Source organism: Camarhynchus parvulus, chromosome 17 (genome assembly GCF_901933205.1).
Source record: "Camarhynchus parvulus chromosome 17, STF_HiC, whole genome shotgun sequence".
Classification (NCBI taxonomy): Eukaryota; Metazoa; Chordata; class Aves; order Passeriformes; family Thraupidae; genus Camarhynchus; species Camarhynchus parvulus.
In genome coordinates, this window is record NC_044587.1 from 3,541,307 (window position 1) to 3,679,500 (window position 138,194).

The 138,194-nt window shown below is 53.2% G+C and overlaps 5 protein-coding genes across 10 annotated transcripts; 3 read left to right on the forward strand and 2 right to left on the reverse strand.

The window, feature by feature from the left end:
* The first annotated feature begins 701 nt into the window (after positions 1–701).
* On the forward strand, positions 702–25,440 carry SARDH (sarcosine dehydrogenase). Its single transcript, XM_030961582.1, is given in 22 exon segments — positions 702–797; positions 1,782–2,082; positions 3,223–3,401; positions 4,434–4,613; positions 5,146–5,269; positions 5,435–5,535; positions 6,616–6,720; positions 7,130–7,259; positions 9,144–9,230; positions 9,346–9,436; positions 11,153–11,294; positions 12,773–12,856; positions 13,497–13,610; positions 14,125–14,263; positions 14,997–15,110; positions 16,518–16,665; positions 17,178–17,271; positions 22,331–22,456; positions 22,458–22,494; positions 23,251–23,419; positions 23,740–23,875; positions 24,882–25,440. Coding segments are annotated over 21 exon segments (2,721 nt in total). The 5' UTR covers positions 702–797; positions 1,782–1,787; the 3' UTR covers positions 25,008–25,440.
* Positions 25,441–27,200: 1,760 nt separating this feature from the next.
* On the reverse strand, positions 27,201–42,074 carry DBH (dopamine beta-hydroxylase). Its single transcript, XM_030961592.1, has 12 exons — positions 41,733–42,074; positions 39,547–39,693; positions 38,072–38,329; positions 36,037–36,213; positions 35,204–35,306; positions 33,874–34,040; positions 32,412–32,555; positions 32,278–32,316; positions 31,453–31,512; positions 30,653–30,780; positions 30,086–30,245; positions 27,201–27,362 (listed from the first exon to the last, which is right to left on the reverse strand). The coding sequence occupies exons 1-12, from the start codon at positions 42,072–42,074 to the stop codon at positions 27,228–27,230; spliced, it is 1,860 nt and encodes a 619-aa protein (XP_030817452.1). The 3' UTR covers positions 27,201–27,227.
* A 9,384-nt stretch (positions 42,075–51,458) lies between these two features.
* Positions 51,459–73,407, forward strand: FAM163B (family with sequence similarity 163 member B). The gene is made up of 3 exons (XM_030961605.1): positions 51,459–51,710; positions 71,773–71,888; positions 71,969–73,407. Exons 2-3 carry the CDS (start codon positions 71,796–71,798, stop codon positions 72,518–72,520), a joined length of 645 nt encoding a protein of 214 aa, XP_030817465.1. The 5' UTR covers positions 51,459–51,710; positions 71,773–71,795; the 3' UTR covers positions 72,521–73,407.
* A 1,579-nt stretch (positions 73,408–74,986) lies between these two features.
* On the reverse strand, positions 74,987–101,906 carry ADAMTSL2 (ADAMTS like 2). 6 transcript variants are annotated; one of them, XM_030961576.1, is made up of 19 exons: positions 101,753–101,906; positions 100,151–100,262; positions 99,159–99,301; positions 98,557–98,632; positions 98,101–98,203; positions 96,341–96,486; positions 96,115–96,238; positions 95,075–95,155; positions 93,743–93,918; positions 92,493–92,835; positions 91,447–91,828; positions 87,508–87,611; positions 85,545–85,671; positions 83,039–83,252; positions 80,525–80,680; positions 78,500–78,670; positions 78,193–78,369; positions 77,174–77,318; positions 74,987–75,709 (listed from the first exon to the last, which is right to left on the reverse strand). In XM_030961576.1, the coding sequence occupies exons 2-19, from the start codon at positions 100,259–100,261 to the stop codon at positions 75,591–75,593; spliced, it is 2,898 nt and encodes a 965-aa protein (XP_030817436.1). In that variant the 5' UTR covers position 100,262; positions 101,753–101,906; the 3' UTR covers positions 74,987–75,590. The 6 variants fall into 6 exon arrangements, with proteins under 6 accessions (XP_030817436.1, XP_030817437.1, XP_030817435.1 ...); XM_030961577.1 differs by having other exon boundaries at positions 92,571–92,835; positions 99,159–99,304; XM_030961575.1 differs by having other exon boundaries at positions 99,159–99,304.
* Positions 101,907–110,389: 8,483 nt separating this feature from the next.
* On the forward strand, positions 110,390–118,155 carry MYMK (myomaker, myoblast fusion factor). The gene is made up of 5 exons (XM_030961604.1): positions 110,390–110,615; positions 112,928–113,042; positions 115,492–115,640; positions 116,420–116,536; positions 117,524–118,155. Exons 1-5 carry the CDS (start codon positions 110,481–110,483, stop codon positions 117,668–117,670), a joined length of 663 nt encoding a protein of 220 aa, XP_030817464.1. The 5' UTR covers positions 110,390–110,480; the 3' UTR covers positions 117,671–118,155.
* Positions 118,156–138,194: the final 20,039 nt, after the last annotated feature.

Genomic DNA, 138,194 nt, shown 5'->3' on the forward strand with positions numbered 1-138,194 from the left:
TGGGGGACCATGATGCTGCTGGGACCCCAATCCCTCCCAACCAGCAGCCAGACCCTGACCCCACCCCGACTTCTGCTTCTCTGAGATACCAGCACGAGGCCCTTCAGCAGAACTTCTGTGTCCTGCCCAAACAGGCCCTAATTCCAGGGCTGAGCCCTGAGCTGAAGGAACAACAAACCTTCCGGTTTACAGATCAAAATCAAACCCTTCTTTTTCTACCCAACTCCAATTTAAATTTTTTCGGTGTTGCCACCTTCACGTTGAGCTCTTGGGTCTGGCTTAGGAGGGGTGTAAATTAATTTTATCTCTGTTCTTTGACTGGAGCCACTGGGAACTGCAGCAGGGGGGTCAGATGGTGCCTTTCCTCGCCGTGTTTGCTCTCTGGCATCCAGCTGACAGCTCCAGCCAGCCCGGGAGGCTGCGAGTCCCTCTGGCCCCAGCTGGGCTGTTTGTTCTCTGCTGGGCACCCAGCCGGGGGGGAAAAAAAAGCAGAATTTTCCTGCCTGTTTTTGAATTTCTCTGCTCTGCCAGACTTTTTGTCTTGCCTGGGAAGCAGCAGAGCCACGAGGAAGGGGACAAGGAGGGGGACAAGGAGGGGGACAAGGAGGTAAGTGCCTCTTTTCTCTTGGCTCAGGCTGGCTCTGCTCGCCTCCAAGTGCTGGTTAATATTTTTTGCAGCAGGGGCCAAGGGGACGGAAGAGGAGGAGGAGGAGGAGGAGGAGGAGGAGAGCATCAGAGGAAGGCAGGGGCCCCACCACATCCTAGCAGGGAAAGGCAGCCCGGAGTGAGCCTTGCTGGTGAGTGGTGCCTGGTGCTGTCACCAAGGGGGAGCCTGAAGCTTGGGGGGACACTGGGGGGACACTGGGGGCTCTGGTGGCCACGTGGCAGCAAGCAGGGGGTGTCAGAGGGGTGATCCCCAGGGCACACCCTGCTCATGGCCTGTGGTTTGTGTAGGGGGGTCTGTGTTGGCCCCACTGCACCCCAAATCTTGTTCCAGGAGCAAATCGTCAGCCAGGACTCAAACAGGGGTAGCTGGACAAGCAGGACCTGTCCCCGTGTGTCCCCCAGCAGCCAGTGCCCCACCCTCTGATCCAGGGCAAACCTGGCACCTTCTTTGTGGCCAAACAGCTCCTGAATTCGAGTGGAGGGGAAAAAAAGGAGTTTTTGCGGCATGAGTGGGCACAGGGTGCCGTGCACTGGGAATTCCCAAGCCCCTTTTTTAAGGAAGGGTGTCTGGCAGCTGCACACAGGTACAACTGGGATTTCCCTGCTGGAAAGGGATCCCAGGATGTGCCCAGGGCTCGCTCAGCCCCTGCACAGCACCCAGAGATGGGCAGAAGGAAACCTGGCACCTTCTCTGTGCCCAAACAGCTCCTGAATTCCTGTGGGGGAAAAAGTGTTTTTTGAGGCATGAGCGAGCACAGGGTGCTGTGCCCTGGGAATTCCCAAGCCCCTTTTTTAAGAGAGGGTGTTTGGCAGCTGCACACACGTGCAACTGGGATCTCATATCCTGTTGGAAAGGGATCCCAGGATGTGCTCCCTCGGCCTGCGCACAGCACCCAGAGATGGGCGGTGAGGGGCAGCCCAGGAATTCCCAAGCCCCTTTTTAAGGGGGAGGGTGTTTGGCAGCTGCACACAGGTACAATTGGGATTTCCCTGCTGGAAAGGGATCCCAGGATGTGCCCAGGGCTCGCTCAGCCCCTGCACAGCACCCAGAGACGGGCAGGGAGCGCAGCAGAGGCGCAGCCAGGGATGCAGCGAGGCGCTTTTGGGATGTGCAGGTGGAGATGTCCTCCCTGAGCCGTGCCTGGCGCCTCCCCCGCTGGAGGAGCCCCCGGCCCTTCAGCAGCAGCTCGGGCCCCACGGCCAAGAAGAGCGTCCCGTACCAGAAGACGCTGCAGGAGGAGGGCACCGGGAGCGGCCGGCCCAGCCGGGCCCCGCCGGGCTCGGCGCAGGTGGTGGTGGTGGGAGGGGGCAGCCTGGGCTGCCAGACCGCCTATCACCTGGCCAAAATGGGGCTCCGCGGGGTGCTGCTGCTCGAGAGGGACCGCCTGACCTCGGGCACCACCTGGCACACGGCGGGTGAGTGGCGGGCACGGCGCTGCCCGGGGATGCTCAGGGTTCGGGATGGGCTCTGTGAGAGTTTGGGATGGAAATGCTGTGGATTTCTGGTTTTCTTTCTGCCATAATATTTTTAAATATAAATATAAATATAAATATAAATATAAATATAAATATAAATATAAATATAAATATAAATATAAATATAAATAATAAATACAATTATAAATAGAATTATAAATAGAAATACAATTATAAATAGAAATATAAATACTATTATAAATATCTATAAATATAAATATTATATATTGTAGAGAAATAAAAATCTAAATATATAAATATTTAATAAGTAAATATCTCATACATGTATAATAATATAAATGAAATATAAATTGTAGCTAATATAATAATATGATAATGCAGAATAATAATATATAATATTAATATAATGGTATAATATATAGAATATAATAATTTAATAATATAAAATATAATTATACACTAATAAATAGAGATATAATATAATATAATATAGCATAACATAACGTAACATAACATAACATAACATAACATAACATAACATAACATAACATAACATAACATAACATAACATAACGTAACGTAACATAACATAACATAACATAACATATTTGCTTCCCCCCACCAAGATTTATGTGGCTGCAGCAAAAAGAAACACTTTCTTTCCACACTTTCCACCCCCTTTTTAAAGCCACTTTTCTATGGCAGGGAGGCAGAGCTATATAAGCTTTTTTAATTTTTTTTCCCACACTTTTGTGGCCCAACCACTCCATAACCCCTTTTCCCCCATTCATTTAACACCGAAAATGACAAAACCCAATGGTTTGTAGCATTCCCACAAATCCCCTTTTTAAAGCCGCTTTTCTATGTCAGGGAGGCAGAGATATATAAGCTTTTTAATTTTTTTTTATATTTTCCCAAACTTTGGGGTCCATGTACTCCATAACCCTTTCCCCCCATCCATTTAGTACCCAAAGAGAACACAACCCGATGGTTTTGTAGCATTCCCACAAATCCACGAGATGGAGCACGAGCCCCGCAGGGTGGCACAGGACGCACGGGGACCCTCTCCGGGTGGCGGGGAGGTGACAGAGCCTCGGTGTCACCCTGTGTCCCCCGCAGGGCTCCTGTGGCAGCTGCGTCCCAGCGATGTGGAAGTGGAGCTGCTGGCACACACCAGGGACGTGGTCAGCCGGGACCTGCCGGCCGAGACCGGGCTGCACACGGGCTGGGTGGAGAACGGGGGGCTCTTCATCGCCTCCAACAAGCAGCGCCTGGATGAGTACAAAAGGCTCATGTCGGTAGGGAGGAGCCCCGGGATGCAGGAGGGGAGGGGATTTTGTGGTCCCTGAATGTTCCATCCTTCCCACCTGGACAGGTCCTTTCCAGGGCAGCCTCCTGACTCGAATAAGGCAGCCAAAATCTGTCAAACTCCTCCAAAGTTGGCAAAATTAAATCCACCCTCGGATTTTTGATTGTTTAAATAGTGGTAGCATCATTTTCCCCGTTGTGCAGCAGCATTTTTCCAGCTGCACAAGCAGCTTGAATTCAAAGAATGTCCCATCCCTCATTCCTACCTGGACAGCAGGTCCTTTCTAAGGCAGGCTTCTGACTTGAATAAGACAACCAAAATCTGTCAAACTCCTCCAAAGTTGGCAAAATTAAATCCACCCTCGGATTTTTGATTGTTTAAATAGTGGTAGCATCGTTTTCCCCGTTGTGCAGCAGCATTTTTCCAGCTGCACAAGCAGCTTGAATTCAAAGAATGTCCCATCCCTCACTACCTTCCCACCTGGACAGGTCCTTTCCAAGGCAGTGTTCTGATTTGAATAAGACAACCAAAATCTGTCAAACTCCTCCAAAGTTGGCAAAATTAAATCCAACCTCGGATTTTTGATTGTTTAAACAGTTTTCCCCATTCATTACCCATTGTTTTCCCCGTCGTGCAGCATCATTTTTCCAGCTGCACAGGCAGCTTGAATTCAAAAACAGGGTTATATTCCCTGAAATCTGAGCATCACCCCATGCTGGATTTAGGGTTTGGGAGATAAACTTGTCCTGGATTCTCCTCCAATGTCGGAATTCAGGACATCCCTCTGGCTGTTCTGGATTGCCCAAACCCCTGCCAGGGGGCTCAGAGACCCTGGCACAGACCCCAAAACGTTTATGGTTTTGATTATGACCCATGGAGCAAATGACCAACCTTACATGAAGATCTGCAAGCCACGAAAGTATAAATAGAATAATAATCAATCTGTCACTCCTTCAGCAGCAAGTGGTGACCAAATCTTTTGTTCCCTACCTGAGCTCCTGGTTTTCCTCTCCCCTGGCAGCTGGGGAAGGTGTATGGTGTGGAGTCCCACGTGCTGACCCCGGCACAGACCAAGGACCTGTACCCTCTGATGAACGTTGATGACCTGTATGGCACCCTGTATGTCCCCAAGGATGGCACCATGGACCCTGCTGGCACCTGCTCAACCCTGGCCAGAGCAGCGACTGCCAGGGGCGCTACGGTAGTTCTTAATTAGTAATTTATACTAATTTTAGTACAGTAAAATTTTAGTATAGTAAAAAAATTACTTCGTAATTTACACTAAGCAGAAGGTGAGGTGCCTTCCTCACCTTCTGCTTTCCCACTGGGGCAGAGCTGCTCCTGCAGATTTGGGGCTTTCCCAAATTATTACTAATTAGTATAATTAGTAATTTATACTAGTTTTAGTACAGTAAAACTTTAGTAAAAAATTACTTAGTAATTTATACTAAGGTGCCTTCCTCACCTTCTCCTTTCCCACTGGGGCAGAGCTGCTCCTGCAGATTTGGGGCTTTCCCAAGAGGGGTGTTGTCCTCTTTGTTGGGTGACAGTGACAAAACTGGCAGGAGCCACGAGATCCAGGGAAAACAGAGGGTGGAAAAAAGACCTTTAGGAGGAACACAAGGCGCTCAGGATGCTGCTTAGGTTCCCTTTTCGCAGATTTGGGGGCTGCATGTCAGGTGAGGCGGGTTGTCCTCCCTGCTGTGACTCTGCCCCTCTTCCTGTGCCACCAGATCATCGAGAACTGCCCGGTCACGGGCATCCAGGTGAGAACTGATGATTTTGGGGTGAAGAGGGTGCATGCAGTGGAGACAGCCCACGGCACCATCCAGACTCCCTGCGTGGTGAACTGTGCAGGTACAGGGGACGGGGCGCAGGGCAAGGGGTGGGACAGGGGCAGCGGCCACAACTCAGGGGTGGCTTTGCTCCCGTGAGGAGGAAAATCTGCACCAGCCCGTGGCTGTGCCCTGCGGCTGTCTGGGGGATGCAGAGGAGCTCAGCACGGCGTTGTTGTCTCTGCAGGAGTGTGGGCACGGGCCCTGGGCCGGCTGGCAGGCGTGCACGTGCCGCTGGTGGCCATGCACCACGCCTACGTGGTGACCGAGCGCATCGAGGGCATCCAGGTCAGTGCTGCCCGGCTGCTGGAGAGGCAGGAACACCCCTGCCCCTTCCAGGGACCCCCAGACCTCTGGGAGCTCCTGATTGCTGCCAGGTCAGGCTCTGCTCTCAGGGGAGTGCACACCCTCAGCAGGCCTGTCAGATCACCTTGAACAGAGTCAGATTTAATATTTAACGAGGTTACAACTGGCAGGATATATTTTTTCCCCCTCAAGATCTCTGTGTTTGGTGTCTGATAGCAGCACTTATAAAGATCCCACTCCTTTCTGAGCCAGCCCCAGACCTGGCAGGCAGAGGTGTAGCTCTCCAAGCATTTCTAGACTGCTCCTATAAATCTGTTCCTGCCATCTGGCTGCAGAGATTTGCTTGGGAGTTGAAGGAGCCTTCATCCTCTCAGGCCCCAGTGCACTGAGGGTGACACATTAATTAGTTTCCATCCTGCTGACGCAGTCTGTGCCTGCCCTTTCAGCACGAGGTGCCTGGTTGTAAAAAGTGCTGTGGTCCATGATTACATTTCAGTCCCAGTGACTCCACCGTGCCCCAGGCAGCAAGAAAGGCTCCAGAGGAGAGGCTGCAGCTCGCAGACCTCGGTGCCTCCTGCTCAATCCACTTAATTCCACTTGTCAACACGGGTTGCAGTAGGCCCTACACCGATTCCTCAGTGTTATCTAAATGTTTCCCCATCCATTATTCACAAGAACAAATCCCTCATTCTTCGTGCACCGCTGCCTGCGCCGCCAGCTGCTGCATCCTCCTGCAGAGGCGGGTGGCAGAGGAGTGATGATTGCTGAGCTAGGATCAACCCTAGGGGCTGCTCCCCGTCCCCAGGGCACCCCTGGGTGCTGCTCAGGGCTCTGTGTGAGCTGCTCTGCCCATGGTTTGCCCAGGTTAGCTGGGTGCTTCCCTCTTGGGGTGCCCAAATTTCAGTGCTGAGGGAGCGCCCACAGAGTCATCGTGTCCCATCCTTGACAGATCACTGCTGCAGGTGCCCCCTTGTTCCCTGGACCTTGCTGGGGCAGCCACAGGGGTGTCCCCATGGCTCTTGGCCTCCTCTGACCCCTGCACTCCCCCTGCCCATGTTTCAGAACATGCCAAACGTTCGTGATCACGACGCCTCGGTCTATCTGCGTCTCCAAGGCGATGCCCTCTCCGTGGGTGGATATGAGTCAAACCCCATCTTCTGGGAGGAGGTGAGTGCAGCCTGGAGGTTTGCTGGGGGAACCAGGCAGGTTTCCAGGGAAGCCACCTTGGAGGAGTGGGCGCAGGCACAGCCCCCAAATTCTGCAGGCACCAACCTCTGGTGGCTGGTGGGGAGAGCAGGGGGAGCATCTCCCCTTTGGGGCTGTCTGTGGCACAGATATGCAGTGCAGAGGCAACAGGAGAGGCAGAAGTGTGCAATCCTGCTCCCTGCTTGATGGTGCTCATCCCTCTATCCTTAATTCAGACTACAGATTTGTCTGGGTTGTTCAAGAAAACCCCAAAATCCCAGAGATTCAATGCAGCCTCGATTTATCTTCTCTGAGCCTGCCAGAGATGAGGTGGTCTCACACAGTCAGCCATCCTGTGTTCTGTGCCCTGATTCGTGTTTCTCCTCTTTAGGTATCTGAAAAATTTGCTTTTGGCCTCTTTGACCTGGACTGGGATGTTTTCATGCAACACATTGAAGGTGCTGTCAACAGAGTGCCAGTTTTGGAGAAAACAGGAATTAAATCCACTGTCTGTGGGCCAGGTAACGTGGCTGTGGTGACCACTGTGGTGACACCATGGTGGCTGTGGTGGCATTGTGGTGACACCATGGTGGCTGTGGTGACCACTGTGGTGGCATTGTGGTGGCTGTGTTTCTCTGAAGATTTTGCTGGAGGAAAAGGGAAGCTTTATAACCTTGGGAGAAGAAAAACTCTCTGAATGCAGAGAAATTGCTGCTGATCTGGCTGCAGTGGTGGCATCTTCCAAGGGGTGGCATTCCAGGCCTCGCCTGGGTGGAGAAATAGAATCACACATCCAGATAATCACAGAATGGTTTGGCTTGGAAGGGATCTTCAAAGATTATCTAATTCCAGCTTATAATCTTATTAATTTCTTATCATCTCAGTTGTCCCTCTTTCAGTTTAAAGCCATTTCCCTGGGGAACTGCCTGCCTTGGTTTAGTCTGGTAGCAAATGGATCTCCAGCTGATGTTGTGGCTGCTGGACTGGAAAATTAAGAGGCAGATGTTTTTAAGCAGTGGCCGTTATTTTACCAAGTGTTATTTTCTGTAATTATTTTTACTACTTGCTCCTGGTCTAGTGAGGTTAGATTTACCCAGATTTATGTCCCTGGTGTGGAGTTAAAGCCATCCCTGCAGTGGCAGCTGGAGGTGGTGCCAGACATTGAGCCCGAGCCTTGCACACTTGGTTTGGCCTTAAAATCCACTATACACTAAGGAATGAACTATAATAAAAGCCCTTTTTGCTGAGGAACTTAAAGGGAAACTCTTTGGGTTGTGTGAGGGGAAAGTAGGGCATGTCTCGTGCCCTGCACCAGATCAAACATGACTTGTACAAGGTGGAGACCTTGGCCCTGGGTCCAGTGGTTTGATTGCACTGGGAGCAGAGCAGAACTGGCTGCTGGCAGATGAATGTCTCCTCTTTGTCATACAATAATGTCATTTTCCAAGGCTCAGCTCTCCTGCTTTTCTCCCTCTTGATTGAAGCCAGCAGCCTGTGGCAGCTGAGTCATGCTGGGCTGATCAAATGGCAAAGGCTTTGTCCCCTCTGCTGTGGTCACTGTGCCAAGGTCCCTGCAGCCCTCACCACCCATCCCAGGGCAAAGTCAGCTGTGCTGGCAGGGGAGGTGCTTTGGCTCCATTAACTCCCTGAGTTTGTAGCCTGGAATATCTGCACAGGGATAGTGGCACGTGAGGAGCTGCTCTGGTGACAGTGGAAATATTCTGGCTCTGCTCCTGCCTTCTCTGGAGCAGTGGGATCAGGGGACACAAACTGGGCATGGCTAAGTGGGGAAAAACCACACTGAGCTCAGCTTTCCCTCTCTCCTTTTACATGGGTGGATGGATGGAGCACCATCAAACAGGGAGGAGGATTGCACACCTCTGTCAGGGGCTTGCTGTCCTCCCTGGTGAGGATTTATAGAGGGATTTCCATGGCTGATGGCCCAGTGGAATAGCACTGGCAGCAGGAGACACTATGAGCACGGGAGAGACATCCCCAGGCCTCTCTCAGCTGAACCAAGTGGCTCAAAGTTATGGAATTTCCCAGCAGGAATTGACAGAGGTGGAACACGCCATAAGGAAACAGGGCCCAGATGTTAAAATGGCAACAAACAGATCAGTGCAACCCCCTTGGCTGGGGGGTTGGGAAGGAAAAAAGAGCCCTCACGGTGCCTTGTTCACCTTCTCTTGGGGAATTCATTTTGCTTCCCAAATTCTCAGTCCAACTCCAAAGCCCTGTGCTGGGCAGTGCTGGGTGTTGGTGCCGTTCTGGCCCCACGGAGCTCTCTGGGAGCAGGACGAGTTCAGCACGGGAGGAAAGCTGTCTGTGAAGTGTGTGATGTGTCCCCAGAGTGTGTGATCCCCCCTGTCCTGGCCTCGCTGGCACATCCCCTGTCTGCTTTCCAGAGTCATTCACAGCTGACCACAAACCACTCATGGGAGAAGCTCCTGAAGTCCGAGGGTTCTTCCTCGGCTGCGGCTTCAACAGCGCCGGTAAGAGAGACCTGAAGGGGTCAAACCCTGCTGGCACGGGATGCCAGGGGGATCCTGGCATTCCCCAGCCCTGCTTGGCCTCCTGGCCCTGTCTGCACCCTGCCCTGTTCCGCAGGGATGATGCTGGGAGGTGGCTGTGGCAGGGAATTGGCTCACTGGATCATCCACGGCCGGCCGGAGAAGGACATGTACGGCTACGACATCAGGCAAGTGACCCCGCTGCCCGCACAGGCATCCCTCATCCCTGCTGCTCCTCGGGGGTGCTCCCAAGGCAGGGCTGGCATCAGGAATGGCTGTCCAGGCAGCGTGTGTGTCCCTCCAAGGAGCTGGAATTAATTACAGGCAGTGGCTTTAATGAATGCACACGTGGGGTTTATCTCGTTTGCTTCATTCCACTCCCACACAAACAGCTTCCATCAGGCACAAGGAGATGGTGGTGGTGGGGAAGGACGGGGTAATTATGTTTGGGTTTTGTTGTTCAATTAGAGCCGTGCCTAATCCTCTAAGTTAATAATCAGGGGGATGATTTCAACAGCACAAAGATTAGCTCGGCCCCCCTCTGCAGCAGCACCAGGGCTGGGAGATGTGACCGTGCAGATGTTGGCTCAGTAATTGCTTTTGACTCGCTTGATTGTCTTGGATTGGGTTTGGGCCTTTCTTGCAGGGCTGTAGCGACAGCAACCACCTTGTGAGGGACAAAGCTTTGAAAATCTCACCTTGCTTTAGTGGCCAAGCTGGTAAATGCCACATTGGCTTGGGCTGTGGGAGTGAGGGGCCCGCAGAGATGGGGGAGATGCCTCCAGCTGCTCCCTTCCACCAGGGATGGGGATGGAGAGATGGAGAAATCCCAGGCTGGGGACTGGGTTGGCACCAGCACAGCTCCCCTGACCCCAAGGGACCCCAGCCCTGCTCAGAGCAGCCAGGGGCTTTCCACCCAAACATGTCCCACGTGCCCTGTCTTCAAGCTGTCAGTCCAATTCCTTCCTTTTGGTGACAATTACCAAGCTCCTCTTTAAGTAACTCCCTTTTCCACACATTTCAATATTTATCCTCTCAGAACATTTGCTTGTAAATATTTCATCTGGCAGCTGTTGCCCGCATGCTGCTGTCAAAAATTCCGCTCGTTGGTGAAGGGGCTGGGGCTGATGGGGCAACCAGGGGTGCTGGTGACGTGCCATGTGCCGCCTTCTGCCAGCAGCTGCTCTCACAGCTCTTGGGGAGCATCACTTGTATTCCCTGCAGGGCTCAGCCCCATGCCCTGCCTCTCCTCTGCCCCCAGTCAGCAAGGAGGGAAGCTGAAAATATAATTTTAAAAGTGCCTAGAAATGGCATTTTGTCCTTCATGCCCAGCCTGGCTCCCTCTCTGCAGCCCTGGGAAAGGTGTTACTTGTGCCCAAGGCTGCTCCCTGTGAGTTACAGGTCTCTGGGATTAACAACCTGGCTGTGGGCTGAGCTGGCACATTCCTTCAAGGAGATTTTCTGTTGGAAAGATGGAAATACTTCAAACGAATTGAGGATATTTTGGGGTTTATTTATATTTCAGCCTGGGGAGAATTGGGTGAAAAATATAAGGAATGTTTAGGGTTCATTCCCTCATCAGGGCTGTGTTTAAACCCAGGTGTGCCCTGAGGCTGCTCCCATGTTCAAGTGGGGCAGAATTAACCTCAAATTTCATTTTTTTCCTATTTCCCCTCCTCAGCAGGGCTGTCTTCTGCTCCCAGTTGCTCTGGGGTGGGGCAGCTCCAATGGTCAGCACCGCAGCATGTCCAGCACCAAGCCCTGCTTGGCTCCTCTGCTCCTACCCACAAAACTGGAGCAGGAATAACAACTTTACACCAGCAGCTTCATCCACACCTGGGTCTGGTCCAGAAGGCTGTGAGCTGGTGGGCTCGTGCAGATGTTGCCATGTCCTTGCCTTGCAGGAGGTTCCACCACTCCCTGACCGACAACAACCGCTGGATGCGCGAGCGCAGCCACGAGTCCTACGCCAAGAACTATTCCGTGGTGTTCCCCCACGATGAGCCCCTGGCAGGACGCAACGTGAGGAAGGACCCCCTGCACGAGGTGAGGACAGGGCCTGGGCTGGCCCTCGCAGCAGCAAAAAGGAGCTCACAAGGAGTGGCTGCAGCTGGGTCGTTCCCCAAAGTCTCTGTGATGCCATCCGTCCATCCTGGGGAGATCCTTGCCAGACCCCAAAGCTCACTGTGCCCGTTAAATGGGCAGTTTAATGACAGATAGCCTGAGGATTCCCATATTTAACTCAGCAGATGTGGATTAAGAAGCTGGTGATGATCACTGAGCAATGGAAAAGCGGAGTGGAGAGCTCCAAGGCTGAGTCCATCCCAGGGCAGCTGAGAGGGCTGAGGGTGCTGAATGCTCACAGGAATCTCCCGCCCCTGCTCACCGTGTGCTGCTCACAATTTAGCAGCAATTTCTCCCCAAAACAACATCTCTCACTGTGGAGTGAGGCTGGGGCACAAGGGAAGAGGGATGTGCCTCCCTGGAGGTGGTTTTGCCAGCACCCCCTAAGAGGTTTTGCTCCCAGCCAGGGCTCTCTCCTGCTCCAGCCCCTTCCTCACACAAATATCCACAGGTGAACACCCTCAAGATGCAGCACTTGAGACAAAAACCCAATTCCCAGCATTTTGCTGCACCAGCAGCTCAGAACCCCCCGGATCTCTCGAGACACTCAGCTTGGCTCAGCACCAGAGCCTCATCCCACTGCCAGCCCCAGCCCCAGCCCTGGCAAAGCCACATTTCCCAAGCCCATTCCTGCTTCCCTCTGATTGACATCGCACCATTTCTCTTCCAACTGGAGGGCAGAGGCTGGAGCAGTAAAACAGACACCCCTGCCCACCAGCCCCTGGTGTTTGGTTGACAGCTCAGTTGTTTTCTGTCACTGAGGATGCAATTTATTTTTTAATAGCACGTCTAATAAGTGATGCCCACTTGACTGACAGGCTGCTATTTATCCATGCAGCTCCAGAACATGTGCTGTGTTTTATAAATAGGCACTGAATGATTTCTGAGATGTTCAACAAAATCTATTCTTTTCCGAACTGGGGCTCCAAACAAGAATGTCTTAATGGATCCCTAATTAATTGCGTGCAGAGAGGCTTTCCTGAAAGCTCAGAGGAGGAATGAGAAGGTTGCTGTATAAATATTAAATGTTGTTATATAATTACTCTGTAAACATGGTGGAGAATCTTGCTCTCTGCATGTAGCATCTCTTGGTCAGCAATTTGGGCCCCCAGGGCAGGTTTTGGCAGGGTGCACAGCTGGGCTGTGGCTCTCTCTGCCTCTTGACCACCCTTGAGGAAAATATTCTGCCTGAGGGGGACAAAAATCAGGCAATTTTTAGGTTTTACACTGTTTTAAAAGACATTTTGGCTGATTTTGGCTGTTGATAGCCAAACCAAGGGGTCACAAATCTGGTCTTGAGCCCACATCTGTACCCGAGGAGGGGAGCCTGAGTGCTGCTCAAAGAGTTGTGAAAGGAATTTTTTTAAAAAAAGCTGTTTGTTCTCATTTCCTCTGTGCAGGAGCTGCTGCGGCAGGGCTGTGTTTTCCAGGAGAGGCACGGCTGGGAGAGACCTGGCTGGTTCAGCCCTGGGGGAGCAGCTCCAGTAAGAACACCTGGGGTTTGGGGGGATCCTCACCCTGGAGAGACCAGCTGGGGTAGGACCCATCACAATGGGTGGGGATCCATCACTGTGGGCAGGGATTTTGGGGTGGAGACCTCTCACCAGGACAGGGATGCTATGGGGGGCACCCATCACTAAAGGAAGGGATGTTGGGATGGAGATCCATCACTGAGGGAAGGGATGCTGTGGACTCATCCTCATGGGCAGGGATGCTCTGGTAGGACCCATCCCCATGGGCTGGGATGTTGGGATGGGGATCCATCACTGAGGGCAGGGATGTTGGAGTCTGGATCCATCACTGAGGGCAGGGATGTTGGGATGGGGATCCATCACCAGGACAGGAATGCTCTGGTAGGACCCATCCCCATGGACAGGGATGTTGGGATGGGGATCCATCCCCATGGGCAGGAATGCTCTGGTAGGACCCATCCCCATGGGCTGGGATGTTGGGATGAGGATCCATCACCATGGGCAGGGATATTGTGGTGGGAACCCATCCCTGTGGTGATCAGGGATGCCAGGGTGGGCACCCACCACCACAGCCATGTCTCCAGAAGTGGGGTGAATATCACAAGGAGTCCTTTGGCTTCAGCCTCATCTCCTCCTCCTCCCTGTCCCCCAGGTCCTGGACTATGATTACTACGGTGCCTACGGCCACGAGCGCCACAGGGACTACACCTACAACCGCCTGCTGGGGGACGAGTACACCTTCGACTTCCCCCCTCACCATGACATCGTGAGTGGGGCTGCCAGCCCCTCCTGCCCTGCCAAACTCCCAGCCAGCTGGGGGACTTGGAGGCAGCAGAATTTGTGCCCCATCTCTGCTTTGGGGGATGCTCGGAGGGAGGGGAAGCACCAAAACAGCGAAAAATGTCCCAAAAATATGAAGAGAAATGTGTAGCCCGTGCTCAGAAACCTCAGGGGAGAGGCCATGGGAATTATGCTGTTGCTTTCCTGAAGTGTTGAGAGCAGCTTGGGGGAAAAAATCAGATTTGATAAAATTTAGGTGTTATTGATGATAACTGTCACTGAGTTAGCGAGGTGAGGAATGGGATCAGGCACTCAGGATGGCCTGTCAGGTTGGCTCCAGCAAATTCCTGATTCTTTCAGGGGCATTTTGAAGTCTTTAAAGGCATCAGGAGAGTGTCCTGGTATTGTTGCCCGTTATGTAAATGGTATAATTTGTGTTTCCCTTTGTGGGCTGAGAGCGTGGCTCAGCCCCAGCTCTGCCGTGTTTGCTTTAATTGCAGATCAAGAAGGAATGTTTAACGTGCAGGAACGCCCTGGCTCTCTTTGACATGTCTTATTTTGGGAAATTCTACCTGGTTGGACCCGAAGCTACGAAAGCAGCAGACTGGCTGTTCAGTGCTGATGTGAGCAAAGCCCCAGGTACGGCCTCAGCTCCTCCTTTTGCTGGGGAAATCTCACCCCAAAACAACCCAGAAAAACCCAGACTGGCTTTTCCTCTCAGTGCTGCCTTTGCAGAGGGTTTGGGAAGAGGCTGCTCCCCGTGTCCTCTGGGAGACCACAGGACCACAGCCTGGGCTCTGCCTTGTTCACACAGGGGCTTGAGACTCTTAATTTCAGGGTCGTGGGTTCATGCCTCACGTTGGGCGCCAATTATTGGAATCAAATACCAATATAGCCCGATGGGACGTGCCTGGGTTCATCTGGCCCTGGCTGCTTGACCAAAGGTGGCAACTGTGGTGGTTTCACCTCAGAGACCCCTTTGGCTGGCTGGATGCTGCAGCAGCTCCATGCTGTGAGCTCAGGGACGAAGGAGGGGGGTTTCCCTCTGGCTCCAGCTGTGGCTCACATCTGGAGGCATGATGGGTGCTGGAGTAAATCAAGCACAACCCTCAGACAAGCCAGCTGTGGTTTGTTGTCCCCTTTTCTGAGGCTGGGAAGCAGCTTTGGGCATTTCCAAGGATGCAACTTCAGCTCCTCATACTGAAGAGGGAAAAACCATCATTCCTTCCCCCTGCCTGTGCTGGGACACCAATGGTCGGTCAGGGCAAAGCCAGCATGGGTGATTTAATGCCAGTGACACGCTTTTCCTGCTGCCCAGCTGCCTGTGCCGGGCTGGCTGATGGGCTGAGGATGGTGCCCCTGTGCCCCGCAGGCTCCACCGTGTACACCTGCATGCTGAACCGCCAGGGCGGCGTGGAGAGCGACCTGACCGTCAGCAGGATCAGCCCCGGGACCCCGGGCTCCCCCCTGGCCCCCGCTTTTGAAGGTAAAACCCTGACCAGCTGCATGGAGCAGCTCTGGCTGTGTTCACCCTCCCTGAATTCCCAGGTTTTCCTGCTGCCTTTTCAATGCACACAGAGACTTTTCCAGTCCCGGCCAGGTTTGTCCCAGCACCTCCTCCCTCCCTGGCACGCTGGAGCGGCTGCAGGCACTGGGCTGATTGCATTTTCCTAATGGCAGCCACCTGGCTTTTTCCACCTCCATCCCCCGGTGCCTGTAACCCGATTATGTCCCCTGTCCCCGGGGCCCTGCACTGCTCATCGCTGTTATTGGGTTTGTCCAGCCCTGCCTGGCAGCTCTGACCTCTGTCCCAGCCCTTATCAGCTGCAATTAAGGGGGACTGGAAGGCAGCAGAGCAGCCCTGGGGGCAGGAATGGCATTAGGCAGCTGCGGAGGAGGAGGATGCTGAGCTCGGTCTGGCCAGGCACGGTGGCCACAGAGCTCTGTCCCCATGCTGTGTCATCTTCAGGTGTGCCCTGTGCCATGGGGCAATGTCACCATGCTGTGTCACCTTCAGATGTGCCATGGGGCAATTTCACCACCTTCAGGTGTGCCATGGGGCAATGTCGCCATGCTGTGTCACCTTCAGATGTGCCATGGGGCAATTTCACCACCTTCAGGTGTGCCATGGCAATGTCGCCATGCTGTGTCACCTTCAGGCGTGCCACAGGGCAATCTCACTGTGTCCCAGCAGTGTGGGGTGTCTGTGATTTTTCCATCCCTTGTGGGAGGATCCTTCCTCCCTCCTGTCTGGGACACTGTCAGGGGAAGCAGGGTGGGAAGTGGCTGGCAGAGCTGCAGCTTTGTCGGGCACTGGAGGTGTTTAATCACAGCAAAGTCTATTTTTCCAATTACAGTAGGTGGCTGCACTTATTATCATGATGACAGAATACCAGAGAGCAATTTCGTAGTGGCAGGAAAGACAGAGGGAAGATTGATTACATATTAATCAGCTCTCAAACACCATCCCTGGGGATTTTTCCACCCAGGATTACTGAGGAGATGAAATTCTTCCTTGCATACAGTGGGAATTGTACTGTAGTGGTTATGGGCTGGTCAGTGGGGCATTCCCTGCTCCCACCTGTACCCACAGCTCCCTCCACACCTGAGGGTCTGTTCTGTGCCTGGATAAAAGTGCAGATGCTTTTGCTGCTGTTCTCAGGGAGTTTTTTCCTGTGATGCTCATCAATCACTGCTGATGGCCATTTGGTTTTCACTGTGCTGAGCCCCACAAAAAGCAGAGCCCCCAAAAAGCCTTCCCTAATCCCCCAACTCTTTAACCCTTTTATTGGCAGTCCCCAGCTGGGGCTGTGCAAGCTGGAGGTGCTCAGGGCTGCACTTGAGGCTGTGCAGAGCAGAACCAGCCCTGACAGTGCCCGGGGCTGTGTTCCAGGGGATGGGTACTACCTGGCAATCGGCGGGGCTGTGGCTCAGCACAACTGGTCCCACATCACCACCGTGCTGCAGGACATGAAATTCCAGTGCCAGCTCCTCGACTGCTCCGAGGAGCTGGGCATGATGAGCATCCAGGGCCCGCTGAGGTGAGAGGGGTGGGCTCCTCCCTGCAACCTGACCTGGGAGGGTGGAGGGAGGGATGGAGGGGCAGAGAGATGGAGGGAGGGATGCAGGGATGGAGGGATAGAGGGAGGGATGCAGGGGTGAAGGGAAGGATGCAGGGTGGAAGGAGGGATGCAGGGATGGAGGGAGGGATGAAAGGGTGGAAGGAGGGATAGAGGGGTGCAGGGATGAAGAGAGGGATGCAGGGATGGAGGGATGGAGGGAAGGATGCAGGGTGGAAGGAGGGATGCAGGGATGGAGGGAGGTTTGCCTCAGATGCAGGTCCCCACGTTGGGCAGGGGTAGGTGTGAGCCCCATGACAGCGAGTGCTGATGTGGCTGGGCTATCCCTCCACTTCCCACGGAACTGAAATTTCTTCTGAGGCTCCCACAGCACTGCACATCAGCCACCTCAGCTCAAGTCTGTCTTCCCAGCAAGATGAGGGAGCAAGATCTGGGGATAACCCTCCCTGCTCCCCTTTGCTGTTTCCCCACAGCCGTGCTGTCCTGCAGGAAGTGCTCGACACCGACCTCAGCAACGAGGCCTTCCCCTTCTCCACCCACAAAATCACCACAGCTGCAGGATGCCAGGTAGGAAGGGGACACTCCTTGAGCTGCCCAGGGAGCTCTGGGCTCTGTGCACCCACGAACCAAGCACAGAACCCCAGACTGGTTTGGCTTGGAAGGGACCTGAAAGATTGTTGGATTGCACTAAGCGGTTTCTTTAGTTATTGTTTTGTATTTTGGAATAGTATACAATACAAAAGATCATCTTGTTCCACCCCCTGCCATGGCAGGGACACCTTCCACAGTCACAGGGTGCTCCAAGCCCCATCCAGCCTGGCTTGGAACATTTCCAAGGATCCAGGGGCAGCCACAGCTGCTCTGGGCAAATTGTTCCATCTCCCTCTGTTAGGAATGTGTCTGCCTCCACTTTATTGCAGAGAGGTTTTGTTGTGGTTTTTGTAGGAAAAGACCAAAACCCAGAGTGAGAAAAGGGTGTTTCCCTCCCTGAGTGCCTGGCAGGTGCCATCCTGCTCTCCCAGGGGTGTCACAGCGCTGAGCCTGGGGAAGGGACAGGGTGACTCATGGCTTTGCAGTGATGCCAGAGGAATGAGAGATGCCTCCATGGATTAGGGCCAGCTTTAGTGATGAGATCTACCTGACACTCCAGACACTTTCCATTTCCCCCTCCTCATAAAAAAATGGAGACAATTTAATGCAAAGCCTGTCAGGTACTGGCAGCAGGGACTGGGCAGCCTGGGAGCTGCTGTTTGATCACAGGAGAAGCCTGACAGCCCTAAGCTTCCTGTACAGCACACATCATCCTGCTTCTGCCCAGCCTTCAGGGCTCACACAGGCCCTGAAGCTGTTGATTGAGCTTGAACACCCCAAATAGAAGAGCTGGTGACCATGAAGTGTCATTTTTCTCAAAGGAGAAATGTCCTAGGAAAACCTGCTGCTGGCAACTTTGGGTATCAGGGAAGAGCTTTAGCAAGGTTTCTTGGAGAAACTCTGGTTTCTCAGTGATGTTTATCCCGTGTGGAATATTCCTATGGTTGCAAAAACATTTTGAGGAGAGGGTGGGATTTGTACCTGCTCCTTTCCATGGAAGCCTGGGCAGGCCATGGTCCCAGAGCATCCCTCTCCTGCTGGATGAGCTGGCTGGGAGCAGGGACCATGCCCAGAACTCTCTCTGCTCTCAGGCTGGAGCCTGGTGGGGCATGAAGGAGGTGAAGGTGAAGCAGTAAATCTCATAAAAGGCAGCAGGAGAGCCAGGAGCTGCAGCAGGCTGGATGTTAAGGAAATTGGGTTAAGCCACGTGCGGCCACTTTTCATTCAGAATTAAAACGGCTTTAATTCTCCTGCAGCTGCCTGCTGAAGAGATTGCTGCTAAATCAAATTAGAGCCTCTTGATTTGTGAGCAACAGCCTGGCCAGGCCTTAAGGTGGTTTAACCAAGGCACAGATCTTGCCCAAGTCAGATGAATCTCCAAAGCATTGCCATCAATGCACCCTGGGCTTTGGGTGCCCAGCAACTCCACCCACAGCGAGTTCAGTGTCCCTTGGAAGGCCTGGGGGAATTCAGAGCCAATCCACTGGTGCAGGTTGTCCAAAGTGCTGGATTTTAGTCTCCATTATTCCTCCCCACACCCTCCCCTGTCAGCCTGTAGCAGGCTGATATCATCTTGTAATAATCTGCTTTTGCCCTAAGAAAGGTGTGGAAATGTTCCTGTCTCCAGGAGTGTGATGAGTTTATTTGCATTTCACTTCAAGTTTGTTATAAATAATCCAGTCCTTCAAGGAAGATTGAGCTGGCAGAAGTTTTGTGGATTCTTTGGAGTGTAAATTCCCTGATGGACAGAGAGAAAAGCTCTCCTGTCTCAGGGGTGTGAGCTGGCAGGGGACTGCTGCCTTTCAGGAGGTCTCCTTTGTCCCACTGGACAATGAACACCAGGGACCCCATCCCACGCTGGAATTATAGTGGGAGGATTTCTCAGGGCAGCAGGCTGAAGCCTTTGCTGATATTATCACCTTCCAGGGGGATTAAACTGAACCCAGCATCTTAAAAAAGTTATCACCGAGATTTTCCTGCATTAACTCAGTAGTTGAACAAAATCAGCTGGAGTCAAAGGAGAGCTCCAGCAGAGTTAATGACTCTGGAAATTATGGATTGGTTTGTGAGTTTATATATAGAGTCTCTCATTGTATGGAACAGCAGAGAAAGGTCCCCCTTTGAATCTCACGGCTGGAGACAGAGAAAAATTCAGGTTTTCATTTTCTACGGTACCTAGAATTCTTTTGAATTGCTGCACAAAAGCCCAGGAATGGATGCTATTCCACAGCTCCAGCTGGAAGACCTGTTCCTATGGGAATCCAGCAGAGCTGCTGAGCGCAGCCCTAACCATTCCCACCCTCCGTGGTGGGATGTGAATCCTGCCTGGGGCTCACACACATCCCAGTCCCTCCCTGTGCTGAGCTGACCACAGGCTGATCACCCCCATTTTCCAGGGTTTCCTGTTTTCTGTGGGCACTGCTCTTGCTGGGATGCTCATTCCCCTGGAGCGCTGGTGCTTTGAGAGGAACTTTCTCCCAGGAGTAAGTTGCTCTTGATTGTAAAGAGCACTTGAGCTGCAGTCCCATTCGGGGTTAACGAGCCGGGAAGTTGCCTGTCAATCCCCGGAGCATCTCCTGCCGCAGTGAAGATGGAAGCTGGCTGGCAGCAGCCTCTTCTCAGGCTGTTCCCTAATTAGATGACACCTTTGTGAAGAGGAAAAAAAGCTTCTCTGAGCCCCTTGTGCCCGTGCTCCGGGGGAAGGGAGTGCCAGCCTTTGTGCCTGGCTGCAGGGCTGTGCCAGGGACCAGGGCAGGGCTGGTCCTGGCACCTCAAAATAAATTCCCCATCCTGTGTTCCTTCCTCCTCCCCACTCCTATTGCAGAGGTTAAGGCCTCTTACAATTTAAAAATTGTAAATTCAGCTTGAGGATGTGATTTTGGTGCTGGGGGAAGCAGGAGTGGGTTTGGGCTCCCAGCTGTGCCCCCTGGCCATGCTGGCAGCACAGAGCCCAGGCAGCCCTTGGGCACTTCTGCCTGCTTTGGGCAGCAGCTGCTGGTGTCTGTTTGCATTTGGGATTACAGAGCACAGCTGGCACCAGCTCTGCTTGGGGCAAGAGCTCAGCAAATGGCAAAATGCAGCTTCTGCCCCAGCCCCAGCCAGAGCCAGCGTGGCCAGGCCAGCCCAAGGCCACCAGAGCCAGCCTGGAATGTGTCCTGAGCTGGGGACAGCTTTGTTACCAGCACAGATCACAGCCCAGAGAGGAACTGTGGGGTTAATCTCTCTCCCAAAGGCACCTCTGTGTCTGCAGTGGATGTACCCAGAGGGATGAACCAGAGGGGTTTTGTGGGGGAGGAGGTGGAGAAACGCAATGGGATGAATCAGAGGGAAAGGCAGCTCAGGCTCCAGGGCTGTCTGCAGGGAAGGTGCCTGAGCTGGGCCAGTCCCAGCTGGCCTGGAAGGCTTGGGGAATGGAGAATGTTCCAGAGGGACAGCAGGAGGGTGCCTGGGTGAGAAGCTGGTGGAACACAGGCAGGCCAGGCTGTTCCCTGGGGCTGCAGCCAGGCTCCAGCCCTGCGAATGAGGCTTCTCTGGAGAAGCACCGAGTCCCCTGTGCTGATCTGCTCATCCCTCCTTGGGGCTTCTGGCATTTGGTGTGGAGCTCATGTGACAGCTCAGCTTTGGGACACAACCTTGAGCATTCCCTGGTGGCACTGGGCCATGCCAGGAGCCTTGGGATGTCTCTGCTGTGGCAGCACTGCCCAGGAAGGAACATCCCTGTGGGAGGGACAGCAGTGATGCAGTGCCCCAAAAGCAGGACAGTCCTGCTGGGGACAGCTGCCCTGTCTCAGTGGATCAGCAGAGGGAGACAAAAGCTTGGCTGGAGCTGGAGCATCACATCTCAGCCCAGTGCAGTCTGGAGGCAGAGGATGCTGCAGCAGCCACCTCTGCCTACTGGCACTGATGGTAGCTGGGTTTGAGGTGCCAGGCTTAGGATGTCCAGAGATGAGAAATTCACTCTGAATCAACAGCAATGGTGAGAGGGCCCCGACGGAGGAGGAATGATAAGGAGGAATGATTCTAAAGCTGAATCTACCAAGCACTCAACCCTGCACACAACTGCAATGAATTTTGTGACTGTCACCCAACAGTCCTGATATTCTTGGCCCTGACAGGCCAAGGAAACAAAACATTATTACTTTGGGTAAACAATCTCCATGTTGCATTCTACTTTGGCACAAACACAGGCACAGCAAGAGATAAGAATTGTGCTTTCTTTCTCTAAGGTTCAGAGAATGTGAATCCCAGAAATATTCTTGGGAAGAATTGTGCCTCGCTTTTCTCTGTGAAGAGAAATGTGGGGCTACATGAGCCTGTCTTTGTGCAAGAAAGGCGAGCCCAGAACTGCCTTCCACCACAGTTCCCAGGTGTAGGACAGTCGGGACAGATGGAGGCCAGAGATCTCTGCAGCCAGGTCATGAAACTTGGTGTTTATTGCAAAGGGCCTGGGCACAGGGCCCTGCTGGGAGCTGCCAGCCACAGCTGGAGCAGGGCTGAGAGAAGAGAGGGGCAGAGAGGATGAGAGGGTAAGAGAGCGAGGTTCCCGTTACAATACAATAAATCTTCTGTGTTGAATATTCTAATTCTCACTAACCAATCTAGTACAAGATACAAATCCTATAGCATTTCCATACAGCCTATAAGAATCATTACATTACCATCCTGTGTTACATTTTAAACCCTAAAAACTCCTCTTTGGGCCCCTTCTGCCAAGCTGTAGGGTCTGCTCTGACCCTTGGGCCTGTCTGCAAGCAGAGAGTGTTGTTCCATCAAAAGGGGATTACCTTCAGCCAGCCACACCATTGTTTTCCAGTTGTTCAGTAACTGAAGCATCTCAAAGCTTGCTTTCATTTCAATCTCACTTATAGTTTCCATATTCTCAAAACCTTTTTCCAGTCAATCACATTTATAAGGCTTTCCTGTTCCATCTTCCCCAACACCCAGGCAAGGCTGGCTTTTCCCCTGACACGGGAGCCTCTGCCAGGCTGCCCAGCCCAGCTGCACCCCGGGGATGTTTTCCCTGTTGCCTTTGCAGGTCCGTGCCATGAGGCTGTCGTTCGTGGGGGAGATGGGCTGGGAGCTGCACGTGCCCAGGGCTGACTGTGTGAAGGTTTATCGGGCAGTGATGCAGGCAGGAGCCCGGCACGGCATCGCCAACGCTCGGCTACAGAGCCATCGACAGCCTCAGCATCGAGAAAGGTCCTTGTTCTCCTCTCAGCAGCAATCTCTGCTTCTCCTCCAGTGGGGGGAGCAGGGCAGGGAGCCTTTCCTCAGCTTTGGGGTGGGTCAGTGGGGCTGGAGGTGGGGCAGGGTCTCAGAACGCTGAGAATTCCCCTGTGGGCTCCTGTCCAGGGTGTTTTATCCACATGGACAAAGGGCAGGGGGTGTTCAGGGGGCGGGGATGTGGTGGTGTTCAAAGGATGAGGGAAGAGATGAGAATCTTGACTCCATGTTTCAGAAGGCTGATTTATTATTTCATAATATAATATAACATAACATAACATAACATAACATAACATTAACATAACATAACATAACATAACATAACATAACAAACATAACATAATATAATATAATATAATACTATATTATATTAACTATTATATCATATCATATCATATTATGAAGATAATATATTAAAACTATGCTAAAAGAATAGAAGAAAGATTTCACGTGAAAGCTAGCAAAGAAAAGAATAGAATGATAACAAAAGCTCGTGACTCTCAGAGTCTGAGCCAGCTGGACTGTGATTGACCATTAATAAGAAACAATCAACACGGACCAATCAAAGATGCACCTGTTGCATTCCACAGATAATCATTGTTTTTCCTTACTTCTGAAGCTTCTCAGCTTCTCAAGAGAAAAATCCTAGCAAAGGGATTTTTCAGAAAGTATCATAGCGACACAGGGCTGCTGTGCCAGGCTCGCCGGGTGACCCGTGCTGGCTCCCTGCAGGGTACAGGCACTGGCACGCAGACCTGCGCCCCGATGACACCCCGCTGGAAGCAGGGCTGGCCTTCACCTGCAAGCTCAAGTCCAGCATCCCCTTCCTGGGCAGGGAGGCTGTGGAGGCGCAGAAAGCCAAGGGCATCTTCCGCCGCCTGGTGTGCTTCACCACGGAGCAGTGAGTACACAGCTGGAGGTTTTGCAGATTGGGCTGGAGGGACTCTGGGTTGTTCAGTGGGAGCTGCAGGAGGTGCGTGAGGGTTGATCTTGTTTCACCTGGAGATTTTGCAGATTGGGCAGAGGTTTTGCTGCAGGAGGTTGATCTTGTTTCACCCAGAGTTTTGCAGATTGGGGTGGAGGCACTCTGGGCTCAGCATGGAGAGGTGACTGAGCCCGTGGGCAGTGGGAGCCCTGGCACGTTGGCTGCCCTGGGGCAGAGCCAGAGCCCTGTGCCCCGTGGAGGGGCTGTGCTGTGGCAGCTCTGCCCTTGCCTCGCAGGAAGGTGCCCATGTTCGGCCTGGAGGCGGTCTGGAGGGACGGGCAGGTGGTCGGCCACATCCGCCGGGCAGATTTTGGGTTTGCCATCGACAAAACCATCGCCTACGGCTACATCCGAGACCCTGCAGGGGGCCCGGTGAGTGCAGAGCCCCGCGGTGGCTGTGCCTCCTCCCTGCACTGCCACACACCCAGGGCTGGGACATGGGACAGCCGCTGTGCCCTCGGCAGGCTGGAGGGCGAGGGGCTGGTGCCAAAGTTGGTGTCACTGTCACCGTGTGAGGTCCATGCATGGCTAAAGTGCTGCTTCGGGGGTTAATTGCAACCAAATATTTCATTGCAGTAGCAAATTCACTTATGTTGTAGGGAGCAATGGCCAATGGGAGCAGGGCAAGGTTTTAATTAACCCTGGGAGGCTCCTGGGTAATCAGTCAGGTGCCCTCATTCAGCAGTGTGCTGTGGGGTCAGAGGTTGGGGTGACATCTCCAGGGACCTTTTCTGTGCCAGCCAAGAGCTGTGTGTGGGCTGTGATTCCTGCTCTTGCTTGCCTTGGCTTTTCATCCTGCATCCCTGCAAGAGTCCAAGGCAAGTGGCTTTGTGGGCCAGGTGCCCCTGGGAGCGCCCTTTTCTCCCAGTGATGAATGTTCCTCCTTTTCCTTTTCCTTTTCCTTTTCCTTTTCCTTTTCCTTTTCCTTTTCCTTTTCCTTTTCCTTTTCCTTTTCCTTTTCCTTTTCCTTTTCCTTTTCCTTTTCCTTTTCTTTTCCTTTTCCTTTTCCTTCTCCTCTCCCTCTCCTTTTCTCCCTCTCCTTTTCCCTCTCCTTTTCCCTCTCCTTTTTCCTCTCTCTTCTCCCTTTTTCCCTTCCCCTCTACTTTTTTTCCCCTTTCCTTTCCCCTTTTTTCTTTCCATCATATACCTCCACAGGGAAAAAAAAGAAACCTAAAATTTTCAAACCCTGATTTTAATTTTTTTTTTTTAAATCAGGATGCTTTTAACAGTTCTCATCCCCCTTTCCACACATCCTCTCGGGGTGGCAGAGCCGGGTTTTCTGCAGAGATCAGATGTGTGGGGCGGGTGGGAGCTTGCCCAGGGGTGGAGCTGGGATGCTGCCACCCTATAAGGTTTTTTCCATGGCTCTGCCTCGCAGGTTTCCCTGGATTTTGTGAAGAGTGGCAGCTACGAGCTGGAGCGGATGGGAGTGACCTTCCCAGCCCGAGCCCACACCAAATCCCCGTTTGACCCTGACAACAAACGTGTGAAAGGCTTTTACTGAGGGCTGCTGGGCTGCCCAGAGGGCAGAGGAGCTGAACTCCCGGCCCCACCTGCCCCTGCTGGCTCCGGGGTCAGCTGCAAGAGCCGGGCAACCTCCTGGAACTCACCGAGTCACTGTGGGTCCAATTAGAGGGGAGAGGAGGAAGATATTCCAAAAAGTGCAAAGACTTTGCTGCTCTGTTTCCCAAGCGAAGCGGGGCCACTGCAGCAAGAATTCTTTTCCATGGGTTAATTGGCCTGCAAACAGTGTTTGGTCTCACTGTGTGTGAAGTGCTTTCAATTTTTGACTTTGCTGGAAACTCTTTTCCCCTCAAATGTAGCCTGGAAATGATTTTTTTTAAAACTAGCTCTGCTGTCAATACAGCTGGAGCCTCCAAAGCTGCCGTCCCTCTGGTCCCTTGCTGTGTCTGTCCCCATTCCCAAGGGTGTCACCTCATCCTGGGGGCTCTGCTGGGGTGGGGGTGTGGAGGGAAGGGGCAGAGTGCAGGGACATTGCCCAGGGTCACGCTGTGGGTTCCTCTCTGCAGTGCTGTTTGTGTGTCATGGAACCATGGAGCAGCTTGGCTTGGAAGGGACCTCAAAGCCCATCTCATGCCATGGGTTCCATGGGCAGGGACACCTTCCACTGTCCCAGCTGCTCCAGTCCCATCCAGTCTGGCCTTGGACACTTCCAGGACGATTTTTCTGTGCTGCTCCTGGCACAGGCTGTGGTGTAAGGTGGCCAGGGGTGCACTGACCCCACAACTGCCCTTGCTGGCAGCTCCCTGGTCCTTTGTGGCTTCTTCCCAAAGGTCACCTTGGAGGTGGCTCCTTTTAGCTCCCAACAGACAGGGGGATGCTGGCAGAGGCTGAGCCATGAGCTCAACCCCCTCTGGCAGCTCAGAGCCAGCCTTGGGGGCAGCAGGGAGGGTTTGCCCTCACACGCACACAGCCTGTGCTGCAGGGAAGGATCAGCACTCCCCATCACCACCCCTTGCTCTGCTCCCCTCTCTGGGCTCTCTGCTGGAGCTTTCACCCGCCTGAAGAAATAATCTCACTCCCTGCTCTTCCCTTTTCCTCCCTTGACTAGGTTTGTTTGGGTCACAGCCTCTTTAGAGCTGATTTCAATTCCTTGCCCTCGTGCCACGAGCGCCACGGGCAAGAGCGTGAACTCTGAAATGCTTTGGTTTTACTGAAAACATTAAAAACCAAGATTGAGATGAATTTTTCACTTGAATAGGAGGTGACTGCCCTGCCTCTGGCAGGGTGGAGGGCAGGGGAGGGGGTGGCTGTGGTCCTGTTCTGAGGGAAGGAGCATTCTGCCTCCCTGCCAAGCCAGGCCTCACTCTGTGCCTGGAAGATCAGGGTTTGCTTTAAAAGCCTTTTCTGGTGTGCAGTGCTCTGACCTGGGGCTTCTCTTACACCCAAAGTGGCTGGGAAGGAAATTTGGGGGCCACTTGGCCTGTATCCCACCTGTCCCAGAGCTGGGATGGACATGGAGTCTCCTCCACCTCAACACCTCCAGCCTCTCCTCTGCTCCTCCTGCATGTTCTCCATTCAGAGCTCAACAGCAAAAAGCAATTTATTTTACATTTAGATATTTAATGGAGCAATTTTTTCCTGACAAAAGATTTGTCATTCCCCCTCCTCCCCTCCCCTTTTCCAAACCCCATCCCAGAGGTGTCCTTTGTTCCCAGCCATTGGCATCTGGTGGCATCGAGAGGAACAATCCGGAGCGTGGAGGAGTGGGGAGGGGAGGGGAGGGAGGGGAGGGCTGGGTGGGTGTTGTGGCACCCCTGCCTCCCTCCCTCCTTCCATCCATCCATCCCTCCATCCCTGCCACAGCTGCCAGCATGAGGGAGCACCTGTGGAGCCATCCTGAGCTAGGCAGGACCATGGGACACCAGCAAGGCTTTTGTGCTGCTCCCACACATCCCTTTGCAGCGTGCCTCAGTTTCCCCGCAGGCAAACAAGCTCCTTCCCCCCTCCCTGGGGCTGCACAATAGCAAACCTCGCCGTTATTATCCCGGGGGTGGGAGGCAGCATTACTCAGAGCCAGCATTGCTAATGACACACTAAATATAGCTCTTCCCATCCCCGGAGGGCTTTGCTGAACTCTGCCTGATGAGCTCGAACCCCCTCCGGAGGCAGGGCCAGGGCAGCGGCTGGCATGGCTGCGTGGGCAGGGATGTTCCCCTCGACGGATGCTCCTGCCTGGAGGTGGTGGGTGGCAGGCAGGGTGTCAGTCCCTCCGGAGCTGTCCCAGGTGCAGGGGCACGGGAGCAGCGGGCTGAGCCCCCGGGGAGGGCGGGCAGCGAGGGCTGGGCTCCCGCAGCCTCTCGGTGATGCTGGGGAGTGGCTGCTTCTCCCACTGGCCCTGCAAGAGAGGTCAGCAGCACCCTGAGAGCACAGCAGTGTCACAGAGATCTTTTATGAAAAATCCTTTCCTTCGGATTTTTCTTCCTGAGAAGCTGAGAGGCCTCAGGAACAAAATGTAAGCAATGGTTATCTGCTGCTGTGGGATGCAACAGGTGGATCTGTGATTGGTCTCATGTGGTTGTTTCTAATTAATGGCCAATCACAGTCAGCTGGCTCAGACTCTCTGTCCGAAGCCACAAGCCTTTGTTATTCATTATTTCCTATTCTATTCTTAGCTAGCCTTCTGATGAAATCCTTTCTTCTATTCTTTTAGTATAGTCTTAATATAATATATATAATAAAATAATAAATCAAGCCTTCTAAAACAGAGTCAGATCCTCGTCTCTTCCCTCATCCTAAGACCCCTGTGAACACAGTCACACAGCAGGTGGAAACATTCCCCCAGAAAGTGAAGAAGATGTTGGAGGCTCAGTGTTTCTGTCTGCCTGGAGAAATGGCACGAGTTTTAACGTCTGAAGTGGGTTTTTAGCCCAAATCAGGGTGTTTTCTCATGAGACATCACTAATTATTCCTAGTGCAGAAGCACCTACACATCCCCTGAGCGGCACAGACGTCTGAGGTGTTCCACAAATCCACCCCAGCTGGGGAGTTTCCACCTCAAAAAGTGTTACCTGCCAAGTCAGGTGGAGACAGCTCAAACCAGGGAGTGCCACAGGCCCACCATGCTCTGGAAAATCAAGAATTTCCAGCAGGGATGTGCCCATGGAGCAGGTGGGATGCAGCAGCCTGGCTGAGGTGTCATGGAAGAGCTGTCACAGCCATCAGAGCTCACAGTGACCACGGCCAGGACAAATCCCCCCACTCTGTGCATCCGTGGTGACACTTTGTCTTGGGGATGCTCCCTGCAAAGAACAACCTGCCAGGTGCAGGCAGTGCCCTGGGCTGAGCCTGAGGATCCAGAGCAGGATCCAGCTCAGATTTGATGTTGGCATGGCCTGGTGGCCATGGAGAGGTGGGCAGGGGCTGGGGGGGCACGGGGGGCTCAGCTCAGGGTGGTGATGCTCTGGCTGGGCTGCCAGCTGCGTGTTCGTGCGGAAATGTCAGCGAGAGGCTGAGCCACAGCGTGAGCAGGAGGAGGGAGGTCTGGAGAGGAGAGGTAGAGCCGTGAGTCATCAGCGAGATGAAAGTGGGATTTATGTTTTCAGCTGAAATTTCTCCTGGTATGTCAAGCGAAATGGGCCAGAGCTGGCACCGGCACCGGGAAAACCCTGGGGAAAGATGGAGTGGGGTGGAAGGACCTTTCCAAAGCTTGTGGGGAGTGACCAGAGAGGGAACAGCTTTGCAGGGGAGTACCAGCTGGAGGAACAACTCCTTTCCTGTGCCCTTATGGCTTAGGGGAGCAGTTAAGCATCCTCAGGGTGCTCCTGCTCCAGGGCTCAGCTCCAGCCCTGAGCCCATCTGCTGCCGCGTCTGCCCTGCTGGTACATCCCTGAGCCTGCTCTTTGGAGAGATCAAAGGCAAGTGGAGTGTCTTGATAGTTGTTGTTTTCAGTGCTTTCGAGTTGAAACCTGAACAGAGTTTACTGCCGGCCCTTGTGGGTGCAGGGGGACTTGGGGACGGCACCGTCCCCACTGCCGCTCACAAGTGTTACCTTGAGATTTGGCTCAGTAATTAACAGCACTCAGTTCCTTCCAGAAATCATCAGATTTGGGATCACTGAACTGCAAAAACATGAGCTTAATTAGAAGCTGGTGCTTTTCTCTTGGCAGAAACAGCATGGAATAAATGAGATGTCTCCAAGTCGGGCTCGCTCTGAAACACCAGCGGAGCAGAGGCTCCTTCGCCCTCACTGTGATGCTCATGACCCACTTTGTGCCAGCACTGGCTCTGCTCTGCTCAAGGCCCTTCCTGACAGCCCCCAAGACCTCTCTGAAATCAAGGGAGTTGTCTGAGTCATAAATTAAGAGGTTTAATTCATAACTCTGCTGTTGCACAAAACTTCTGCACCACTTCTGTCCCTGCAGCAAAGCTCTGAGAGGTGCCTGGTGTTCAGTTCCAGGAAACTGGAAAGGTTTCTGCCCACTCCAGAGTGAAACTTTGCTAAAGGGCAGAAAGCTGATGGTCATCCCTGCAATCAGCTCAGCATGCTCCTGTGCTGCAGTAGATAGCACTGGGTCCAGGCACAAGGTATTATCCAAATTTATTACACTGATAAATGGCATTGGAAGCTGATGCCAGCAGTGGTTTTAAATCTTCACTACCATCATCATCATGTTCCTCATCTCTGGGCCTGGTTTTATTTTCAAGACCTCCCAGTCCTTTATCCTTCATGTTTTGCTGGATCACCACCTTTGGAAGCTGCACAGATGCTGTGTGTAATGAGCTCGCTCTGCTGGGACCTGGGGTGATTTGCCAAAATCCTAAAAACCACCTCACGTTTCTCCTTGGATCTGGCCCTACTTTAACAGTCAGCAAAAGCAGCCTCCAAATCACTTTATGCAAATGCATCTCCTAATTGGATCTGGCTGGGACCATCCATGGTGGGCTCCTGATGTATTGGCTAAGCCCAGGGCTGGGCTGGGCTCTGTGTCCTGCTGACATCAGGGATTTCCAGGCAGCTCCAGCCCCCTGCCCTGAGCCTGCTGGGTTTGGATGTGTCCTGAGCAGCACAGACCCAACCTTACATCTGGGAATTGTGCAGGGAAGTGAGGCTGCACCTACCGGGAACCGGACGGCAGAGGATTTGTTGCAGTGCACGGAGATGGGAGCGAAGCCGTAGAGGGATCTCAGCACATCCCTGTTGAAGGAGTTCCAGGGGATGGAGTAAAACTGCTGTGGGACAGAGACCTGTGGGCACATGCAGACCTCCTCATCGTTGAACCTGGGCAGGAGAAAGGCCAGGCTGAAGCACAGCAGTGCTGTGCCCTTCCAGAGCTGGATGTGACCAATTCCTCCCTGCCTGAATCTGGGATGGCTCCAAGGGCACCGCTGGGCACAGGGACAGCCTGCAGCAGCCAGCAGGGCAGCATTTGGGAGCAGCCCATGGGTAGGACACCCTGTGCAAGGTCAGCATCTCCCCTCTATGGGTGAATGGGCTGCAGCATCCTCCCCTGGCGTGGATCCTTGGAGTCTGCCTCGGGTTATAAAGAATATTTTGCATTTATGCACTCAGCCACACACTGACTCTTGCTGAAAAGCCCCTCCCTCCCTTCCTGGTGGGAAGCCATCCTCCAGACCCTGGGTTTGGCTGTTGTACCAGTGTTCCCTGTGCTGTACAGGGCTCTTTACCTGTTGACAAGGTTGAAGTACCGGTGCAGGTAGCCCGGATCCACAGCGCTTTTGCACAGCTCCAGCTGGGTCTGGGGGTAGTAGTGCACGTAGTTCACACACATCTCCTCCAGGATGCCAAAGCCTCCCTGTGGCACAGGCAGGAAGGTGATGGAAGTGGGGCCTGGCTGTGCCCTGCTGGGGCTGCACAGGGGCAGGGAGGGCAGGGGGGCACAGAGCTCACTCAACACTCACATGCGTCTATATCTAAAATCTCTCTCTAGATCTAGATCTGGATATCTGATAGATAGAGATGAGATAGAGATGGAGATAGACATAAGTATTCACACCCCTTCAGGTGCACGGCATGGCCAGCTCTCTGCTTGTCTGCCCTCTGTGCAAGGACAGACTTCCAGGCTAGACCGTGTGGTTTACATTAAAATGCAGATTTCCTATAATCCCTCTGCTATATTTAGCCTTGTCCCTGTTGATGGTACCTCTGACAGGCTCTTTTATATTTTTTTCCCACTGCCTATGTAAGGAAATAACATGCACTGTCAAAAAATGCCACTTCTCTTTAATTACAATTAATCCCTGGTGGAACAGTTTGTGATGGGAATTAGAGTGACACATGCTACTTCACAATTAGCACCTTCACATCCCCGCTGCAGGCAGCAGAGCCTTGTGAGTTCCCTTCTTGCCACCCTCCCTTTGCTCCTGGCTGGGATTCAGCCTTGGCTTCATGCAGGTGCCCGCTCTGGGGGTGCCCCCAGCCCACCCTGGGTTGCCCCCAAAGGCAGGGGAGCTGCCCCTGCACTCACCACGGTGGCTCTGCTCCGATCCTCAGTGTTGTATGTGCAGGTGGTGATGAGTTCGTCACCCTGGGGGGTTCAAACACAGGCAAATTTAGGCACTGGGGAAGTGTTCCACATGGAAATCTCTGCTGCCCATATCAGGAGCCTGCAACCCCACAGGAGTCCTTGCGAAAACTGCATCCCCTGTGGAGATTCCCCCGGCGCTGCATCCCAGGGATGGTGTTTCCTGCTTTCCTCGCTTTTTAAGGATTTCTGCGGGGTTGAAAACACCTTAAAATTGCACTTAGGCAAGAGCTTGAAGTGCCAAAACAGGAGCTGACTTGATGGCACAGCAGCCTCCCTGCCACAGTGAGTGCAGAGGACCACGGGGACACCCCAGGGCACAGCCCTGGGCATGGCTCCAGCGGGTGCTGAGTGCTTTGAGCAGCTCCAGGAGCTGCCCCCAGCTTTGCAGTCAGGTCCTTTCCCATCTGAGGAGCCCTGGGGCAGGTTCCACCCCTGTTTTCCCACCCACTCCCACTCTGATGCTGAATCTCTTCCTCTCCTCCCATCAGGCAAGGCCAGAGGGCAGCACCATGGCTCATGCTCACCCCCCAAGGAGCCTCCCTCTGCCAGACGAAGCCCAGCTAAATCAGGAGCCTCATTTAGCTCCTGGCTGCCCACACACCAATTCTGGGCTGCTTGTCCCCAAAGTATCCGCATGGAGATGGCACAGATGACCCAGGGACCCTCCCTCCAGCCCCCCTGGGAGTCCCCAGATGGGATGGGGGGTATGGAAGGAGGCAGGAGACTCAGGATGTGCTCTTTGCAACATTTTTTGGAGCAACTCACCGGAAAAACTGCAACCACCTCCTTCAGCATGCGGATCTCCTGGGAGGGGAGGGAAGGGCACACATCAGAGCAGTGCCACAGCGGCACTGTGCCCAGGAGGGACACCCAGCCGTGCCCCCCTGCAGCCCCTGTACCTGGAAGTGAGGGCTGTAGTGGCTGTCCGCGTTCACAACCTGCCTCTCCCTCCCGTGCCGGGCCAGCACCGTCACCACTTTCCTCCCTGCCAGGTGTGTGTGCAGCTGCGAGGCGAAGATGCGGATGCCAGCAGAGGGCAGAGCCTGGGAAAGGAAGGAACGAAGGACAGGTCAAGCCCCCGTGCGAGCTCTGTCCCTGTTAGAACCCAGGACATTCCTCTGACTGCCCTAGAGGACTCGAGACCCTGGCAAGGGGCTCAGAGATCTTAGCATGGAGTCAAAAACACCTGTGCTTCCATTTTAGCCCATGGAGAAAATTATCAGCTTTTTATGAAGATTTACAAGCCACAAGAGTTTGAGTAGAATGATAGTTAATGTGTCACAGGGTGAAAAAGTAGAATTTGGGGGATTTAGAATGGAGGTTCAAGAGGCAAGATGGAGGAATCTGGGCGTGTCCTGTCCTTCTTCTTCTTGTTCTTGTCCTCCATCTTCTGCTGGGATGGTGGCACTTTTGGATTGGTTTAGAGTAGAGACAGACTGTCTGACACAGGTGATAGGTATTGGAAAATTATTGTAAATAAAGTACACGTAGTTCTTGGTATAAAAAGCCAACACCACCCCAAGGGCAGGGACTGTGCCAAACCCGACCTGCTGGACAGACCTCAGCAGGTCAGAGAAAGAATGTGATAGATAAGAGAAAATAAACAGCCTTGAAAACCTGAGCCAAGGAATCTCAACTTCTTCTTTGGTCACAGGGCTTGGAAAAAAGACTCTTTAATACCTCAGGAGCCATTTCAACCTCAGAAACCTGAGATGTGCCCTCTCACATGCCCTCCCTCACATCCCCTGGCTGTGTGCTGGGAACTCACTGTCCCTGTTCTGGCTCTCACACGGGGTTTAGAGGATTGCTGTACCCCTGGAAAAGCAGCTCAGTGAGATCCTTGCAGAGGGACAAACCCTCACTACTGCCAAAGCAACGCTCCAGGGCAGCAGGAGCAGCTGAGGCAGGTCCTGCTTCCTTCCCTGCCCTCCTTGGTGGTGGCACAGGTGAATCCTTGTGGGTAAGCCCTACGAAAACCCACAGCAAAATTTCCTGAGAGAACAAGGTGGGCCCTTTGGAACCATCTTTGAGGGAGCTCTTGGCAAGCTCCCTGGGAGCAGGAGCCAATTTTCCCAGCCCTGTGAGGGAAAGCACCACTGGGACACGGCCAGCTCGGCAGTGAGCTTTATGGGAATGGTACCCAGGGGAGCTGGAGCAGATGGCTCCCCAGGAGAGCTGCTTCCAGGGGGATCCAGCACATCCCAACCAGCTGCTCTCTGTTTATTGTACACAGCAGATTTCTCTTTCCTCACGGTGAGTTTAAAGCTTCAAATTGGCAGCCTGCAGATTGGAGCCAGGGAAAAGCCAAAGGAAACCTTTCTCCTCTGAGGTGCAGCCGGGATGGAGGGGACAGGCACTCACCAGCTGGGTGCATTTATCAGTGCAGTATCCTGTGAGGATGAAGCTGTCCTCTCCAGGGGGAATGGCCATCACTGGGGTGTACACCAAGCCCAGCTCCATGATCCCAGCGTCGTAGGGACGAAGGGTGGCTGTGTAGTACAGCCTGATCCCCGAGGAGTCACGGCGACCTGGGGGACCAGGGGACGAGGACAAGTCACTGCAGGGACAAGGCCAAAAGGTGAAAGACAAGGACATGCTGTGGGGAGCCTCTCGCTCCCAGCTTCCTTCCTCTGTTTGAAATTGTTTTAAATCCTACAGATTTTCGTGCAAATCCTCACTGAGTGGCCCCAGAGGAACCTGGTTCCCTGGTGAGGGCACTGACCTGAGGCTGGATTGTCCCAGGACAGCAAGGTAAGGGTGCCTTTGGGGAGCCCAAAGCAGGAGGACAGAGCATGGGGTGTTTTGGAGGACTCCCTCACGAATGTGGCTCACTGCAGCTTCTTTAATCCCAAAATGCCAAAGGGAAAGAGCAGGGTCAATAGGTCAGGAGGGGTTCAGAGCTGCCCTGAACCCCTCCTGACTCCCTGTCTCCAGGCTGGAGCCCACCCAGGGATAAGAATAACGGGGGAGACACTATTGGTTAACAGGCAAAAGCAGATGAATGATGGAAGATGTGAACTCTGTATTTATAGCCATGTTTCTTCTCAAGTTGCCGAATGTGCTATGATTGATCCACAGTACATATGCTCTGGCCTCCTAAAAATATCCTTGGGTAGTCAAGAAGCTGCTTGTTTTTATGTTAATGAAGAAACTGGGTTGTTTGGAATCCTTCTTTTTTTTTCCAATGTGTCTCCTGACAATGTTATCGAAGCAGGAGAACAGGAATCAACATCCACATCCCCCCCTCCCCAGGCAGCCTGGTCTCTCTGGTGCCTTGGCACTGCTGTCACTCCTGCTCTGGGCTCAGACCCAGCCCCACCACCTTGTGTGGAAATTGGGGTTACTCCTGAGACAGCCCAGCTGAATCCTGGTGTTGCCCTGGATCACATCCTTGCAGGAACTCTGTGGGGGCAATTTTCTGCCTGCAGGCTCCTTTCCCAAGCATCCTTCCCCACCTCTGGGCATGCATTTCAGTGAGGATGGCTTTGCTGAGACCAGAAAAACAGCAGCATGCTGGGGGTTTAATGTGTTCTTCCTGCAGGGACAGATCTGGACCATCAGCTCTCCACAAAGTTGAGAACAGGGCCATGGTTTAGGCCAGAGGCCTCCCCAGAAAGTGGCAATGCTTCCCTGGAATTTCCCCAGCTCTCCTGCCGTGGTCACACAGGTAAAGCAAAGGGCAGCCCCTCACCTTTGAACACCAGGGGATTGTGGTAATGGATCTCCAGACGCAAATATCTGGAGGAGCCTGGGCCACCAAAGGCAAGACCTGCTTCTTCAGGGTAGTAGAAAGCCTGGAAGCAGAAGGGAGGGTGTTAGGGGAGCAGCAGGGTGGCTTTCCTGGGAACAAGGCTGGAAAGCCTAAGGGAATGTGTGGGTGTAATCCTGACCCACGCTGTGGGCTGAGAGATGTGACTTGTGCCCTTGGTTATGCTTGGAGAGCTGCCCTTGCTTCCAAAAGCTTCTCTCATTCCACATGCAGTGGCACAACACCTGAGTGTTGCCATAAAATCATAAAATACCCCGAATTGGAAGGGACCCACAAAAGGATCATCAAAATCCAGCTCTTGGTCCTGCACAGGACAGCCCCAGGAATGTCTGAGTTGAAAGGGACCCATGACAATCATCAAAATCCAACTCCTGGCCCCCTTGTTGTCCAAGGAGGTTTTGGACAACGCTTGTGGGATTCCTGGGGCACAGGACAGTCCCAGGAAGCCCACAGGTGTTGTCCAAAACTTCCTTGAGCTCCCTCAGGCCTGGGGCCATGACCATTCCCTGGGGAACTATTCCAGTGTCCCACCCCACTGATTTATGGCACCAAAGAGGAGGAGAACTGGGGACAGGTAGGAAATCCAACATACCCAGGAGGGGCTGGGATGCTCAGCCAGGGCTGAAGCCAAACCCCAACAGAGCCCACAGGGTGAGGACAGCCCCTATGGGGCAACCCCAAAGCGGCACTGGGACATCTGGGAGGCAGCAGGGCCTGGTTGTCACCCAGGGGGACGTGTCCCCTGTCACACCCACCTGTGCCCCCATGGCCCAGGCTGCCAGCACGTGCCTGCAGTAGTTGAGGCGCTCTGGCTTCATCTTGGAGTCGCAGGGCCCGTTGTAGTGGGGGAAGCTGTCGAAGTCGGCCGCGCACTGGAAAACCTCCATGTGGTGCACCAGGGCCTCGTTACCCGCCGTGACCACCGGCTCGTACTGCAAGGCAGGCCCAAGGAGGAGAGGACACGCTGAGAGCCCATCCCTGAGCCCTGCAGGCTCCATGAGGTGCCAGGACAGGGGTATCTGTGACCTGGTACCAGTTTCTGCCACAGGACGGGGAGGGAAGGTTGTTCAGGCCATGAGGCACCGAGGGCCAAGAGCTTTGGTTATGGCAGAGTTAAGCAGGCCCAAGGAGGAGAGGACACACTGAGAGCCCATCCCTGAGCCCTGCAGGCTCCATGAGGTGCCAGGACAGGGGTATCTGTGACCTGGTACCAGTTTCTGCCACAGGACGGGGAGGGAAGGTTGCTCAGGCCATGAGGTACCAAGGGCCAACAGCTCTCCCCTCACATTTTGCTTATGGCAGAGTTAAGCAGGCCCAAGGAGGAGAAGACATGCTGAGGCCCTACAGGCAGGCTCCACAACGTGCCAGGGCAGGAGAATCTGTGACCTGGTACCAGTCTCTGCCACAGGTTGCTCAAGCCATAAGGCAACAAGGGCCAAGAGCTTTCCCCTCATATTTTGGTTTTGGCAGAGTTAAGCAGGCCCAAGGAGGAGAACACATGCTGAGGCCCTACAAGCTCCACGAGGTGCCAGGGCAGGAGTAGCTGTGACCTGGTACCAGTTTCTGCCACAGGTTGCTCAGGGCATGAGGCACCAAGAGCTTTCCTCTCATGTGGCAGAGTGAAGCACCTGGGTACTTCAAAGGGGAAACAACATGTTAGTAGTGCCCAAGGAGCATTTAGGTCAGTTGTGGAAATATTTAATTTCTTGGCTGGCTTAGGGACCAGCCCAGAGCCCACCAGAACCCACAGAGAACCAGCTCATCCTTTCTCCAGCAACAGATGGGGATCACCAGAACACCTTGGCCAGTTTAGTGATGACTGAGTCCTTTACCAGGGGTAAAGGTGGCCCTGGGGATGTTGCTTTTTCCTACAGAGAGTCCTGGCTGTGTTGTTGCTGTAGCTCTGCCTGCAGCCCTTGGGTTTTGTTTTTGTCCAGCAGCTGCCTGGGGGACAGGGAGGGGGATTTGGGGTAGAGAGAGTGACTCAAGCCTGAGGAACATCTCTGGCTAAAAGTGCCAGCTGCAGAAGTGATCTGCAGCAGTGGGAAGGTATCAGGAGTTACACACTTCTTACTTACACACAGATGATTCACTTCACACCATCTGTCAGAGAGAAAATCCTCCTTCTGAGCCTTCCTTTGCATCATCTCTCCCCTCGAAATCACCAAGCGCTCGCTGCAGCTCGAGTGTCTGCAGGTTCTCCTCATCCCCGTGGTGTGGTTTTGACTCTGGATACGCCAGGTCACCTCCTGAGCCACCCCCACACCTGCTGGGTGCCCTCCCATCCTTTCCTCAGGGTTGCCAGCAGGTTTCTGCCTCTCCTCTGCAGGAGATGGCCCAAGCAACATGTCTGGCAGTGCCCACAAGTTGCATTTACGTCTGTAACTCTCTTTTTTCAGACTATGCTTCATCTTTGAGATGCCAGTTCCCATCCTGGCTGGCTCTGCCCTGCTCTCATCAGCCCTGTTCCTTTGTTTCCTGTGGTTTTGTGCTCCTCATGTGTGCCAAAATCCTGCTGTGGGTCTGTTCCTTCTGCAGGGAGTCAGCTCTGAGCGTGCCCTGGAACCTGCTGGATGTGCCAGGTGGGAAAACATTACCTGGTCCTCTCCTGCTGAGACTGTCTAGGAGACAAGAGGCTGCTACTGACTGCTGGGCTGGACCTGGAAGAGACTTTGGGACCACATTTGGATGCCAGGGCCTGAAAGCCTCCCTGTGACGTGGAATTTGCAGGATGTGAACACAATTACTGACCCACCCTGGGGAAAGCAGCCCTCTTCCCCTGCCTCTTACCATGATAATGTGGTGCTTGGGGAAGCCCTCGGGGAGCTCTGCCATGTAACACCAGTAGGTTGTCTCCTGGCTGGGAATGACCACATCTGGGGCTGTTATCTCCATGCTCTTCATGTCTCTGGGCAGCTGAGGGATGCTGATGTTGGGTTTTAGCAGCTGCACCCTCTGCAGCCCCCCGGGGAGGGCAGAGACGTTGATGGCTTGCAGGGAATGCACTGGTTTCTCCAGGATGCCGTAGATCAGGTGCACGGTGCCATCCTGAAGCCAGAGCAGAATATATCTGTGGGGTTTTCATGCAGAACAGGAGGTGCAGGGACCATCAGCACCAGCACTGGTGGCATGAGCCCAGAAATGGATCTTGTGACCCCACTCTGGCTGCGCCAGCAGCTCACTGTGCTGTGCTGTCCCAGGAAAGCTCTACATCCCAGGGTGTTCCTCTGGCTGGTGTGGTCACTGAAGGTTCCCTAGCAGGTTCCCCATCAATTCCAAAAAGGTGACACGTCCTCTTTGCTCCTTCCAAGCCCCTCATGAGCTCCAAGATGGGACAAACCCATCAGTGCAGGGCTCATCCTCCCCGGCAGCCCAGCAATAGTCTGGGGGTAACAGCAGAAACAAAACTTCTCCCTCAAGTCCTCCCTTTCCTTCCAGCTTCTTTTCAGGGGGGAAGGTACCACAAGAAGCTCTGCTGAAAGTCTGCTGCAAACAAGAACGCTGAGAGCTCTGGACATGAGATAAGGGAGGAAGGAAAAAGAGAACAATCTTTTCCTAAAGGATCAGAGAATAAAGACCAGCAAGTGTTTTTGTGGCTCACACACACAGATTGTTCCCTCCAGGGCTCTCAGTGTTTTGGCAGACGGCAGACACCTCTCACCACAAGAGAAGCTTTGGAGCACCAGCAGCAAAAACTCGAGGACACTCTGTGCCCACGTTGGCTCTAAAATATCCTGCCCACAAAGGCTTTCATGTGAGATGAGCCTTGCACTGATTCCAGGGCCTGTAGCTGAGCCCTGAGCTGTCTGACAGGAGGGTTTATCCCAAATCCCAGCTCAGAGAGAAGTGGTGGGTGCAGAGCCAGGGAGACACCACCGAGCACAGAGCAGCACCTCTATTTGCTGTCCCTTTGTCCCAGCTCCTGTCACCACCCTCCTGTTTGCCTGCTGTTGATACACCAACCCCTCTTCGTGACACTCCCAACAGTTGGCTCCAGACTGTCAAGCAGAGTGATGCAGGAAGGATTTATATAGACCCAATGCATGTTCAACAGGAGCTGATGATGCAAACGAGCTAAAAGCTACACTTGAGAGAGCTTTTGAAGGGCTTGTGAATAGATGGTGCCAAACATTACTCATGGGCCAGGGCTGACATCTGTAGCTCACTTCCTCTCTGCCTCACACAGCACCAACACCTGATGCTGCGCCCAAGCAGGGCTGGGATGGGGCTGGGGGTGCCACGGCAGGGTGAGGGCGATGCCATACCTCTATCAGGTAGTCCTTGGGGTCACAGGTGCTGAAGGCTCTTCTGAAGAGCAGGTAGAGCCCCTCAGGAGCCCTGCGAGCCCCGAGGAGCTGGTAGTCCTGCTGGGAATCCATGTGGAGCTGCCCCTTGGCATCACTCCAGGCATCCTGTGAGGGAGAGAGCAGCCTGCTCAGCCAGGAGGTGCCTCCAGAGGTGCCACAGGTCCTCCTTTCTGTGCACCTTCAGCACCCCAGAGCTGCAGGATGGCTGTGCTTTGCTCCATGCCCACCTCCAGCATCTCCTGGGCAGATCCATGCTGGAATGGCCTCTGCTACAGAATCCCTGGTGCTCAGACAGACCTGGGAAACACCTGAGCCAGCACTAACAGTGGGCAGAAAGACCTTTACAAGCTGAGATGTGAGTGTGGAAAGGTTGGGAAGGGTGGGAGGAAAGCCCCCAGGGACATGTGAAGGTGTTGTGTTGGTCTGTGCTGGATTTTGGGTGTGTTTGTCTTGGGGGGACCCTGTGGAAGGAAGGGCTGGGCTTTCCAAAACCCTTGGCACAAACCAGCCTCCCTCAATTTAAGATCAGACCCTTGCTGGGCTAAAGATTTTCTGCAAAAAATTCTTAATTTTTTTGTGGTCAGATTGTTCTGGCAGCCCAGCACAGCCTCCTAAAAACTGCTTGTCGTAGAGGATGGTGACAAAGCCACCCCAAGAAACAAAGCAGCAGGGTATTCCTGTGCCTCAGGGTTTGGAGGTTTGGAGTATAAAATCCTGGGATAATTTGGATTTGATCAGGGTTGTTTCTCTGATCTTTTGTTTCTCCTGTGGGTCTCCTGTTTACTCAGAAAAGGCACCCAGGAAGTAGCTGGCTGTGTGCACACAAGTGGCACTGGTTCTCTTATCTTGGGAGGAAAAACCAGAAGAAAAAGGATAAAGCAATTTGGCATCATGTCAGCCAGAGCTATAGAGTCATATTTCCAGAACATATTGTCCTTAGAGGGGGAGAGGGAAATCAGCTCCATGGAGCTCTCATGACATTTGATTTTGTAGGAATATGGAGCGCGAGTTAATCTCATAGTACATGGGGGGCTGAACAAATGTGGATCTCTTTTAACAGCCAACACACTTATCCAGAAGAAAAGCTGCTGGGGGAGAGAAAAGCAGGGCTGGAGAGATTTATAGAGATCTCCTTGCAGGATGCTGTTCAGCACCAAGTGAAAGAGAAAACCCGAGCGCTGCCGGGCGTTTCTGTTTGTCTTTGGGTGAGCTCAGGAAGGCAGATTAGAAATGATCCTTTATGTTTTCTTTACATGATGCTGTGAAATCCTGGAGCATTCTTGGCCCACCACAGACCCAGAAAGGCTGGTAATTAGCAGGAAAAGAGCTCAGATAATAAAGCCTTCTTTTCATGCTTTCATTGCACTGCGGATCACATTGCGGCTGATTGCGAAAGAATGTGTTTTATGGTTAATTTGAAGTAAGCAGAGAGGTAAAATTTAACTTAATGGAAAGCCTCACAAAGGCAAAAATGGGAATTTCTTTCTGCAGCCAAGCACAATCACAATTGGCCTGATGTGGTGGGCTGGGGATAGGGCTGGGAAAACCACCCAGACAGGAACCCAACAAACAGACAGTGGCAGGAAGGATGGAGTTTGCCGCAGCAACAGCAAACAACACAACTGGAAATCAGTTTTCCCAAATACATTTGCACCTTTAATTTCTGACAGCACCCCAGGCTGCCCTGTTATCCCATTGATCCCTGTGGATGCAACTCTCAGCTGGGTTCCTCCTGCTGGCAGGAGCAGCCTCTGCCTGGTGACTTTTGCCCTGTCTCAGAGCCATTAATGGGAGCTGTGGTTAATTTTTAATGTGGCTGGCAGCAGCACACGAGTGAAGCAGGGTGTTGATGTGTGTGTCTTTGCAGCTAAACACAGCAGAGACACCCAGCTCCTGGCTCCTTCACCCTTGCTGATGTGCTGCCGTGTTTATTCTTTCCTCTTTTGGGTTAATCCCCATGCCAAACCCACCCTGTGGATCCGATCTGGGGTAGAAATTCCCGAGACCTTGTGTACCCTGAGCAGTGGGGCTGCCCCATCGTGTGCCCTGTACCCCACTCTACCAAACCACCAGCCCGATTCAGAAAGCTGCATTGCCAGGGAGGGAGCCCCAAAAGCAGCCCTGCAAGCACTCAGGTGACTCACCCCAAAGTAGGAGTTGTGCCCATCGCTCCAGAGCACGGCCAGGTCCGCGTTCTCAAACTCGCCCCTGTCCGACATCCCAAAGAGGAGCCCGAAGTGCAGCTCCCTGATGAGCAGCTGGAAATGCACGGCTTGCTCGGGGTAGCTGACATTCCAGGAGAGCTCCAGCAGCCCCTGGGGGTCCAGGGGCACCTTGTAGGGGAAATCACTCTGGCGGGGCGCCGAGCCCTGCAGGGCCACCACCAGGATGACCAGGAACGCCGCCACCAGGGTGAAGTACATGGATGCCACTTCCCTCAGCTTGAGGCTGGGGCAGGAGCAGGGCTTGCTCCTGGAGCTCTGCATCCTGCCAGGACAGCACCCGCCACCTGGTGTGCCCATTTATGTGCTGGCCCTCCTGGGCAAGCTGGGTAAGTGCAGGTCTTTAATTGCATTTAGTTGTTGGGAAATTGGACTGGTGTATTGACCCCCGTCAGCTCCTGGCCAAACACTTGTCATCTGCTGTCTCCCCTTAATTGGCTCTAATTGCACATGGACATTATCAATAGCAATTGGGTTTGACTGGGCTGATGTGATTCGCTCTTAAATCTTCTTTAGTGGCTGGGAAGGGCTGTTTGCTCACAGGCTGCTCTGGCTGAGCCCTTGTGGACATGCTCTGCACTGCTCGTGGTGCCTTTGGCCTGGGTGTCCACACAGCCCAGCCTGGGATCACCCCAAAGGTGGCCAGACATGAGAACAAAGCACCCTGAGCCTTGTCTGAGCTCCCAGGCATTAAATAATACCGACAAGGATTGAAATATTTTCCCTGTAACGCTCAGTGCTAGAGGAAATGCTGATTTCCCCCAAACAGCAAGAAAAGAGATGTCTCCTCTCCTCTCTCCTCTCATTTTTGGCCTTTGTGGGATTTAATTCTGGCCCTTTGCCATCCAGCAAAGCCCAGCTCCTCTCCCACCCAGGTTAGTACCCATTGAAGCCCCCACCTGCCCAGACCACTGGATATATTCAATATTTGTTATTTCTTTGTAGCAGCTTGGATTTGGGCTCAGTTTAAAGTTTAAAAACACCTTTAGCCTCTCCCTGTCCTGCTTCCCATTTGTTTAAAATCTGATGGATTCTCTTTCGGTTATTAACTTTCCCACGTTAATTGGAATTATAATGAACTGCCTGGAGCTCTTTGATGCATACACACACACACATTGCCTGGCTTTAGCCTGCGAGCCGGTGGCATTGCTTTATTAATTTATTAATAAAACATTGTTTTATTAATTTCTTAGTTTTATTAATTTATTTATTGGGCGCTGCCTCCCCTGTGGGGTTCCCTCGGGTCCCCTCCGGGCTCAGCTTTCCTCCTGCTCCTTGCAGCAATGTCACAGGGGCAGATCCGCCTCCCCCAGCCCTGGCTAAGGAGAGGAAATGGATTCAGCTCGGCGTTTTAATGAGTCATCAATGCGAGCATCTCCACGTTAAACCCGAGGAGGTTTCACTGTCCTAAGACACAACCATTACTCAGGAATGCGTCAATTGATCCCCGGCCGTCTCTCTCTCCTTGCCGGGTGACCTGCTGCTCGCAGGGTTTGCTCTCTCAGTCAGCCCCCCCAGGCAAAAGGCCAAGCACAGGGAGGGATGGAGAGCTGAGCTCTCCCAGAGGAGCGTCCCTCAGCCCCATCCCTCCACCAGTGACTCCAGAGCATAGCCCAGTCCCACATCAGCTGCTAAAAAGCCTTAAAAAAGCAGGCCTGGATAGCAGGAGGTTGCTGGAGCTGCCTGGGGATGCTCCCAGCGTGGCATCTCTGGGGTTGTGCTCACTGGAGCTGTTCCTGGATCTGCGCCTCACCCCAGCCATGGAGGATGCAGCATTTTCCCCTTTTCCTGAGGCTCCTGGACACACTGACGGCATCAGATGGATGTCCCTCATCCCCCAGCCCCGGTGCTGGAGCGTTACACAAGTCTGGCTGCCTTACAAAAGCCCCATAGAACAGATTTTTGTCCTTGCCTATCCCTGATCTCCTCCAAGCAGATTCACCCACTTGTCCTCCTCTCTTGGCTCCGTTTTCTCATTGTAAAGAGAAGCTGAGCTGCCAAGCACGGCAGGAAGGCAAAGTGATCCTCACCGGGGGCAGGAGGGGGTCCTCAGCTAACAAGTTCTGCCTCCCTCCATCAGAGATGAAACCCCAGGTTGCTGGCGTGTGCAAGTGGAGATCCTGAGCTCTCCTGTACAGGAGGAATTTGCAGTGGAACAGCAGAACACGGGCAGGTCAGCTTGAAAACAGCTGAACTTTGCAGATAAGCACTGAGGATTTATTTGAAGAGAGAAAAAAAATTATGTACATCTCTCTCTCTGCCCCTCTCCTTCAGTTTCTCCTGAGTCGTGGCTCATAAATCCAGGCGAGGAGTGAGGATCCAGCTTTCCACTCATTGCTGGGAGTGTTTATTTTAAGACTTCGAGGAGATGTAGAATCGCCAGAGTTTCCTGACTGGGAAGCTCATTCAGGAGCAGAATCCCACGGCAGGGCTGTGGGGTGGGAGCCGTGGGTCCTGCCCTGTCCTCCGGGGCAGAGCAGCCACTTTGTGCCCGTGTGGGCGCTCCTGAGGAAGGGAATGCCGGCAGGACTGTGCTGGAGGTGGCACTAGGGTGTCCCCACACCCCTCATGCCCCTCTCAAGACAGAAAATCAGGAAAGATGCCCGGGAACGCCTGGAGAGGGCTGTGAGCCTTAGGGCAGGGCTGGATGCTGAACCCGCACCGGGAGCTGCTGAGCCCACACCCAAACCCTCCTGGTGACAAAAATCCGTGGTTTTCCCTCCCCACTCAGCACCTGGTGGCCAGCAGTGGTTTCCAGAGCCCGGCAGTGTCGAGAGCAGCGGGGCTGCCCTCCTGGAACAAAGGCTGCTCACAGGTACGGCTTTAAACACAATTGATGCGCCGAATTAGGGGCTGGAGCCGGCAGAGCCCCCCGAGCTAAAATCCATTGCCTTGCTAACAGAAATGGAAATTCGATTTGGGCAAAGCAGGGAGGCGAGGGGATGGGAGGGAAGGGAAGCTCTCTGTCTGCTCCCACTGTCCGTGCCCCGGGGCTCTGCTCTCCACAGCCCTGCCCAGCCCCAGGATGGAATTTTTCTGGGTGCTGATGAGGTTTGGCAGTGCCTGACTCAGGCTGGGGCCGTGTGTGAGCAGGGCAAAGCTGGGCTGGCCCACAGGGAGATGCTCAGGCCTTGGTGACCCTGCAGGGGTCAATGTGGGCTGTTCCTCTGGCCAAATCCAGCCCTCAGCCAGCAGATCAGAGCTCTGGAGCAGCCCCAGGACCCACAGGATGTGTTCCATCACACCACAAGATGAGGAGAATTGTTTCTCATCCTTCCCAAGGGATCTCTTTGCCCAGTCCTGTTCCCAAAAGGAATCAGAAGGGATCTGCAGGCTGCTAACAGGGGTTTTTGTGCACCAGGAGGGCACTGGCCCTGCCAATCTGAATTTCAATTGCCCAGCAGGGGTACAGGTGAGTGTCTGCCCTCTCTAAAGCAGCTTTAGTGTCCCGGTGTCACCTGGGCCACAGAGAGCTGTGAGGTTTTACAGGAACTTCCACATGTGACAGCAGCCTGGGCTGCTTTAACTCACAGATGTGCCAGGTGCCAGCCAGGACAGGACACCTGGAGGTGACAGTGATCCAGCAGGGATGGGTGGGAATGGCCCTGGACACTTGGAGGTGACAGTGATCCAGGGATGGTGAGATGCTGGATCATCCCTGATCCAGCAGGGATGGGTGTGAAGAGCCATTCCTTCCTCCTTGCCCTGAGTTTGTGCCTTACAGCACAAATGCTGTAACGTCCCCCTAGCCAAGCCTCTGCTTGTTCCAGTTTCTTGCTTTCTCCCAACCTGGTTTGCCTTCCTCAGGACCAGATTTTTTTTTGTTTTACACTGTAGAAGAAAACTTTTGCCTCACGTCCAAAGGGGAAGCAGCCCCAGACCTCCCCACTGGGGGGGGGGGGTTTTTTTGGTGGTGAGCCACTCACCAAATTAGGGACAGAACTGGACCTGAGCTGCTCTTTACAGCTCAGACTCTGCTCCTGCTCTGGCACTGAAGGTGAGGACAGCACTGCCCTGACTGAGATGCTCCATCCCTTCTGCCTCCCCCTGCTCCAGCCATGCACCCACAGATCTGCAGAGCCAAAGGTGGGTGTGTGGGCTAAGCCACGGTCAGCAGGTGATGGGACAGCAGGAGAAAGGCCAAAATAACCCAAAATTTAACATTATTTGTTGTTTGGGATGTGGTACTGCCCTGCCAGGTGCTCCAGGCTGGGTGAGCAGCCAGGCCCCTTCCCAGCAGAGCATCCCAGAGAAATTCCCTCCCCAGTGCTGCCGCAGCTGAGGCACCTAATGAGATCTCCTCGCCTGTGCATGCTATATTAGGGTTTCCATGGATATGGTGTCACAAACACTGGGCTGTGGCTTTGTTATATAAACAGGAGAGATTGCCACAAACACCCAAAATATCTGAGAAGGACAGGAAGAGACAAAAGCGTTCTCTGGGTGTGTTGATGAAGCGTTGTGTGATCCAGGGGATAGTGCCAGTGGGAGGTGGGAGAGGTCTGAGTGAGCTTTGGGAAGTGGAGTTTATCTGAGGGGTGGTCTCCGACTCAGCAGCTCTGGAGACTCACCCTGATCTTCAGTGGGATGGTTTTAAATGTACAAAAAGGTGCTGCTGGCTGGGCTGCTCCTGCTCTGCTCGTGCCTGAGAGCTGGGCTGGGCTCCTGGTGTGATTGGAATCCTTCTCCAAGAGCAAGTTCATCCTCAGTGAGCCTCACACAGATCTTGGTCATCCCCTGTTCCTGCCATATGCAAGGAAATCCTGCTTCCTGCTGGGACCAGGGGTGCTGATGGTGATGGGGACACACAGCCATCAACTCTCCCAGGACTGCCCACTCCTGACCCTGCTCTGCAGGACCAGCTCATTTTTTACCATTTCGGGTGCAAAAAAGTCCCTTTTGTACAGTCAAAAGGATCGTGTAATGTGAGGGAAAAGCTGCTCTAGAATGGAGGTGGGATGTAAGGGACACAGAGACATCAGGGTGGCTAAAATTGTATTGCACTCCCACTCCCCTGCCAATAACAACACCAGAAATAAAGTGGCTTTGCAATAACCATCTCCACGCATTGGAACACAGATTCACGTGTCCCCGCAAAAGATGCTCCAGGCAGGATCAACTCTGCTCCAGCCTCGCTCTGCAGGAGAGCCAAGGGAAGCTTGGCCCAGTCCTCCCAGTGGTGATGACTCTTCCCCCAGCAGGTGCAACCCCAAGCTCCCAGTATCCATCAGTGCCTCCCTTTTCCCGCCCTCCGTGCTCACCTGTGGTGGCATTCACAGCCCGTGGCTGTGCCAGCTCGTTCCAGATGCCTTCCACCATGGGATGAGTATCCATCCATCCATCCATCCATCCATCCATCCATCCATGCATCTCTCCATCCATCCATCCATCCATCCATCCATCCATCCATCCATCCATCCATCCACCATCCATCCATCCATCCATCCATCATCCATCCATCCATCCATCCATCCATCCATCCATCCATCCATCCACCATCCATCCATCCATCCATCCATCCATCCATCCATCCATCCCATCCATCCATCCATCCATCCATCCATCCATCCATCCATCCATCCATCCATCCATCCATCCATCCATCCATCCATCCATCCATCCATCATCCGTCCATCATCCATCCATCATCCACCCATCCATTCATCCATCCATCCATCCATCCATCCATCCATCCATCCATCCATCCATCCATCCATCCATCCACTTGTTTTCTCTCCTCTCTCTCCCTATGAATCCAAGTTGACACCTTTCCAAGCTTCATCACCCGACCTGTGGTGGAGAATCCCAAATTCCACACGAAAATATCTGTTTTATCCTTTAAAAACCACACCAAACCCTGTTTTCCCCTCTTCAGACACAGAACACCCTGCACTCCTCCATTACCATCCATCCCTGATTTCACAGGACCACTCTTAATTTCCCTGAAGAGTTCTCTCACACCTCGGCAGTGGCAGGGGAGAATTCTTCTCCACTTTGGTTGGGGACACCAAGCAAGGTCCCGGTTTGGGGCAGTTGTTGGGGCTGTGTTAAAAGCCAGGTGGTTCTGACATTGTGGGGGCTAAAGCAGGTGCAGAGAGGTGGCTGTGGAAGAGCACAAAGCTGAGAATCACTGCTGTTCAGCAATATAAAATTCTGCAATTCAATCCAGTGAAGGTGACTGAGGTGATGCAGACAGGAGGAGGAGGCAGTGGGGACTTTTCAAGCTGCTGCCATGAATATTTGGGATCAGCTTGGAGACCATCTAAGAGAAGGAACCTCCATAATTATGGGGAAGAGGCAGAGAAAAGCAGAGTTGGATTAGAGAGCCCTAACTCTGTGTTTTCCTCTTGGAACAAAGCCCTGCATGAGCAGTGGAATCCTTTAGCAATATTAAGAGCCCTTTTGCTGCTGTATTTCAGGTGAGTGTGTATTTTATTGCATCTCTGCAAGGCCACACGCTTGGTGTGTGTCACATCCACCCAAGTGCAGTTGCCAGAGGAGTTTTGAGGATAAAAACATCACCAGCATCCCCCAGGCTGGTGTGTTCCCCTGGGAATACACACAGGGAGCTGGGCAGTGTTCCTGCAGTCCATTGCTCCCAGCAGTGCCCAGGTTTGGCTGTGGGTTGTGCTCACAGATCAGCCTCAGGTGGAAGATTCTTCCAGGGTCAGGAAAACCAAAGGGGAACCTGCCCTGGGGACGGAGCAAGCTGGAGGTAGGGAAAAAAAAAAAAAAACCTAGAGAGCAGCCTTGGATGCTGAGTGATGGGAAGAGCTTAAAATATTCCTGGGCAGTTTGATGCCAAGTTGTGAGTCAAAAGAGAAAAAGAATTTGGAGTTGCAGGAGTGGGAGGGCAAAAAATCACTGAAGGATTGATACTGGGAATAACCCAGGGGATGGTGGTGAAGGGAAGAGGTGAGCACAACCTAAGCACTGCACTTCAAACCCACAGATGATTTGGCTCCTGGCTGCTGCTGGGTCTGTTTATGCCACAGACTTGGCAGGCACAGGACACTTCCCAAATGTTGGGGTTGATGAAAGTTGTGGCTGGCCAGCTGCCAGGTCTCTAGGCTATCAACTGGCTCCCAAACTGTGGATGCTAATTAGCAGTTCCCTTCTGTAAAAATTTCTGTTGCAAAGTCTGGGGAATCTGTGTTTGTACAGCCCAGACCGTGCTCACCATGGAGGTTTTGTACATCAGTGCAAGAGATACATTATAAAAAACATTTTTCTTCTTCACAGAATTCTGATTTCCCAGAATTGCTCTTAGGGTAAGCAAACCTCACGTTCAAGTCCAAAAAACAAGCTCTGTGCTCTCTCAAGGCAGCTCAAGCATTTGCTAAGTCCTTGTTATAACATTGCTTTTCCTTGCTTCTTATGCTGGGCTCAGCTCCGTGAGAATTGCTTTGACATCTCCCTGGGAAGCAAGGAGGATGTTTATTGCAGTACCTGAGGCCAGGCATTGAAACCAGAATGAATGGGCCAAGCAGAGAAGCTCCATAGTTCATATTTCTGAGCAAGGATACAGTGACAAATTGCCAGACGGTGACGTTTGACCTGCACAAGTAATAAAAAGCTAAAATTGGTTGGGTTTTTTTTTTAAGCACAGCCTTTCAACATCTTCTGCATGTGGTTCAAGCAACCTTGAAGAGAAACTCAACAGCAACCACAACACAGTTCAGTATTAAGTGATTTGATAGAATAATTAAATAATATTTTTCTTAAGTAGACTCTTTAAAACAAATTGTGGTTTTTTTCCCTCACCTTCATTTCTTGTCATCACAGCGGGTGCTTTTCCTTTCAGATCTCTGCAGAGGCTTTTGAACTGCGTGTAAAGTGTGCTGGAATTGCTGGAGGTGATCAGTTTATTTGGGGAGCAATTAATTAAATACAACTGTTTCCCTCTGTATAGATTAAAGGAGTGCTACGAGCGATACCATCTCAAAAAGAGCAGATGTGCTATAAAACCACTGATTATTCTCATCAACTGAGAGGGACAGAAAAGTACCAATGGGCTGGAACTGCTGATGAGAAAAATTAAGTTAGTTCTTGGGAATGAGTTTCACTGCCAGGGAAATGAATGCTGCAGGACAGAAGTCACACATCCCGATGGACAGAGACCATCCAGGGGCCTGCAGAAGGGTCCCTGCTGCACCAGGAGTTTGACAGCTTGGGTGGCAAGGGCCAAGGATGGTGTCAGAGCCTCCTGAGACACATTGAGCATCCTCTGTGCCCAGGGGAGCTCTGCAGGGAGCTCAGGGACCAGGGACTGTGGAGCTCAGGGAGAGCTGGGGCTGTCTGTGCTCCCCTGTCACACCAGCTTGGGGCTGGGGGACAACATCCACGCCTCCTGTGGTGCTGCTTCTGCAAGTTGCCCACCTGCTAGAAGGGTAATGCGCCTCTAGGACTCGGGTTTTGTCCTAAATTTTGCTTTTTCCAGCTCTGAAGAGTCATCACTACCGCAACATTAAGGAAACTTTGTGAATCACCGCTGCTGAAAATCGCCACTTTGGGAAAAAGCTGTGGATGAGGGCTCTAAGCTGAGGTTGTGCTGGAATGGGCATGGATCTGGGAAGAGGAGAAACATTCCCTATTCTGTTCATGAAACCAAAACCAGCTGAAACCCTAGCACAGCCCCTGAAAAACAGAGCAGAGGACAAACTCACACCACCTATAAAGTGCCCTGGGGGCCGTGTGGGATCAAACTGTGGGGTTGGTCTCGGCTTTGTCCCTGCCCTGGGGATGGGGAGGGGGATTCTTCTCCTGTGCCAGCGCTGGGGGTGAAGCTCTCTGGTCCAAACCAGCATCCCCTGGCTCCGTGGTGGGTGACACGGCTCTGAAAGGGGGTGACACGGCTCTGGAAGGGGGTGATCTGGGTACAGATGGGGTGACCCCACTCTGTAAGGGGGTGATTTGGGTATAAAGGGGGTGACCCCACTCTGCAGGTGGGTGGTTGAGCTATAGAGGGGGTGAGCCAGTTCTGCAGGGGGATGGTCTGGATCCGTAGCAGGATGACCCGTGTCTTTTTGGGGCTAACCCAGCTCTGGGGTGAGTCCCCCATCTCCCAGCGCTGCTCTGCCCTTCCCGCATACCCAGCGCATCCCCGCATGCCAGGGCTGGGACCCTGAGGCCGCATCCCGGGATGGGAATGGGGAGCAGCCCCACATCCCGGGATGGGAATGGGGAACAGCCCTGCACCCTGGGACGGGAATGGGCAGCATCCCCCACCCCGGGCTGGGAGCGGGGAGCAGCCCGGATCCCGGGATGGGAATGGGCAGCATCCCCGCATCCCGGGCTGGGAATGGGAAGCATCTCCCCACCCCGGGCTGGGAGCGGGGAGCAGCCCCGCATCCTGGGATGGGAATGGGCAGCATCCCCGCATCCCGGGCTGGGAGCGGGGAGCAGCCCCGCATCCCGGGATGGGAATGGGGAACAGCTCTGCACCCTGGGATGGGAATGGGCAGCATCCCCGCATCCCGGGCTGGGGCGGGGGGCGGCGGGCGCGGCGCTGCCCGTGCGGTGCCACTGCCCTTGCGGGGCCGCTGCGGGGCTCGGCGGGCGCCGCTCGGTTCGGCCCCGCTCCCGGGCCGTCATTGGCGGCCCCGCGGCGCTGGGAGCGGGGCGGGGAGGCGGGAGCGGCCCCCGCAGAGCCGCCGGCCCGGCCATGTGCCGACAGGGGTGGCTGCTGCCGGCTGCCTGCTCCGCTGCCGCCCGCCTCCTCCTCAGCCTCCTTCCTGCCGCTTGTTTTTAATACATTATTTTTTTATCGTTATTTCATTTTTAAGATTTTTTTTTTTGTTAGAAACGTTTATTTTGGTATTGATGCTCTCCGAGCCGGAGACTTCGGGAGACGCGGTCCTCACCTGAGCGAGCCGGCCCCATTCATTCCCCCGTGTGAAGGTAAGCGGAGCGGGGGAAGGCACCGGCGCGGGGGCTCCGCGGGACCCCCCCGGCTCTGCCGGGCTCTGCCGGGCCCCTTCTCCCCGCATCTCCCAGCGCTGGGGTCTCTCGCGGTGTTTTTTCCCTGTTTGCTTCGCTCCCGCTCCCGCCCCCGCCGCCCGCTTGCCGGTGCATCCGAAACTGCCTGGGATGGCTGCTCCGGGGAACCGGCAGCGAACCCCGCACCCCGGGCATGCCTGCGAGGGGGGCAGCGGGCACAGGATAGCCCCGCTGCCGGGAGCGGGCTGGGAAGGGAGCTGGAGGGGGAGACGGTGAGGAGGGACATGGAGAACCGCACGGCATCTGCTCCCCCGCAGCCTGGGAATGGGGCAGGTCCCGCCGGCTCAGACCTGCCTGGAAAACCCTGGCGTGCTCCAGGCTCGGCTTTCCCTCACCCTACAGCAGCCTCAGCTCCAGAGCCTGCGAGGGATGTCATGAAAGCACCTTTCAGGGACGAGTGAGAAAGCTGCCCCCATGCCATGGCTCTCCTGGGTGTGCAGGTCGTGTCCTTCTCTGCCCCAGGGACACCTCGGTCCCCTTTGCACGCTCAGGGTGGGACTGGAACCGGCCTCTCTTCATTGGCTGGACATCTCACCTGGAGCCATGTGATTCACTTTGTTTCCATCTCATGTGCTGGCCCCAAAGGACATCAGAATCCCCCTCTCCACCCCAATGAGTTTGTAGGACGCCCCAGGGCTGGGTTGGGTAGGAAATCATCCCATCAGCTCACACTCAGTGATGGAGAGGGATCCAGGGCAGAATGAGAGGAAGGTGATGGCACTGTCACCTGCGGGTTGTTTTTTGTCACTCTGCATCCAGCAGCCATCAAGGTCTGTGCTCTCAGAGCCACATGGATGCTGCTCAGCACATTAAAGGTAGCCTGAGGGCTCAGGGGGGCTGTGGGAGGGAGAGAGAAATCCCCCAAGGGAAGATGGCTTTTCATTTCCCCATATCGACCGCTTTCAGACAGGATTATTTATATTTGACATAACAGATCACCAAACTTGGGAGGTAGTGGGGGTGTGCTCATACTCATTAAGGTAGACAGTTCCCTGGCAGAATAAATTCAAGGTAAGAGAAGACAGCACTTTGAGGTTCAACAGATTGTCTTCCAGCCTGAAACGAGCAGCGGAATCAGCATAAAACCTAGAAGGGAAAACTCTGCACTTGAGTCTGTTGTGATGTATGGCTGTCATTTTTGGGAACCTGGCGGGTTATCCCGATTTTTAGAGTGCAGATGGTGCTCCTGGGTGACTTCATTTGAGCAAAAGTACCCAGTAGGATGGGATTTTTAGTCATCACATCTTGTCTTCACTGAGGAAGCATCTAAATTACAGCGCTGTGAGGGAAAGCAGTTGACATGAATTGTGCGTGAAGTGAGTGCCTCAACTATCCCACACCTGTGCTGAGGCTCCTGTCCCACTGCAATGGCTTGTGAAAAACTGGAGGTTGTTTGCAGTCTCTGTGGTTGATTTTCTTCTTGCCTGAAACGAGCGGAAAGGTGCATTAGGGTCTGTCAGTTGGTGAAAAGAGATTTTAAACACCTTAAAGACTGTGCAGCTGTAATTAGAAGTGTAACCTCCTTCCCTCTGCATGTCAGGATTTCTGTGCAGACTGATGACAGGACCTCTTAAGGAATGGTGCTGGTGCTCAGGAGAGATAAAGAACTTCAACAAAATCCCCTGCAAAGCCACTGATGTTGATTTATCACCCCGCAGTACATTGGTTCTCGTTCAGAAAGGATGTGGGGATTTGAGGGGAAGGAAGGAAACAGCATTTGTTCCTTTCTGGTTTATTGCCAGCAGGCACAGGTGACAAACACTGAAATACCTGTGCCTACCTGGGCACAAGGAGTGGCAGAACATCAGCAGTGCTGTGGCTCCTGGTTGTGTCCTCGCTGTGTTCCAGCAGAGCCTGGCAGAGGGTCTGGCTGTCACATCTCCTGACCCTTTTCCACTGAATCTCTGGCAGTCCCTAAACCCTTGTGGAGGTGACACCAGAGTCAAGCCTGAGCCCTTTTCTCTCTGAGTTCAGCAGTGGGTAAGGGACCGATTCACTGCCTTATTGACCCAAACCTTTCTAAATATTGCCCACTCTGACCCTACAGCCATTCCTCAGCACCCTTTTAGGGTCTTCAAAAGTTTTGCTGGGTGCCAGATTCAGAGAGATAAAGGTGCTCAGTTCCCTCAGGCATTTATGTGCAGCCCAGAGAGCTTTGCTGCATGCTCGCAGCCTGGCACAGTCTGTGCCACTGACCTCTGGCATGGCAGGATGTGTCCTCAGCGCCCAGCATGTGGGGCAAGGAGGGGTTTTGCAGCTGGCCAAGCTCCAAGGGATTTGCCTGACTCAGACTTTTCCCTCTGGCAGCGCAGTGCTGGTGGAAGCAGCAGGGATGGCCGGTCCCTTGTCACTCGGGCTGTTCCCGTACCTGGCTGTGGTGTTGTCATGGATATGGAGAAGGACATGGCCAGGAAAGAGGTGCTGCATCCTGGCAGGGCTCCTGCAGCACGGCTGGTGATGCAGCTTGTGACATTGAAGAGGTGCAGGGAAGGATGGAGCAGAGGTGGCAGCTGTTGGGGTTGAACTTGCAGCTCATTCCCTGTCGAAATGCGTTTTCTCCCAGGTCATTGTGTGTTGTCTCCTTCTCTCCTTGTGATCTCTTTTGGTAGGATTGGTTCCCCCCTGGCCTGAGCAAACAGCCTGTATCCCAGCAGTGCAGATGGGCAGAGGGGTGACAGATAGGTGGGTGATGGACTCTGACCCTCTCCAGACCTTTCAGCCACATTCAGCTCACAGCCAGCACCAACCCAGACAGGGCTGGGACCTCAGGAACCTGCCAGAGCAGCCTGGGGCAGAGGGCAGCTGGAAAGGTTGGGGAACAAAATTAAAGGTCAGAGTCATATTTGGAAATATTCTTGGACCTCTTTGTCCCTGGAAAGGTTAATAACAGCCCTGACCCACTAACAGCAGTCCGGGGCAGCAGCAGGAGGAGCAGGCTCCATGGAGATGTGATTCTCAGAGGCATCACTGAGGGGGACAGGACTGGATTTAGGCCAGAACCACCACCATGATGATTCTACCCCATCCTATGTGTCCAAGAGTACAGATTTCTCTCTGGAGAAATCTCAGCAGGGACAACGTTGGGTGCAGCACCTCCGTCAGCGTGAGCTCCCCTTGGCAGGACGAGGAGTGGAGACCGGACACGAGCCAGGGGCTGCCGAGTTCTGTCACCCTCTCACTTCACACAGAGTTTTCTCCTGCTCATTGAACAGCTCAGAGCTGGCATTTAGCTCATTTAACTCCACTCCCAAGATGAGCTGAGGCATCACCAGGGCAGCTCAGCCCCTGCTCACCATCCAGTGCTTCTCCCCCATCTCCCTCCAGCAGGACAAAAGCCACCTGCAGCCCCAGACATGGATGTTGTGAGTGTGCTGAGCTTCTCTGGACAGCATCACTGATGTGTTCCTGAGCTGGAAGCTGGAAAGCACGTGCCATTGTCCACCTGCCCATGAGCTGAAGGAGGAGGGGATGCAGCTCCTCCACGGGGCTGAGTGGAAGGTACACACGGCTCTGCTGCCCTGGGAAATAACTCTCTGCTCCACAGCTTTTATCAAGGAGATGGAAACTTGTCATATTCTTTTTGCAACCATATCTGACATTATCCAAGCAATTTGCCTTTGGTGTGTTTCCAGAAATAGTTAGGCCTACGGTAGGCAGGGGTGACATCTGGATGCATTACTGTTGAGTTCAGGAACATTCAGTAAACAAGACAGGATCTATTGTTTAAAGGTTATTTCAAAAAGCTCCCAGCGACTTATCTGCCTGTGCAGTGGGGAAAGCTTTAATGGCACTGTGGTAATTGCCTTTTCTGAAGGATGCTTTAGAGGGAACTTCCCCAAAAACCCCAAAGTAAGGCTCAGCCTGTCCCAGCCAGGTGAGGGACCTGAGCCGAGGTGAAAATGTGAGGGGGTTTGCTCTTTGCTTCAGTGCTGGTGGGATCAAATCTGGGAAATGAAGGAAAAGCCAGGCTGGGGGGCCACAGATGGGGGATGCAGGGGAACTCACCAGCACTTCAACAACAAAAAAAGGTCTCAGATCAGCACAATAAGGCAGCAGGATTCACATCAGCAGGGAGGGCGAGAGAAAGAGCCCTCCCCGAGGCACTGAGGAGAAAATAAACGTCATTAGCCAGGGATAAAGCAGCTGCTCCGAGCACCTGAGCCGAGGGTAGGAGGCTCTGCAGGGAGAGGGGGCTGGGGGGCCACAGCAGGAGCCACTTGGAGCCCACCCCTCTATTCAGTCCTTCCCAGAGCACTGAATTAATCTCCATTAATAAAAGGAAAAGTGAATGCCTGGCAGGAGCCAGGGCACAGCTGTCCTCTCCTCCCCTGGCCCAGGTGTCAGGGATGCTGCTCACGGGGAGGGAGGGACGAGCTGTGGCTCTGCTGGCGCTCACACTGCAGGAGCCGCCGCTGCCTGCTCTGCTCAACCCCCGGGGCAGGCAGAATTCCTGCTCACTGATGATTTCCTGCCCCTCAGAGAGGAAAATCATGCCGTGGGCTCTTCCTATTTCTCCCTAATATCTTCAGTGTTTTGTTCTGAGGGGCGGTGGGGTGAGTGAGTTCCACTCAGTGGAGCCCTGGGGCTGGGCAGAGGGCTCTGCCTGCAGCAGGACAACGCTGTCCCACTGCCTCCAGCTCTCCTGTGCCTCACCTGATGCTGCTGTGAGGCTCTGTCAGTGCTGGGGGAGCCCTTGGGAGCTGCTCGGATCCCACACACCCAGCCCATCCCTCCCTTTTCCCTTCTCTTCACCCACTGCTGCTCCAGCCCTGCCCTCCTGCTCCACAGCCCCATCCTCTTCTTCCTCCCTTTCTGAGATAACAATCACAAAATCCTTAGGTGGTGAGACAGCCATGGAAAGCTGGCTTTGGTGAAAAAAAAAAGCTGGTTTTTTCCCTTTGAATTGCTGCTGAAGTCAGCTTAGGCTCTGTCAAGGCTGAGCTGGCTGGCCTCTCCTGGGGAGGGGATAAAGGAGATGATCTTGCTCAGCAGGGGACAGAGCCCTGGGCACCACCAGCTTTAGGTCTGGCTCTGAGGCTTTGCTCTAGGTGCAAGTTCATCTGAGCTGCAGAAGCTCATAAGCTCCTTACACTGTTGCAAGTGCTGAGCAGGCCACGCAGCTGGGATTTCCTCCCCTTCCTTCCCATCTCAGCAAACCAGCAGGAAAACTCCTGTGTGGTTGTATTTTTTCCCAGTGCAGAGCTGATCCCTGGACCACAATGGACTAAGGTGGCCTCTGGTAGCAGCACTGCCTTGTCCCCACAGAGCTGGCACCAGGCAAAGCCTGCTCCTCTCTTTACTCACAGAGTGTTTGGGATTAAAGGGGGAAATCCATCACTATAAATGCCAGAAAAGAGAGAAACCCCCAGATTGCTGGGTGACGAGGCTGCTTTGAAATCCCCTGAGGATCTCCTCATCCCTGTGATGGATTCCTCATCTCCCAACCTCTCCCCAGCTGGGTTCACTTCAGCTGAACGGGATCAAAATGCCTGGAGGTTCAAAGATTCACCGACTGGCACTGATCCCAGCAGAGAGGTGTGGACTCTGATGTAAAAGATGCCACAGAGGCTCTGCTGGGGCTGGAATGTGCTGAGATGCTGCGGGAGCGTGCCGGGAGCGGGGGGGATCTCACAGGGAAGCGTCAGACGAGTCCCCGGAGCGGCTGCAAAAATCACAGTTCAGCTGAAGCATCCCTGCCAGGCACGGCTTCCTGCGAGAAAAACCACGTACCTACAGAGAGCTTTGCTCGTTTCTCTTCCAAATATTCCACCTTCGCTTCTCTTTGGGGTGGTTGGGTGTTTCTGCCGGGGAGATGCTGAGTTATTTCCGAGGTGACCGGCAGGGACAGCGCGATCCCGGCACGGAGCTCCTGTTTGGAAATCGTGTCTGCTTCTGGTGCAGGCAGAGGGTGCTGCAAGGGCTCTGCCATGCCATTTACAGCTGCATTCCCTGCTCTCTCTGCCTGTTCTTGGGGTTTGCATCTGCATTCCCTGCTTTCTCTGCCTGAATTTGGAGTTTGCATCTGGATTCCCTGCTGGAATTTGGATTTAGATCCATCCTGGATCTTCCTACCTGAGCTTTGGCAAACCATTAACTCTCTCCTTTATCTACATTTGGGGTTTGCATCTGCATTCCCCGCTCTCCCTGCTTGCATTTGGGTTTAGATCTATCCTGGATCTTCCTGCCTGAGCTTTGGCAAACCATTAACTCTCCTCTTTACCTGCATTTAGGGTTTCCATCTGCTCTCTCTGCCTGCATTTGGGGTTTGCATCTGGATTCCCTGCTCTCCCTGACTGAATTTGAGTTTAGATCCATCCTGGATCTTCCTGCCTGAGCTTTGGCAAGCCATTCTCTCTCTCCTTTACCTGCTGCCTGCCTTCCCTCCCTGCCGGATAGTTCCTGCATCGCCCCTGCGGGCAGGGATGCTCCTCCTGCCTCCCGTTGTCCCTCCACAACAGCGGCGTGCACCACACCGCTCTTCACTTTAACACAACGTGGAGTGACAGGGGAAAACTGAGTTTTCCTCTAAACAGGAGGCATTTTGTGGCAAAAGGAATTACAGCTCGGTTTGGAGGTGTCCCAGCTGTGGGAGGGTGGCTGAGGAGATGCTGCTGGGGATCTGTGCCCATCTCCTCCCAGGTGCAAGCAGGGATTTGCAGGGATGCAGGCTCTCCTGTGGAAGGGGATGGAGGTGTCTCGGTCTGATTGGTGTTGCCTGCTGGGGAGCTAAGCCCTGGGAAGATTAGCAGTGGGATCTGGGGGAAAATAGCTCTGCTGAGAGAGTGGGAGTGGAGCTGGGAGGGGAAGGATAATGAGCGCTGATTTGCGTTTGTTGTTAGGAAAATTTAGTGGGTTTATTGTTATGTTACACAAAGGAGCAACTGGGGTAATAATTCCAATTTATGGCTGTCCCATGGGCTTCTTGTGTGGCTTTCTCCTTGTGCAAACAGCGACAGGCACCAAGCTACCACTGCCTGTGCCTGCAGAGCAGAGCCAGCCCCACTTCCACATCCGAATGCATAAAAATGCTTGAAAGGTGTTTCTCAAAGCCCTCCAGGTGATGTCTCCCATCCAGCTGCCACCAAAGCCATTTTCTGCGTGACTGTGCCAGAGTTAAGGTCCACCCAGAGCTCCTGGATGGGGGCTGGACTTGGTGACCTTTGGAGGTCCCAAACCAATCTGTGATTCCAAGGGCAGCTCGGGTCTCCAGCGCTGGCATCCCTGGGCTTTCAGGTCTCTCCTCTTTGCAGGGCAGACCTGGTGGGCACCAGAGAGCCCCTGGATCCCTGCAAGGGCCCAAGGCCAGGTTGGACAGGGCTTGGAGCAACCTGGGATGGTGGAAGGTGTCCCTGCCCATGGCAGGGAATGGACTGAGAGGGGCTTTAGGGTCTGGGATTCTGTGATCCCCTGTGACCAGCACTGGATGTGACATCCCATGGGCAGACCCAGCCCCCTGAGATAAAGACAAGCACAATGAATATTAGACAGTTCCAGATGATTTCTTTTTTCTGATTTGCAACACTTCAGCTTTGCTGTTTTCTCAAGAGTTATTCCTGATTCTCACAGAAGCTCGTGGGAGCAGATTCAGCCCACAGAAAGTGGAGTTTTCTTAGTTGCACCTATTTTCCCTTGTGTTTCTGGCACCACATTTTTGTTTATGTTGTATTTTTGAAGAAAACAATGCAGGTTACAGAAAACACAAAACAGTGGCACCAGTTTCTGAGAAAACAAGCACTGCTCTTACCTGGTTTTTAGGCACCATTATAAATACAATATACTGTTGAAAGTTCATATTGGCAGGCAAAGGGTTAGTCTGTAAAACACTGTCTGACTTGATGGGTAGTAAATATAAAGTGTGAAGATTGCTGGGCTGTGGCAGAACTGTTGACTGCAGAGGATTAGAGCTGCTCAGCCCCAGGGATGCATAAAACTGACACATGCTGCTGCTGGAGTTTGGCTCCAAAAGAGAAGGGTCCCAAAAATTAATACAGGTTTTCCAGGACCTGAAATGAAAAGGGTTTTGTTTGATTGGGCTGTTAACACCACCTTGTAACCCAAATATCAGGCTTGTGTGATTCCATGATAATCCAAATTAAACCAGCCAGAAGCAGCAGTGATGCATCCTGGGCTCCCAGCAGAAATTCCTGGGCTCCCAGCAGAAAATCAGTGAAGGTTTTGCTGATTTGGTTCTGGGCTCCCAGTCCATCCCAGTCCATCCCAGTTCAGCTCAGAAAATCAGCAGCTTTGCTAATTTGGTTCTGGGCTCCTAAAACTGACACATGCTGCTGCTGGAGTTTTGCTCAAAAAGAGAAGGGTCCCAAAAATTAGTACAGGTTTTCCAGAGCCTGAAATGAAAAAGGTTTTGTTTGATTGGGGCAGCAGGAATGCTGGAGTGAGCCATTGGTGTGACAGCAGCTCCCACAGAGCTCCTCGAGCTCCTGGTGCTCTGGTGAGGAGCTTTCAAAATCCAGGTGGAAAAAAATCCTTCCAAAATCCAGGTGGATGGGGCAATTCTGGAAAGAGTCTCTCCTTTCAGAAGAACAAATTCTGAGCAGAACTTTCTGATCCCATCCATCCTTCTCCCTCCCCTGCCTCAGTTTCCCACATTTGGGTGCCTGTGGCAGCATTTCTCTGGCTGGGCACAGAGAAATGAGCATCAGGAGCCACTGCCTCACTCTCAGGGCCTCTCCAGCACCAAGAGTCATTTCAAAGGCAGGGTTGGTGTCATCCCTGTGCTGACAAGAGGCAAGAAGATCCCTCACACGTGTTCTGCTTTTGGAAAGATGCTGTCCCTGAGAACTGTCAATATCTCAAACATTTGATCCTGGCAGTTCCCAGCCCACGTGGGCTTGAGCAGAGCAATTTTTGTGAAGGTTTTTCTCTTTTTCTTTATTCTTCTAATGAGGGTTTTCAGCTGAGCTGTGAGAGTTCCTTTATGTTTTCCACTCTTTCACTTATGGTTTTGTTGTTGTGGGGTTGTCACTTTGGTTTTTTTTTTCCTTCTGAGTTAAATCTTTCCCTCTCACATCTCCCAGGAAAAGCTGTAACAAAATTAAGGTGAGGAAAAAAGGGAAAATTTACTGGAACTGGTTCATGGTAAGTTGCCAAGAATCTGAAAATTACCCTCCCAGACGGTCTGTATTAATTCCCTGATGCAGCAATGATAAATCCTTATTAAAGAGGATAACATAAGGAGATTTTACTGCCTATAGAAAAACTCCAGGGTGCAAACAATGAAGAAGCCCATCTCCCTCTTGCCCATGATCTCTGGAAGTGTCCAAGGGGAGGCTGGACAGGGCTTGGAGCAACGTGGGATAAGGAAAGGTGTTCCCACTATGGGAGGGGGTGGAATGAGATGAAATTTTAGGTCCCTCCAACCCCCGAACGAGTCTGGAATTCTGTGATTCTGTGATCACTTTGTGATGCACGTGTGCCAGTGCTGACACCAGCCCTGAGGGGGTGATGTTATATTGATAAAAGGACATGGAGGGGAAGCCAGGCAAGCCCCCTGTCCCAGGTGCTGTGGGCAGAGTCTGCAGCAGCCCTAAACCTCTGCACTCCCCTGCTTGCAGCAGCTCCCTGGGGGCAGCAGGCAGGCAGGAATTGAAGTGCAGCAGTTTTTGCTCTCTGCCCCTGTGGAGCAGCCTGAAGGTTCCTCTCACTCACCCTGTGAGGAGTGAGGGGCTCCTTCCCTCCCACCCCATGTGCAGGTCATGCTCTGCCCCATGGGAACATGTGCCAAACTCCAGTCCTTACCATTTCTGTGTCATTTCCAAGATCCCTGAGCTCCCCCTCTCTTCTCCTCTCCTTTATTCATGCACCACGCTGCCTTGCTGGGCTGGAGTGGGAAAAAACCACTCTGCTTGTGCCTCATTGCAGGGCTTGAGCCAGAGCCTCCAGCAGAGCCATGGAAAGCTGTAGCTATGGAAACTCCCAACCCCTTTTCCTGGTGGTTTTTTTGTGTGTGTGTGTCTCTTTGGAGATCCCAGGCAGGGCTGGCTGCAGCACCCAGGGAGTCCCCTGGTGTCACACGGCAGCAGCAGGAGCTGCAAGCACAGAGCCAGCTCTGTGTGCCCAGGACAGAGGAAGTTCTGAGCAGGGAAGAAGTGGGTTCCATGGAAAGGCAGAGCCCAGGAGAGCTCAGGGGTGCCTGTGGAGATGTCACCAGCTGCCACAGAGCCACCCACAGCTGGCAGGGCTGGGCAGGGACACAGGGGTGCTGTCTGAGCAGAGGTGGGATGAGCACAGCCCTGGGGGATGCAGGTGGGAATTTGGGATCTCTGAGCCATCTCCAGCACCCAGGAGGACCCATCTGCTGTGGATCAGCCTGGGAATTTGTGAGTAGCACCCTCACAGCAGAGAGCCAAGTGCCCTCTGCTCATAAAATAAGACAGAGGGGTGTGCTGGTGGCTGGGGGGAGGGTGTCCCTGAAGTTCCCAGGTTGCTGCATTTTATTTTAAAAGAGCTCCCTGGTTGCCAGCCTGGATCTGTGACTCCTGAGCAAAGGGAAGCAGGATGTGCAGCTCACAAAGACTTGAATCTGCTGAGGATCTTCCCATCCCACGGAGATGTGCTCACAGCCCCTGGAAGTGCAGAGCTGTTGGATTTCGTGCTGACTGGCAGTGCTCGTGGTGCCCTCCCCCCTCACTGATCCATGGCTCAGCAGCAGCTCAGGATCGATGGCTCCTTCAGCTCCTGGGACATCTGTGGGGTCACCGGGTCAGGAGAGGGGCTCTGCACCAGCAATTTATACACAGACACGAACGGGACGTGGGGCTGCTAGGAAAGCGTCAGGAGCCGTTTATTTCTCAGCATCAGCCTCATACATGATTTTTTACATGCAAGATGCCAGCAGCTCGCTATCCAGGCAGCAATCCAAAGAAACTTACTGTTACAACATACCAAATACTTGTCTTAGCCAATTACACAGAGCAAAGGCATATTGACAGGGATTCTAGCCAATCAACATAAGCACGCGTAGCTTGGGTTAAAACAATGCTTGCTTGTTCATTTATAAGAAGACAATGCATAAAACCCTGTTCATGAAGCTAACCTTGCTATGGAAACTTTTTGCAACTTAGAAAGCTATTCTGAAACACTAAAACACAGATCTATTGTTCTATTCCTCACGTCTTCCCTACAGCTTACATGATGCATCAGCAATATTCATAACTCTGCTGCAACTGAGGCCTGTCTTTTTCCCACCTCCCTATAAACCCTCTAACTTTATGGATTCCCACAGGGCTCACCCTTCCCAAACACTGCTGGGGGCTGCCTGCAGCATGCACCTGCTCCCAGCTCGCTGCTCTCCCCGTGCCTGGCCAGGTGGAAGCCACCTCATCTGGAAATGGGCTGGAATTTGATGGATTACAGGCAATTTGGCTTCAAAGGCAGAGCTGTGATTTATCAGACAATTTCCCTGTCTGAAAATTGGGTGTTGGAGTAGCAGCAATTTCCAGGCATGGCAGTGCCAGAGCCAGAGAGCCAGAGCTCCTGGGATGAACCAGAAGTGCTGGGATGACCCAGAGCTGCTGGGATAAACCAGAGCTCCTGGGATGAACCAGAGGTGCAGGGATAAGCCAGAGGTGCAGGGATGAACCAGAGGTGCTGGGATGAACCAGAGGTGCTGGGAAGAGCCAGAAGTGCTGGGATGAGCCAGAGCTGTGTCCCAGCTGTGCAGGGAGGCTGAAGCTGCAGCTGGGGCAGTGTGGCCAGGCAGGGCTCTGTGTGGCTTTGGGCCTGCCTGAAGCAGAAGCTAAAAAGTGCAAACGCGAGCTCTGAGGCATTCAGGGCTTCCATTAGCACAGCTGGATGGCAGCAGAGGTGCCTCAGCCCGTGATTTCCCATAGGGATGGTTCTCCATGCAGAGGCTGTGGCATGTGCAGAGCCACAAATCCCAGGGGCTAAAGCAGCCACAGGGAGAGTTTCTGCTTCTGCTGCTCTGTGTGGCCATCATAGGGTACCAGGACCTTGCTGTCCCTCTGTGCAGTGTCCCTGGCCTGTAAATCCTTGTTCCCAGGGTCATTTTGGACGGCAGTGCTGCTCCCATCCCATCCCAGTGCTGATGGCCCCAGGAGCAGGAGGCAGCTCCAGCTCCCAGCCAGGGCTGTCACCAGCTGAGAGCTCACCTGGGCACTCTGTGTGAGTGTTTGCCATCCCCATGGCCCAGCAGCCCTGTCTGAGCCATGAAACCTCGTTCCTGAGGCATTTGCTGGGAGATGGGAGAGCAGGAATGCTGCAGTGAGCCATTGCTGTCAGACAGCCTGGAGATGGGGTTTCCCCCTGGGAATCTCTCCCCCAATTTGAGAGACCCCAGGGGAATGCCCCATGGCCTCTCCCTTTATTCGAGCAAAGTAAAAAGACTCCTCTGTCTCCTTTTTGGACATAAATTTGTGGATTAATTTCCCCAACACTCTCGATGTCACCAACGCCCCTGTGGATGCTTTCAGGATGTGGCCGTTCATTTTCACAGAGGGGCAGAGCAGGGTGGGCATTTCATCAGTGCAGAAATGTCCACAGTCACCTTGCCCAGTCCCTTCGGAGTGAGGACAGCAGCACGTCCAGGAGGGGACATTCCCAAGGGCAGCATCCAGGTTGATTCAGCGATTCCCCCGGCCCTGCCAGCAGCACAGCCTCTCCCCACGGAGCATCTGCAGTCATTGAAATTCCTGCCTGCCGTTGTGCTTAGTAAGCCTTCACGGCACTTTGATGAGCTGTGCAAATATTGTTTCCGCGAGGCTGATTTGCTTGTGCTCAGAGCCATTAGTGCCTCATTAGTGCCGAGCACACACTGCCGGGATGGGCAACCCCGGCATCCAAGGAAACCTTCTGAAGAGTGCTGGAAACTCAGCCTGAGAGCTAATCTCTGCTGTAAAAACCGGTGTGAGGGCATCCCTGACTCTGCCGTGAACTTCTGCTTTTTTAACTTCAGGAAACCCCACAGCTGGAGCAGCTCTCGCTGTAGGATGGATCTCTGGATCAGCCCTCTGCTGGGTTTTGTTGTCACTGAGCTGCTGTCACACAGGTTGTGGGGGTCGCACCTGATGACCTTTAAAGGTCACTTTAACCCAAAATTCGGTTCTGTGGCAAGGACACCTGCAGAGATGCATATACAGCATGTCCTTGGTATTTGGAGAAAGCTTATACAGCAAGGAGTTGTTGGACTGACACGTGGTATTTAACAAAACACTTCTCATTATAAAATCCGGGGGGTTAATTATCTGTAATACCGTTTTTATAAGTGGTTATATTGAATTCTAATAGGAGCAGGCAGAAGGAGCAGCTCAGGGTGACCCATTCCCCACCTCAGCACTGCTCTGGGAGCACTGGGGGAGATTTTCTGGCTGCAAAGGGCTGGGCTGAGAATGGGCAGAGAGGAGAGGAACAGTCCCTGGTCCTTCCAGCCCTCTGGAGGAGTTTATTGTGTGTTCTGGTTGATGCAGACAAGGGGGATACATCCCTAAATCACCCAGTGCTCACCTGTGTGATCCTGCTGTCCCTCCAGCCTTGGTTCTCACTGTCAGGGCAGTAAAACCTTTCCTGAGCAGGGGTTGTCCTCCCCTCAGCCATCCCCAGGTGTCCCCTGAGCCCTGCCCAAGCCTCGGGGTGGCTGGCATCCTGTTCTGCAGAGCTGAGCACTCTTCCAGCAAGGTGCTGGCTGATAAATAATTGATCAGGGGAGAATTTCCCTTTCCAAAGTGTGGTTTCTGCTCTGGACATCAATGGGAACTGAAACATCCCAGCTGCAGGAGGGTTGGGGGACTCTCACAGGGGTCTGGGCTGTGGGTTACCCCTGTGACAGTGACAGCGACCTCTGTAGCTGGCTTTAATTCTCTAAGGCCACCAGAAGGGGACAGGTGGATGTGGAATGTTCTGTTCTCTGTTATGTTTGCAGTTAACAGCCCAGGACAGTGTAACAGGCATCTCCCAGCTGGTGGAGCCCTCTCTGATGTGCCACAGGCTCACAGAATTCCTCTCATTCCAGGGATCACCAGCGGTGGGACCTTCCAGGGTGGGGAAAAGCTCTCCTGAGTGCAGGAGCTGCTCTGCCAAGGGTGGTGTCTGAGCAGAGATGGGCTGAGCACAGCCCTGGGGGATGCAGGTGGGAATTTGGGACTGCTGGGATCTCTGAGCCATCCCCAGCACCCAGGAGGACCCATCTGCTGTGGATCAGCCTGGGAATTTGTGAGCAGCACTCTCCCAACAGGGCACAACAGAGAGCCAAGTGCCCTCTGCTCATAAAATATTCAAAAACCCCTTGGAGTGCCTGGAGATGGGGTTTCCCATGGGACAGCCCTGCTGGGCAAGCAGGCAATGATGAGATGTGTCTCCTTGTGTTGGGGAGTGCCCAGGTGGCCTCGTCAAAGCCAGGGGTCTGCAGTGACCCAGCCTGGCTGTGTGAATCCCTGCAGGAACATCAGCCCCAGGCCAGGAATGGTGTCCCCAAGTGAGGAATGGTGTCCCCAGACCAGGAATGCTGTCCCCAGGCCAGGAATGCTGTCCCCAGACCAGGAATGCTCTCCCCAGGCTAGGAATACTGTCCCAAGTCAGGAATGCTGTCCCCAGGCCAGGAATGCTCTCCCCAGGCTAGGAATGCTCTCCCCAGGCTAGGAATGGTGTCACCAGGCCAGGAATGCTGTCTCCAGGCCAGGAATGGTGTCCCCAGGCCAGGAATGCTGTCCCCAGACCGGGAATTGTGTCCCCAGGCCAGGAATGCTGCCCTCAGGAAGGGACAGGGAGCACACAGGACTGGTGCAGGCCCTGTGGTTGAAGTGTTTTTCATCTGGAAAGCCACGTTCCTGCCTGTGCTTCTGGCAGCTGCCCTGCCCTCTGGCTCTGGTGATGCAAAGGCTCCTGCTGGCACCTTGCCTGGCTGTTCCCAGAGCCCAGCTCTCATTCATTGACTGGGTAGGATTACAGGAACTGGGGGAAATGCACGAGGAAGGCTGGGTTTGCCACCAAACTGGTGCTGTCCCCTGCTTGATTTGCTGCTTTCCCCCCTCCCAGGCTGGTGGCAGCTCCTTCACACCGACGCTCTCTGGCGTTTGCCTTTGGGCAGAGCTGTGGCACTTACAGAGCTCCAGGGTGAGCACAGAGGAGTGTAAGCCAGGCTTATCCTGAATTTACAGCATCAAGGGCTCAGATCTAGCCTGCTCTGCCCTAGACACTTTATTGCAGTGGGATTTCTTGTTCTGATTAAAGATCCTCAATGCTGTCTGCCCCCGACTTGGGGACAGAAGGCAGCAAGGCCCAGTGGCTTAGGGCAGTGGCATCTGGGACAGGCAGCATTGCTCACATTTTTCCCTGGCATCATACTGAGCTCTTTTTCTTCCTTCTGAGGCAGGGTCTGACCAGCAGTGTCGGTGTCAGGATCAGTGGCAGGTGGATGAGCTGGGAATTGGCTGCATTGCCCACCCAGGGCAGGACCTGCAGTGCTGCAGCACACAGGGTCAGGCTCATCTGCCCTCACACAGCTGCTCAACACCCACTTTCCACACAGAAATTAAATCTCCCCAGCCCCATCACCGCCCCATTGAGGTCCTTCCCCTGGATGTTTGCCAGCGAGCTGCCTGGATGAGGGTCAGCCTGGGGGCTGTGCTGGGCTCAGTCCCCCCTCAGAGGCCCTTCCCTGGTGCTGGAGGACACCCAGGCCCTCGGTGCACAAACAGCTTGTCCAAGCCCAGAGCAGAGCCAGGGATGTGCTCGTGCACAGCAGAGCTAGGACAGGCAGGGTGGTGTCACTCCAGGACACGGAGCTGGCCTCCCCTGCTCCCTGCCGAGGGTGGGATGGCTGTTTTCCTTTTTTTTTTTTTCTCCTTTCCTTTCTCCATCTTGGCTGTTTGGAAGCACAGGGCAGAGCTGAGCCCTGCTCCTCTGCACAAACTGTGAGCCAGGGGCAGGGTCTCACACCAGGGGTTGAGCTGAGTGTCCCAGGAGCAGGGGTGGTTCTGTGTTTGTCCCTGTGTGTTCATCAAGATGGGGGCTCAGCTCTCTGGATCAGGAGGTGTTTCTGCCTGTGTCTGTCCCTGTGTGCTTACCAGGGCTCTCAGCTCCCTGTTGTTCCTTGGAGCAGGGGGTGTTTCTGTGTTTGTGTTCACCAGGCTGGGCTCTCAGCTCCTGCTTTCTCCAGTGCTGGGCACCAGGCAGGATCAATCCTGCCAACACTCCTGTCTGTGCTGCCAGCTGGCATTTTGTACCCAGTCTGGCTGTTTTGTCTGAATCTCCAGCTCCTGGAGACAGGTGGATGGGGGCAATTCCCACATTTCAAGGCTGTGCTGCCTCTGGCTCCCAGGGCTGCTGGGGGATGCGGTGGCAGTGCAGAGGAACAAGCTCTGGGATCCAGCTCTTTGCATGTAAAACACAATCTCCTTGTGCAGGCACAGCTTCAGTAGCACCAGCATTCCCTTTTTCTTAACCACTTGCCATGGCAGCACTTCCAGCTGGTGCAAAACCCTTTGGAGTGACTTTATTACCCTGCAGATGGGAGTTGGGGTGGGATGGGACAGCTGAAAGCCTCATTTATGTAATTGTCCAGAAGATTATTCTTAATCCCTGCAAGTTGTCTTAACTGGGTGCTCAGAGGAACCTGGGAGCAGTTTCCTTTTCCATCCCCAGGTCTCCTTCAGCCCCCAGCTTCAGCAGCAGGATCAGGCCAGTCACACGAGCCCCTGGACCTGGAGCTCAGCTTTCCAGAGCCAGGTATTTGCTGGAGCCTTGGTTTGGGCTGAGCTCAGCCCCCCCAGCTGCTCGGAAGCCTTCCTCCCACGCAGCCCTCCCCAGAGGCAGAACAGAGCCAGGCACAGCTGTGAGCAGCCTCTCCCCACACCGGGCACCCCTGGTGGTCCTGGGGCCACGTTCAAGGTGCTGGGGAGGTGGAAAGAGGATGATTTCTCACCCCAACCCTTCCTCTCCCATTCAGTGTTGCTCAGCAGAAGCTTCCCCCAGCCCCTGGGTTGGGCAGCTCCTTGTGGCAGTGCCCAAGGGGAGGCAGAAATCACAGAATCACAGAACCCAGAATCATAGATCACAGAATCACAGACTCAAAAAATCCCAGAATCACAGAATCAGTCACAGAATCACAGATCACAGATTCACAGGATCGCAGAATTCCAGAATCACAGATTCACAGAATCACAGACTCACAGAACCCAGAATCACAGATCAAGGAATCACAGAATCACAGACTCACAGAATCACAGATCACAGAGTAATGAGGTTGGAAGAGACCTCTAAGATCATCAAGTCCAACCCATGCCCTAACACCTCAACTAGACTATAGCACCCAGTGCCATGTCTTTTTTTGAAACACATCAGAGGGTGAGGCAGATCCAGCCCTTGGTGAACAGCTCAGCCTCAAAATCCACATCCTCAGCCATGGCAGGGATGTGCAAAAGCAGGCAGGTGGCACAGGGCTGTGCCTAAAACCAAACAGCTCCTGCAGGACCTGCACCTTCAGAATCTGTGAATTGTGAAGGGGTTTTGCTTTGTAGCAGCACAGCCTGTCCTTTTGCAGAAAGGAGAAGTCTTGCATCAGTCTGGTTACTCTGCTCCCAGCACCCCCAGGGCCACCATCACCCCCTGGCACTGGGGACCCCCTTCCTGCAGCAAAGGGCTGCTGGGCTGGGGGCAAACAGCCTGTGTGGGGTTACAGCCCCCCTGCAGCCCCTTCCTGCTGTCTGCCAGGGATGGATGATGTGCTGGGGGCTGAGTTTGGATGGGTTCAGGCATCCGTGGGAGCTGGAGGGCTCCTAAAGCTGAGGGAAGGAGCTGAGCTCTCCTGGGACTGAGTCTCCCTGCCTGTGCTCCTCAGAGCAGGGCTCCTGCATACCTTCTCCAAGACCACAGCAGAGCTGCAAAGCACTTCCTTTTACCAGGATATTTATTGCTAAATATATGAATCTGGGAGCCTGTGGAGCGTGAAATTAGGAACAAATGTAAAAAGGAGGTCTAGACAGGAATTGTTCAGCTTATGGGCCTCCACATGCTCTGCTTTCCTCCCCCTTTGCACGCTGGAGGGTTTAAAGCTTCCAGGTATGCAGCTTTAATCAGAGAAGTATGTTTGGGGAGGGGAAAAGGCAGAAATGCAAATGGTCCAGCTCGGGAGGGAGCAGTGGCTGCGATGCCTCGTCTGGCTGGCCTCGGCTGGACAGGAACCAGGGAAATCGGCTCCTGCAGCCCTGGCTTGTGCCCCGGGGCTTTAATTAATGGGTGGAGAAGTCAGAGAGCCCTCCCTGGCAGAGCTCTGCCTGCCACCTCCCATCTCGGGCCAGCAGGGAGATGCTGATGCGCTGTGATGGGTGCAGCTCCCATCCTCCAGGTCCTGCAGGGCTGAGTGGCCACCCCAGAGCCAGGTTGCTGTCCCAGCCCTGCTCCCCCTGCCCTTGGCTCCGGGGGATTGCAAATGGGAGCAGCAAAGGGCCCAGGGATGGGCATTTCCAGCTGGCACCTGGCCCAGCCAGGCGTCTCCATCCCTCTTTAAACAGCAGCCAGAGTTTCTAAATCACCGATGCGTCGTTTGCAAACCCGTCTCGTGGCTGTGCTGCTCCCCCTGAGCCTCCTCAGAGCGTTTTCCCCGAGGAAGGAGGGCAGGATTTGGCCCTGCTCTTGCCCCGTGGCCGTGGGGTGTGAGAGGGGTGTGAATTCCCTTCCCTCCTCCCGAGCTGCTCAGCAGCACCATAAAACGTGATGCTGCTTTATCCATTCAGCACTCACCCAACTTTAGCAGGACATTAAGCGCCTGAAAATATGGCCCAGGTTTGTTTTCTCTGGAAGCAGGTTAAATCCCTGACAGATACAGTTGCTTTTCCTCGGGTGCTGAAGTAATTTGGGGCTGGGGTGGCTGGTTTTTGCTTTAACCTGATAGCACGAGCTGGGAGCCAGCTTTGTTAAAGCACTTGGAGAGTAGGTGGTCAGGGTAGGATTTCTCCCTTAATTTATGTCTCTCCTGCTGTTCTCAGCCTGAGCTAAAATGTTGCTGGAGCTTTATTTGTGCCAGTTTTAGTGCCACTGTCTCGTGGCTGCTGGCAGGTGTGAGCAGGCTGGTACCCTGTCTCCCCAGCATCCTTCCTGGGGCAAAACCTGGGTCTGATCCTGGGGTGGAGAGGAACTCGAGGCCTCCTGTGAGCATTCAAGGCAGGGATGCTGAGAACAAACCCCTGCAGGGCTCATGCTGTGCATGATACACAACATCTGCCCTCTGGGAGAGCCCAGCAGGGACAGGGACAGGGACAGGGACAGGGACAGGGACAGGGACAGGGACAGGGACAAGGACAGGGACCTTCTGCTGCTCCCTGTGCTGTCCCAGCTCCCAAGGAGCGTTCCCAGGAGAGAAGAGTGCTGGTGGTACCCCAAAACACAAGCTGAGCCACTGCATCTCTGTGATGTCCCCTGACAGCTCGCCTGGGGCTGTCAAACATCATCCTGGGGTGCCCCCAGAGCCCCCCAACACTGTGGCTTGGCTGTAGTGAAGTGGAGGATCCTGGTGCCTCAGACAGGTCCTGCTCTCAGGGAGGGCAGCTCCCTGCAGTCATTGAAGGCTCACTTAGCAGCTGAGGTTATTCCAAATTAAAATACCACATTGTTTTCATGGGGAAAATGGATTAGAGGCTCAGAGAAAAATGAGTGCAGATCAGAAATCCTTATGGCAAACTCCTTCTCCCATCACTGGAGCTTTCTGCCACCAGGTAGGAGCTGGGAGAGTGCCCTTGGTGCCTGGTGTTATTTCCCTTGGCTCTCCCTCCTGATGTAACCCCAGAGCTGCTTCTCACTCAGCGTGAAGTTTTTTAACCCTTACACCTGCAAGGTGGCAATTTTGGGGATTCCCTGGTGACTTCTCACGGGTGCCCAGTGGATCCTGATTCTGCCCTTCAGAGCCCTCCTGCTTTTTAACCCACTTCAAAGCGGGGTAAGCAGAGAGTTTGGGGTTCTGCAGCACAGCCCCTTATCTGTATACTCAATTTTACAGGCTGTTAATGGAGAAGAGGGCGGATGACAGCCGGGACCGTGGTCATCACAGGTGGAATTTTAGCGACTGTCATTTTACTCTGTATCATCGCCGTCCTCTGCTACTGTAGGCTCCAGGTAAGGCCGGGGGTGCCTCAGCGGGGAGGGCTGATGCTGTGGCAGCTTTGGGGGTGCCAGCTGAGCCCCTCCCTTTTCAGTACTACTGCTGCAAGAAGGATGAATCCGAGGAGGACGAGGAGGAGCCCGACTTCGCCGTGCACTCGCACATCCCTCCGCTGCACTGCAACCGCAACGTAGTGCTGACCAACGGCCCCTCGCTCTACTCCTCATCCCCCTTCACCAAAAAAGCAGCCCAGAGCCGGCCCAGCTGCCCCAGCTGCACTCCCTACGAGCCCCCAACCTCCTTCCTCCAAGAACCCCCCACTTCCTTCCTCCAGGAGCCCCCCACATCCTTCCTCCAGGAGCCCCCAACCTCCTTCCTCCAAGAGCCCCCAACTTCCTTCCTCCAAGAGCCCACCACATCTTTCCTCCAGGAGCCCCCCAGCTCCTTCCTGCAGGAGCCCCCCACCTTCTTCCTGCAGGAGCCCCCCGAGGATCTGCACAACGGGGGGGACAGGGTGAGCTACAAGACGGTGAGCCAGGAGGATCTGGCGCTGCCCGTGTCCAACCTGCAGGCGCTCAACCCCAACCGGCTCTCGGCCATGCGGGAGGCGTTCTCCCGCAGCCGCAGCATCAGCACCGATGTCTGAGGTGCCGCCACCCCACCCAGCCCCGGGGCATTTGGACAGCAGCGGGGAGGACTGGTTGGAGTTCGTGGAGGAGTTTTGAATAGGGAAAAAGCAAGCAAACAAACAAAAAAAAAAAAAATGAAGTGAATGTATTTCGGGCTGGCGGTATAAGGGGGAGCAGAGCAACCCCAAGTGAGGAGTGTGGGGGCGCAGCTGGAATGAGAGGCTTTCCCAGCTCTGCAGAGTTTGCTTTTTTCTTTTATAAAGAGGATTTTGATATTGAGCATCCTTTTCTATGGAGGAGTTGCCCCTCCTCACCGTCTGGCCAGGGGTGATGAGCAAATGATGGGGCTCATGGGTGGCTGAAAACGGCTGAAAACGTACTGCAGGTCAGCAGCAGCTGCTGGCGTGACCTGGAGGCCCCAGGATACACTCAGCCACCCCAAAATATCACTGCCAACCCTTCTGCCAGCCTGTGCTGTGCTGCTCCCTGCTGCAGCCATGGAGATGGCTGTGGCTGTGAGCCCTGCACCATCCCCAGCCCATCCCACTGCTCCAGCCAGGTGTTAATCCCAGGTGCCAGGCACTAATCCCAGGTGCCAGGCACAATCCCAGGTGCCAGGCACTAATCCCAGGTGCCAGGCACAATCCTCTCAGGGTTAGGATGGTGGCTGGGCCTGTCCCTGGAGCCCCCCAGAGTGATCTCAAGGACCCCCTGAAGGAGCTGGGCTCGAGATGTAAAACCTCTGCATTACTCAGAGATGGAAATCACACACAGCACACCTTGGGATGGAGGAATATCCCTGTGGATAATCAATATCTCTGCTCCAAGTGATGCCACACACAGCTTCTGGCTGAGGGCTCCATGGCACAGGGGTCACTGTGTGTGTGTCCACCCCTTGCATGCACATTTTTACACACATTTATTTGTTTGGGTGAGGTTTTTTGAACAAAAATTTTAAAAAAGACACTTTCCCCCCATCCAGGACAGTGTCAAAATGCTTTTAAATTTAATCAAAACCTCTAATTTGCATTTTCCATTGAGCCATTTGCCATGGCTGGGCAGCCTGGCTGTGGCACCAGCTCTGTCCTATGCTGGATGCAGCAGGGACAGCCCTGGGGGAGCAGCAGGCTCAGAGCTGGTCCCTCTGCACCAGATGTGCTGCAAGGGAGCCCTTGGGCTTACTCAGAGATTTAGGAGAGGAATTGCAGCTCTGAGGGGCCTCCTGCTCTGGTTTCTCCTGGCTGTCTCCATTCCTCCCCTCCATGTGACAGAACTCCCTGTTTCTCCTGGACTGGGCATTATTCAGGTTAAAAGCATCACCTGGGGATGGCTGGTGAGGATGGACTGGCTGCACAAAGACTCAGATGGCCTCAGGGCTGTGCTCCAGGGGGATTTTCCTTTTTAAAGATGTTCTGGGAAGAAGCAGCCATGGCTGCAGCCCCCGGCGCTCACGGACACTGTTTGCAGCCTGGCTGGGTATTTTACTTCAAACCACTGAGGGCTTTTAATTCCACAGGAAACCTTTTGAAGTACGAGTCAGTCTTTGCAAATGAGTATCTTTGACTCTCTGGGGGGGTTCTGTTTGGGGTGGGGAGGGCTGGGGTTGGTTTCCTACGTGTTTAATATTCCGGGCTTGTCCCTGTGGCCCAGCACATCCCAGAGGGATGCAGCCACTCAGGCCATGCCCCCATGTACAGTTCTCACTGGGGTTTGTTCCCATGCCTTGAGCCCTTCTCTTCCTGTTTTTTGTGATTTCTCCTACCAGCCTTCCTTTCCTCCTTTTTTTCCTAGTTTCTTTCCCTTGTAGCTTGAAAATTCAGCAAATGGTTGGCTTTCACTAACCCTCACCTGGTGATCTGTTGTACAGGACTTTGGGAATCTCAGATTTGGGGAGAGAAAAAGTCAAAAAGAAAAAAATATATAAAAATAAATAAATAAATTACTTTGACATGGGTTTTGAGGTTTGTTGTTTGCTTTCTTTTTTTTTTGCCCCAGCATCTACAAATTTGGGGTGGTGTTTGCAAAGGGCTCAGGAGCTCAGGGAGGGTTGCAGCAGCACTTGGGGTGCACACAGAAGTTTGGGGGATGCTAAAGAGCCTTTGGCTCAGTGTCTGGGGGTCACACCAGTAAAAACACACAGCAATAACCCCTTGGGAGTTCAGAAAGGCCCTTTTCTTACTGGCACCATGTGAAATCTCTCTGTTCCCAAACCCCTGAGGAGCTTCAAGGCTGCAGCTTCTAAAGCCACAGAACCCCAAAGGGCTCCGAAAAGTCCCAAAATCCCCCCACTGTTGGGACTTTTCCTCCCATCACTGTCCAAGTAGCTGTGATTCTCCTGATTTAAAGCTGCTCTGCCTCCCCTGGGCACCAGCAAATCCCCAGCCCCAATTCCAGTGTTCCCAGCACTCCACGACAAACTGGAGAATAAACAAAATACCACCATAAATATGACAACTTTATTAAAATATACATATGAGTACAAATTAATGATTATATGGATAAAGTTCACTGTCTGTAAACAAATATATTAAAAAAGAGCACGTCTTTTTTGTGATATAAAGTGCAGTTATGTTTCCATATTATATACATTATGTCAGCATTGGGGGAGGGGGGGTTGTAAGGACTATGAAACTAACATTTGATTATAAGATAAAATTCTCTGAAAAAGTATACACCTACATATTACAAAAAAGGTCTTGAGTTTATTTAACAAACAGCTTCCCACCATGTTAATTCAGCTAAGGAGAGCCTGCAGGCCCTGGGATAAATCAGGAGAGAGGCACCAAGCCCATTTTGGGAAGGGAAACTTGCACTTCCCAGAGTTCACACCTTCCCCTCGCCAACCCCAACTTTGCACCGAGGGAAGAAACAGGAGAAGACCTTGGGTGTAGCTGGATTTTGTGGGGGGAATCAAATATACAAGATTTCTGTACAGCTCTGACCCCGGGGGGCTCCCAACGTCCAGCAGCCAGGAGAGGAGTTCTGCCTCGGTGGGGACACACAAACCAGGCCAAGAGCATCCTTGTCAGCAGTGTTTGGGGTGTGAGGGCAGGGGGAAGGAGGAGCCCTGGCTCAGGCAGCCCTGCCCTAGGAGTGGGGGGCACGGCAGGAGCGGCAGCAGGCTTTGCTGTAGTACCAGTGGCTGCACAGGTTCACCTTGATGGCCAAGGCACAGTTGGTTCCTGCCTGGTCCTGGCAGCTGTCATCTGCAGGGAGAGAAAATACACTTTAGCAGGACATGAAGTGCCTGAAAATATGGCCCAGGTTTGTTTTCTCTGGAAGCAGGTTAAATCCCTGACAGATACAGTTGATTTTCCTCGGGCGCTGAAATAATTTGGGGCTGGGGTGGCTGCTTTTTGGTGTAACCTTTGTTAAAGCACTTGGAGAGTAGGCGTAGGATTTCTCCCTTAATTTATGTCTCTCCTGCTGTTCCCAGCCTGAGCTAAAACGCTGCTGGAGCTTTATTTGTGCCAGTTTTAGCGCCACTGTCTCGTGGCTGCTGGCAGGTGTGAGCAGGCTGGTACCCTGTCTCCCAGGGTACCATGTCTCAAGGCATGGCATGGAAAAGAAGAAGAAAATAAACAATTGTGAGCTCATGAGGTCATTTTCCTCCCTACACAGCTCTAAACACCACAGGATGAGCAACAACATCAGCCCAGCTGTGGCTGCCACCTCCCTGACATCCCCTGGAAAGCACCATGGAGCTTCTCCAGAAATGTCATTGTCAACCTGGGCAAAGGCATGAGCAGGCTGATCTGTTCCTTCACACCTTGGGGGCCAGGCTTGGGGAGTCTCACTTGGTCCCAGCCCTGAAGCTCAATGTCCTTGCTGTAAAACAGAGCTGCCCAGGGACTGCTGGAGCCACCAAGGCACTGAGTTGTCCCCAAGTCAAGGGCTTCCCCTGGTAGGGATTCACAATTTCTATCCCAAGGAGGCCGTTTGAGAAAGGGAATGAAAATCCAGCAGTGTCATATCCAGAGTTAGGGGCAAGTGAGGTGCTGGAGAAAGGGATGAGGCTGCTTCAGCACTCTCACAACTCCTTTCAGTGCAATATTTTGCTTCAAACCCAAAGGATTTATACTTTTATATATCTTTTTTTTGCTTCAAATCCATAGGATGCATGAAACCAGGTTACTCCCAGGGCAAGGTGGCCATGAGGCAACTCCCAAGCTCCATGGATCCCAAGGGAGTGGGCAGCTGAGAGCACCCAGAGCTGAGCCAGGAGCTGGCCCCAAATCTGTCACCCATTTTCATGCTTTTCTCCCACACTGTCCTTATTCCCAAATCCTATTAAAGGATTAGAACTGTGTGTTTGCTAAAGATCACAGGGACTCTGAGCCAGCAGACGAGCCAGATAACGAGATAGTTACAAATCCCACAGGACACCCAAAGACCAAAAAATGATTAAAATAATGGCACTGACAGAACTTCCTCGGCTCTAGCTGGAATCTTACAGAAGCAGCACCCAAATCAGCTCTCCAAAGGCCCCTTTTATCTTCAGGTCAGAGCATGATTCTTCTGAGTTCTCCTCTTAATTTATCTCCAGAAGGAGCTTGTGCATTACTTGGGCACAGAGGGAGAGCTGTCCCTGACATTCTCCCTGGGATCATTATCCAAATGGGGCAGTGCTGCTGGAGGGATCCATGGGAAACCAAGGCTGTGGGGCTCACCTGGGGGCTCTGTGGGGCAGGGCTGCAGGTCACAGGTCTGTTTGCCCACCGGCTTCACCAGCGGGTCGCAGCCCCGCACGATGTCCTTGCCCTGGTAGCACTTCACATCCCGCATCCTCACGCCAATCCCACAGGTTTTTGTGCACTGGGGGACAGAGAGAAGGGGTGAGGCAAGACCCTGCCATGCCAGGGGACTGTTCTGAGCCACAGCCTGCTCACTGGAGATGTTAGGGCAGGAGGAGAATGTCACATCCCAGTGCCACACCGCTGTGCCCCCGACTCTGTCTTTGTTGCCAGCACCATCAGCTCCTGCTCAGGGTGGGTGGATGTGATCCCATCCCCTGGATCTGACACCCTCCCTCCTCCTGCTGCCCTTCACAAGGGGTCACAAATGAGCTGGCCCAGTCCAGGTGATGCTCTGTAGGACATGGGTGGCCATGGAACCCCCCAGAGCATCAAGAGTGGGGTTATGGGGTCTCTGTGCATCCCTGGGGGGGTGTGGAGCCACTGCTGGGCCCAGCACTCACTGCCTGCTGCCCTTTGGATGCCTCGTGGAGCTGGGATTACAGCAGGGCTGCTTTGGTTAATTAAAGGGTATGCAAGACTAAAAATGAGGCTCTTGGAGCTCAGATCAGGGAGGCTGCATCCAGGAGGGCTTGCAGGAAGCCCATGGCTTGGACCCTTGGCCACCGAACCCTGGTTGCCTCATGGGTTGTGCAGGGTGATGGAGCATCCCCAAATTCTGTATCCCAAGGGCAGCCACCCTGTGGGCTCCAAGCCACACTTCCAGGCACGAGGGAAAAAATAAAGAAAAAATAAAGCTACAGCTGGCCCCAAAGAGACCCTCTCAATCCTGTTCTCCCTGAGCACAGACAGCCCCAGCTGCACCATGCAGCAAAAACGCCCTGAGGAACCACGTCCTGTAGGGACTCACCCATCTCCTGGGGGTTCTGCAGGCAGAGGGACCCTTGGTGCCATGGGATGGGGCAGCACAGCCCTGGGGCCCCCTCCCTGCTCACCTCAGACCAGGGGGTGGTGTACCACTTGAAGCAGGGCCTCTCGAAGCACGTGCTCTCCTCCACGGGCTTCTTGGCCACGTCACAGTCAGAGGGGCTGCGGGTCTTGATCTTGCCATTGACAATCTCCAGGCAGAGCACGATCCTCTTCTTCACACCCCGGCCACACGTCGTGTTGCACTGTGGGGTCATGAGCAGGGCCCCCCTGAGAACTGCACACCCCATCACAACTCCTCTAGGGCACCCCAAAGCCCACCAGAGAGCTGCACACCCCATCCCGACCCCTCTGGGGCACAGGGTCTGCACTTACCCGCTCCCAGTCCTGTGCCAGCCAGTGCGAGGGGCAGTTCTTGTCCCCACAGGGGTGGATGGCCAGGGGTTTGGTGTCCAGGTTGCACTGGGACTCGGGCACCACGCGCCCGTCGCTGGTTTTGCAGTACACGTGCCGGATCATCCTGCCCTGCCCGCAGCCGCCGCTGCACTGCAACCACAGCGGGCACTCAGCACCAGGGATCCCCCCCGACCCAGCCCAGAGCAGGGACAGGACCCCCAGAGCAGGAACAGGGCACCCAGAGCAGGGACAGGGCCCCCACAGTAGGGATGGAGCCCTCACAGCAAGGACAGAGCCCCCAGAGCAGGGACAGGGCCCCCAGAGCAAGGACAGGGCCCCCACAGCAAGGACAGGGCCCTCACAGCAGGGATGGACCACCCCCACAGCAGGGATGGAGCCCCCAGGGCAGGGACAGAGCCCTCACAGTAGGCACCTAGCCCCCACAGCAAGGACAGGGCCCCCAGAGCAGGGACAGGGCCCCCATAGCAAGGACTGGGCCCCCACAGCAGGGACAGGGCCCCCACAGCAAGGACAGGGCCCCCAGAGCAGGGACAGGGCCCTCACAGCAGGGACAGGGCCCCCAGAGCAGGGACAGGGACTTCACGGCAGGGACAGGGCCCCCAGAGCAGGGACAGAGACTTCACGGCAGGGACAGGGCCCCCAGAGCAGGGACAGGGCCCCCACAACAGGGACAGGGCCCCCACAGCAGGGACAGGGCCCTCACAGCAGGGACAGGGCCCCCAGAGCAGGGACAGGGCCCCCAGAGCAGGGACAGGGCCGCCACAGGGCCCAGCTGCCTTCCCACACCTGCCTCCCCCAGATTTCACAGGGGTTTTTGGTGCTTTAAACAGCCACAGGGATGATGAACAGATCCTCCAACAGAGATTCCATCGTCATGGAATCCCAGACTGGTTTGGGTTGGGAAGCACCTTAAAAATCATCCTGTCACAACTCCCTGTCACAGACAGGGGCACCTTCTGCTAGCCCGGGTTTTTCCAAACCCTGTCCAGGGCTTTGGAAAAGGAGAGGTTTATCCTTGGGATGGGACATCCAGAATTTCTCTGGGCAACCTGTGCCACAGCCACAGCACCCAGCATCTCGCAGGGCGGGCAAAAGGGGAAGCACCACAAGCAGGGAACCCCAGAGTGGTTCCCAAAGTGGCAAAGGGGACCAAGGAAGTGGCTGCAAAAATCCAGCCCCCAGTGCCTGGAGCAGCCGGTGCTCCCCGTGCTTCCGTGGTTGCTCTTGCAGAGGCTCTCGGTGTTTCCTAGCGCTGCTGCTGCCATGGAAACTACTTATTTTTAGCTGATGTGAATGTATCAAAACCTGGGTAAAAATAGCTTGGGATGGAGGGGGTCTCTGGAGCAGAATTGTGCAGGAAGGGAAAAAGCCAGGGGGGGAGGGAAAAAAAAAAGAGAGAGCGAAAGAGAATAGAAAATAAGGATAAAAGAAAAATAGGGAAAGTGAGGAAAGGAGGAAATAGAAAAGGTAAATGGGAAAAAGGGAAAAGGGAAAGGGGGAGATGAAAATAAAAAAAGGGAAGAAAAGTTAAAAGGTTCAATTTCTGGGCATGGAGCATCAGCATTGCCAAGGAATGCTGTGCAGCAGACAGACAAGAGGATTTTGACACCCACTAAGGCCCTCAGCCAGGTCTCTCAGGGTTTAACCCCTGTTGTACCACATCCCCCACAAGGCAGGAGCCCAGGGGAAGGAACAGGATCCACTGGGGTGCTGGATCACCCCCAATGCCCAGGCCAGGAGCCCAGGGGGAAGGAACAGGATCCATTGGGGTGCTGGGGCACCCCCAGTGCCCAAGCTAGAGTGACTCAGGGTGACCCGAGAGACCCAAAGCAGTGGGATTATTTGAGGCCAGCTCCCAGCACAGGCTGCCTGCAGGTTTGTTGGGACCCAAGTGCAGGTTTGTTTGATGAGCCCAACCCCAAAAGCCCCAGGAGCAGCAGGGACAAGCCAGCCTGCGGTGGGACACGACGGCCGGGCTCTCACCGGTCCCCAGTCGGACACTGTCCACTGCCGGTCACACGGTGGCCCCGTGCAGTTCTTCTCGGCCAGGGGCCGGGCGCTGGCATCGCAGAGCTTCTCCTCCTCCGAGCAGCGGATGTCCCTTGTCACCACGCTCCGCTCCCCGCAGCGCGCCGGGCACTGCCGGAGGGGACAGCGACATTACCGGGGCTGCCGGCACCGCGGCAGCTGCCGGCTCGGGGATGGGGTTTTTCCCCATATTTGAACATAAAAGTTTAAAAGCACATGCTGGAAATGCACAAATGATTCGCCCAAACCCCCTCCACAGCCCCAGCTGCGTCCTGCCCAGGTGCTGTGCTCTCCAACAGGTGATGCCAGAGGGGGGAAAGGGCTCCAGGAGGGTCTGCTCAGAGCTGAGCAGCTTTAGCTGTCACTTGGAGACAGGGTGAGATCTCCCTCGCCTCCTTCCCAGGAACAGCCAGCTCCCTTCCACCGCTTTGGAGAATGTTTTCCCCTCCTGACTGCACAACTGAGATTTTTATGCTGTGGATAAATTTGGCACCGTGCAGCCCAGTGACATTATTTAGAACTGGATTTGAGTTACTACAGTCTCACATACACATTACATTTGCTCCATGCATAACGTAAAGCAGGGAAAAGTGTCAACAGCACAGGGCCCAGACACACCGTGCCGAGATGTTAATCCTCAGAGCCCTGAAATGTGCTTTTTTTAATGCCTATTTCCCCAGCCAACTTGGCACCCCACCTCTGATGGGATCCAAAGGAGATTAGCTTTGCTGCTGGCTAAGAACAATCTACTCCAGCACTGTCTCAAGCAATCTGTCCCTGACAAATGCTGGAGGAGAATATACATTTCTGTAAAATAAACCACTCATTTGCTATGCTGGACAAAATAATGCTCCAGCACGTGCTCAGGGAGCTCCTCTCTACCAGCTGGGAAAGTCAAAACATCCTGCACCACCAGGGAATGCACCAGCCCCTCTGTCAGCTCCAGGGAAATGATGCACACCAGCTTGCAGGGGAATGGAGACGTTTAAATTATGACTAAGATGAGCTTTTGGGAGCTTCCCAGGAGGAAGAGTCATATTCCTCGTGATGCAAACCATGGGGCAGGTTGGCACCCACAGACAGCTCGGCTCAGAGCTCATCTGCTCCTGCTTAGATCAGGTCTGTGCTTGATTTGGGAAGAGGCACCCTGAGGAAGCAGCACTGGTTTGGTTGTTTCCATGGGTTTGTGTTTGTAAGGGATGTAATGGAGCACTGGAAAGAGATTCAGGGGCACAAACCCTCTCCACAGGTTTTCCCAAGGAAACCAGAGAGCTTGAACCCTCCCCAGAGCATCTCCCAGAGGTTTTGGGGACTGGCTTAAGGCACAGATAGGGAAAGGTTTCATTCTGCATGTGGCGCAGAGGAGGTGAGGAAGGGATGTTTATAGGGATGTAATTTATGTATGAGTTGGGATCACCTTCCTGGCACGTTAGGTTTGAAGAGGTTGCCAAGGAAATACTGATGGGGAGATCTGAGCCCTGGGCTCCTGCCCTACCTATGAGTGACCAATGGCAGTGGCCTCCCATCCTAAACAGGAGCCAGGCCTTCATTTTAGGGGGAAAAATATTGATGCTCATTGATCCACATCATTACTGCAGGCAGTGTATCCTGAGAGGCTGATGGCTGTGGATGGTTATGGATGAGGATTGATGCCTCAGGTTTAGCTTTTGTATTTTTCAGATTCTGTGCTGCTTTGGTGTGTAGTTCTGAGCTTCATATGAGGGGATGGTGAGCTGCACAGAGCAGGGAGACAAAACAATTCCTGCTCCAGCTGGGGACCAAGGACAAATGATCCAAATCTCAGGCCCAAGAGCACAAACAACGTTGGCTGGAGAGAGAAAAACAAGCAAGATGGGACTGCATGGGCTAAAGCTGGAATTGGACAATTAACTCCAGTACGCAAATGGAGCAGAACTTATAAAAGTGAGAGACCCCGGGAGCGCTCGTGCATTTTGGGACCATTTTGGTTCATCTTGGGTGCAGCCCTGGCTGGGCTCTTGTGCTGCCCAAGGTGCTTCCATGGAGGAGATCCTTTTAATAAATCCCTACTTTATTTTTTAACTCCATCTAGCCTCTGTTCTAGCTCACATGGTAACCTAAAAAAGCATCAGGAATCACAAGGCATCACAATTAATTCCAATATGCAAATGGAGCAGAACTTCTAAAAGTGAGAGACCCCAGTCTCTCTCTTACACAGTTGTGCATTTTATGACCATTTTGGTTCATCTTGGGTGCATTTTGCAACCATTTTGGTTCATCTTTTGTTCACCTGGCTGGGCTCTTGTGCTGCCCAAGGTGTATCCATGGAGGCCTTTTAATAAATCCCTGCTTTATTCTTTAACTCCCTCTATCCTCTATTCTAGGTCACGTGGTGACCTAAAAAAGCATCAGGAACCACAAAGCATCAGGATAAATTGGAAAAGGGAGTGAAGGCCGGGCTCAGGCGCTGCCCTGGCCAGCAGGACTCACCTCTGACCACTCAGACATCTCCCACTGGGGCCCGCAGGCCGGGTTCTTGCAGACCTTGCGCTCGTCGGGCCGGGCGATGTCGGCCGCCTCGCACAGGTCGCTGTAGACGGAGCTGTCGAAGCCCGGTGAGATCATCTTCCAGCAGCGCACGATGCGGAACTGGTACCCCTCGCCGCACGTGCGCGAGCACTCGCTCCAGCTGCTCGTCTCCCACCTGTGGGGGAGAGCATGGAAATGCATGGGAAAGCGTGGGAAAGAGTGGGAAAGCAAGGGAAGGCAGGGGAAGGCATGGGAAGGCATGGAAGAACATGGGAAGAGCATGGTAGAGCATGGTAGAGCATGGAAGAGCATGGGAAAGCATGGAAGAGCTTCCTCTTTCCATGGGAAAATATGGAAAGGCATGGGAAAGCATGGAAGAGCATGGAAAAGAATGGGAAAGAATGGGAAAGAGTGGGAAAGAGTGGGAAGGCACGGGAAGGCGCGGAAGAACATGGAAAGCATGGGAAAGCGTGGAAAACCGTGGGACGGCATGGGAAGGCATGGGAAGGCATGGAAAAGCATGGAAAAGCAAGGCGACCCCCATGGCAGGGAGGAATGATGAGGAGGACTCCACGGATATCCAAATTACTAATTAATTACTTTATTATATTGTGGCAGTATCATTCTTTTCTCTGCTTCTCTCGCTGCTTCTCTCAGGTTCAGAGAATGTGAATCCCACACACCTGGGCAGGGAACAGAGCCCATCACCCCATGGAGCAGCCCACGGGAAAGCCCTGGCTGCAGGGAGCGTGTAATCACATGTCCTCTGAGCAAATAGAGACACAGTTGTCCCAGGAAAATCCTGGGAAGCTGTGGGAAACTTAGAGAAAAGAATTAAAACATTCTTCTCTCTCTTTTTGTAACTGTTGCCTATAGATCTGGTTCTCCAGAGTGTGCTGTTCATAGCTCACCAATGGTGTGAGAGGTTTTCACTTTGAGACCAATCAAGTCTCACCTTAGCAAGTTACATTATAAAAAGATGTGCTACTTTCATTAAATCCCTTCTGATTCACCTTCTGAAGACTGGAGTCTTTCATTCCATCCCTGACTCAACAGCATCAAGGGAGGAGTGAGCTGCAGCCAGGCTGCCAACTCCTGAGAGCTTTTCCCAAGGGATGGGATGCATCAACATATGTTGGGCTTACCCTGCAGCCCCCAGCTCGTGCCTGAAGCTGAAACCAGCTTGTCAGGAGGCAGGGTGGCACAGCAGGGCCTGGCCCAGTGTCCTCAGTGACACGGGAGTGTTTGTCACCATAGGCTCTGCCAGCACATTTCTCTGTCAGGCTTTTTGCTCGTGTTTGACCTCTCCTTTTTGCCTGCTCAGCTGAAGTACAGGGAGGACACGGCATCCATCACCCTGCAGATGCCAGCAGTAATGTCACACAGAGCTGCCAGAGCCCCAGTGGGACACAATTCATGTCCCACCATCAGTCTGACTCTGCTGAGCACAAGTGACAGGCTGGAAGAGCTGGGATCTGCTCCAAGCACTGCCTGTCCTTTACTGTCCCCTGCCACCTCTGTCCTGACAAGACAGGAGCAGCTTGCAATCCAGAGAACAAACATAAAAGGTCAAGTTTTGTACAGTACAGTAATATTACAGCAATTAAAGAATGAGCTAAATCTGAATGGATCAGAATTCCCAGCTCCTCTGGAGGTGGGCAGCCCCCAGGTCCCCACTGCTGCTGTTCTCCAAGCAGGAGAGCCCCAGCTGCTCCCAGGCCTCACACCCCATCTGGAGCTCCAGGCAGTCCTAAGGAGATGTCACACATTTGGAGATGTCATTTAGAAGTGGCACCTAACTTCAGAAGGGAAATGAAACAAAGGACTTCCCCATCCAGATCACACAAAATTAACATTTTTTCTTTGAAAAGCCTTGCCAGCCCAAGCATCTTCCTGTCTGCCCAGGTGCTGGTGGCTGCCCCATGAGCTCCCAGTGCTCCCCAGTTGAAGTCACTGGTAAATCACAGAGCAGCTCTTCTTCCTCACAGTGCAAGCCCTTGAAGCTGGAACAGCACAGCCATAAGGAGGGACAACTTTGGCAAAGATTAGTGGGAGAATCTAAGCAGAAAAGGTACCCTAATGCTTGTTTTAAAAAATGGAACAGAGATTACAGTCCCTGTGGTGCCCTCAAGGTGGGTCCATTCACCTCCCCACATTTTTCTTGCCTCAGCTGCAGCCTGACCTGGCTCTCAGCCCTAGCATGAGATTTTCTACTCCATGTCCTACCTGTCCTCCTTCACAGTCACCTTAGTGTTCTCCAGGAGCTGTCCCTGGCATCACTGGGCTCTTGTTTTGCCCTGTTCTCACCTCCACTCAGGAGGAAACTCTTGCTGCGTCCCAGATGGAATTAAGGGAGGAGGGATGGGGGTGCTGTGGGCCATCCCTGCTGCCCCCCAAATCTCCCCTAAAAAGACAACCAGGGCAGAGGAAGCACAGAGACTGCAGGAGTGCCCTGTGCAGGCAGTACCTTGGCTGGCACTCTCTCCCAGCACAGAATTCATGGATGGGTTCGGGCCGGGTCATGGCATCACAGTAGGCATCGTCCACCTCGATCCCATCATAGCGAACACACATGGCGTAAGTGGACATCACTCCTGGGCTCAGAGAGAACACACACACACAGCAGGGTGCTTGGTGAGCTGCACATCCAAACTATTTTGTTGTTGTTGTTTTTGTGATTTTAGCTGCATTTCTCAGAACTTCCTCCCCGTGGCAAGCAGGAACCTTCCTGTCCCATGGGATGGGTGCTGCTGGGAGGGAATATCACAGTGGCCACCCCACTAATGTGAGCAGTGTGGTTGAGTTTGGCCAGCTCAGAGGAGGGCCATGGCATGGCCACCCCTGCCAGGGCTTGCCACCAAAGCCAATATATGACTAACACATTTTTATAGGAAATACTCAGGACCACGAGTCTGCTCGGCAGACAGGGTGGTGGGTGGAGGCGACAACAAACAGTCCCCAAACCCACTATATCCCCCACTCTCCCTGGGCATTACACCCCTCCCTTTGCACCAGGTGCTCCCCAGGTGCATCCAGAGCTCCAGGCCAAGGCAGGGATCCTGGGGATTTGGCAAGGAAGGTCCTGCCCCTCCTGCTCCCCCTCCAAGGCAGCGGCAGCCGGTGCCGTCAGAGCGAGACCTTTTCCCCCACAGCCTCCCGTGCCAGAGTAAATGTTGGGAAGTCCATTCTGGGACCTGGCTGGGGACCAGGAGGCTGCTCTGGCTATAGGTAACAAGAATTGCAGCTCTGGAGAACATATGGTTTACATGAAACTAAAAAAAGATCTACAGCTCTTGACATGGCTTTGCCTCTCTGCGATATGTCAGTGAGAAAAGGCAGCGAGGAAGGAGAAATTTGAGTTAAACCTCTCTCGGCTTGCTGCAAACCAGGGCAGAGCAGGCTGGCTCAGCCAAGGGAGAAATTTGTTCAGAGGGGATCAAAGAAGTCAAAAATGTCCCAGAACACGTGGATGACAGGATCCTGGGGAAAGGGAAGGCTCACAAAGCTTCTGCTGCAGGCACGAGGCTGCTGGACCAGAGCAAATGCTTAAAAGGTAAAATCCTTGCATTTGATCTTTTAAGAGATGTCCCTGAGATTGTAAACTCCTCTCTCCCACTCCTTTCCCTCTTTTTAATTCCAGAAGCACTGCAGGCTCTGGATAATTTCAGGGGCAGCACAGACAAGTGCACAACCCACACGCCTGATTCATCCCAAGGGATCGACAGGACCCCCTAACCAAGGGGTGAGCAAGGAGACCAGGTGCCTTGAAGCTTTTCAGGGGACAAAAAGGGAGGAATTAATGCAAAAAGAGGGAATTTCTGCCTGAAGAATAGAGGCTCAGTTTCGATATCCCTGGCATCTCTGTCACTGTTCCAGATTTACACCCTCGCAGCCGAGCTCAGGCTCCAGGGTAGAAGGAGTGGGAGAAACAAAACATAATCAAAAAGCCAAATGCTATTGTGTTTCCTGCCAGAGCTGAACAATCTTTAAAATTTCTCTCTGCAGGGAAGCAGCTGAGCTTTTCAAACCCCTTGAAGCTGTCAAAAAGGTGAGGAAGGGGGGGAAAAAAGGAGGCTCAGGACAGGTTTGGGGATCCTGCTGAGCCCCAGGGGGGACACAAAGTGATGGAAGTGAAGGCAGTGCTCAGAGCTTCCCAGAGGGAGGGTGTTTGGAGGGATGATGGACAAACTGGGCACCACCTCCTGGTCCTCAACACACCTGAGAGCTCGGTGGGGTTTGCATGCTCAGCCCCCAGCTCCTCTCCCCACCTTTGCACCTGGGCACAGCAGAGCGGGGGTCGTGCTAAAGCAGAGCTCTTGAGATCCCCTAAACACCACCAGCTCCTTCCCATCCCTAACAGACATAAAATGGACTCACACACCAGGTGGTTTCAGCGGGCTGTGCAGAATTTGGCTGCTTCTTATAACTACCTGTGGTGCATGTAGAGCTGCAGGGTTCGTGGGAGGAAAGCTTCCACCTGTACATGTCAGCAGCACTCACACCTTGGCCCTTTCTTAACAACTTCAATCTGTTTCTAGCAATAAGCAAACAAAACAAAAAACAAAACAAAAAAAAAAAAAAAAAAAGAAAAGAAAAGAAAGAAAAAAAAAACAAAACAAAAAAAAGGCATTTACAAGGCAAGCAGTGACAGCCCACAACAGACACACACATCTGGCTGCAGTTCGGTTGGGTTTGGGTTTGGGAGGGGATGTGCTTGGTTTGGCTTTGGTTGGGTTTGGTTGTTCTGATTTTTTGGGAGGTTCGTTTGTTTGAATCAATTTTTAATTTTTTTTAGTTTCACAACATACCTGTCCTGAGCCCCAAGTAGAATCCCCAGCCTGGTTAGAGGCAGAGCTTCCACTGTCTAGAAATAGAGAGAATGGGATAAAAATACCCACAAGTAGAAACAGTTCAGAATTTAACAAAAGTTTGCATTTTCTGCTCAAATACACCTGGCCCTCGGCCCACAGTGACTAAAGGTGCAGTATCTCCTCCCCTGTGTCTCCAGGGCTGGGCAAACCCGCTCGTGCTGCTCAGTGCAGCAGAGATTTTGGCTGCTCCAATCTCCAAAAGCCAGCACAGGAGTTTCTGAGCTCTCCCCTCAAAGCCCACTGCTTTTGCCACTCTGGTTTTTGGTCTGATTTATTTTGCTGGATGTCAAGTGGGGAATTTGCATCTCTCAGCTCCAAGCTGTGCTCAAACACAAAATGCCACGGGGAGAGGAGTAACAGAGTCAGCCTAGTGTGAGAAAAAACATTCATCCAAGCAAGAATTGCAGCTGCTCCCTGTGCTGGGAGGGGGGAACACCTCAGGGATACTGCACCTTTACAACAAAAGGCTTCGGTTCTGTTCTCATACCTTGGTCCAAACCCTTGGAACAGCTACACTGGAATAGTGTACAAGGTTGTATCCTCACATCCAGTTGTCTCTGGCCTGGCAGGATATGCAGCTTGTATGATTTCTAGGCAGCAGAAGCTCTGAAATTGCCTTATTTAGTTGTTTGTAAGAAAAAGTTGAGGTCCAGCCTATCAAATCAACCTTTCAAAGGACACTGTTGAGAATCCAGCCATTTCCTTTCCGACCCACCCTCCTTCCACCGCCAGCACTGAGCCTCCAGAAGGATTAAAAACAACAACAATCTCATTTTCCCTGTTGATTTTGCCTCTGTCAGTTTGGCAAATGGTTGCTTCCTGCACTTGAAATGGAACTGAAATGAATATGACTATTTTTTTTTTTTGGTGGAAAAATAACAACCTCAGCTCACTATAAATTGTGTTTTATCTGCCACAGCAGCTCTGCCTGGGGACCCACACCAGCTCCTGATCCCTGCCCTGTGCCACCAACTGCCACCCAGCCAGGAGAGGGCTCACAAATTCATTAAAACATTGTCAACATCTGCTTTTTGTACTTTAATTTGCCTGGAAATATCACCCAGATCCTCCAGTCTATCCCCTGATCTCTGAGGCACCAAAGTAAACACCAAGTTATCCTATGACCAGGACTCCTCTGTCTTTACAAGGATAGAATCTTCAAAATAAGCTTTATCCCACATCTGAGGATGGTAAATCTTTCAACAGTGTCCCTTTAGTGTGTGTGATCCTAAATAAAGAGTTTCTATGCATGACAAGGTCCCAGGGACAAGATCTTTCCAGAGGAATCACGCATTTGGGCATAGGGCAGCTCATTTCCAGCAAAGACAAAACTGTCACTTTGTTCTCCTCTCAATGCAGACAGCAGCCCATTGTCCAACAAAACTGGGGGCATTTTCTCTTTTCTTTCAATTTTCCTCTGGATTATGAGCTAAATAATAAAGTCACACATTTGCTTCTTGAGCTTTTAATGAGCTTTTCAAGCAAGATACAGCGCCAAAAATTAGCACCAGTCCCTCACTCTTAACTGAGTTCTGGGCTGCCCCTTTTCCCAAAACAGTTCCCACAGCAGAGGAATAACCCTGACAAATGCACACAAAAACACCACAGAAACAACATCCACAGCCCCTGGCTCCCATTGCTGTGTTTTATTTTGGTTTTTGTTTCTAAGCAAAGGGGCAAACTCGTGGCTCCTGTTGCAGGTCCAGCCTGAAAGGACCTGAGCATCTCTCAGCCTTTTGGCTGGTGCAAAACTGGTCTGGATATCAATGTTTTGGTCTGTAAAGTTTGTATTTTGTTCCAGAGAGAGAAGAGGGGACATTGTGGAACAAAACCAAGACCAGAACATGTGGAAAAACATATCAGTGATGGCTGACATTGCTGAAGAGGTTTAAATCACTGTTATCAATAGCTGGGTAGCCAGGGACAGTGCAAGGAGCTTTTCAGCACCCAAAAAGCTGCACTGGAGCCCCAGTGTTCTGTGATTGTCCTGTAAAAGCCAAGCTCCCTGTACTCCCAGGAGGTAGGGAAGCACTGCCCCCATTTCACAGCTGCTGGGGCAGAGTTTTGGGGTGCAGGGTGGCAGCTGAGGGGACACAGGGAGTGTCATGGGGAGCCCCAAGGGGCAGGGCAGCCCCCAGGGCAGGGTAAGGGGAGCTGAGGGCTCTGCCCTCTCTGTCAGAGAGGATGAAAAGCTTGCTTTGGCAGCTGAAGGCAGCACTCCCAAGCCAAGGCACGAGGAGAGATGATAGATTCAAGCCTTTGGCAAGGTTTTCATGTTCTTATCATTAAGAAGTTTGTTGATCCATTTGGCTGCACGGCCATTTTCTTTAGCACGAGTGTCTTTAGCATAACATAGTGGAAGCTGTGGGTGAATCCAGCTAACTCTAACCAGAGGGAGCATCTGCTCAGGGCTTTGCATCTCCTCCAGCTCAGCATCTTATCCTGTGTTTTACAGATCCAGGAGGATCCTGGGGTGCCGTGGGGATGCACAGTGGGACCCAAATCCACACCTGGCTCTGGGAGTTGGATATTCCCAAAGCCCCAGAGTCAGATCAAGCTGCCCAGGGAGTGCTCTCGTGGCTAACTGACCATGAAGGAGGGTTAATTGCAGGGCTAATTGCTGCTGTGAGCACTGGCCCCATGTCAGTCCCCACGTGGCCACACTGGGAATGAGTTCTGGGCTGGGAATCAAGGCTGCTCCCCAGAGAGCCCTGGGACATCTCAAAAGCTGACAGATACAGGCTTGGGGATCAGCACCTACCCCAAGAGTTCCTTCCACCCTTCCCCAGAGCAAAACCTGCTGCTAAAGCTACATTAGGCCTTTCTTTACCTCCCCACTTCCACTCAAACCAGCCATCTAAAGGAGTCCTGATGTGATGGTCCCAGTATCAACCAGTGAGCTGCTACTGCAGAGCTTTGGATATTGCTGTCCAAGCTGTGACTCCCTGGGCTGAGGCAACAAATCCAGGCTGTTCCTGGACCTACAGTGGAGCTCCTGGTGGCAGGGCCACGCCTGGGAGCTGCTGGAAGCATATTCCTGCCATCCCAAGTGAGGAGGATCGTGGGTGGCACTCGACAGGGTGGGTGAAAAGGGGCCAGGACCAACTTCTGCTGCATCAGGACTCAGAGGAAGGGGCTGGGGAAGGGGAGCAGGACATCAAGAGAAGGCAAAAGGAAGAGGCTTCTTCATGGCTGTGTCTCTGACAAGAAGATGTGACAGCAGAGAGCAAGGCCCCAGCTGACAAACGTCAGCATGGACTTCAGCATGGCCACCGAGGGGGACATCAAGATTTCCTCTTGCTTAAACGCTCTCATGCCTTCCTGCTCCCAAACCTCTGGCCCTTCCTTCCAGATGAACTCCCAACAGAACATTTCCACCATCCCACCCCCACTTACCTCCTGCTTCCAAAGGGATGGAAACCATGCATTGAGCACAGGGCTTTTACAAGTCAAGAACATCAATAAATTGGATTTATTAACTAAAGGCACGTCTCCTACCTTGCTTTGTGGGTTCTGTTCCCCTGAGGGCTGCTCATGGTGACGGTGGCGTTGGAGAAGGGCGTCTCTGCAGAGGTGTTGGTGGCTTTGCCATTGCTCAGCTCCATGAAGGTGCTGTTGACCGAGTAGGTGACGAGGCCATCGCTGTCCTCGTAGTCCACGTAGAGGCTGTCAAGAGGTGACCCCACCGAGTTGGTTGGGTCTCCCTGGGCAAAGATGCTGTTCATGGTGATGTTGAGCAGCAGCTCCTTGGAGTCCGAGGTCTTGCCCAGCAGCTTGTCCGTGATGGCGTTCTCCAGAAGGAACTCCCTGGAGCTGAGCCTGCCCTCGGGCTCTCTGTCGTCATGGTCTGTCTGGTAAGTAGACCTGGTTACGTTTGAATCTAGATTGGAGCCAACAGGGGGGAAACCACAGTGACAACCACAAAATGCATCGAGGCTGGGAGGGAGAAGCAGCCCGGAGCAGCGGGGACGCGCCGGAGCCTGAGCAGCCACACGGGGGGCCAGAGGCAGGGCAGGGGGGGTCTCATGGGGTTCTCAAGGGTGTGCAGCTTTGGGGGGGCTTATCCTGCTATGGTGTGGCCAGAGGGGAGCTCAGCACCCGCCAGCACTGCCCGAAGCAATAGCAGAGGTGAAAGGAAGGTGCTCTGCTGGCCCCACAGCCCATGCAGCCATGCTGGGAAGGCACTCCAGGCAATTTGGGGGTGGGATGCCCAAAGGACTCAAATGGGGTCTTTGGAGGGGTGGGAGGTGATGGGAGATGTTGTGATGGGGAGTTTTGTGCACCCAGGGCTCCCTCCTGTCCTTGGCATGAGGCAAAGCACAGCAGGGCACCAGCAGGGAGGTCTCACCCAGTGTCCACCCCCCACACGCCCCCACCAGAAACCAGAATCTGAAGGGCAAAGAGGATTTGTGAGCAGAGATGTTTTAAAGAACTTTCCGAGGTTTCCAAAACACAAACCAGCAGAACCACCAGAGGTAGAAACAGAGCATTTCTCAACAAGAGCTCTGAGAAACAGAACAGTGAGGCCCAAGTCTCCTCCTTACCTTGGGGTTGTTTGCCCTTCAGTTTTGGCTCACAGTCAATTGTTTCTGCTCTTTCATAGACCTCATTGGTTTCCTGACCTTTGCTCAAGTTTAAATCTTCCTCCGTGTCCTGCCTTCCAAACACCTGGTTCTCCAAGTCTACCCTTTCCCTGGAGATTTTCCCAAAATAGGTTGCATTGTGCTGGATAAAGCCCAGTGGCACGTCCCCGTCGAACTCGCGGCTCTCCTCGCTCTCCGACTCGGAGAAGGTGTAGTAGATGGGCTGCAGATTCTTTGAGTGTGGCTTCCTCAGCAGAGTGTATTCAAACGTGATGGATGGGTTCTTGCCATTTTGATTCCAGACCTAGCAAAGAAATCAAGTTATTAGAGGGTGCAGGGAATTTGTGGCAGGCAAAGCATGGGATTCATCTTGGACCTGACACTTGGGGAGCATCAATTTTGCTGCTCCAGTCTGTTTTCCTTGACAGTGCCAGCTTCTTCCTGCTGGAGCCCTGCACCATTTTCCAAAGGTTATTTGGCAGTGCTGCCATAGGGATTAATCCCAGGAGCCACAGGTCACTCTTCCTCCTTGGCCGCTGAGTGGCCAGAGTCTTGGGGTAGCCACTTCACAAGACCATCACTTGCAAAGCCACTTTTGTGACTTTATAAAGAGCACACCCTCTCCTGCAGCTGCTACACCGCAGTGGGGCTGGGGACTCCCAGCTGAGACAGCCTCATCGTGGTCTAATGCTTCTTAAGCACCCAAGCAACCATCCTTCCCCTTCCAGAGGAGCCCGGGGCTACATGGAAGATGTCAGGAGTTGGGCTCTGGCTGGCTGCCCAGAAGAAAATTGAGGGACTTTTCTCCAAATACCTGGTTTTACATGGTTTGCTTTTGAGAGAGAATTGGGGTTTAAGGTTTATGCACTTGTCTAAGCTCTCTGGCCCAGTTTCTTATTTTTGCTTTTCCTGCCAGGTAACTTGGATGAAAATGCCAAGGAGCAGAGGAGAAATCCCCTCACAGTGCCTGAGGCATCTTCTCTGTGCAGAGAGGAGTTACCAAGCCCACATTCACCACTGACAGCCCTGCCTGAATCCATGAGCACTAACACAAATAAAACAGGGTTGGGCAAGGAACTGGCCAGAATCACTCCTCCCATCCCCTCCTCATGTGAAACCATGCCAGGACTCTGCTCCCAAGCTCACCCCTTCCTCAATCCAAGGTGGATTTTCTCTTCCCCACCATGAGAAGAGGAGAAGTCAAAGCTCACCATTATGTTCAGCCCTTGATTTGTGGGTCCCTGGGCAACAATGTACTCGATGCCAGTCTCGTACACGTCCATGGGCCGGCGGTACTTGAACACCGTGCCTGCAATGTTGAAGTTCTTTGGGCTGTCCACTTTATAGTTCCCATTGAAGAAATAGTACCCAGCTTCATCAGCCACAGCTTCAAAGGAGAGAGAACAGTCAGTGCTGTCACATGCAAGGGCAAAGCTCTGCATGCAGCCCCTGGTGTGTTCAGGGGGTAAAATCAGTGCCACAGCAATAAAAAAAGAGATTCTCCTACATGGCAATGCATTGGTCACCTGTTTGCAGCACTCACCATGTGAGGACGTGCTCAGAGTTCGGGGCACGTGTCCCTCCACACTGCAAACCCCTGGGAATGTGGCTCACACTCGGCCCTGGCTCCTGTCACCCCCTTGGCACCAGCACAGCAGGAACATTGAACAGTCCTAGCTCTGCAGAGAGCACTGGCAGGTGGCCAAGGGCAGGAGCTGCCACCTTGGGAGCTGATGTCCCCTGAGCCAGCAGTGGCCCAAGATTTCACTGATGGCCCCTGAGCTAGCCCAGGAACTGGTAACATCATCAAGCCTTTTTCATCCATAGAATCATCCTAGAATGGTTTGCACTGGAAGGGATCTTGGAGCTCATCTCATCCTGCTATGGGACAGGACACCTTCCACTGGACCAAGCTGCTCAAAATCCCATCCAGTCTGGCCTTGAACGCTTCCAGGGAAGTGACAGCCACCTTCCAGAGGCCACGAGCCTCTGAGGCAGCAAATGTGCTTCTCTTTGGCAAGTCTGGATTTTTCCACACTGCTCCTGAGCAGCTCTGTCACCTCCCCCGTGAGATGGGTGTGTGGCCACCAGCACTTCAGCAAGGCCACATGCAGGTCACATCCCCTTGGTGCTGTTGTCATTGCACATTCCCCAGGCAGGGGAAGGTTGAGGGCATCACCAGAGAGGTGAAGTCACTTGGCCATCTGTGATCCAGCACCAGGGCATCTGTCACACCCTGCTGAAATCCCAGTGATATTCACCAACATTTTCTGCTCTAAAGCAATCAAAGTGTTGACAAACACAGCCCAGGTGCTCGGGCTGCAGAGAAGAGCAACACCCTGGCTTGGACAACACGGATGGATTTATATTGCCTACGGATTTAACTCATGTCTGCAGCAAACAGACTCGCTGATCCCTGTGGGTCCCTTCCAACTCAGGATATTCTGTGATTCTGTGACAAAACTACACCCAGCTCTGCATTGGAAAAAGCATTAACCAGCATAGGCATGCATCCTAGGGAAGTACCAAGAGGTTATACACACCCAGAACATCTGCAGACTTTTTCCGTTCCACTATCTGGATATCCCTCGCTCCGGCGGGAATGTGCGTGACCAGGGAATAGCCTACGGATTAACCAGAGGATCTTTGTGACCAGTGATCTGAACCAAACCCTCCTCAGGCAGAGCTGCAAGCTAGCCAACACCCTGGCCTGGACCCACATTTTTAATGAGCTATGGATTTAAAAGTCCCAACCCTTCATGTTTTAGGCTGCAAACAGGAGCTTATCGGTGATAGCAAAGAAAAATGTGCAAATTGTGTCCTGGTTTATGGAGGAAAAACACATTCAAGGGGGGAAAAGATTCAGTTCTTACATGCACAAATATCATGTTTATCTAAACTGGTGTAAGAAAATACATCTGCAGATGGTTTTATTAGCTAGAGAAGCTGTTGTGTGGTTCAGTATTGATCCCTGTGTTATCCAGAGTTCCCAAAACCCCAGCAGGAGATGGGAGCTGGTTTCTCCCGACTCCCCTTTGCCTAGCACCAGACAAGAGATGGGACAGGACAAGTCTTCCTACAGCACTGAAGTTCCTGCAGTTTGCTCCGTCTCAGAGAGCATTAATCATAATTCCTGAATTAGATTGTTATATTTAGGACATGTAGGTTCGGCTGCTTTACATCACACTGATTTTTGAAATCCTGGTCTTTCAAGATATTGTTGCTTCCTGTTATTACAAGTCATTTATTTCTAGTCTTACTGGGTCATGAGTGTCCTGTTTTTGGCTAAATGACTAAAAAAGACTAAAAATAGATACCAGCCTCTTGCATAACCCTTTTGCACCACTCATCATCAGAGACCTCTGGTTTCTGACAAACACCACACAAATTTCCTGTTTTGTTTTGGTTTTTTTTTAAATAAGGTTTTCTCTGCCCAAACAAGCAGCATCAACACAGATAGAACACGTGGGAAAAACTTGAATTGGGCAGCTGGTAAGACCTAAAAGCAATTTACCAAAAAAAAAAAAAAGTCCATTTTAAACCCAGCCCTCTCAACTCAAGCCCTCAATCCCCAAAGCCTTACCAAGATGAGAATTTCCTTTCCGGTAACTGCCGGTTACGTGGGTGCAGCTGCTCCCATCTCCTTGGCAAACTCCACATTTATCCAAGGTGTGGGTGGAAAAGAGAATGCCATCACAGCCAATGGGCTAAAAAATGCACAGACAGAGCACTGAGGGTCAGGCAAACGTCGCACCCACTGCGATTCTCTGAATGCTACTAACGAGATTTTTGCTATAATGTTTAACAACCTCACATTTTCCAGACACGCAAACCCCTCGGAAATCCGTGTATTTGCAGGATGTTCCATCCCTGGCCTGAACCATTAACTGTCTCTGACCATCCACGGTGGTGCAATGAAGGTCACAGGGCTTGCTAGAAATGTGAACATAGTCATCTAAGGGGAAAGGATATAAAGAGAGATTCAAAAACAGCAGAAACACCACAACTTTCATCCTACCCAAGCCAGCGACTCTCTGCCAAGCTAAACAACGGCAGCACAACTGCAGAGCAGTGAGAGTTCAGAAGTGGCCATCTCTTGTGTTTCAGGATAGGCAGGAGATGGCACTTGGACAGTGTGGCAGCCTTTGCTGGAAGAGATGCCCCAGGGCTGCCAGGGGCATCACCAGCACCAGCCCAGGGCAGGCACTGAGGCAGCAGCACTGCTTTGTGCAAGTACATTTCACAAAAACATGCATGTGCACTTAACAACTTGATACATGAGTTAAATTTACACATACATTGTTGGAAATACACCTGTAAGACTGTATTCAAAACCATAGCAACTCAGAGCATTTTATGATCTATAATTTTTCCATAAACATTCACCCAAGATGGACTTAATTCACCCTTTGCTTTCTGCAGACAACAACTGGCTGGCAGCACCCACCAGCACAGTAATCCCACATTTTATAATATCCACAGGAAGCAGATGACAAAATCATATTTGCATCAGAGCCCCAAATGTTTGTCTCCACCAAGTCCTGAGCAATCAGAGACCCACTGGCCTGCACACCCAAGCAAGGCAGCATCAGTGTCAAAATATTCTGCTGCAAATCCTCTCAGGAGCCACATGAATGCCTGCTCAAACACAAAACAACTCCTGCAACATCTCTGGTGAGTCAGCTTGAAGGCAAATGTGTTTAAGGAAATTGTCACCTTCAAGGGACAAAAGCCACCAAGGACAAATAGGTCATGGGCCAAGTTCTACCTCACTGACCCTGCAAAGGCTGGAGAGCCAGGGGCTTGGTACACAGGGAAATTGATTTGATGAAGATAATTGTTCTTGGGTATGCCCAGAGACCCCTAAAACAAAGTTTGCAGGGGATCCCATCTTTATTTTTAGGCACTCAAATGAATCTGAAGTGAAGATGGATCTGATCCCATCTCTATTTTTGGGCACTCAAATGTGGATCTGAAGAACCTGAGCTCAGGAGCCTCCTCAGGAGAAGGGTCCTGGCTTCCCAGCAGCTCTAAAGCTCATCCATGGCTTGTGTTTAATGATTGATTTTGATGGGAGTTCTGTGCCTAAAAGTTCAATAAAAGCTCAGTTTCTGAGTCCCAAGTTGTTTCTGCAGTTCTTGCTCACCCCAGATGGCCAAAGTGACCAGCTGCACCTCGGTGACATGTGACGGAGCACACAGAGGGCGTGGGAGAGACCAAATACCACTGAGACAGCACAGCCAGCAATGGCCCTGGCTCAAAGGACACTTGTCAGGGTGAGCCCAACTGTCCCTGCCAGCACAGCCCTCACATCTCCTGCTCCCACATCCTCCTCTGGTCCCTGGGAGCTGTGACCAACACAGGCTACAGACATGAATTCACGTTGTTATTTAATTTTCAAGCTACCCTGCAGCTGCCAAACAAGCCTTTGAACTCGGGAGACAGCTGATTGTGCCTCTGAAAAACCACTTTAAAACAGCAGAGGAGGAGCCTTCCTGCGGGCTGTAGCATCATAACTATCAAAATATTTGGCTGAGCATTATGAAACACACAAAGAATGTCTTGTTACCAGGATATAAAGGTTTCCATTGATAGGTTCTGCCATTGTACACATGGGAGTTAAATGATGAACACTGCTCCTCTCGGAAGCTCCTTCCGTTCACAGGGCACTCCTAGAATGGGATACATTAACATCCTGACGGAAACAAAGTGCGGGAAAGGTTTCTGGCACATCACCACCAGCTGCAAGGAGTGTTTCCATCACCTTCCCCAGCCAGGCCACATCCTCCTCCTTCTCCTCCTCTTCCTCCCCCCGCTGCAGGAACCCCCTGGGAATTGTTGCCAGAGCCACTCTCTGGTTTTTATGGCAAAATGCCCAAAGCCCAGAAACTGGCACCAAAGAAGGGAACCCCCAGCTGCTTGGAGGGGCAAGAGGGTGACAACTTCAGGACAAGTGGTGTCCCCTCTCCAAGGGACCCAGAAATGCCATACATGGCTTTCCCAACAAGACAAAGGATATCCTTACTTGGACTTTGCAGAGCTGGTATCTTTTGGATGTTCCAGTGCAAGTTTTATTAGCCAGCCCACTCACTGACTTCCTCCTGAATAAGGAAATGGTGGTTAGATGGGAGACACAAATAATTTTCCCTTGTTTAAATATATTTGCTCTCTGTAAGGTCAGTGTCCACAGAGCAGAGCCACACAGAGATCTGTCCCTGGAGCAGGTAGCAAAGGTCTCTGTGGCTTTGTCACCTGCACCACCAAATATTCCAGGAGGTATCATGGGGACAAGGTTTACAAAGTGTTTTTTGGCAACCACATTGCCCAGACAGGGCAGAGCCAGGCACAAAGCAAATGGGTCCCCAGCCAGGCCTGCACCAGGGGCTGCTGTGCCCCAAAGCCTGGGGAACAGGCTCAGCCTGTGTCTGCTGCCCCTCCGCACAGAGAAACTGCAGGGCCAGCACAGGAATCACTCAGCTCCTGGCAGGGATGCCCAAAGCTCAGGAAACCCCCTCCTGCCCCAGCAGGGTTTGCCCAGACACATTTCCATCAGTGCTTGTGTGTGAGTGGTGACCTCTGGGGTCAGGCAGCTGCTGCAGAGCCCCTCCCCAGCCCTTGGGGCTGTACCTCTGCCTCAGGCAGTGCCTCTCCTGGGATTTCACACCTCCCCCACAGGTCCTGGTGCACGCTGTCCACTTGGTCCACTCTCCCCACCAGTAAGCAGTGACATCTGAGCCCTCCTCCAGGCTGTTGGACGTCTGTGCCAGGTCCTGCTGGGAGCACAGGGGAAGGAGGAGAAGCAGGAGTCACATCCAAACCTCAGAGCCTGTGTGGGGACACTGAGGGCAGCCCTGCCCTCCCAGCCTGCCCCACTCGACCCAGGCATTGCCTTCTCCAGTTGAGGTCAAGCCTGAGGTTTCCATCCCTGCATTCTTGCAATTGTGTTTTCATTACAAAATTGGAATGAAGTGGCAATATTTGGGATTCCTCAGGAAAGGAAATTCTCATTGTTTCTCTCAGTTGGCAAAACCGAGCTCCCAAACAGCCCTAAACTCTGTGAGACTCTTGGTGCTCTCTGACTCTTGCTCCACAGAGAATTCAGGGAGCTGCAGAGCCAGCTGCAGCTGGAAGCTCCACTGGAAGCTTCAACAAACCCTTGCAAAACCCCTCTGCAGCAGCAGAGCGGGTCAGTGGGTGCCAGGGGGTGCCAGCAGGGTGCAGGAGCCTGGGTGCTCTCTCTGCAAGCACAGCTTTGTCCCTTCAGGAGGGTCCCTGACACCCCCAGCTCCCACCCCCTGTCATAATCATGCATCAGAGGGCAGAGGAACTGCAAATATTGCACGGGAAGTAGATGAAAGCTCAGCCACTGCAGGGAGCAAGGAGTGATGCTCACCCAAGAGCAGGGCATGGCCCTTCAGAGTCCTTGAAATGCTCTGGGAATGCTCTTGGCTATGCTAGGCACAACTTAGGTTATGCCTAGACTAAAGAGTGAAGGCAAGTCAGAAGTCTTCACCATTTTTGGAGACCTGGTGCATGCACAGAGCAGCTCTGCCAGCCCAGGGGGTTCCCATCCCAGACACCAGAGCATTTTAGAGCCCAGAGAGCCCCCAAAACCTTACCTGAGCTATGACAAAGACAACATTGCCCACAAGAAGAAGGGCCAGGGTGCCTTTCAGCTGCAGCTGAGCACTGATGGAGATGCTGCTCCACCTCCACTTGGATATCTTCATCCTAGAAAGCAACCAAACACTGCACTAAGCACAGCTCCCACCCAGCCCCATGCCCAGCAGCAGGACCTGCTTTGCCTGGGTTCCAGAGCTCTGCTCCAGCATTCCTGCTCAGCTCAGTGACACCGACCAGCAGTAATGCAGGGACCTGAGCCTGAAGTTTTATTTAATTAATAGCAGCATGAACACGGTACAGGTTCACTTCCCAGCTCGGTTTTTATCTGTCAAACCACAACTTTGCACTGGTTTCCAGTGGCTGCACCTGACACTGCTCCAAGGCTGCCTTGGAACAGAGCCTGGCTTACACCGAAGCACAGTGAGTAGCCAGAAGTGTTCCTGGATCTATAAAAGCAGTGCATTTAAATATCCCCATTTATAGAACTGCTCCTGGAAGAATGAGATGAAAAGCTTCAAAAACAAAAAAATGCAATTACCAGGCATTATTCCTCCTTTTTTCATTTATTCCACTCCAATTCCCCTGGGTTCCCAGGGAAGATGCCTTTTCTTATAGAAAACACACGACCCACAATTAAAGAGCAGAAATGAACTATCCCAAGTGTCAGCCTTTCATCTCTTTCTCCATCTGCCTCATGAAAGAGAGTAACCCAGAATGGCATTTTCTTAAATAAAACCCAGCTCAAAACCACAATACATTTTATTGTGAACCTCCCTGCAAGAGCCAGAAAGGAGCAGGTTTCAGGAAATCATGCTTCCAGGCAATCAAAGCAGCTCATGTCTGTGAGGAAAAAAAAAAAAAATCCTCCTCTAAGCTAATTTCCCTTGAAAAGCAGTTAGGCAGAATCTTTGGGAAGCAGGGGGGTGGGAGAGGTGCTGCTCCTGAGGAGAGAGGGCAGGACTGCAGACCTGTAATATAAAGAGCTTCTTTCCTACTCATTTTTGTTCGGGTTTTTTTTTTTTTTTTCCCTCCTCGCAAAGGTTTTTGTAGCGGTTTTGAAACCACTGAATTGCCGGCAGCACCAGCCCCGCTTTGCTGTCTGGCTTAGAAAAAAAATTACCAGAGGGCTTCCAGGTCCCCAAATCCTCTCTGCAATCGCCCTGGGGGAGAGGTGCAGCATGCTAAAGAGACTTTCCAAGAGGCAGATCCATTGATTAATGGGAGCCCAGAGCGCTTGGCCGGGGATCCCGCGGACAGGTGGCTGAGCCTTGCCTTACACTTGGTTCTCATTAAGGCTCCCAGACACTCCTGACTCCAAGCCAATACCAGAGCGCGCTCGGAGTTTATCCTACAGGCTGCGGGGCTGCGTGCTTCAATGAAGGCGCAATTAAGAAATGGAGGAGGGATGTGGCCGCGATGAGCAGCATCGCGGAGCCGGCAGCGGGGCAGCCCCGCACGGGCGGCGGGAGGGCGATGCGGGGCGGGGATGCGGAGCGGGGATGCGGGGCTGCATCTCCGCCGGCAAGGGATGGGACGGACGGGACAGAATGGGACAGGATGAGACAGGAGAGGATGGGACGGGACGGGACGGGCCGTACCTGGCGGCGGCGGGGCCGGGCAGCACGATGCTCCGGGGCCGGGCGGGAGCGGCGGCGGCGGCGGCGCGGAGCGGAGCAGCGGCGGCCCCAGACGCTCCCTCCCTCCTTCTCCCTCTCCGACTTCAAAGGGCAGCCAAAAGCGCCGGGGCTTCCAGCGAGGAGGAGCCGCCGCAGTGGCTCCCCCCAGCCCGCGCCGGCCGCTCTTATAGCGGCGGCGGGGGGGAGGCAGGGGGGAGAGCGGGCGGAATTCACACCTCTCGGCCCGGGATGCCCCCACCCCGGTTAACCCCTCGCCTCCCCCGGCGCCGGCCCGCGGCCGCCAGCCGGTTTCCTGAGGCGAGACCGGGGGGGCACAGGCGGGGAGAGCCCGCACCGCACGCATGCGTTCCCGCTGGTCCACGCAGCGCCGGGAAGCCCCGGGAGGATGCTGCGCTCCCCTTCCCCAGAGACCCTCCGGAGGATGCTCCGCTTTCCCCCCCACCCTGGAGGATGCTCTGCTTCCCCTCTTCCCCGGGAGGATGCTCCTCTTTCCCCCCTCCTCGGGCACTCCCTGGGAGGATGCTCCGCTCCTCGCCCCGGCACCTCCCGGAGGATGCTGCACTTCCCTGACCCCGGCACCCCCCGGAGGATGCTGCTCTCCCCTCCTCGGGCGGCAGAACGGGACCTGCTGCCCCCACCCCATCATCAGATCACCAAAAATCTCCCGGTACCTCCACGGGCATTGTGCAGCCACGTGCTGCCTCTGGGATGGCCAGGGGAATGGCTGGATATGGTCTGCCAGGCTTTTCATTTCACTTGCTGCTGGAAAATGAACCAAATCCTCAAGGTCCTGTGCTTATGGTGCTGTTTGGTCAAGCTCAGTGCCAGTCTTGCTGCTTGAAATAGTTTTGTGCCATGCAGAAAATGGGGTTAGAAAATTGGTTTGGGGCACGTCAAGAGCCATTTTTGATGGGTACAAATCCCCTGGCTCAGCAACAGCCATGCACAGGTTGTGTCTGATCTGTGTTTGTGTGGCTGGGAGAAAAGCCTGTGGGGAAGAAGGCCACAGCTACAGTGTGTGCAACCTATGTTTGATATATGATCCATCTGTCTGTGTTCTGAGGTCTGTATGTGTCAAATGTGGTGACACTCATTCCTGTGCATTCCTCAGCACATCCCCGCAGCTCTGAGCAGCCCACCTGAACAATTCCTACATCCCTCCAGACAGGCTTCAGCTCCAGCCTTTCCTCCTTCCCTCCCTGCACAGGGCAAAACCAGCGCTCCCAGCAGGGCACTGCACTAAGGCCATCGCTGCAGGTTGTCCCTCTGGCTGCTCCTGCACTTTGAGGGCAGCATTCAGCCCTGTCACCATTTGCCACAGGCCAGGGGCACCCATCTGCAGGGCCCTGAGGTGACTGTCCCCCCACCACAGGCACAGCTTCCCTCACAGCTCCCAGTACCCTGCAGAAATCACGGCGTTGTTCATTTGGACCCAGTCCTCCCAGGGATGTCTGTGTGACAGAGAATCCGTCCCAAAAAAATTACATGGGAAATGAAGTCTCCTTTTCTGTTTGGCTAAATGTCTGCCAGCCTGTTCTAATTTACCCAGCCAGGTTGATTTGCAACTTTCAATTTTCCATCGGTTGGCTGTGACCAGGACGCTGGGAAAATTTAGCACTTGAGTTCACCCAACTCCTGCATTTCAAAATATCCCAGCCCGAGACATGCAGGAGAAAACCCTTTCCGTTTTGGAACAACCAGGAGGGAAAAGTCTGAACACGAGAGGTTTTAAAAGCATCGAATTATTTCACATTGGAAACGCCAGAGCAGCCTGGGTCCCTGCGAGCCCCAGCATCCCCCAGCCCCGCGGATGGGCAGGAGGTGGCACCCCAGGAGATGCCATCCCTGGGTGACCTCGCACCCTGTCCTAGGCTGGAGGAGGAATGCCAGAGGGTGGGAATGCTGATCTGGGGGAGCCGGCAGCAGGCGAGACACACTCAGTCGTGCTTCACCAAAAGTTCATCAAAGCCAAAAGATTTTTTTTTAATATAGTATTTTTTTTTTTTTTTTATGAAACAGTTGAGATGACTCAGCGGTTTCTGACGCAATCCCCGTTTCATCGGAAAATTCCTAACCAGCTCCTAGTGGCAACTGATTGCTCCCATAAATCACAGTGTTATCCCTGGCCGCGGCAGCGCGGCTCGCACAGCCCCGCCCCGGCCCCGTGAAATCAGCAGGAGCGATGCCATCGCCTCGATGGGAGCCCAAGCAGCCCCGAGAACAAACTGCAGCACGGAGCAGATCCAAAACACGAGTTTCACATCAGCCAAACCCCGCAGCTTCAACTGCTGCCACCCCAAAACCCCCGGGGACAGCGGTGTCCCCAAAGCCCCGGGGCTGCTGCTGCAGGTACAGCATTAATCACGGCTGGCCAGGCTCAGACAACGGCGAGTTTTATCTCCCGGTTTTTGGCAGGAGCGTTAGAAATGATTTGCAGATGTTATTTACTGCTTTTGGGCTCGCAGCAAATTGAGACAAGATGCACCTGCATGGACAGCGAGAGCCTTTCCCACCCGGGACGGTCACTGAGGGCTCGTGTTGGACTTTCCCAGGGAAATTTAGGATTTGGATGAGCGTCCCTTATCCAGCTCTGCTCTCTGCATCCCGCGCTTGGGCGAGGCAGAGCAGCAGTCCTGTGCTGGGCATTCACTGCTGCCACTGCCCCAGGACACGGTGGGTGCCTGCCCTGACAGCCACCCCTGGGGACACAGAGCAGCCACCTCAGGGGACACAGAGCAGGTACCCTGGGGGACACAGAGCAGGTACCCTGGGGGACACAGAGCAGTCACCCCAAGGGACACAGAGCAGCCACCCCAAGGGGACACAGAGCAGCCACCCCAAGGGACACAGAGCAGCCACCCCAAGGGACACAGAGCAGGTACCCTGGGGGACACAGAGCAGCCACCTTGGGGGACACAGAGCAGCCACCCTGGGGGACACAGAGCAGGTACCCTGGGGGACACAGAGCAGCCACCTTGGGGGACACAGAGCAGCCACCTTGGGGGACACAGGACAGCCCTGCCCCAGGAGACTGCCAGGCTTTTCCACCCCAGAATTCAGAGCGCACACAAACCCCAAAGCAGCTCCAAAAGAACCTTCTCCAGTCGCGGGAGCGCTGCCGGCGGCTGGCTGCTGGTTTGGCCAGAGAAGTGCGTGTGGAGGAAAGGAGTTTCCTTGGCTGAAAGGAGTTCAACAGAGCCCTGGGCTGGGCACTGGAGCTGCTGGCAGGAGCCACGGATGCTCAGCTGAGCATCAAACTCGGGGTTCTGCAGGATCAGGAGCGAGGGAGGGCTGGGGGATCCCTTTGCTGGGGCAGGGGGACATCCCTCCTCAGCCTGGAGCAGAGTGACAGCCAGCTCTGATCCAGGCAGGACGCACTGACCTCCTCCCTGTGCTTCCTATGGCAGGGCACTTTTCCATCCTGACCCAAGCACCAGCCTTGGACCTGCTGGAGCTGACACCCAGCACCCCTGAGCCCCAAGGACGTCCCTGGAACGAGCCCTCCATGAGCTCTGTATCACAGAACCTGCTCTTGGTGAGCCAGAGCCATGCATATGGAGCTCCAGCACCACTTTCCCAGCCAGGTCAGCCCTTTCCTGGCACAGCACATGTGATGGCTCTGCTGTAGCCAGGCTCCCCAAAATGCCTGCCCAGGTCCAGGAGTGTGAGCATGGTCAGGAATCTGTTGGCCCAGGGGCCCCCCAGCAGCTCCATCTTCCCTCAGGGATGAGACAACTGATTGGTTTTCTTCCTTTTTCATCCTGACTGCAGAACTGATGCATTTGTTTGGCACTTCTGCAGTTGTTTCCAGGCCAGGCTGGTGTGGCATGGGCAGATTAAAGCTGTACCCTGAGCATGTGAGGTCCCTGCACGACCAGAACTTCACCAAAGGGATCAAAGCCCCCCAAAAAGCCCCTGGCAGCCAAGAGCTGCAGCTGTGGCCCACCACTGGGTGAGTAAAACAAGCAAGAGGAGACCAAAAGAAGCGTTCTTTAGAGGCAGAAGTGTTCTCTAGCCCCTTGCAGAGTGACCTGTGGCGCAGTGTTGGGCAAGGCAGCTCATCCCTGCGTGTCCCCACACACTGGGCATGGGGCTGATTTATGTCATCTTGCCGTGAGGCTTTGCAAAATGTTGAGTCAAACTGAACCAGCCAAAGCCACCGAGCTGCTCCCACCATCAGATTCCTGTGAAAAATATCTCTGGGCAGTTTGAAAGCCACAAGTGACCGCAGTGACCCCAGGTATGGTCGTGGCTGTGGAGTTTCAATGGTTTCAAGAGCCTCTTTTTTCTCTGCAGACTCCAATCTTACCTGTCCCCAAAGGTTGCACACTCCTGCAAGAACCTGGAGGAGCTTCCAGGCAAGTCAAGCTCGGTTCAAAATTTTAGCTGTTCAAAGATTGAAGAAAAAAAAGTACAAAGGCTTTTCTTTGAATGGAATGTGTCTGCCATGGAAGCTGAGCAGTATTGTGCTGAGGGCCATCAGCTATGCAGCCCTGCCAACCACAGGCATTCAAAATCCGTGAGTCAGACTCCCCAAAAACCCTAAGACTGGTTTCATTCCCTTTTTGGATTTTGAGCCTTCAAGCATCACAGCTTCAAGCATTTCTGTGCAGAAAATGACATTTTTTTGACCAACAGGGTGAGAGCTGAGACCCTCAACGTTGTTACTGGGCTCCAGGAGTTATGACTGTAAAAAAAACCCATTAAACACCATGAAATGAGCAATAAACCCCTGCACTGCCTCCATGAATTTGGCAGTGGGGGGCCACCCCAGGACATCCCAAAGGTAGGAGCAATGGAAAACTGGTGACAAGAAATCAGATGTCCTTATCATTAATGGTGACATGCTTGTCATGGGCCATGACAGGGCTGAGAGGAAAGGGAAGAGTGAAAAAACCCTAAGGAAAACAGCAGCAGGAATACCTGAGAGCAATATGCATAATAGGTTTATTCAACAAGGAGACAGGAAGGGGGATTTTTTTTCAGGGTAAGTATTCAGCTAAAGCTGCCTCAAATGGGGCCAGGCCTTAGGGAGAATGGATATTTTAAGTGGCAATTTATTCCACTAATAAAATGAGGAGGATGCAGGTGCTTTGGCAGGGCTGGGCCTGGGTGATCAGAGCTGGGGCTGCAGCAGTGGCTGAGCAGGGCTCCAGCCCAGCTGGTGGCTCTGCCTTTATGGGGCTCCTGTCCCTGGTGCCAGGGCTGTGTCTGGGCTCCAGCTGGCCAGAAAGTGTTCCCCACATCAGGACCTCACCTCCAGCTCTGAGCAGAGGCAGCAGGGGGTGGGCAGAGGTGTTTTATGCAGGTGCTGCTGCCATCCCTTCTCCAGCTAGGCAGGAAAGGGCTCGTGCCCGTGGGCTGCTCCACTCCTGCACCAGGTGCTTCCACACCAGGAGGATTCTTGATCAGAAAAAAGGCAGGAAATCTTCACAAACTGGATGGTGCCATGCTGGTCACATTGCTCAGGGCTGTGCCACATCAACCTGCTGAGACCAGGCCACCATCCAGCCTCTCACCATCAGAGTGCTGATGGGTTATAGGGATGAAAAATTAAACTCTGAAGTAATGGGAGTGGTAAAAAACCACTTTGTAGCACCACAGTCCTTCAAAGTGCAACCCCAGGTAGAACTGCAGCTTCACTCTTTGTGTTTGGGTCGTTATCACCAGTATTTCCAGTCTGGCACTGACTGGTGACACTCAACAGAGCAGGTTTCGGTTCTGACCCAGTCTACACCACAGGCAGATGAAAGATCATCCCATACTCACCCCAAGGAGAAAATACTCTCAGCTGGCACAGCCCCCTCAGCCCCTGTTCCAACACACACTGCTTTCAAACCATCACCCTCGTATTAAAAATAAAACAAAACTCTCTGTGTCTCTTTCCTCCGCTGCAACGTCTGAGTTGAAAGGGTAGAAGGGCTTGCAGCAAGCCATGGTTAATGTTACCCTGGGAGGATCCAGGACAGCATACCAGAACCTGGGTTTGGCATCTGGGAGCCACTTTTCAGCCATATATATCACCGTTCCTGCGTGCACGCCGATCCACACGAAATTAGCCCTGTGGAATGCAGATTTTTAAATTCCCTTTCCAGCAGCACTTAAACTCAGGAGCTAAAATTTGCTCTTTCTCCATTTCCTACCTGTTTAGGAAAGAAGGAACAAAGTCCTGGCCCTTTGTTTTTTGGGTTCCTTCCCGGGAAGGTTTGCCCAACCCACGTCTGCACCGCGGTGTTCGCAGTGAACAAAGACCTTTTAAAGCAGCAGCAGCTCCTGCCAGGAGCTCACCACCTGCCTGCCCCTCTCCTCCCCATTTATTTTGGGGGCTCTTTTTCAATAATAGCTGAAACATGTGTGCAACCTGATGGGAGGGTTTTTTTCCCCCCCATGCCTACAGCGCTGGCAGCAACCCAACCACCAGCCCAGGGTGTGCAGCTGGGAGAGAGGAAAAAAAATAAAAAATAGAATAAAAACCCCAACAACCTGTGGAATGTTTTCTTGCTCCTGAGAGCTCCAACACTTCCCTGCTTGGGGAGTGCCTGCCATGGCTGGCACTTGCTGCATCCAGCAGCCAATGGGGTTTCCTTTCCAGTGGGAGCCAGCTGGATTTTGGGCAGAGCCTGGGGGTGAGGGGATGTATTTAACAACTGCCTGATGGTATTTTTCACCTGATGTGTTTGCCTTGTGCACAACCACCACCCTTGCACGTCCTTGTTGCACAGCTGTCGTGTCCCCACAAGCGGTGTGGGGCTGCTTTGCACCCCGACATGGAGGTTTGCCCTCAGCAGCAGGTTTGGAGCTGTGCTTTCACCTCTCTCACATCCATCTCATGGCCACAAAAGCAGGGCAGATGATGTTTTCATAGCCAGGGATCCAGAGTGGTTTGTACAACCTCCTAACCCCAAATCTGCTCAAAATTCCCCTGAGGACAAGCCCTGCTGGGCCCTATGGCACCGTCCTTGTTCCAAGCAAATCATGAACACAGAATAATGGATTCATCTGAGGATATGGCCCAAAAAAGGAGCAGGGTACTCTGGGCTGTGCTGGATCTCTGCTTTCAGCTCGGGCCTGGACACCTGGGGAGCACCAGGGTATTTATGTGCTGGCTTGGAGGGATTCATTTTCACAGTAAATAGGGACACCAGGGTTTTTCAATATTTATTGGTCAAGATTCAGTTTTGCAGAGTTTCGTGGTAAGTTTATAGCCTGCCCAGGCAGGAGGGCGGCTGGAGATGTGGTGTGGGCAGCATCCCGCCGAGGGATGATGCCTGCAGCCAGCCAGGGAATGCGGATGGTTCCTGCAGTATCAGCTAAAAACGGGAGCCCTACCCAGCTCATCTGAGCCCCGGGGAAGGCTCTCGGCACAGAGTCAACGCTTTAATGCTCTGTGCCATTCCCTGCACACACACACACACACCCCTCACTCCCCCTCCAACGTCCTGCAGTGGTTTAAAGAAGATTTCTTTTTATCCGTGCGTGCCTGTCTTTGCTCCAGACCCCCTCCCGGGGGAGAGGCGAGCCCGTCCTATCAGCCCTGGAGCTGGTGGCTGCTATCAGAGCTCCCACCCTCCTCCCCAAAGCCGCAGCCACAAAGGCGCTTGCTCAAGCGGAGCATTCCTGCTCCCCGTGTCCCGGGAACAGCTGTGCCGAAAGGATGCCGAGAATCCCTGCGAGGCTCCAAGGAAAAGATATTAACGCAGGGGGGGAGCAGCAGCGATATAATAAAAAGTCATAATAAAAGAGAGAACCACTGAGTGGATTAGCAGCCCAAACGCCGCTTGGCTTTTGGTTTCCTTTCCTCCAGCTTTTCCTGCGCCGCACGACAATCCGCTCGAATTCCTCCAGCCCGGAGACGCTCGGCTCCTGAATTTCAGACAGAGCTCCTGGAGGTGGCCAGGCTGCAGAGGCTGAGGGCATGGCTGGGAAATGTGACTGCACCGAACTCCACGGAGGGCACGTAGGCGCTGGCAGCAGGCATCGGGGGCAGTGTCACACCAGCTCCCCCGTGTCTGCACCCACCCCAGGTGGGGAAAATAAAAGGCAGGTTTGGAGCTTGGTGTGTGTTTCTCAAGTGTATAAAGGTCGTAGGATACATCCCACTGTTTAAAAAACCCTAGGGCCTGCCACATACCAGCTCTTCCTTCGTGGAAGCGCAGAGCAGAGAATAATAAAATCATGCAAGGGATCTACAGGGATCACTGAGTTCAGCTCCTGACCCCACACAGGACATTCCCAGGTCCTGTCCCTGGGCACCAGAGAGGACAGATCAGTGCCTGCCCCTCCCCTTTGTGAGGAAAGAAGATGGATTTTCCCTGCTGGACTGCTCCAGCAGCACTGACCAGGGTGTAGGGCTGGGATGTCCCCACGAGGAGCGAGCAAACCCAGAGTGTGAGCTCACCCACCATGTACCCAAATCCAACACCCAGCACAAGGCGTGCAAGGACAACATTCCCTTTTCCTCCTTTAGAAACACCCAGGACAGTTTTGGGGGCACAGAGCATCTGCTGCCCGGAGCCGCCGGCTGTGTCAGGAATTTGGGATGAGACAGCAGCGAGGCTGTGGCGGTGGCAGCTGTTCCCTGCCCGCAGCCCTCCTGCCACGAGGGCATTTAAATTTTAAAGCACACTCCCCACTGCTTTCTCCTCCATTCCTGCCCTGCTCCCAGCAGCTGCTGGCCCACGAGGCACCCATGGGTTCGCTGGTGGCCAAGCTCCTTCTGCCCACCCTCAGCTCCTTGGTCTTCCTCCCCACCATCAGCATCGCGGCCAAGCGGCGTTTCCACATGGAAGCCATGGTTTACTTCTTCACCATGTTCTTCGTGGCGGTAAGAAGGTCTCAATTTCCCCTCTCCCTGCATGTTTTGTCCTCCCAAATGCCCTCCTGTACCACTGAGAAGCTGATTCACCCCAGAGCAGCCAGCACAACCCCTAAAATATCCTTTTTCAGTTATTTCCCACCATGTGTGGCGCTGAGCGGCTGATTCTCCAGTTTAGGATGTCCTACAGTGTGGCCTTACAGAGATTTAGTTGTGTTTTATGGCTGAGATTAGGGAGAAGGTCTGGGTGCAAAGAGCCTTGACTGATTTGCAATGCTTTGGAGCTGGCTTTTCTCTTTGTTTTACAGCTGCTAAGTGGCCATGCTGAATTTAGGCTTTAAATTGCCTCCAGAATCTCTTGCTCTGCCTCTGTCATTTTAGCCAAAAGCACATAGTAGTCAAATTATTGATTTTGCAATTGCCAGCTGGGGATGGGAGCAATGCTGGAGTCAGGGGAGTTTCTGCACTGGGAGAGACTGAAACAGGCTGAAATATAATAATTATTAACCCTTTATGGGTTGAAATGTGTCTTTTATCAGGCTCTGATTCCCTGGCCTTCCTTTGTGTGGAAATAACTAGTGAAGAAATGTCTGTACATATATAAAACATTTCTATTCCTGCCCCCAGCCATGTGCTGCCCTGGGCTTTGCATCCCTGCTAAGTGACTCCATACAGACACCAGCTGAGCACCCAAAGCAGCATTCCCACTGGAAAAAAATCTCCTGTTTGACTACATTTCAGTGATCTGCTAAAGAATATGAAGGAAACAGCTGATGTTGCATTTCCCACTAATCCCCATCCATCTCAAGGCATCTCATGAGGGTTTGCATGTTCCTTGTACAGAGAAACTGAGGCAGGGTAGATAAAGGATCTTCCCCGTGTGAAAAGCTTTTCCACAGGGCTCAGAATCAGGCTGGTCTCCTATTAAGGATCCACAGAACATCCTCGACCATTTGAGCTGATTAAACCTCCAGGCAGGGGGAGAAATTCTGCCAGTTCTATAAAAACTACAGGAGCAGTTAATATGAAAACATCCCTGAGCCCCCCGCCCCAGCTCCCCAGGGAAGCCAGACATCTACAATTTCATTTTGCACTGGGTCTGTGTCTGCTCCACCTCCTCAAGAAGCCAGTAGGAAAATTGGCACAGGTTTCGACGGGAGGTGGAACAGGTCCTCTCCGAAGAGATCGAAGAAGCAAAATCTCCCTGAGTGGGGAAGGGGAAGAAGGGAAAGGAGGAGAGGCAGCTGCCAGCATGGTGGGGAGGGGGTTGGAAGGGCAGCAGCTGCTGCTGTTGCATTTTTTGTTGCATCCTACTCCTCCTCCAGCAGGAGAGCTGAACAGAGCACTGAAAGCACATGGCCGTGGCAGACAAGTGCCAGGAACACGCTCTGCCTTCCACCCTTTCTTCCCCCCGGGCTCCAGACTCCCCGAGCCCAAACTCAAGCAGGGAGAAGAATTACAGCCGTGGTGCAATCTTTTCTAGAAGCTGCAGGCAGCCAGAGGGCTCGCAGCAATTCCCATTATAAATTATATCAGCATCCCCACCGGGCCGTGACAGCGAGCAGCGTTCCAAGGGCGCCCTGCCAAGCGGAGCAGGGACTTCTTCAGGAACAGCAGAGCTCCCTGGTGCTGCCACTGCAAAACCTGCAGGGCTGAGGGCTGGCAGGAAAGGGAGAGAGCCAAGCAAACACTGGGAGCATTCCTCTGATTGCACTGGAAAAGGTCTCTTGGAGTGGTCTGCAGTTTATGTTGCATGACAATGGGGTTTTTTTCGAATAACCTAATCAATGAGTTAATGGGCAGGAACTGGTGGTTTTTAAGGGAATGCACTAATGAGTGAATTCCCCAGCATTCACAGTCTGGCCATATAAACCCTGTTTAGCCTGGACAGTGACCTGGCATCCATACACATTTCATCAGGACACTCATTCTGAATTGTTTTACAAGAATCTTTCGCAATTAAAACCACAACCCCAGAGTCCTCCTTCTGCTGGAGAGGCCACCCCCCCGGCACCCAGCTCAAAGCAGCTTGGTCATCAGATTGCAAATTCTGGCCAAGAGGCAAATTAAAGCCTGTCTTAGTTTGTACTAAAAGAGAAGAATGCTGATTCTTGGGCAATTTGCAACCGGGAACGATGACATTATCACTCAAATATATTCATTACTGCATATCAGTGATCCTGCTGTAGCTGACACTGTTCTGGCCTGGCTGGCCATTCTCTCAGCAGCTACACTATTTCAAACCAGTTGATAAGAGTCTTTACCTTACTGGTAAGTGGGCAAGAAACTGATTTTCTGATTTTTTTTTTCTTTTTGAATAGTTTTACCACATTTGTGATGGGCCTGGGTTATCAGTGCTGTGCTTTATGCGCTACGACATCCTGGAGTACTTCAGCATCTACGGAACAGCCCTGTCCATCTGGGTGTCCCTGATGGGTAAGAACTGGTCTGTTGTGTCTCCTGAAAGCTGCACCACTGGCAGGAAGGGCTGGATTTGTCAGGATGGCTGATGGGACAGTCAGTGGGGACAGTCCCCAGAAATGCCGCTCGCTCTGAGCTCCACTTGAGCTGTCACTGAAATTGTCCTTTGTGGAAGTCAGTCTGTGCCCTGGATTAATCCAGTTTTGTATCATTAACACCTTGGAAAGTCTTTGTAATTGGTGGGGTCCAGATCTGGAACTGTCCTGAGTAGTGGCTGGGGATGTTTTGCTCCTGGAGATAAAGAGCTGTGGCACCTGCTGGCGCTGCTGGTCAGGTGTTCCTCTGCCTGCACCAGCTCTCACATGTGTCCTCAACTTCAAATGACAGTAACACACTGGCAGCCTTGTGCTGAAGTTCAGGCAGGACAAGACTATGAGATGACCAAGTCTGAAACCTCGTATACCAGGGAATTTCCTATTTCTCCTCATTTTCCCCATACCAGGCCCATCAGCTTGTCTTGCCTCACTTAGGGGCATTAAGAAATGCAGAATCTCCCACTTCCCTTGGTAGCATGAGAATCAAAGTGGTTTAGTCAAAACAAATATAACTTCCTGGTTTATCAAAAGCCTGGTCTGGGCTGATGGGAATATTAGATCTGCTTAGAAAAAGCAGAAATTTATTTCACTTCCTTTTTACTATAAATCCCACCCCTTGCCCTTTTATTCAGTTTTCCTTTTCCCCACATTTGCTTCACTCTCTTTTTCCTCATTTTGTTCCTTATTTGCCACCAAAACAAAATAAAATAGAAATGGAAAAAATACAAGGATAACAAAAAATTCAAACTTATCTTTTTCCCATTTTGTCACCATGAGTTTTGGAAGGATGTGAGTATTGATGGCAGAGGAAGAGAGCAGGGTCAGGGGAGAGAGATGTTCCAACAAACAAAGGTTTTGCTCGAAAATTTGGACCATTTCTAACTCCAGACAGAGTTCCCATTTCTCCCCATGATAAGCTGAAGTCAGCCCCAAAATGGCCACAGGATTTTCCCCTCTGCCCCCCCCAGGGATGATGCAGGACTTCCAGCAGGGATGGAGTTCCTGCAGCCTCAGAGCCCAGCACTAGCAGGGGTAACACTCCTCAGCTGGGTAAATTCATCCTGTGGGGATGCAGGAGCACTCCCCTTCCAGGGCATGCAATAGGATAAATTTACCATGCAGGGAAAAATATGTGGGGGAAATATTACCCTTAGAAATGGCTCTGTCCCATCAAAATGTGAGTCCCAAGGGGGCTCCCCCACTGCCCAGGGCACCTCAGTGCTCCCTCTGCTCAGCTAGAAAAGGCAACGAGGCAAATGATTTCCAAAGGGCATTTTCAGTGGATAGCAGCAGTGTCAGGGTAGGTCAGAGCTGATCCAGACACTTTGGCTCCCTGCAGCAAAATTCAACTTGATTGCTTCATTACTGCGTTCAGAAACCTCGCGAAAAAATACAAATCCTGGACTAGGAGGTTTAAAATATTGACCCTCTGGGAAACAACAGAGATTAACATGCGGACGTTATCCCTTAGCCAAACTCCCTATAAAAGCACGATCCAAGGACATGGAAGGTGTGGTGACTGAAGCCCAGGGAAGCCTCTCACTGTGGCTTGTAAAGCCCCAGTGCACATGTGCGGACGCAGACCCTCGGGCAAACTTCCCGGAATGCAAATCCAGGACAGCCATAACACAGCTGTGCAAGCTGGAAAAGCATGGAGCCCACTGGGATCCATAACTTTTATCAGTTATTACCCCATTCTGTGCTAAACAAAAGCCTCCAATAATTTACTCACACTGGCGACTTCCAGCTTGCAAACCCCGGGCAGGTGCCGGGCAGCTGGGACCCCATGGCATCAGTGGGGGAGTCCCACTGCTCTGGGGTGGTGGAGCCTGTGCCAGAGTGAGCTGGCAAGTTTGGGAAGGCTGGAGATGCAGGATGGACCCAAGAGCTGATTGTGGGCTCGCAGGGCATGAGGGTTTTTGCAATCGCCTCTGAATTCTGGGGCAAGGAAAAGGGAAATCATAGAGTGGTTTAAAGTGGGAAGGGATTTTAAAGATCATCTTGTTCTGGCCCCTGCCATGGACAGGGACACCTCCCACTATCCCAGGCTGCTCCAAGCCCCATCCAACCTGGCCTGGAACACTTCCAGGGATGGGGCAACCACAGCTTCTCTGGGTAGGGAATCTCCTTTAAGCTCCCCCATGCAACACTGAAATAAAACCCCAACAATCATCTCCTGGACCCACCACTCAGGTGCCTCAGGATGGTTTGCTTTGCCCCATGTGCCTCAGATTCCCCAGCAGTGTGACATGAGAAGAGCAGACATGAATACAATCCCAGGGCAGGGGGGAGAGACCCCAGGAAGGCTTATGGGGAGCAGCCTAAAAAGGGGGGCTGTGATCTGGCGCTCCCTCTTCTCTGTCCCTCAGCCCTGGCAGAGTTTGACGAGCCCAAGAGATCGACCTTCATCATGTTTGGAGTCCTCACCATCGCCGTGAGGATCTACCACGACCGCTGGGGCTACGGCGTCTACTCGGGCCCCATTGGGACAGCTGTGCTGGTGATCACGGTCAGATGGGTACGTGGGGCAGGATGGGCTCTGTGGGGTGCTCCTGCTGGGGAAAGGGCTGAACCCATCCAGGCATTTCCTCCTCAAGGTGCAGCTCTCAGTCTCACAGTGATTTCTCCTTCAACCTGAGCAGAAGGCAGGCAGCAGCCTCTGTGATAAATGCCAGATTCAATCGGTCTGAGCAATCTACCACATCTGCTGTCCCTGCATTTCTAATCAGGAGGAACGTATTTATGGAGTTTTTACAGCTACTCAGAGGCAGAGGGATCTGGTAAACTGCCCCAGCTCCGGGGAAGATGTGGGTAAAACCACGGTGATAAAGTGGGGAGGAATCTGTCTGCAGTCTGCCTGAATCCAGCTGGGACAGTGGGGCACAATGCTGCAGTCTGTGCCCCACTGGGCTGTGGACCCAGCTGGGAGTGAGGTGGGGAAGCCACTGCAGGAGTGATGGGATAAAAATTGCAGAAAGATGATGCCAAACATCGTGGAAATACATGGTGCAAGCCCCAGTTATAAACTGTCACTAAGCCAGCAGCTAAAAGCAAGTGGCCACTATGGGGAGGGGATGGGCAAGGAGGAGACCAAGGCACAGGAGCACACTGCATCCTCCAGCCTGCAGCTGCTGTGCTGGGATCTGCTCTCCCAGAGCTGGGTTTGTGAGGGCACACACTCCCTGAGCTGGCTTTGGGGCTGAATATTAAAAAAACAGTGTTATTACAAGGAATGAGGGTGGAGCAGCCAGCTAAATCCAGGTGAATCCACTTGGTGTGCTCTCTCCTTCCTCCCAGCTGCAGAAGATGAAGGAGAAGAAAGGGCTCTATCCTGACAAGAGTGTCTACACCCAACAGATTGGTCCTGGCTTCTGTTTCGGGGCGCTGGCGCTGATGCTGAGGTTCTTCTTTGAGGTACCCGTGTGACACTCACCTTCCCTGAGTCTACAAGGTGTGAGGGACATCACCAAGAGAGGGACAGCCCCACCCACACCACTGGGCTGCATCCAGCCTTGCACAAAACCCAGCTCAAGTGTGGGGCTCCAGGGGTGGCATGCTGGGGACAAGGGTCCCTCCATGCTTGTCCCCATCCCCTCATCCATTCAGAGCAGGTGTGACAGCAAGTGGCACACAGGGCGATGCTCTGTCTCTTTTCCCCCCTTCAGTGAGTGACAAGGACAGGGGATGTGCTTTCCTCAGGGACATGTGGTCCTCAGAATGGCTTTGTCAAGTGCGAGCAGGGTTTTTTGGAAACTGGGCACGGGTGACTTAAGGACACCTCACAGCGACGCGGCAGGGACTGGATCCAACCCAGGCATGGCCGGATCCAGAGCTGGCTCCCGCCAAAGAAAAGACTCTCAGTGACTCCCAGGGGCACTCGATGCTGTGTTTATATCCTTCTCCTCCTGCTGCTGGCCAGTCCCCCCATCCTGCTGGGAAGGGTCCCGCCGGGCAGGCGATAACCCCCCGACACAGCTGCCGGCCGTGCCTGCGCTCAGCCCCGCCGTTACGGCCGCTCTGTGCTTTGGGAGCTGCGAGATACAACCTCACAGGCATCCCCAAGGATTATTTTTCAAAGCATTTAGTAATTGCAAATTCTAGCAGAACATAAAAATGTCACTTAGCAGAAGCCGCCTCCCCGCACGCCCCGGCCTCGCAGCCACGTCCTTTGCGGGGTAATGAAACACTTCATTCAAGAACGGGGAAATGTGCAAATTAGAACGTGTTAAATCCCCTTTGCTTTAGGGTTCTTTTTTCACTGGAAATCCTTTCTTCTCTGACAGCAAAGGGAGGCAGAAGGTTCAGGAATCTTTTTTATCCCCTTCCTTTTGGCTACTTGTAGAAATTTAATGTCCCTGGCCCTGCTGCTCCCGCTCCTCACGGCGCTCTCCCTGCCCGCAGGAGTGGGATTACACCTACGTGCACAGCTTCTACCACTGTGCCCTGGCCATGGCCCTCGTGCTGCTGCTGCCCAAGGAGAACAAGAAGGCTGGGAGCGCCGGGACCCCCGCCAGGCTGGACTGCTCCACGCTCTGCTGCTGCGTCTGAGCCCCCGGGCAGGCCGGGCACGCGTGTTCCTGCCCCTGGGTGATGGAGGGCTGCAGCCAAAAGGAAAATGCCTGCCTGTGCTGGGTTTTCCTCTGGCATCTTTTCCCACCAGCTCTGTGCCTGCTCTGGGATTTTCTCCGCTGGGAAGTTTCCTGGGTAACCTGGAAAGGAAGTGTTCCTGCCCATGGCAGGGGCATTGAAACAAGATGGGCTTTAAGGTCCCTCCCAAACCATCCTGTGATTCACTTTTCCACCACCAGCCCTAGCAAATTTTGCACTTCCAGTTTGGTACATACCCATATTCTCCCGGGAGGAGCACTCAGCTGGGCTGTGACCTGTCCCCTGCCCCAGGAGACCCCTGCCCTCCCAGGCCACGTCACCTTCTCCTGGGCTGTCCCATGCTCTGACCTGGCAGGACCCAAGTTGTCCCCTCTGTGCAGGTTTGCTGTGCACACAAAGCTTGGTTTGCAACACACAATTAACAGAACCTGTATTTTTTTGTGAGATATTAACTATTTTATTTATGCATTCTCTTGATGTAAATAATATATACTAACAAAGACCTTGCCAGTGTGCAATGCCAGCATTTCTTCAGCGGGGTGGGAAACTTTCCAGCTCCACTCAGCTCAGCTGAGGGCAGATGCCAATTCCACAGCAGAGCTCTGGGCACGGCCACCACAGCCCCTCAAACCTGGAGGAACCTGCAACACTGGGCACTTTGTCCTTGCAGACCTGCAGGCCCAGGCAGCAGGTGCCTCATTGGTATGGAAAGTACATGGAAAATGAGAGGCAGAGAAAAGAAGCTCCTGGAGGGAGGGGGGAGGGCTGTAAGCCTATAACATCTCCTCTAACAGACTATTTACTATAGCAGAAGTGTATGATTTATTTAGACTGTCTGGGAAAAAGGCCAAGACTATATGTCATGGACAATTAGAGCAGTATTGATATACAGAGATGTCCACAGAAAGCCCACATTAAGCCTGGGTTCCTCTGGAAGAGAAATCCACCCCAGTCATTCATCAGAGCAACTTCCTGCGACGGGGCAACAACCAAAACTGAATGAGCTTCCAACAAAAATAGAAATGAGTTATGAACCCCCAAGCATCCAAGAGTCACTGGCAAGCGGTGGCACAGCTGATGCAGCTGCATGCAGAGGCTGAGCTGGCAGAGAGCTTTCAAAGGGTTCCCCAGCACCTAAACCAACCTAAACCACACAGCTCCATTCCTTCCCAGCATCCAGGCTCCAGGATGTTTACAAGATGCTCTCAGGGTTTGCGTGCAAGGCTTTCCTCATTGCTTGCACACTACTGGAGCTCTCTGCCATGTGAGGGCTGCTCAGGGTGGCCTCAAAAATCAGGCCCAAGTGCTCTGATTTGGAGTGAAAGAAGTAGCTCAGCACTGCCTGCAAGAGATGCCTCTGAGGGTCCACAGCAGCTTCCTGAGGGCTCACCCCCATGGGCATCCCACGGCCCTGCTGGCTCTTTCCTGGGCGTTTGTCACCAAAATGCAAATACTCAACGCTGCCCGTCCCCAGCATCCTGCTCAGCAGTGCCAGCAGCCTGCCTCGTTTGCTGCAGCCACTGATCAGAGCCTCCTTCACCCCAGCAGCTCATTTTGGGACTGTCTGGCCCCTCCTGGGCTGCAGTGACAGGCACAGCCCTGCAGCAAGCCCTGGGGACGTGGCACTGTGGGCATGGTGAGAGCCTTGTGAGGGTCCAGGGCTGAGAAGAGGGCACTGGGTGATAATGGGCACAGGGTGATCACAACACCCAACTGGGGCTGAGCATGAGGGACCAAAGGTTGCCAAACCCCATGCAAACATGGAGGGCACGTTACCTGAGGAGCAGCTGAGTGGATAAAACCTCCTGCTCCCATATACCTGCAGCATATTCAGCTGCAAAAACAAAAACCCCAAATTGTCTTGCACACAGCAGAAGGTTTGCTTTGTCCCTTCCTCTCCCTGCTGATGCCCCAGGGTGATGCTCCAGCTCTGCCAACCATCCATCCCTTCGCATCCCAGTGCAGGACCAGCACCCACCAGGTACTGACACACACCTGGGCACACACACAGGGTCCCTGCCCTGGCACCAGCCCCGAGCTGATGGCAGCACCTGGCACCCCAACACCAGAGGAAGGTGCAGGGCTGGATCCACTACCCCGGGCAGGATATCCCCTGCAGCACCAATGCAGGGAAATATTATAAACATCTACAGCAACGTAGACAAAACAGTCTCTTGTAACCTTTTAGCGCTGCGGAGAGCTTTGCCTGTAAGAGCTCTTGAGCCCCTGCCAAAAATTCTGGCTGTTTTCATAAGAGTAGGTGTTTTCGTCTAAGGTGCAGTCTGAGTGCTGTGACCTTTGTCATGTCTGCTACTGAAATTTCCTGCTTCTCTGTTATTCTCTTCTTTGGTAAGACGATATGAAACCCAAAACTTTTATTGCCCCTTTTAAAGTGTCTTTATAGCTCCCCGTCTACTTCATATACTGTCTTACTCTTCAGTGCTGGGATATTACTTATGGGATCCGGGCTTGATGCTGCAAAAGGCATTTGGGTTTCACAAAGCCCAAACCGCCAGGGCTTTTTTAAGATCAGCCAGAGGGGGGGGAAGAAAAAAAAAGGCAGAAAAAAGGAAAAAAAGGAATGAGAGGGGAGGGACTGGGCTTTCCGCTCCGGAGGCATCGGCATCTGCTACCAGCACAGTCTCCCCTGCCTCTGCCAGGCCTCCCTGGGCACAAAACCCAAAATTTGCTTTGTGTCTGGGTCAGCATGGGGTGCCCATGGGCCCCCTGGGGATGGCATTGCACAGCATCTCTTCCCCTGCCAGCTGTGCCCTGGAGCTGGCAGCTCAGATGTGGCCGGGCAGCACAGCTGGTGCCAAACCCGGTGTGCAGCAGCTGGGGCACATCTGCCCTGGAGCTGGCACTGGGGGAGCCCAGCCCTGCTTGGGGGGCTCCCATGCACCCCATTTCCCAGCCCAGTTCTGGTATCAGAGCAGGCACATGAAGGATGTTTCCCCAGGGAAGGGTTGTGGGTGCCAAGGCTCTGTGCTCCCAGTCCCATCCCTCAGGCTGTGGATTGTCACCTCCCTGTCATCCTGGTGACAGAAATCCCTTGGGATCTCATCTGCACACTCCCCAGCATCCCCACTGCAGTGGGAGCAGGGATCTGGTGTGCCAGAGGGGAGAGGGCTGGCGGAACTGTCCCCTCCAGGGGACATCCCCCCACACTTGCCTAGGGCAGGGCTGGCCGAGGAGGAATCAGAACCTACTCCTGCTGGAGGGGAGGCTTCCAGAGATGTCTAGGCAGGCTCAGTGCCAGCTAATCTTCCAGGCAAACTTTATCCAGATCCTTTTGGCTGCAGAAAGCGAAAAACCAGCCAGACCCAAACATAAAAGCCTGGTTTCTGCTGCCAGCTGCATGGGGCACTCCAGCAAAGGCCTTATCACCATGTGATTTTGAGAGACGGCTTCGGGTTGTCTTCTTCACGCTGCTCTTCCCTCCTCACCCTCCCATTGCCATTCCTCCATGCATGTTCAAGTGTTGAAACCAGCCAGGTTAATGCAGATGGTGGGGCCAAGGTTTTTCTTGTGCCCACAGTGACACTTCAGAGAGTGGTTTTGCTCCATCCTGAGGCATCAGGAGCTCATTGGGAGCAGCCTTCTCCCTGGAATTGCCAAAGGAACCAAAGTTTCCCCTGGAAAGCCAGGAGTGGTGGTAGGGGCAGGAGCTCTGTGGGGAGTCCAAGGGAGAACTCTTGCCCTGGGGTCCTCCATCACCCTCCAGCTCTGTGCCCTGTGAGAGGGATAAATCAGGTCTGCAGGGGCAAAAGGAAGTCACCAGCCATGTCTTCCACAGCCCCAGGACATGGTGCAGATGCTCTGTGAGAACCCAGCCTTGTCCATCAGCCTGGAAAAAAGGGAGATGGAGCAACTGAAGTGACCTATTTGGGATCACTTGGTATCTCTCAGCTTTGCTCCAGCTATCCCAGCCCCAATGAACATCCTTTTTGGGTGTAAAAGAAGGTTTCCTGCTCTCCTGGGCAGTCAGAAGGCACACAGGAACAGCAGGATGGAGTTAGGGCAGAGGCAACCGCAGGAATCACTAAAGTGGTACCTCATGTGAGGGTGCAAACCTGCCTAACCCATCATTTATGGGAGAAAAAACACATTAATGCATCAGGATTCTGCTTAAAATGCCTCACAATGGTCCAGCACATTTCTCTTCCCTCCTCTTTCCTCTCAGCAAGATTCCCAACCAAACCTCCCAGCCCAGATGGGCAGGGCAGCCCCATCCAGTGCCAGTGGCAGCACTGGGGTATTTTTGGGGCACTGCAGACAGACTGAGCCACACAGCTCCAGGGTGTTTTGGGGCACAGAGGAGCTCGGCTGCAGCACCACAGCCAGCCTGGGTGCTGCAGGGAGCCCCTCACACCCTCCCAGGTGCCTTTTTCCCCCAGAAGCGCCAGACATGGACGTGGCTGTGGACCCAACCCAAGGCACCAAACCCCGGGGCAGGGCAGATGTGGCACAGCCAGACCCTCTTGGCCCTTCCAGGGATGCTTCCCCAGCTGCAGAACCCCTCTCCAAGCCCAGGTTTGGTGTCTCCAGCCTCCCCACTCCTCCAGCAGAGCAGTGCCAGGTCCAAGGTTTTCGGTTTAGGCCAATCTCCCAGAAATTCTGTCATCATGCAGTGCATCACGCACACTGCCGGATCCGCATTACACAGAGCGTGGCTCCGCTCCAGCCCCTCTTAAAGGAGTGGAAAAACCCTCCCTCCTACAATGGGAGCTGGCTCGGGCCCTGATCTGACAGATAGGAGTTGTTCTAAGCTGGGAATATCTCGTGGCCCCAAAGTTTCTCCTGGAAAGGGACAGGGCAGGGGGTCTGCAGAGCGAGTGCTCCCGACCCTGCAGCCGCCTTCCAATGAGCGTTTAATGAGCCATCGTTATCTGATCCACGTGCTCCAAATGCAAGGAAAACGCTCAGGTTTCCAACTGCACACATCACCTGATGCTCATAAAATGAGCTGATGTGTCTGGGAAGCCCCAGACCCAAAGAGACATTATTTAAATGGAGGGGAAAAAAAGTCAATTATGCTTTAAAAACACCCGTGTGGGCAGACAGGGATGGTGGCTGCTCTCCCCTGCTTTCCTCTGGTTTTCCAGCAAAGCAAATGTTCACTGATAAAACTCACAATCTCCTTATAAAGGCAGGATCGTTTTGCCTGTAAAAGGGAAGGTTTGGGGGAAGTTTTACACACGTCTCTACTCTCTTTATGTCTTTATTTGCATTTTCATTTCCACAGTAGTGGAGCTAATCTGAATGGAGCAGGAGCGAGGGTCCAGGTTATAACCAAAGTATCAGGTAGCACCTTCACATCTGGAAGGGATTTTGACACAACTTCTCCCAGACTGTTACAGACAGTTTAAAAGCAAAATCTGATAAATAGCAAATGTTTAACAAGTCAATAGGAAGCTGCATTTGCAAGAACATGTGGCTCTAGCCGGCCTAGCACCGCCGCACTGCCAAGGCCCTTCAAACGCATCCGCACACATCCCTGCAGCACACAGTGAGGGGCTGCCGGGCTCTGCCCCGGCCAGGCTCAGTTACAGGGGGAAGGATTAAACACAGATGTGTCTTTGTATGGCCAGACATCTCCAGCTTCAAAGCCTGAGAGGGTCCCGAGCCTCCCTGCTCTGGTGGCAGGGGCTGGATTCTCCTTCCCGGCCTAAACCGAGCCCTGCTCATTTCCATGAGCCCCAGCCTGGTGTTTATGGTGAGAAGGGGACAAAGGGAGCTGAAGAGGCCAGGAAAGCAGCACAGAACCCATTGTCACAAACCTCCTGTGGGCTGGGCACTGCTGCCCCTGTCACAGGAGGTTTTGGGGCTGATGAGGCCCCACTCAGGTCACTGCACTGATGGCCACAAGCACACAAGGTGTCACTCCCATTTTGCACAGCTTGGCATCTATGAGGCCCCCAATCCACAAGGCAGAGGTGGATTGCACCCATTTATACCAATTCACACCTTTAAAACTCCTTTTCCAACCCTTGGGAGCCACAGCCTCCCCAGGACAGCGGTCACTGGCCACAGAGGCAATGCTCTCCTGACAAAAAGTGCCACAGGACACAAAATCTTTCTCAGTGTTGCAACCCTGCCTGGTTTGGGGAGACATCATTCCCAAAATGTGGGAAGAGGCATTAAAAGGGAGAGAATTATGCAAGAGGGGGGAGCAGAGGGGGTGACAGAGGAATAAGAAGTGACGAGGAAAACCACCAGAAACCCTCCAGGATGCCTGCCCGTATTTAAAGATAATGTGTCCAGCCCTCTTGCCAAGTCCCACTCATTTGGAGCCGAGCTCACATTTTGGATTAATTTTAAGGCAGTTCCTAAAGCATCTCACTCACACAAGGAAGAATTTTTGCCTCCTTGGCCAAGGTGACCTTTTAAAAAATCTCACTCGCTATTTTTCAACCTCTCACTCATTTAAAATTGTCATTGCCTGGGTGCTGTGGGGCACTCAGTGCAGACAGTTCGTGTTCTGGCATTCTCCAGCCCCACAGAGCATCCTGGGTGTGAGCATGGGGAGCCAGGGAAGGATTTCTCTGCAAATCAGAGCCCTTCCCTCATCTGTGAGCACCACTCAACCAAGCACTGAGAGCAGAAATGTCCCTCCTGCACACCCACATGGGCTGCTTGAAAGTTTTCCCTTCAAACTCTTCCAGGTATTGGGGTTTTTGAACTAAAATATTGTGTGGACACATGAATGTGCTTTTTGTCTGAGGAATTAAATTGCAGATGTTGTCCCCAAATGGTGGCTGTCCTGTTGCACAGGGGTTTTCTGCTCTGAGCCACCTCAAGCTGTGCCCCAGCTGCCCAGTCTCTGCTGGGAGGATTCATCCCAGAGGTGCCATTCCCATCTCCCAGCCACAACACAGAGACAGTTTTGGAGCAGAAACATGAGAAGAGCCCCTCCCCAAACCTCCACCCAGCCCACCTTCTCACCCAGGCATCTGCAGCATCCTAATCATCCCGGAATCCAAAGCACGGCCACGCAGGGATTTCAGATGCTTCCCATTCAACTCCAACATTTGCAAAATGCTCAGCCACTGACTCACAGAGGGCCAGGACAGCCACAGCCCTCACTGCACCATGGCAGGAATCAGTGCACCACCCCAGAGGGGTTTTTGACCAAAAAAAAGAGAGATTTTTGGGAACCAAGCATCCCTAGGTACCACACAGCTTTCCCAGCACACCCAGGGTGTGGGCCATGGAAGTTGCTCATTTTTGCTGGTGATCCCAGATGTCACACTGGGGTTTTGAGGGAGTGATCAGAGCAGCGGAGGGGAAAAGCATCATCTGTGAGGGACTGGGAAGGGGGAGCTGCAGGGAGAGCTCAGTGTGGGGGTGCAGAAGGTGCAGGAAGGGAATCCAGAGGCTGCAGGATGTCACTCAGCTGCTGCTTGGGCTTTTGGGAGCAAAACAGGTAAGGGCAGACACTTCACCTCACACCTCGAGCCCTAAAGATGAAGCGACAACAGCAGTGATCAGAAATTGTCCCTTTGGCTGGAAAAAAACCCATAAATCACAAGATCTCTCTGTTCCCTGAGTCCAAAGGCACCGAAAGCAGCATGAGGACATCCTTCCCACAGCAGCTCTGCTGCATGAGCATCCCTAAGGCCCTGGGGGAACCCAGACACACAGAGGCAGCCACAAGAATGAGACAGATATTTGGGGTTTCAGCTTAGCACAACCAGCAAGAAAAGTTGAGCTTGGGTTTAACTGGATTTGGGACATGAAGTTTTAGGGCAGCTCCTGGTTTTATTTAAAACAGTTCAACCATAACCTCATCCCACGAGGGAAATGCAGAAATTCAAGGTGCTTCTTGTGCAATAGATGCTGCTCCCTACTCAGGCAGGTCTGGGATAGTGCTCAGAGTTTTGCTACATCCCTGTCCAGGCTAAAGGAGAGACCACACACAAAACGTTTTCAGGATGCCAGCAGCTGTGCACAAAGCATTTGGTTTACATTAATTATGTCTGGACAAAAAAAAAATAAAAGGGGGAGAGAAGGAGAGCGAGCGAGTGGAGGACAGGAGGGATGCAGGGAGGCTTCTGCATGGCGCTGATAAGATCTGCTCTGATCCCACCTGGAGGTCACAGCACATGCTGGGCGTCTTAACACCTCCTGCCACCCAGAGCAGCCCTGTGAACACCTCAGGGAATACCAGGAACAAACAGAGCCCTTGACACCCTCAGAGACTTCGTGGGACCCTGTCCCCCGAGCTTTGCTCCTCTTCTGTTTCCTTCTTCCTCCTTCTCTGAGCAGAAATGTTCCCAACAAAGCCCGAGGAAGGCAAAACAAATTCTGCTGCTGGCAGCTACCAGGGTGGGAAACAGCACATGAGAGGGGAAGAGGTGGATGGGAAGAGGAGTCATAAAAACCAGGAAAATCCCCTTTGTTCCACAGCTGTGCAGAAACCCCAGCAGAGGCTGCACAAAGCCCTTCCCCATCTTCTCTCCAGGGAGCAGTGGGGACTCTGCAGGGTCAGGAACTGGTGGGCACCCTGTACCAGACCAGACCTGTGGCCCCCAGTCCCCTCCCCAGGGGCAAAGGAACCTGGTGAGGTGCAGGCTGAGCCTGCCTTGCTCCGGGCAAAAAGACTGGATTGATCAGATCCCCACAAAGTAAAACCCACCACGAAAGCTCCATGGTGCTGCTCACTGGGGGAGAGGGGAAGTGCTGTTCTCACCTTGGGCTGCACCAGCATCACCCCAGTGGCCCAGCAGCACACAGAGGGACATCCAGACCCCACTCCCAACAGAGGACACCTGCCTGCAGGGACTGGGCTGAGGGGACACAAGAAGCTGCCTGTGACCTCCAGCAGCTGCACCCCTGCCCCACATCCCCATCCCACACAGCCTCCCTGGGCTCTGTGTGCCCAGAGCAGTTCCTGAGCAGGGAGCTTGCTGTGACAGGAGCTGCACAAATCCTAAATCCATCCCCATCCCCCAGCAGCCACCCAGCCAGGTGCTGCTCCAAAACAAGTGATGTCAGGTGGCAGCACTGCCAGGCACAGGCAGCTGGAAGAGCTGTGCTGCCATCCCAGAGGGCTGCAGTGGCCAAACCCCCTTCCAAAACCCGCTGCTGTCCGGGGCAGCCTCGCTGCTTGATGAATTTTGGCGCGGCAGCAGCAGCAGCAGCGTCTCAGGGGGCCCAGGCTGCGCACGCCAGAGCTGGACTGACCCATGTCAGAGGTGATTAATTTATCAGGCTTTTGGCACCCACTGCTCCCCGCCAGACAAACAATATCCCAAATTCCAGGCCCTCCCACCCAGCAGATGTGTCTGCGGCCAGGGCCAGCCCCGCTCCCGGAGCCGCTGCGGGGATGCAGCACCCAGGGCTCCCGTGGTGCTTCCTGTGAGAAACAACTGCTCCCTTCGAAAATTTAAAGAGGTTTGTTAAACCTTGACAAAAGTACAACAAAGGGCTACATAAGGAAAAAGCTGCAGCGCTGGGAGCTGCCCCTCGTGCACTCCATGAGGCTGGTTTGTCTTCAAGATGGATGCTCAGGGTTTTATACCCCTGGGGGTTGCATCAGCCAGCCCTGGCCCCTCCCAGAGTCTGTCAGTCAGCTCTTTGCCATTTATCGGTGGAGATTGCTTTCCTGTAACTGTATTGGAGGTCAGGTGTTGCCTGCCTCACCCCCTAAGCACCAAGCTTTTCCATTCCCAGCTGCCCCACGCAAGGGGTACACGAGCACACCTTCTTTTCATCTATCCTAGACAACCCCGGCTGTCTGATGGCAACAATACAGGGGGGAAAGGGGAAACCTGGTGAGAACAGAGGACATCTAAACTACAACAACATAACTACACATCACTGAAGCTTTTCTCAATATTCACACAATAGTTATCTTTTAATTGCGAGAGCCAATCATCTCATTATCCATCTATAACACTTCCCATCCCTGCAGAGGGCAGAGCCTCCTCTGGGAGAAAAACCCAGGGCTTTGTGCTGGGCTGCCACCCCCTGGGTCCAGCCTCTCCCCTGAGGAGGAGGAGGATGATGGGGTGTCACCTCACTGAGCCCTCCAGCCCAGGATGAGCATCAGCATCGTGTCACAGCACTCAGCAGCCCTTGGAGCATGTCTGCGTTTGAAGCAAGCAAGCACTGGTTCAGGCCTAATTAAATTAGCATTAATCTGTTATCATCAGGAAAACACGCCAGGCCTCGAAGGGACAGATTAACGAAGTTGTTGTTGTTAGTGGAGAGGGTCAGAGGATGGGGATGGGGCACAGCATCACTGGGAGTGCTGTTTGAGCCCTGAACTCTCCATCCCTGCCTCCTCCAGGGTTTAAAGCAGGAAATCAAGGGGCAGTGACATCACTCACATGCTGCAGAGCACTTGGATGTCGGGCTACCAAGAAATGGGAGATTTTTCATCCTCTCCCCCCACTCTGCTGCCTTCCCCTGGGATTCCAAGGATGGATGGAGCAGGGGAGCAGCCAGCCCCTCCAGCTCCCAGCACTGGCCGTGGGGAGACCTGCTCCTGGCTCAGTTCTGAGCTCTCCCTGATGTCAGGGCGAGGGGTAGAGAGCAAGCACACGGGGAAACAACCCATTATTTATCCCCAAAAGGTCACCGAGCACCTTGGAAGGGGCTGGAGCTGGATCCCCACGGCCCAGAGGGGGCCAGTGTCTCCTCGAAGGAGAGGTTTCACAATTCATCTCATTTGCTCGCTGTGGCATTTTCATCACGGTAGTCCGACTTATGCAATTACATAAAAAACATCTAATGAAATCTCGGTGACACAAAACATGAACGTTTATATTGGCCTCCCCGTGCCGCGGAGTTGATTTTGGCCGGGCCGTCCAGACAGACATTCTGCATTCTTCAGAGATTAAGCATTGAAATGCTCCGGAGAAACCCAGCTGCCCGCTCCCCCTGCAGCCGCGCCGCTAATTCCAACCACATGCTCGGGAAAAGGGAACGAATCCCTTCCAAACACACGGGCACCACCGGGACCCGGCACCCCGGGCACCCCCCGAGGGCATCCCGGCCTCGAGCACCCGAGGATGCTCCTAAATAAACAGCACAGAGAGGCTGAGAGCTCGGATGGAGCGGGGATAAAGAAGGTCCTGCGGTGGGATTGTTGTGGAAATAAGAGGAGGAATGGATAAAGCCCATGCCGCAGCTCGCTGGGTTATCAGCCAGCCTCCAGAAAGAAATCATGAGCCCCAGAGGCTCTGGGCAATGGGACCTTCATCCTGGTTTGGTTGCCATCTCCCTGCTTTAAAAGTTCTTCTGCCTCCCATTAAAATTGAGCTGATCTTTAAAATAAAGGGGAAGGAAGAGGAGGATGAGGTGTGGAGGGTGGGGAGTTTGTCCACACAGAAAGCTGGGCAAGAAGTGACAGCCCCTGGGGTGGGGACAAGGGGAGCAGACACCCCATCCTGATATTGCCCCATCACCCCCGAGGTGTGGGTGAGCCCTGAGTGGCCCAGAGCACACTCAGGTGCTCCTGGGTGATGCTGCTTGTGGATGGCCACAGCACCGAGGAGCAGTCACTTTGCTGTCCCCAGCCACCACAAATCCCTGCTGCCCCCATGGCCATTCCTGTGTTTTAAGGCTCAGAGCAGTGATTCCACTGCAAATCCCACTCTGTGCCTGTTGCATCCTGAGGAATGCTGCTCATCTGTGGATGGGCTGTCTAGAAGGGCACCTGTCACATCAGGTGACACCACCAGAGCAAAAGCCACTGCAGCACAGTGTGCAGAGCTCCAAACCCTGCACGAGCCCTCACTGGTGTCCCAGGACAAAGCAGGGCAGATCCCAGCTCACGCCACCAGCAATTCCTCCAAGTATTGTTCAGCTCAGGGACAGGGACCAGCACTGTCTCACTCAGACGTGGCCACCAGGCTCCTGCCCCACACCACTGACCACATCTGGAGCTCTTGGAAAGCCCCAGACTGTCCCTTTTGTGGCAACAGAGGGGCTGAAGCACAAAACCCACCAGCCCCAGACCCTCGACCAGTGCCTTTATCTTAAGGGCAGAAAATTTTGACATGGGCAAAACAAGATGTGAGGGCTGAACCTGCTGCTGGCCCTGACCCTGCAACAACAAGGGGGGCTCAGTGAGCAGCAGCCCCCTCCCTTGGGCTGGAGCCCCCTTCCCTCTGGCCTGCCCACACGGGATATCTGCAAAGGCTCCAGCTTTATCACCCTGCACGGGAGGAGGAGGAAAGGCTGGAGGAGGGGAAGAGGGAGAGGAAAAATAGCCCCTTATTCCACTTTCATCAAGGAAGCATCCAGCCGTCCAAAAAATTTAATGTCATATTTTAGCAAGAAAAACAGCTGTTGTGGTACTTTAAGGCCCAGCATATTTTGGCCAGAGCTGCATGTTGTGGATATTGGCTGAGTCAAGGTTAGCTGTTAAAAGGCAGAAATTCTAGACCCATATGAAGAAACATCGCGTTCCTCTATATTCAGATAATATTTACTTCCAAGCCTGTTTTGTTTTGTTTTCTTCTCCCTCCTGGAGTGAGGCCTGGCCCTGGGGCTGTGCCTGCCCTTGGCATTGCTGCTCCCTGGCCAGGACAGAGCAGTTTGGGGGCGATGGGAAAAGCAAGGGAGGCTCAGCCTGGCACCTCATACTTGAGCTTCACCCTCTGATTTTCAGCCTTGCCAGGCTTTGTTTGAGCCATGCCTGGTGCACAGGGACAGAGAGAGGGACAGGAGCTGGGATGGAGGTGGTGGGTCCATCCCAGCAGCACAGGCACTGACAGGGGGTCAGTCACATCCCCATGGTGCCACAGCAAGGATGGGGACACAGGAGACACCATTGGTCCTATGGCACAGCAGCCACAGGCCTTTCACCACTCAGTTTGAGGCAAATTTCATTCCTCCCAAAAGGGAAAGATGCCAACAAATCCATGGCAGAAAAAGGGGGAGCAAGGTCCCAGGCCATCAATCCCCACTCCCCAGGAGGGGCAGCTCTATCATGGGTAAGGTGCAAACATTAACCCTACAAAACTTTAGTGTAATTTTAACACAGTGTTTTGCAGCTTTATTTTTTATAACTTTGTTCTGTCAGTGCAAATCTATTTCCAAGCTGTCACCCATTTAAACACCAGTATCCAGTGCTATGGCCAGGCTGTCAGGGGACAGGCAGGGTGCAAAGGTCTTTGTGAGGCAGCTCCTTCCAGCTCCCACCTGTGCTGTGAGAGCAAACAGAGCTGAATTTCTACCGGAATTTCTACTGGAAATGAAACCCCAAAAACCCAAAAGAGAGGCCATGGAGTCCCCAGGTCCCCAGACCCGTGTGAGCACTGTGCCACCCAGGCTGGAAGTGACTCATCTTCTCGTAAAGCTGGTTTGCTAAGGAAGAAAGAAAAGCTTTTGCCACGAAACAATTCCTCAGTGCCTGCCAAGCTCAGCAGGAGCAATCCACGCTGTCTCTGCTTCCCTGGAGCACCCCACTGTGGTGCCACCTTCGGAGCTGGACCCTCATCTCCCTGCAGCACCAGGGTTTTCCCCTCCACTCCCCAGCCCATGCCACGCCAAACCCTCACCACAGAGCCACTAAACACAGCCCCACATGGATCACCAAACCCAGACCCAGGGAGAGGAAAGGCTGTGGATGAAAAAAAAAAAAAAGGAAAAAAGAAAGAAAAAAAGGATTAAAAAAAAAAAAGTCCAAGGTGGAACCGCAATGTTTATAAAATGGGTCACTGAATTATACATAAAAATATTTTCCTTGTGGATGCAATTACTTCCTGGACTTGTTATTCCACAGATGCTTAAGTTCGCCTCAAGCAGCTCCAATAAATGCTTTACAGTCTGCAAGATCAACAGTAGCAGCGCTGGAGCGGATTGAGCAGCGCTGGTTCAAATTTGTCAGAAAACCACACTGTGTTTTCATGCGCACGTTTCAGAAACCCAAACAAAACCATTCCCAACCGTCGTGCTCCCTTTCCTTACGCTCCTTAATGGCTTTCACATGAGCTCCTCCAGACATGGGCACTGCCCCAGGGGCTGCAAACACCCAAAAACTCCAGGGAGCTCCCGGGAGGGGACAGGGACAGAGGAGGGGTGACACCTGCCATCCCTGCTCCTGGATTTTCACATCCCATCCTCCTGCAAGGCCTGGCTCACCCGTTAGGGACCCGGGGGGCAGTGGGATGTGCAAGGGGCTTAGGAGGCTTTCCCAAGGGAAATGAATTTTGGGGTCAGCCCTACCTGCTGGGTGACTGAGAGTTCAGGGGCTGCAGGGGACAGGAGGCCTGTGGGGTTTAAAAGTGCAGGGACAGCATCCCAGAGGAGCTGCAGCAAAGCAGGTGGGAAGGGAAAGGAGCTCTGTGGCATCAGCATATGGCTCTGAGTTAACACCCATGGTGAGGACATGGTTTTGGGGTTTTTTCTCCTCTATCCAGCCACAAAATTGAGAGAAACTCAAAGTCGTGAAGGCGCCTGAAGATTTTTCTAATGTTTATAGGCCCCTGAATAAAATCCTGGTGCACCATGAGCTTCCAAAACCTCCAATCCACTTTGGTTTAATTGAAGATATTTAGTGTCACTTTCAGTGATATCAAATGGGAGGGCTGGGGTGTTGGGGATAAGCCAGGATCACAGGACAGGACACTGTTATGCCATTAAAATAATGTAATATCTGCCCAGAAATCCTCAAGGGTCACTGCAGGACTATAGCCAGGTGGCTGTAACAAGATTATCCTATTTACAGATCTGCAGCAGCGCAGAAATGTGCTTTCAAGTCTCTGCTTTCACTCCAGATTCCATCCACGAGATTTTCTGACAGCAGGATAAACAGGTTAAAAGGTGCCTATAAAAATGGGCTTATCAGAATCTCCTGATTCCTCTGCTTTGAGGATGCAGCTGCCTCCCACTGGCCCTTGTATGGGAATCCCAGCTCATCCTGGCCTTTTTATAGGATGCTGCAGCAGAGGGAGCGAGTATCAGCTCTGCCCAAAATCCCAAATTAGCCACAAAATAAATAAAAATAAATTAACATTCCCACCCTGGATCCCAGCCGGGGGATGGAGCAATTCAGGAGATGGGGATGCAGCCACCAGCAAAGAGGTGCAGGGTCTGTGGGTCCCAGTGCAAAATTCCATGGAAAGGTGGGAAAAGCAGGGGCCCTGCTCCTGGCTCCTGGGGATGGCCCTGACAGGCCTCTAAATGCCAAGAGCATTTTTCTTCCCAAGGCAAAGCAGCAGGGGAACACCACACAACATGTGCCCCGCAGGGGATGGGCCCCACACAGCTCCAGCTCCCTAAGCCAGTGGTGCTGGATTGGAGGGGTCAGACCTGGCTGAAGGTGTGACTGGGGACACTGGGCAGGACAGGGCAGGGACAGGAGAACCCTGGGGACAGCACAGGGAGCATCCCTGGGGACAGCACAGAGCATCCCTGGGGACAGCACAGGGAGCATCCCTGGGGACAGCACAGGGAGCATCCCTGGGGACAGCACACAGAGCATCCCTGGGGACAGCACACAGAGCATCCCTGGGGACAGCACAGGGAGCATCCCTGGGGACAGCACACAGAGCATCCCTGGGGACAGCACAGGAGCATCCCTGGGGACAGCACAGGAGCATCCCTGGGGACAGCACACAGAGCATCCCTGGGGACAGCACAGACAGCATCCCTGGGGACAGCACAGGGAGCATCCCTGGGGACAGCACACAGAGCATCCCTGGGGACAGCACGGGAGCATCCCTGGGGACAGCACACAGAGCATCCCTGGGGACAGCACAGACAGCATCCCTGGGGACAGCACAGGGAGCATCCCTGGGGACAGCACACAGAGCATCCCTGGGGACAGCACAGACAGCATCCCTGGGGACAGCACAGAGCATCCCTGGGGACAGCACAGGGAGCATCCCTGGGGACAGCACACAGAGCATCCCTGGGGACAGCACACAGAGCATCCCTGGGGACAGCACGGGAGCATCCCTGGGGACAGCACACAGAGATCCCTGGGGACAGCACAGGAGATCCCTGGGGACAGCACAGAGCATCCCTGGGACAGCACACAGAGCATCCCTGGGGACAGCACAGGAGCATCCCTGGGGACAGCACAGGGAGCATCCCTGGGGACAGCACAGAGCATCCCTAGGGACAGCACACAGAGCATCCCTGGGGACAGCACACAGAGCATCCTTGGTACCTTAGGCCAGCCCCTCAGCACCTCAGGCGTCCCCAGCTGTCACTGTCCCCTGGTCTCACGCCCCACACAGCCCCTATGGGCTCTCCCTGGCTGCTGGCACTCTCCAGTCCCTCTGTCCCACACCCTGGCACCCTCCACCCTGCCAAGCCCTCCTGATTTTGCCATTTGGAGCGGCGGGCAGGCTCCAATGTGTTCCTCATTAGGAGGGGCAGACAGCCCAGGCAGTCTGAGCCCTAATCTCCTTTCCAGTTGGTGTCCCTCAGCAGATGTACAACAAGTGCTGGGATATTTTAGTGGGTATGTGTGGGACAGAGCCACTGGGGTTTTTTTTCCAGCCAGGGGGGATGGATAAAATGCTGCGGCTCCAGGCTGTGATGGACAGCAGGTCCAGGGAAGGCAGCTCTGCTGTGGTTTATTTTACCAAGGGCTTTGCTGGAAGTAGTGGTGATGAAGTTAACAGCCTGCAAGCCATAATTGGCTCACATTAAAGTAAGGAAATGATATGTTTTGTTTTCCCTTTTTTTTTTTTTAAATCATATTAAACAGGCAAAACCCACACAGAGCCAAAGAAGGAGCAGGCAGCAGCTCTCAGGAATTTAGGGGGGAGATTTTTTGTCCCAAGTGTAAAGAAATCCAGTCCTTTCCATCAAAGAAAAAATAATTTCAACTTCAAAATACCCAGCAGAAGTGGGCAAGGGAAGGGGGATCCAAAAAATTCAGGTTGTGGCATCACAACAGGCGCTGCTCCAAAGCCTGGCCCAGCAGCTCCAAAGGGACAGAGTAAAAAAAAAAAATAAAGTACTTAAAATATTTCTTCAAATAATTTTATTTATCCTGCCACCTGCCAGCAAACACAGGCTGTCAAAAACCTTGCTGGTGCCTCTGGATGTGCAGGATATTTCCTGCATTTGTTCTTAACATTCAATTTTTAGCCCCTGTGGCTGCATCCTGATGCGGGCTGAGCCTGGCAGTGGCAGAATCCTCGTCCCAAGGTCACCATCAGCCTCTCAGGCCTGCCCTGGAGACATCCCCGCAGGGATCCCCATGGATGTGCAGCCCTGTGCTCACCAAGTTCTCACCCAGCACCCAAACCCTGTCGTGGTTCAGCACCAGGGCACTGAGAGCCAGAGGGCCCAGCCCAGCTGGAAGCAGCCACATCCCAGCACTGGATTTTGGGGAAAATCCGAAAGCTCAGCATCGCTGGGGACAGCCAGCCCTGCGTTTGTCACTGCACAGGCGGCCCCACCACAGCACTCAGGCAAGGCAGGACAGATCCAAGGGGGACAAGGACATGCAGGGATCTCTCCCTCTCTCAGGAGCCACCACAGCCCTGGGGACATCCAGGATCCACAAGAGCGTCCTGCCCTGACACTGCTCACACCCAAAGCTGTCACAGAAGTCACAGTGAGTGACAAAGTCACCACATGGCACAGGAAGGGCTGGAAACCCAGAATCTTTCCCCACGTCCCCTTTTTATGCCCTGTCCCAGTTTCACTTGTACCCACGGCCAGTGGAATTTGTGGGTTGTGGGATTTCATGTGACATCAAAAAAAGTCCCACAAGCACGGTAAAATATCCCACTTTTGGTGCATTCCCCACCCACTGAAGGGCACACAACATCTTCCAGCTCATCCCAGCTCCTCAGGAAGCCAGGTTGGAAGTGGGACACTAAAACCCCTCACCCTAAGCATGGGGACATGAACAACCCCTCCATTTGCATGGCAGCAAGGAAATCCCTTAAATCCAACCATTTTCCAGCTTATAAACAACAAAAAAACCCCAGATAACCTCAATGGGAAATTCTAACTTTGTTTGGAAATGTCATTTCCAAATGGCACATGAGAAATCACACTCGGACCCAGCCCTGCTGACAGGCAAATATTTATCCCCACAACATTTCCACATAAACCCATCACTTTTGTCAGTAGGTCTGGACACTGGGAGCAGAGTGGGAAGGCAGGGAAAGGGAAGCCAGGAGGCACAGGGAGCACCAGCCCTGCCCAGCAGGTCAGAACCACAGCGAGTCCCTCTCAGATCACTGCAAGCTCCTCCAGCCTCATTCCGAGGCAAGATGCAGCTTTTTCCAAGGCATTCACAGCAAAGATTTAATAGGATTTCCAAGCTATTTGCACCTTTTTTCCAATACATGCAGCCCATGCCAGCCTCCCTTCCCAAAACCTGCAGCACTCCATCACTCAGCTCCGTGCTGGAGCGGGGAGGATGCTGTCCCACACACATTTCTCAGTCTATCAGGCAGAGTTATTCCTCTGCTCTGTGTTTGGATACTCACAAAGCCATTACCATCCCTCTCATGCACATCCATCATCAGGCCTTCAAACTCCAGAAAGCCCCAAAAAACCCTATTTTCCACTCACCATGCAGCCTGCCAGGCTCTGCTCTTCTACTCTGCGTTCCTTCATCCATCGAGAGACGTTTCAGCAAGTTCAGAGTCCGACCAAATAAACAGATGGCAGCCTGAAAGGTGGTGATTTTCTGCTCTGAGGGGGGAGTGGGGTGAGGGATTCAGCCAGGGAAGAGCTGAGCTCTGTCTGCCTGGTTGGAAAAGCTACCCTGGGTCCCAGGTGCTGGTGCCCACGGGGAGCTGGGGGTGCAGGCATTATTTTCCAAAGCCGTGGGGTTTTGGAAAGCTGTGGGAGGAGCAGCTGGAGCTGCTTGCTGAGCTGGGAGTCCCCCAGTTGCACCTCCCAGGGGTGTATCCAACACCAGGCCAGACCCCAGCAAGCACCCACCTTCTCCCCATGTGTCCCCAGCAGCCACCAGCCACCTCCTGCATGGCTCTGCCAACCCAGCACACGCTGATGTGCAAGGAAATATTTCATCATTTCACCTCTGCACCACCCTGATGGCTCCTCAGCAGGAACCACACTCCCCAAAATCACCCACAAAGCAGCACCACGCTGCAAAACGCCAGCTCTGCTCCAGCCTCAGGATGTGGGGATGCAGAGAGAACCATCCCTGCCCCAGCCCAGGGCAAACCAGCCCTGGGGCTGCCCCAACCCAGCACAGACACCAGGCATTCTTCCATCCTGATCCAGCACTCACCAGCTCAGACTCACAGCAAGATTTATGAAAGGATGTGGCCAGATGAGCGATAGAGATGGATAGCCCTGAGGAGTGACTGATTTCTCCCTTACAAGAGGGATAGAAATTAATTTATGAATTGGGTTAGTTGAGTTGCCAAGTGGCTTTGATGCTGGTTATTTTTTTGCATATGTTCGTGATCTATCTCCCAGCTGTTGGGGGGGAGGAAGGTCCTGGGGAGCTGGAGCAATGCATCACTGAGCCGAGGCAGCCAACAGCTCTCAACAAAACCAGATTGCCCTTTAATCAGCCAGGGGTTGCTCTGCTTTCCCAAAGTGGGCACCTCAGTCCTCCCTAATTCACCCTGGAGCTGATTTTGGCTGCAGACGAGCAGGAGCCACTGCCATGTGAGGATGGCCAAGCACAGCCCACCAGAGACAGCCCTGCCACTGAGTCTGCTCTCACCTCACCTCACCCACCCCTTGTCTGCCTTGGAAGGACCCACAGCGCATCAGGGAGATCTGGAGCAAAGTGGTGGATCCTTTATTCCTTACCAAAAATGCGCTTTTAGGGAAAAAAATAAAAAACACCGGGAAGAGGGAGGATGTGGTGCACGTTGTTCCACCACACCCGAGGGACCCTTTCCCTCAGGGGACACTCAGGGACAGACCAGCCCAGGGGCTGAGCCCTGAGCCAAGAGCAGCACAGACAGCAGCTCCCCCCGAGCTGCTCCCTTCCCAGAGTTACAGGTGCTTGGAGGGTTTTCAAGACACAAAGTAATTTCCTGCTTGAAGCAGTTGACAAATCTGCACAGAAACTGGAGAACCCTCTGTGTTTCAGGGATGGATGCTGCAAAATCATGTAGTGGAAGCCAGCCCAAATTCATGGAGAAAAGTGCAAGCAAGGGAGGAAACTGCCGGTGCCTGCTGATGGAAGGGCACAGGGACCAGCTCCAGGTCTGTTGTGACCTCCCTGCTCAGACCAACACAGAGCTGAACATTTTTTGGATGAGCTGTCCCGCCCACCCCTCTATCCCCCCAATCCATGACCTTTCTTCCTTTGGGGGAAATCAGAGCCCCGAGTGCCTGAGTCAGCTGTAAATCCCCTGCAGGATCAGACAGACAAGGCAGCTCTTGGTGGCTGCAGAAGCAGAACCAGCTTGCACAGAGGGAAGACACAGCAGCTCCTGAGGTGCCACTGCAGCCCCCACATGGGCTTGGGGGTGCAGAAACCATCCTCATATTCCAAAAAGCAGCAGGGGCCAAGGGGAATGATGGAAACAAGAGGAGCACT

What these genes read in the sequence shown, in the direction of transcription:
- DBH (XM_030961592.1), bottom strand. Translation starts at nt 42,074, where the DNA reads ATGCAGAGCTCCAGGAGCAAGCCCTGCTCCTGCCCCAGCCTCAAGCTG. An exon ending in CCAAGGACTACCTGATAGAG is followed by an intron (nt 38,330 to 39,546) that starts GTATGGCATCGC and finishes CTCTGGCTTCAG; the next exon opens with GATGGCACCGTGCACCTGAT. An exon ending in CTGATAAATGCACCCAGCTG is followed by an intron (nt 32,556 to 33,873) that starts GTGAGTGCCTGT and finishes TTCCTTTCCCAG; the next exon opens with GCTCTGCCCTCTGCTGGCAT.
- FAM163B (XM_030961605.1), top strand. Translation starts at nt 71,796, where the DNA reads ATGACAGCCGGGACCGTGGTCATCACAGGTGGAATTTTAGCGACTGTC. An exon ending in TCTGCTACTGTAGGCTCCAG is followed by an intron (nt 71,889 to 71,968) that starts GTAAGGCCGGGG and finishes CTCCCTTTTCAG; the next exon opens with TACTACTGCTGCAAGAAGGA.
- ADAMTSL2 (XM_030961575.1), bottom strand. Translation starts at nt 100,261, where the DNA reads ATGAAGATATCCAAGTGGAGGTGGAGCAGCATCTCCATCAGTGCTCAG. An exon ending in AGGCACTGCCTGAGGCAGAG is followed by an intron (nt 98,633 to 99,158) that starts GTACAGCCCCAA and finishes TTCCTTATTCAG; the next exon opens with GAGGAAGTCAGTGAGTGGGC. An exon ending in ACACCACCCCCTGGTCTGAG is followed by an intron (nt 77,319 to 78,192) that starts GTGAGCAGGGAG and finishes TCTGTCCCCCAG; the next exon opens with TGCACAAAAACCTGTGGGAT.
- MYMK (XM_030961604.1), top strand. Translation starts at nt 110,481, where the DNA reads ATGGGTTCGCTGGTGGCCAAGCTCCTTCTGCCCACCCTCAGCTCCTTG. An exon ending in TCACCATGTTCTTCGTGGCG is followed by an intron (nt 110,616 to 112,927) that starts GTAAGAAGGTCT and finishes CTTTTTGAATAG; the next exon opens with TTTTACCACATTTGTGATGG. An exon ending in TGCTGAGGTTCTTCTTTGAG is followed by an intron (nt 116,537 to 117,523) that starts GTACCCGTGTGA and finishes CCCTGCCCGCAG; the next exon opens with GAGTGGGATTACACCTACGT.